Genomic DNA, 144,179 nt, shown 5'->3' with positions numbered 1-144,179 from the left:
ATCTAATTCGGAAGGAACAATAGCTTGTTACAGCATTGACCTGTAAGTGTATGTATGTACTTACACATTAAATAACTTGGATCCAAGCAAAGAAAAATATTACCAAAATGGTACCTATCTATGTAATCTTTTCATCTTGTGACTCATCCGGTAGATAGATCAATAATTTGGACAAAGTATCTCTCGTAAGTAACTAACAAATACTGTAATTTTTGGAACTTATTAATAAACAAAATCCTTGACGAAGTATGGGTGTCAAAGAAACATATTTTAGTTGCGATAACAAATAACACATTCCGCATTCAAAATGCCTCCGAATTTATAGTTATGGCACCAGACTGTTAACTATTTGGCGACTCTATAAGGTTAATATATGCAGGCATGTCATTCACATTAGCATCAGCATACGAAGAAGAAATATATGTATATTATTTGTTTCAACCACTCGATACAACATGGTCGTATTTAACTGAGTTATGTCATAAGACAACCTTTTCTTCATTGGCGGAAAAGCTATATTTAAACACTTGCGTCATTATAATAGCATATGTCTTCGGTAAATAACGTGGGTGTAAACTTGTTAGCGATACGTCGCCATGTTAAAAAACAGTATTGCAAAAAAACGAATTACGTCGCTGTTTAACTATTTTGGAAGCTAAGATGACACTTGATAGAATCTTAATTATGTTTGGTTTAATAATAACTCTATCTACATTATGTTTTCTTTCCACTTAAAGGTTTTTTTCAATAACATTAGTAGGTACATATTTGTATTTAAAATAAACAAGTTTGTCGTATAGAGTTTTGTAAATAAAACGAATATTATAATATTCGTCGAATACCTATTAAAACTTCAAGACTTGTTTTTCCTTCAATAGGTATGAAATTCTTGTAGTTTTTGAGTTTTAAAATCACAGTGATTTTTTGGAAAACAAAACATTGGTTGATAACAATGATAAGTGTTAAAAACGCTTAAATCTAGTGGACGTAAAATTGTAACATTTATGAAAAATATACCAACCTTTCAGAATTAAAAAATAACAGCCTCAAAGGCTCCGGGATACGATAATAAAAAAGAGCAGCAAAATTGTCACAAACACTGAATTTTCACTAAAACACTGAAGCAATCACAGAGACAATACTTCTCAAACAATACCCACTTCACTTCACCACAAGTCGTTAGTTAATAGAACTTTTAAATAAAACTTTTCATTCAGAAAAGTTCGTAAAGTAATTCGGAAATCGTAGGGACGGCACGCGGTCGAGTGAGACAGAGGCTCGTGTGTCACGGCGCCGAGCGGCTGCGCCAGAGAGGGGCTATCGTGGAAATGCGTGGTCGCAGGCGCAGCCTTAACCGTCAACCCGCGCTGCCCTCCCAAGGAAAAATGTAGACCTTGCTATTTTGACGAAAAAATTCGCGTATGCAAATGCAACTGTTAACTGGTTGTTAAGACACCAAAGGTAGTAATGTAATGAACATGTTTATGTGCCTTACTCAACAGGGGCGAGGCGATTTTTCATATTCGTGACATAACATTGCAAATTTTGTTTGTACCCTCGCGGTACACCATACGGTCACACGTACAGTCAGCCAAGAAAGTGGTTTACCACTTTTCGACTCTATCAATCAGATGATAGAGTCGAAAAGTCCACTTTCTTGGCTGACTGTACCATAACAATGTCACAAGATTAAGCTATAGTTTTTAATTTTTCGTAGATTTCTTGATTGTTACTTTTCTTAAACATTAGCATATCGATTCACGCCATCTCATTGAAACATCTTTACAAAAAATTTTAAGATTACGAACATAAAAAAAACTAGTGATATTAAATAGCTAAAAGTACCCACTGCATTGTATTGTATGCAAAATTAATTTAGATTAATTTACTTACATACAGTTTCTCATAGATAGGCAATGACGTACCTTATTTTTCAGTCCAAGGCTAGATTCGCTTCACTAATTTGAATAATTAGGGTGTATTCGGGTAATACCGAATGTCAGATAATTCCGAAATTCAGATGAAAATCACCCTTAATTCCATCATAATAAAAGTCTCTTTTCGGAATTATCCGACAGTTTTCGACATTGGGAATCACCCGAGTAAACCTTACCTTATGAACCAATGTATTTGCATTTTAAATACAATCCAATGTTAAATACCAATGGATGACATTAATTTCCATATATACTTGTATGTACAAGTATAGATTACAGGAAAATCGAATGGAATGCTTTAGGAAATCATTCCACGCAGCTATTTACAATTAATTAGCCTAAGTAGGGTGTTAAGTAAATGCTAAAGTTTTCCTGATACAATACTGTCTGTATGAGACTAGCATACTTACTTATAATTGAGTCGCTTAACTTCAAACTCGGGTAAATCCATCTGTCAGATTATGCGATTTTGGTATTAAGAAAACGTAATAGGGTAGATATTTGCTGAGAGGGTCCAATGGATTTACCCGAGTTTGAAGTTAAGCGACACAATTCTGATTATAATCTCGAAATTTTAGATTAAGATCAGTTATAATTATTAATTTATTACTAGCGACCCGCTCCAGCTTCGCACGGGTTACACAAAACCTTAAAAAATTATACACCTGAACCTTTCTCAAAAATTACTCTATTGGTAGGTTAACACGCATGAAAATCCGTTCCGTAGTTTTCGAGTTTATCGCGAACATACATACACACAAACAGAGAGACGCGACGGGGGACTTTGTTTTAAAATAAGGTGTAGGTATACAGTAATTTACTTTGGTTTCGAACCTGTAAAAATCTGTTCAACAACTTTTGCTTTATTGTGTTAATTTCACGGAACTTTTTAGGCCGTCGAACGAATTGTGGACACAGTATTGTGTCATCGGAGTGGCAGTGACTTTGACCTCAAGTTTTATTTAAGAAATAATTCTTATCTATCAATTTTATAGTCCAAGGATCACGCCAGGACGCGTCGTGTTTTACGATGTCGTTCGTGACTTGAATTTATGTGGTGGTTCGTGTTTTCGGATAGCTGTTTGGATACAATCGTAAATGATAATTTATTCTAGCCGTATTCTATCATAAACTTGTTGGACCACGTATTTATTTTTTATTAATGTAAGCGGTTAATATCTACTTGGCAGTCAAAATGTATAACTACCTAGAAGAAGGTAAATTCGAACTACATATTTTGATAGCTCATGAGTACCTACCTAACGACTTTGTGCTAATGTAGGTACGAGTACAAAGTTACAATGGTAATGCATGTACGTATATAAATATAGCTATACGAAAATATATTAAATGCATCTTGTCACGTCATTGTACGTAACAAAATTTAGTAGCGATCTCTGGGGTATCCAGCCTCAAAATGAAACAGGGGGCGTCTCATGTCGTCAATGTGGGGAATTAAGAAAATTTTAAGTAATATTTATTAAATGTTTTTAATATTAGGCCTATTATTTTTTACTGACATTTGACTTTCGCCATTCGGGAAATGAATTAGAGATTCACTAGATATGAAATAGTAAAGATATGTGACGTTCCACGGCAAAAGGTACCTTATGGCGGCTGGCGCTTAATACGTCGCATAGCGCCGCAATAATATTGTTGCGGTGCTATAAGGTACCTTGCCGTGCAACGTCAGAACGTCACATATCTTTACTATTTCATATCTAGTGAATCTCTAATTCATTTCCCGAATCGCGCCATAGCTCTTAATTTATCAGCCCATAGAGCCACGGTTTTCGCATAGTTAAAATTAATTGCAAGTAAACAAAAAATTTACCTACATATCAGCATGCGGTCACCGTTGCTGTCAATTCATAGGACTCCTACACATAACATAGTATTATGAATTACACGGAAACGTTCCGCTATTAATGGTCAGGGACCTGACTCAGCGACATGTCACGATACATCTCGTGATGACTTTGTTGTAAGCGCGTGTGATGCCTAGATTATGGGCCCGATTCGGATTTTGAAATAGACATCTACTGCCGTATTCGAACTTTAAGATATTCACAAGAGACGACACGTACTAGATCCATTCTAGATACGTTATAGTTTAGATATCAACTAGTTCTCTTTTGCAGCGCAATTCGGGCAACCAATGTCACTTTTACGTTAGATAGAGTAAGATATCTATTAGATGTGAATTGGATCTCTAATTCATATCCTGTGGAAATCGTTCAAGAGTATCTCCAGAATCGCGCAAATGTCAAATTTGATAGATAGAGATCCAATTCACATCTAATAGATATCTTACACTATCTGACGTAAAAGTGACACTGGTTGCCCTAATTGAGCTGCAAAAGAGAACTAGATGAAATCTAAACTATAACGTATCTAGAATGGATCTAGTACATGTCGTCTCTTGTGAATAACTTGAAGATCGAATACGGCAGTATATCGCGATCATTTACAAGACAAACGTCAAAAGCACGTAGTAGTTCTAAGCGCTCTTACGCCATTTTTCTTTTGAGCGCGAGATGTATAGAGGAATAATCACTAAAGCCTTTACAATATATGAAGATTGATCAGAATTGTGCGTTATTCCGTTTTTATTGAAGTCTGCTAGTATACATTTATGTAATATAAGATATTGCGAAAGTTACATCGACACATGTCTACATTCGATTTTATCCGCATTTAACATTAAGTTTGAAATGTTTGATTTGTTTTGCAGAAGACTTTGTTTAAGTTCGTAATGTGTCATTGGAAAGTTTCAAAAGTTTACGAAAAAATATTTTGTCGTTTTTAACAAAGTTTTCCATTTCCAGAATAAAAACTTTATTTAATGCTGGTGATTTTTCTGAAAATTGACCATGTTTTTGCCCGGAAACTTTCCGTTACTTACAGATCTGTAGGTGCGTAGGTTTGTTTTATTTTTTATTTACAGTAGGTGCGATGTTCCTTTTTTGTATGTATGTACTCGTTTGACTACTTTATTTAATAAAATCTAGTTAAAGGTGCTTAATAGGATTATTTAATTAGAGAATTATAAGTTGTGCCAATCTAGAAGCCCTGGTTTTAATTATTCAATGCATTAAGTAAGGCAATATTTAAATTTATTTACCTAAAAAGTTGTATCTAAGATCTATTTAAAATTGGCAATATATAATTGGCATAGTTATCCATTAATTACCGACCAGTATTCGATGTTCTAGATCTGCGAACTACCTTCCTTCCATATCCGATGGCAAGTGACATCCAAAAAGCAACCAACTTAATTATTCTTGTAAGTTTGACATTCAAACTCAAGGTAGCAAGGATAAATGCTATTAAATTAGGGTAAAAGGACTTTTAGAGTCAAATAATATTTGTATTTGTGTGGCTCTCTGTAAACGTTTTATTGAGGCTGTGCAATAAAAAGGATTTTGTATTTATTGACCGGCCGATATATCGCAGAATGGAATCTAAGAAAGTAGACGAACATTTTATTACTTTGTTTTATCTAAAACGTGCGCAAGCTCTATGCTAAGTAGTGGTAAGATAATCTTCTTTCTATGACTCTGCCGCCAATACTAAAAAACCTATATCTGACTTTGTAGCCTCGTATTGATATGGGCGTCGCTAAACAAACTAAAGTATCTTACCTAAACACTTATCGGTGCAATTGTTGCCTTAGGGTTAAGGCACACAAACTGCCCGAAACAAACAGGACGATTTGTTATCAAGAGGATATTCCGTCCAAAGCAATAGAAGCATAGAACAATAAAAGCCTGGCCGCGTAGCCAAGATGCCAATCGGTTACGCTCCGTAGCGATCGAAACGCAACTGTCACTATCGTACTAATATGGAAAAGCGACAGAGAGACGTAAAGCTTTTCGTTGTCGAAGCGATTGTAACCTTGGCTAGGCCGGCTGTACCGCGAGCGACTGCATTGCCCCGCTGAATGGCTAAGCTTAGCCCCTGGGCGAAATGTGCCCTTGTTTCCGAGGTACCTATTATTTTTCTAACTAAAACTAACTACAATTAAAATAGGTAACTAAAAATAAAAATACTTATCAAAATTTGGTGTACTCGGGAGGGTGCCCAACACGCAGGCAGCGTTCCCGCGCTGGATTGCGATTGCATCTCTCTGCGCGAGAAAGCTGCCCTCGCAGGGTTGGCTCGATGCCTCCCTCAGCCGTTTGCCGAGCACCTTGTATGCATGTTTTATTGACTTGTAAACTAGATTTTTGCTTGGCACGTTTATTAGCCTCCGCATGTTTTACAGCAACCGCATGGAACTCTACCTAAAATTGGTCCAGTGGGAGAACCGGCCGCTACAGATGTTATTTATCACGCCGGCCCCAGATGCATGCCGATGAGGCGTGGGTGCATTTTGCATAAACATCAGCGGATGGCATAACACCCAGTGCCAGGCAAAAACTACGCGTCCCACGCTACCGACTTGTTAACTAGCGAACTATGTTATAAATGCTCAAGTCTCATTGTATGACGATTCGGCAATTACCGTTAACCGTAGTAAATAGGGATGGCAGGGTGAATTGGGGCAAAAACCGGGACCCGGGACTGATATTTATTTATATAATATCAGTCCCGGATATTTATTTATATGATTGTATAATGTATAGGACCTATAAAAATATATATGTATTTTGGCTGACAGTTGTCGATGTTTTGAATCATTCAAAAATAATTTGAGAGTTTGGAGTTGGTAGGTTGGTACCATAGTAAAAGTAATTCAGTAGGATAGAAAAAGTCTCGCTGCTACTTTTTTCCAAACCACTCTTTATTTATCTCACAATTTTGGCTAATGGTTGAAAAACTAAAAAAAATATATACAGATGTGCAGATTCGACTGACAACAACCTATATAGTTATCTACCTACTTATTGTAACCATCATAACCAGTGTAATCAATTACGGAGAAAAACCTATTTGACTAAATCTTCTCATAGTCTTATGTCGACGCTAGAGTCTATAGCCGAATAAGTAAGTAAATTAATAAACATTTATACCTGACTAGCCACGTTTTTTTGATAAATAAAAAATAAATGTGACTATTTTGAAAATATTAGTAACGAATCAAGAATGAGGATAAATTGCCAGCAATTTATAACACCATGTCTATCCAATTCTGAGTATAAGGTCAATGTGCAATGTGGTTATTGAGTCAAAACAAGAAAAAGAATTTATATTCAGGCGGTAGATATCTTGTACGTTGAAGTTTATCGACGACATTATAATCTCGCCTTTAGCTTTCAGAAACTATTTTTGCATATGAGAAAAGTAACTGGCAAGAAATGTTAGTGAATGAAATAAAACCTACTGTTTATTTCCTTTTATGAATCCGCAATCGGCAAACTGGTATGCAGATATTGCTGATACAACTTAGCGTAGGAAAACACCTGTTGCTCGTTTAGCTTTTGCTATAGCCCTATACTTACTGCCGTATTTATTGATACATTAGCATTTGGAAAAGTATTTGTGCATTGATAGGTACCCGATACACAATTACACATCTTCTAAGATCCTGTAGGGATAGCGTGATGTCATCGAAAAATGTATTTAGGTATAGTAATACTAATACTATTTCGTCTATAGGTACAGAAGAGTAGGTAAATGACGATAAAACCTGCCCCATAAATCTAGTATAATCTGAAGACGTGGCTAATTATTCAGTGTCATGCATGAGTAAAAAATAAAGAGCTCTTGTCAAACGGATCCCAACTAATCACAGCACAGAAAGGAACTCTCATTGGCGAAATAATCATTTTTATTAACGAAATACAACTCATATGAGTTTTACGTCAGTGAGTTTTTAGTCATAATACATAAGTCGCATGTCGTATTTGAACGTTATTTTTGTTTTTTACTATTATTGACACAATATTACAAGGCGGTATACTAAAGTCGTTAGGTAAGTGGTGATGTCATAGCTAAACCGGACCAGGTAATACTGCAACCCTTTTATACCATTAAGCGTTTATAAACATATGAATTCAGTGCATTTAAGTGCAAATCGATGATTATGATGATATCTGAGAGTGTTTGACCGGCACGGCACCCGGATTAAGTGTTTGTTTTTTTAAAATGGACTTCAAAAAAGGAGAAGGTTCAATGTTTGGATGTTTGTAATTGTACACATCTGACCTTGTAATATAATAATATATAAGCTAAATAACAAAAATAGAAACCGTTAGCTTTTTTTCTCAATTTACTTTGAAAGTAGTGTTTGCTATATTTTATATTAAACGAGCAAGATTGGTACCTATATGACGTGGGTATGTAATTATATTTATAATATAATTCTTTAAATCAAGTAAATGATGTGTTTAAACAACAGGGGTTTGTTCTCCAAGCTTTTAAATTGTAAGCTTTCTTTCGGAAATAAGTACATAAAATCAAATTGTTCTAAACAAATACGTTTGATTGAGGACCAGTCCTCGCTGCTGTATCGTTCTTTTAAAATCAAAGTGTGACTGGTAAGGAAAGTAGGTCACCATCAAATCGATAAATATACCTACCTATCCTCACACATCCTTTTTTCTATAGGTAGCATAAGTGTGTTACGATATATTTGTCCACTTTGGCTGTCACTAGATGCTGAATGTACGTTCATCAAAATCGTTAAGTTCGTTTTTAATCGATTCTTACAGGACCGTTATGTTTAGGCAAGGATTGAGCAACAACGTGGGATATAATTCATCTACCGATTAACTCGACTAGTTCCTACCGCGCTTGTAATCTACTCACAACAGGTATACGATTACCACACGAGGTGTTTGTGGGCTCTTCTAATGTTTACCCAAATTATACCTCATCATCTCAGCCTATATACGTCCCACTGCTGGGCACAGGCCTCCTCTCGAGCGCGAGAGGGCTTGGGCTATAGTCCCCACGCTAGCCCAATGCGGATTGGGGACTTCACATACACCTTTGAATTTCTTCGCAGATGTATGCAGGTTTCCTCACGATGTTTTCCTTCACCGAAAAGCGACTGGTAAATATCAAATGATATTATTTCGTACATAAGTTCCGAAAAACTCATTGGTACGAGCCGGGGTTTGAACCCGCGACCTCCGGATTGCAAGTCGCACGCTCTTACCGCTAGGCCACTAGCGCTGTGCCTAAATTATACCTATATGTTCCTCATTTAGATATTTAGTAATTAATATAACTAACATTGACATTACAAACATCCATATAAAACAAAGTTTTGTCAAATTAGTAAGTAACAGATAATTTTAAAACGAGTACCCATCTAAATGCGTTAAGGTTATACAACTACTTTGAATTGAATATAGGATTAACGATCATGGCACTAATCAAATTGAGATACTGGTGGACCATGTTGTGGAACCAGATTATGATGAAATATTTAAGATTATTGTTATTGTATAACACAACTTTATGTTAACGTTTTAGGATAATAATAATATTGTATGCATTCCACAGTGCCTTAGTATTTCACTGTAATACTGTGTAATATGTTTGAATAAATAAAATAAAATAAAGCAACAACGTGGGATATAATTCATCTACCGATTAACTCGACTAGTTCCTACCGCGCTTGTAATCTACTCACAACAGGTATACGATTACCACACGAGGTGTTCGTGGGCTCTTCTAATGTTTACCCAAATTATACCTCATCATCTCAGCCTATATACGTCCCACTGCTGGGCACAGCTCTCGCCTCTCGAGCGCGAGAGGGCTTGGGCTATAGTCCCCACGCTAGCCCAATGCGGATTGGGGACTTCACATACACCTTTGAATTTCTTCGCAGATGTATGCAGGTTTCCTCACGATGTTTTCCTTCACCGAAAAGCGACTGGTAAATATCAAATGATATTATTTCGTACATAAGTTCCGAAAAACTCATTGGTACGAGCCGGGGTTTGAACCCGCGACCTCCGGATTGCAAGTCGCACGCTCTTACCGCTAGGCCACTAGCGCTCTGCCTAAATTATACCTATATGTTCCTCATTTAGATATTTAGTAAATAATATAACTAACATTGACATTACAAACATCGATATAAAACAAAGTTTTGTCAAATTAGTAAGTAACAGATAATTTTAAAACGAGTACCCATCTAAATGGGTTAAGGTTATACAACTACTTTGAATTGAATATAGGATTAACGATCATGGCACTAATCAAATTGAGATACTGGTGGACCATGGTTGTGGAACCATATTTAATTATGATGAAATAACCGTAATTATTGTGTTTGTTATGAAAATAATGTATCGAATACGAGTAGTAGCAATAAGAACAAAGACGGTACAGTAGCGGAAGCAGTTATAAAGTTGACCCAAACATTTTTTATTAAGCTATGAGCTTCATCACATATGTTCCTTGAGTAATTCTAAGCATTTCAAGCCTGGGAGGCAATAAGAAATGTGTGTCTACTCGGATTTGTAATGGATTCAAACTTTCAACCCCTTTTTAACCCTGTTAGGGGATGAATTTTACAAAACGCTGAAATTACTTTTCCTGTCTTTTAATAATATCCCCAAATACAATGATTCAAGTCCCGCGTTCGAAAATTTTTTTGATATCCATACAAACTTTCAACTCCTTTTTCACCACCTTAGGGGATGAATTTTCAAAAACGCTGAAATTAGTTTTCTTGTATTTTAATAATATATCGTTTTACGAAGTTTCAAATTCCTAGCTTAAAATAAAACTTGAACCCCATACAAACTTTCATCCCCTTTTTAAACCCCTTAGGGGTTGAATTTCTCAAAATCGCTTCTTATCTCTTGTACACTTTATAAATGTAATCTAGTGTGCAAATTTCAACTTTCTATCTTTTGTAGTTTCGGCTCCGCGTAGCAAAAATCTCCAACCAAATTTTTCACCTTTTTACGTTTTTCTTGTAAAATTACTATGAAATAGAAAAAACAAATATCAGCAATGAATTCTACGTCTTTGGTTTATACGAAAATGATACCAAACTTGCCCTAGTACCCACCAGGATCAGAGTAGATTTTTTTTAAAGATGACGGATGGCGGCCGTCTTTGTACCCCACCCTCCCCCCCACTTCAGGCTAGAAATGCTTAGAATTACTCAAATATCAGATGTGATGAAGCTCATAGCTTAATAAAAAATTTTTGGGTCATGTATGGCAGCGTTTCATAACTGACTCCAGTACAGGTTTTTAAAATAATATACTTTGTTTGAGTTTTGGATTATAATAAGGTATGTATAATATTAATAACTTATTTGATCTTCAGAAAATCAAATGCTCGACACAAAAAAACCTGCACAAACAATAAACAGATATTTAGCCTTTAACCCCACGCTTGAAAAGATTATTAAGTCCGATTTGGTGCAGCAAACAATTGTTTTTCGCAGGTAGAATATGGACAGACCCATTCCTAGATGCTCCGATAGAGTAGCCAGCGGCAAGTGCGTTCTTTTGTAACGCAGGTGTCAAGCCGCTTCGTAACCGTAACGCTAATGTAAGCGTTGCTTTGTTCTAATTGATCGCATCGAATGGACTTACGATCACAGGTATGTATCGATTTTATGATATGGTAATGAGTTTTTGAAATCAAACTATCAGTTTACGAAGGCCAACAATTTTACTAGCAAGCTTAATTAAGGTTTGACATGTTAGTGCACAATTGATACCCTGTTGTCCCGATAAGATAAGAGAGAGACGTACGGGGACAATTACAAAACACCTTAGAAATGCAAAAAAAAAACAATGGGTTGCACTCCGGGAGTGCCGATAGAAGTAAAAACTCAATGACTAAGGTTGCCTCCAGAAACTCGCGAACTAAATTGACAGGTCAATGTGCACAAATGATACCACAGTTTGGCCAGTGCTGTTCGTATCGATATTTTCAAAAAAGTTTGAATTAGAGAATATCGCGAGAATTCACCGCTAGCGGCGCTACTGTTGCGCGGTCAGTTAAAATGTATCTTTAAGTAATTTAAATTATTTTACAAATGTTACTTCGTATTTCGAAAATTGTGCAATTTTATAGTAATAAATACAGGAATATTGGATAAACATATTGTAGGTAACTAAATAAATATTTTATTATATTTATTTTATTTTATTTGTTAGGAAAACTTACAGCTAGAGTAACAAGTTGTAGGTGATAACATAGAAACAGTGATTTTGGCTCAAAATACAAATAAGGCCGACCCAAAAGGGAAAATAAGATTAGGTCAGAATTTAAATACAGTTAGACCAAAAAAGTCTGCAGCAATTTTAATAGCCCACGCAGTGTAAGTATTATTTTAAACGTCAAAATTCTATGAAATTATGACGTATTAAATAACAGTTGCACTGCGTGGGCTATCAAAATCGCTGCAGACTTTTCTTGGTCTAACTTTAATTATCGATCAATCTCATCTACCGGTCACATTGTATAAAATTAAATCACCAATTTTAGATTTATGGCGACAACCGCGAGCTCTTGATATAAACAACTTGCCCCCAAACCTGCATATTAAGAGCCAACAGGAGTGGTCATATCTTGATACAAACGTACTCGACTGTTTCCTGGGTTTTGATGCTAGAGCAATGATTTGTCGGACCGTTTTGCTTTTTTTTGATATTTTTGTTTTTTAAGGCGCTAGAGCCTTTCAAAAATGGCCAAAATGGCCTCTTTGACTATGCCGCAATGAGAGACGTAGTATTCAAAACGGATATCAATTAGCTAAAAAAGCAAAACGGTCCGGCACAGATAATTTCATAATCATTTAGATTTCCAAATTTGGTTACGATTGGTTAAGTTTTGGAGGAGGAAACAGTCGAGTACAAAACCTCGATTTTTGAGATTTTTAAGGATTATATTATAAGGATTTTTCGCCTTGTCCTTATCGCACTAGTTATAGGAGCCGCTTCCGTTAGCGAGATGTGTATATTTACCTAAAATCAGCTCCTGTTTCGTCTTAACATTGAAAATTGTCAGTTTCACATCCGCACCTCCTGATTTGATTGGTAACGTCACAATCTTACAATCGAATCAACCACTTTTCTAGGGGGAGGCCTAAGTTCAGCAGTGGACGTCTTATGGCTGAGATGATGATGATGATGATGAACCACTTTTCTCGTCACATTCATACAAGTCGAAATCGTTTGTGACCCCTTTATAATTAATTATCACATGGGTAGTAAGTGCATCTTACTTATCGATATCATTTTATCGACATATACCCCTGTCTATTTTTTCTTTGCTATTCCTGGTATCATTTTATTTGTCAAACTCATGTCAATTTAGTTCGCGAGTTTCTGGAGGCAACTGTAGTCCAAAATGTCTGCAGCATTATGTATAATTGACCCATCCTCCTTTCTATTCAAAAACTTTAGTTTCGAAATTGCTGGTTAGTGAGCTTGTTTAAAATTCGAATAGAAATTGTAAAGTTACTTTGCAGACCTCGCATCTAAATATATTTGGTTATGATATTTTGTGTTTTATTCACCAGTACTAGAGTTCCCTTTTATTAGCGATTTCATCAAGATGTAATAGCTTTATTGAATTATATTTGAGTGATATAAAGTTAGAATGTAACTGTGAGATCCTCGTATTTCAACCCGTACAAGATTAGAACCTTTTCCATGTAATGTCATTGAGTTTTTCTTTATTGATTTAAGTGCCATCTAAATGAGTGGCCATCTAAACGTTACGATCACGTGATCGCGTTACGCTGTCTCGAGTTTATCATTTTTCCCCCACCTCAAAAAGTGCCCAGCGCCGCTAAAGAAGTTCTCACTTCAATATCTCCTTCCGTATCTAAAAAGTGTCAAGAAAGCTGAGAGTTGGTGAAAATTATACATTAAAATTAAAGTGGTACCTAAATTAAACCATAACTTTATTTAGTGATCCGTTTGCAATAATAGTCAAATGCCATACTTACAAGGAAGGGTACCTACCCAACTGTCTGACTCCGATTTGATTTATTTTGATATATGTTATAGAGTAGTCTAAAATAACGGACACGTATTTTTTTATATAAAAAAATATATAAATAATAAATAAATATAATAAATATTTTTTTATATAAAAAATGAGTTTGTGGTGAAATGACAAAACACGTCCCCATTCTTTATTCATGTTCTCCAACATATAACGAAACCAGTAATTAATTATCAATTTTTTTGAAAAAAGTTTTTCATAGAAATTAGAAGGTTTGGTAAATTTTCAGTACTTTGAAGGCCATTTTCTCCTAACAGGTTGAGTTTGGCAGCTAAAAAAAAAATACGTGTCCGTTATTTTAGACTACTATATAACATATATCAAAATAAATCAAATCGGAGTCGGACAGTTGGGTACCCTTCCTTGTTAGACATAAAATCGAAGAATGAAGTTAAAGGATTGCTGGATTAAAGTAAATCTATACTACATCCTGAAGTTTTTTTATTTGTAAAATAAATCAGGTCCGTTTATTATTATGTGACAAATTTGTAGCATTTAAACAAATTAATATCCCGCACTGTCCGTACATAAATCACATTTCGCACCGTATTTTCACATGAATGTTCCATTACATCATTTAAATACATACATTGACGATTCGCGTGTTAGGACACGCGTATTATAAATCTTACCCCTCACGATGCGATGTGGTGTGATGAGTATCCATTTAATATAACGACATTGAACGTATGGACTGGATATTTTTACCTAAGCTCTTAATAATAATAAAAAATATACAGTCAACAAATCCGAACGTGACCTCTGTTAAGGGGCCCACTGATTAACAGTCTGCCGGACGGTATCGGCCTGTCAGTTAGGACAAAATTTTGACAGTTCCGAACAACTGACAGGCCGATACCGTCCGGCGGACTGTTAATCAGTGGGCCCCTTTAATCATAACCACATCGTAATTGCGGCAAATGAGACACCGGTTATTCATAAATGTTTATCAATCCCAACAAACCGTTGATAATAATCGTTTGTCCTTATCCATCATTTTGACGTAACTGTTTGTTAAAATGAGACAAAATTTAACAGACGTTTGTAGGAGGCAGCTAAGTTTTATTAATTATTATACGTATACATAATTTGAATATACATACCACAGTATGTGTACGAGTATAGTTACATATGTACTTATTTCGTGTTTTTACCTACATAGTTACGTATTATGTACTATACATTATACCCAGTTAAGGTCTCATATTTAATGGAACCCATAATTTTGACCCCATGGATTTATGCTTTTAGGAAGCATTTACACTTACTATTACATAAATCAAAATTAAAATGTTATAAAAGACAAAATCTACGTCCAGTTAATTTGTATAGTCTGATGACCCTAATGGTTTATTGCAAAAAAATTAGGTATATTATGATTTTTTTATGTAAACAGCCGGTTTATTATGTAAACTTTTGTTAAATGTAGTTATAACAGCAAACGATTCAGCCATGTAATGAATTTATAACACGCATGTAGCTATTCATGCATGTGACGTCTAACAGAATTATCAAGTCTGTTGATGTATTATACTTCTCACAGCACATGAGGTCTACCAAAAAAACTGACTATTGAGCAAATATTAAGTCACAAACATGCAAAGTTGAGATTTAAAAAAATTTTCAAAGAAACAAAGAGTGCATGGCCTATTTGCTGAATAAATGTTGAAGTTTGAAGAGTTTTAGAAACGTTTGGCTATACAGGGTGATCAGGACGTGAGCAGGACTAACACTGCGCATTTTGTAAATAATAAGCAACTGTTTCGTATCAGTATTAGTGAGATTGACGTGAATTTTCTACTCGTGTTGAAAAAAAATATTTACGACATGCATGGTCACCCTAAAATAAGAATACTAAACTACCGATATTCTGTGTCAAATTGAATTTCATATATCACCGTCATCACGTACTTTTGAAAAAACTCGTATCTCACTCAATTTTGACAGTTTATTTTCTTCGTAATCAAAATGCTGTCATTACGGTTAAAGAGGTTTTATGTTTATTAATTAGGACTTGTAGGGTAACCATAATCGTAGAGAGTTAAATTTACCCTCACCAAAAAGTAAAAACATAGGAAAAAGTGTCGTTGTTTCACCTAAATACGACGTTGATCGATCAATTATCAGTTACTGAGTGTGCAGGATTAGTCCTGCTCGCGTCTCATGAATCACCCTGTATTTATGTACTTAGCCAGTAGGTTTTCATTACTAATTCAATCCATCGAATTAAAATGCAACATTTCTTATACAAGCACTAAATAAGCGCCTACAGGCACTTACAGTTGATAACCAAAACTCGCTAGGTAAATTACCGATCAACCTACTTTGATCGCCCACAGCGCTATGTATCAATTTGCCGGGGTTACCACATTATGTACAAATGTTTTGTTATGTACTATTGCTACCAAAAGACCACCACCCCTTTTTTACTAACTTGACACACAAAGTTCACGTGTATAATGTGTATTTAAAATTTAAATTCGAGTAATTTCAATTCAATAACAGATTTTAAAGTTCTAATGGTGCTCTAAAACTAATGTTATGTCAACATTGCAAACCTAAATCGTAGTAGCCATAAAGCTAGCCACATTATTTACTTGTTTTTTTTATTCCTAGGCGACAAAAACAAAAACGAACAGAACAGTGATCTCATTACATCCCACACTATGAACAATAAACCTCAAATTATAACAGAGATATTGTTACATGACGTTTGCCATTGAAGTATCTGTTCCGAAACTTTAATAATGGAAGACTGGCAGCTCTTAAGTTAGGTTACTCTTCCGGTCAAGTTACAAGTGACTAGAGTTAGACCGTAAAAAGTCTGCAGCGATTTTGATAGCCCACGCAGTGCAAGTGTCATTTTAAACGTCAAACTTCTATGAAATTATGACGTCTAAATAACACTTACATTGCGTGGCCTATCAAATCCGCTGCAGACTTTTATTGGTGCGACTATAGCTTATTATAATGGTGTCTAAATTCTATTTCTTCCATGAAACTGTATTTATAAATAGGTATTTAACTCTATAAGCTGAGAATTCAGACAAATAATAATACGAATCGACTACTAGGAAGTACCAGTGTGTGTTTGTATTTGTCAAGTTAACTCCTTCTCTGTCCTACTATGAACTTTTAAGCTGGTTGTCATGATTAAATTATGCTGTCTACTTTCTTGCCAAAGTGTGTTCTGTGGAGCCCTAGCGTCTTTTCACGGGGTCAAGACGAGAAAAGATTTACACATAGGAAAAATGGAACTAAGATCACATCTGTAATATATAAATTAGGGGCTACATTAAAAAGGGTATCTTTCTTAAAATATTTGAGAATCACTGTTCTATTTTATTATACACGAGGAACATTATTAATAGAGTTAGACCAAGAAAAGTCTGCAGCGATTTTGATAGCCCACGCAGTGCAAGTGTTATTATTTATACGTCATAATTTCATAGAAGTTGGACATTTAAAATAACACTTGCACTGCGTGGGCTATTTTTTAATAGCCTTTGCAGGCTTTTCTTGGTCTATGCAATTTATCAGCGTAATGAAATTGGCCCCAGCTCAGCCAGGCGCAGTCTCCGATTAAAATTATCCGCTACCTCCCATGTTTAGGCCACGTTTACGACGTTAAAGGTCAATGGCGCGTGTCGTGCCACCAAAACGCTACTCCGCGTAGGCGCAGCTTCAAGCGGGGCGTGGGCACTGGGCATGCGCGAATTTGGCAAAATGCGCATTATGCGCAAACGGGGCGAGAAAAAACTACTGGTGCCAGGGTCGTATTTTAATGATTTGAGCACTAATATAAAAAACAGAGTAGGTATATTAACGGTAAATAATGCAACTGTGGCATATTCTGTAAATGTCTACACAGACTGTAATGGTAAACTATAGTCGAACAAGAAATTCCAGAAAATTATTAACGGCGCCACTTGATACGTAGGTAACTGTCACATTTTTGACGTATAATGCTTAAACACGGCAATAATTTAGTATGAAATTTTTTTTGTTACAATTTAATTTAAGTTCTACTATTTTATGTTGCAACTATACCCTTAAGTAGGCTACCTAGTCGAGTTAGGTTATACTATTTAGATTCCTGCCTCAAGGTGAAAGACGAAGAGAATGTGCGTAGAATGTAGAAGTTAAGGGCGTCTGGTATATCAATGGTCATGTCAAAATTTTCTTTCAGATTAAAGCGACATGGAAGGGATGGAAGAAAAACGCTCTTCAACACGCGCGGTTTGATCCGTCCATTTTACGCTATACCTCCCTATTATTTTAATCTAAAGCCCACTCAAGCTGTAGATCGCGTCGCAATGGCAATCAATGATATTATGAGAAAAAGATGAAAACGCACTGGAGTAGCCTTCCATACACACTCAACAGACCACCGATGAATCTTATCTCGTATAAGGTTTATAAATGGCCAATAAACTGTGTCAACTATGGTAACATAATGAAAAACAATGAGCTTTTGGACTTCCTATAAGTAGTTAATTTTTTTTAGCATTAGAAAAAGATTTTAAAAATCAGTAACTATAATTATGAAAGCAAAATAATGTAACCTAAATAATCGTATATGATTCATAATTGTTACATATTTGCCGTGACTCATTTTCAAAAGTATTTTTCAATAAAAAGACACGTCAAGATTGTTTAAATTTTTTCTAATGCTAAAAAAAAACGAACTACTTATAGATCCTCTGAATACGCCCCAGTAATGTATTAAATACCGTGACTCATGCCACCTGATTAAGCTACTATCGGCCGAATTTGGCGGAAATGTTAGCAGCATTTAGCAAACACAAAGAACGAATAATACATTTGCGAAATTAGTGTCTTGGTTTTAATGTTCTATCGTTACTTAATCGTGAATCACTATTTCGAATCTGGTGAACCTAGCCAAGTGTGAAAAGTATAATTTTAATGAACTTAAAAATAAGGTTTTCAATTTGTTTAAAGAAATTTTAACGCTGAAAAAATGTAGATTAATTTATTAATGTTAAGTTGTTCAGAACATTGCATTTTGCCTAACCATTCTGCAATTAAAATAATAATTATACTCGATTAATTAATACATACATGACTGCCATAGAAGTTTCATCGTGGTATCATCCTCCTAATGACATTCTTAATAACCCGTTACAGTATTATAATGCTACTAGAGATGTTAATATAATATCTCTAGTGGTCGTTTAAAGGCATACGACTTCTAATAAACACAAGGAATATATAGTTTTCCGGAAAGGACCTCTATAAATGTATGTACGAATTGTACGAGTATATAATACCATATTAGGTAAGGAACATGTTTCAAGGTACGACCTCCGCAATCTGATATAAAATTATCAAGATGGGTATGACAGGCAACGGGCATATTATGCGAACCAAGCCTCTTCTTATAGTATGCAACGAACAGTGAGCTACTGATATCTTAATGTATACTGTTCTGTTCTGAAATTAGTAAATTAGGTATAATGAGGTCCGCATACTGTGCATGAACTATTAAAAATACTGAACATACGGCCACCCAGGAGAAATTCGTAATTCACAATCATATTTTTCACCTATTTATGGTATCGTCTTGGTTCGTCCCATTCGTTTTTCGTCAAGTTCTTAAATAAGTCCTATTCTACTTTCGTCACTCATTCTACATTGAAAGCCACCGACGATTGTGACGAATGTAGAATTGACGATACCCTATTTATCATGAACTTTGTGTGATGATGAATCTCCGTCAACCATAAGTCTAACTCAAGCAAAATAAGCGTTAAGTATAAACAATATGCGATTGATTTGGAATTGTCCGGTTATCCAAGACACACGACATGCTAATACATGATGTAAGGTCGCATAATTAACGTGAGATCACCACGTCCTCGGTGTCGCAGAGGCATTGTCAGCATTGTCCCACACTGTCAAGTTTACGGTCGAAAGTGTAGTCACACGTGTTTTTAATGAGGGTTGATAGATTGCCCATCAATCTTACTGTAGACCGAGAGAATTGTATAATAAGGACTGATATTATCGATGAACGTGGCGTCAAATTACTGAAGCTTATTAGCGAATACTCAGTTCTATATGGGTAGTTATTTTTCAATGCACTGTGAGTAATAGATTATGTTTATTCTCTAAGTCCCACAAGAGAAGCGACTTTGCCTTGATTAAAACGTGGTAAACTCACACCATAAAATAAATAGAATTTTCTATTTATCCATATAGTTGACTATGAAAAGATACCCTAGGCATTTCCACTTATTTTTATTGTATGTATAATAAAGTTTATAAATAAATAGCCGTTGCAGTCCCTTATGAACTACGGTGTTGTCAAAAGTGTTCATGATGAGGCCTTGCATAGAGATAGGCAGTATGCAGTCCATGTTATTTATACTTATACTTGTCTCTGCTCTGAGTTATAGATTAATTGGATGCTCTTTGTTAAACTAAAGGAGCTACTGTGGCGGTAGCGGTTGTATACAGGGTGTTTGGTACATCGTTTGCCAAAATAAAACGGCAGATAGGTTGAGTCATTTGCTATCTTCTCAGGCCTAGAAATTTTTAATTTGGTGCAAAAAAATTTTTTTTTCTATAACAGTTTTTCGTAAATTTCAAATTTTTACTTGCGTTGTAGTAAAAAAACCATGGCCAATTTTGTTTTTCTAGGCATGAGAAGATAGCAAATGACTCAAGCTATATGCCGTTTTAATTTGGCAAACGATGTACCAAACACCCTGTATATGTATTTTAAAATCATCAACAATGAAGCACAGTCTAAAAGGAGTAGGATATCTAATATTTAAATGTAGTTGTGTTTTAAGTGGGGGCAATCGTCTAAAAAGCGCCAGGGATTCAAAATAAGTCTACGCGGTTAGTTAATTATAGGTAAGTACTGAGCATTTTCCGCAAGTCGACAACCATTGTGCCTATTTTACGAGGTAGTACTACTCTAGGCACCCCAGCACCTCTATGAAACCTATTAGCAGTGTCTTCAGGTTGCTAACTGCCCACGCGGCGGTATAACCCTTGCCAAAACGGAAACAATTACAAGTAAGTATATATGTTAAGATACGTAAAAGCCACTTTCAGAGGTAAAGCGGCCGTATTCGTCATGTCCCAGTATCTGATGTGTTTACGACGAGACAAATAGCTAAGCAGATAAGGGAGGTCATTACACTTGACTCACAAGAATAAGCTTAACGGACAAATTTTTGCTACTGATGCTCAGCTTTTTATACAGCAGCGTACGATAGGTATGCCATCGTGTGTGTTTCGCAAGGCTTTAAGTCATAATTAAATTCAAATTGAAACTAAATAACATTGCGAAATTTGAGTTAGAAGCGCTAGGATGGATAATGAAATGAAATTAAATATTTATTGTGTCTAATCTTGAGAATAATCACCGCTCCATATGGATTAAGAACCCGTTTTTGGAGCAGTCAACGAATTTGTCTTCGGTTGTCCTGTACAAGGTATAGAAGTTTCTTTCTGTCACAATTGATGTGAAAATGTTCAGTAAAATAATAATCGAGTAACTCAACTTTGAAATAAATGTAGGTAATATTGTAACATACAAAATAAAATACGTTTGTACGGGACAGCTCATGGAATGCCGCTTTTGATTTGATCGATATTATCGCCAATGAGACAAACAGATCACAGCTACGACCTACGATAGATAAATATGAAGAAAAATATCGTCATGCAAAGCTTGCCAACACCTACAAAAAGAAAACAAAAACGGGATAATCATAATCATAACCCTAACGAAGTTCTCTTTTGGTACTTAATTGTTTCAATTTTACACTGCGATGAACTGAGAACGTTATAAAAACATAAATATTTCTCTCATCACGCCTCATCCATTCATCAAAACATGGGGAAACACTTGGAATTCGAGATCATCCGTATTCATCACCCCCGAATAGGGTTGCCATATGGAAGAATTAAATGTCCTGATAAAAATCCTGAAATCACCCTAAAAATCCGGACATTTCTTGTAACAGAGTACTGTATCGTTGAAAGAAATATTATTATTTTCGTTGATTATACTTACTTAGCTTTGTTAACTTTGTAATGTAATAAATATATCACGTAAACATTTTTTATAAGGTCATTCCTAAAACTCCGGACACTTGCCAAGTCCTGCCGCAATCCGGACAAAGGGTCAAAAATCCTGACATGTCCGGACAAATCCGGACGTATGGCAACCCTACCCCCGAATCACGTCGGCCGCAGTCTGCCATTCATCTTGCTCATCGCGCTGACGGCAGATACAAAGATTGCGCTTTCAACTTTATATCACGGGTGTACACTCAGCCACAGAATAAATAATAGTACTAGGTACAGAAGACCCACTCTCTAACAAAACGCGTCTGTTACGATCAGCACAGATATGGCCGCTAGGTGGCGACAGCGCCACGCGCGGCTTATGGCAAACCCCAAAATTGGGGTCGAACGGATGTACTTTTAGCTACCTGTAGCAAAGCGACGAAATCGCGGAGTGAGACACGCCTGGTAACACGATGAAACAGCGCGCTATAAGTATCTGCCACCCTGGAATACTCGTCAATTTCCAAATAAATAAATAGGTAAATATCTAGGGACATCTTTCTTACACAGATCAACCTAGCCCCAAACTAAACAAAGCTTGTAATATGGCTGCTAGACTCCGATATACATACTTATATAGATAAATACCTACATATTTATATAGATAGAAAAAATCCATGACGCAGAAACAAATATTAGTGTTTATCACATAAATAAATGCCCTTACCATGATACGAACCCAGCCGGCGTATTATGGATGGTTTTATCCATCTTTATCCAAGTGACAAAATAACTGTCACTTTTTAACACCTTGGGATAGAAAGTGACGGACACTGTTTTATCACGCTGTCACGTAGACAAGAACGACCATCATATCCGTACAGGACTCGGCTACACAGGCAGCGTCACTACTAGGCCTGACCGGTCGTCAAATAGTGACTTACAGTGCATAATTATTTTCCATCGTATTTTCACGGAAACGTATCAACGTGTCTTGCTATTTCAGTCAATCTCGGTAAAAAAAGTACTGAAGTTTACTGAAATAGCATGACAAATAGGTACGAACGTTTCTGAGAAAATACGATGCAAAACAATTATGCATTACATCTGTAGTATCTCGACAGTTCGCGTTCAAAAAAATCTGCTTGTCTCTACTTGTTCTACAGATAGAGACATCTATTTTGTTAAGGCGATCAGAGAATGGAAGATACTCTTAACACATAGTATGTTAAGTACTTTACTTTTGATGCTGACTGTACATACATAGTACTTACTGTCACTTTTTTGCTAATCAAAATTGATCCTTATCACCGAGACAGACAGTTGATCATAGGTGTACATGCTCTATTTTTTGTTATAATAAGATTAAACGATACAATTGTAGATATGTACCTATATACTCAAAAGAACCGGTATAGTCAGACCGAGGTAAGTCTGCAACTATATCTACGTCATAATTTCTTACAAATTTGACATTTAAAATAATACTTGCACTGCGTGTGCTCTCAAAATCGTTGCAGATAAGTCATCTTGGTCTAACCATATCTGCTTATCATAGAGGTTACCTATGTCTCTACCTTCTTGCTTCATCATATTTGTTCTTACTTTGCGCTAGACATGCATTGCCATCAGTCTTGTAGTTGAGTAAATGGTCTATTACTGGCTTCTTTCTAATAACTAAGACACCTTATACTAAAAAAGATATTGATTATTGTTTAATATTCATATTCACATAATCCAAGTAAATTTTCAGAAACAATTTTTATTTTAGTCATTAGGTCTCCAGTATTATTATGTGGCCAGTAATAGACGCTTTACCCTACTTGCCTACAACTTAATTCGTTTTTACACCAATTGTAGGTGAAATTTAAACGAAAATTAAAGAATTATATATATACCTGCACTTGTTCTTTTTAGTGTTCCGTACAAAACTTTGTTCACTCTGGATGTGTAGGCATAGTATGTTTTCAAACTGAAAGAAAAATATTTGGAATTCATACTTAGATACCTATGTATAAAATTATTTACAGGTAAGGTTAGACCGATAAAACAAAATCTAGACATTGAAAAACTAGTGGTGCCAACACCACGACCACACCACCGCCACATCAACTTATCAGCTTATGAGCTTAGTATGGCGCTTAGTAAAGTTTTCAATGCGCATCTACATAATCAAATGACATACTACTCGCCAATAGATGTCACTTTTGCCGCTTCGGGAACTTAATGATGTTTAAGAAAATTTGTAGATGGCGTGGTAATCTAATGTTGTAAAGCGCCATCTATGATCTGGACACTTAACTTTTGAATGCTCCCATAGAGTATTACTATTCGCTAACAGATGGCGCTGAAACCGCAAATTAAAGCAACGTGACTTTTACAAACTTTTAATACTTTGAATATATTATTTCTTTACAGTTCACACGAGTATGTATATGCTATATTTAACGACATTTTTTAAGGACATAATTCAATTTATTATATACTAATGCGGCTAAGCCAATATTTACAAAATAAGTAGAGACACAAATCACGCAGAAATCCTGTAGAATGAATAATAAAACGTAGGCTAAATAAACGGACATAACAACCGACAGCATTGCAGTTAAAAACTGAATTTGCACCAAACACAGGTCGTCGTACGTAGCTGGAACAAGAATTAAGGTTAATATTTATATATTCAAATTATCCAGCAGTAGGTAGGTATATGTGCTATATTAGCTATATGTATAGATGGCATTATCATCATCATCAAAGATGTATTCATGAATAGGGAATATTATTAGACAAAGCTCTGAGTAGCACCACCAGCACATACATTAAACTAATCTCATGCGTCACTAGGTCAATCACATGGCCTACGCGATGCCGTAAAAATGACAATCGAAAGTTTGGTTTCTGCCTCTCTATCAATCTTGCTTATTCGACCGATAGAGAGGCAGATAAAGAAATTTCGCGTTAGCCCGCCTGTAAACAAATCGCCTTGGTGCATCAATGTCATAGTAGTGAAAACTTGACAAAAAAGTGTTTAAGGCCTAGTATGTATAAGTTACTCTATGGTTTATTACTAAACAAATTAGTGCTACACTCTGGCGGCAGAACATTGAAGTAAACTCCCCATTGGTACTAGATGAGTAAAGTCTAAACCAAACTCGGACTAAGAATTTGAATGTAAGTAAATGATTATTATGCAGTAAAGTAAGCTAATGGAATGTTAATTCTTTTTTAAAATAAACAGTTAATATTTTTTTTTTAAGTTGTCAATGACTACCAAACACATGGCGGCGTTCAGCGCCATCTTGTTCAGCTTATCACTCGCATCGTTTACAGTAAGTAAACATCTTATACAATCAACGAAGTGCTGAAGGAGTGGATTTGTCAGAACACCAAGGAAATGAAGTAGTTGCGAGTATTTTCATCGCAGGTCAGTCTAACATTTAAATGTATCTAAGATTAGGGACAGTTGCTCTTATGGACGCACTTGTCCCGATTGACCTTTAACTCGACCCGAAATAAAAAAAACCGGGCAAGTGCGAGTCGGACTCGCGCACGAAGGGTTCCGTACCATAAAGCAAAAAAAAAAAGAAAAATTATGCAAAAAGAAAACGGTCACCCATCCAAGTACTGACCACGCCCGACGTTGCTTAACTTTGATCAAAAATCACGTTTGCTGTATGGGAGCCCCACTTAAATCTTTATTTTATTCTGTTTTTAGTATTTGTTGTTATAGCGGCAACAGAAATACATCATCTGTGAATATTTCAACTGTCTAGCTATCACGGTTCGTTCGTGAGATACAGCCTGGTGACAGACAGACGGACGGACAGCGAAGTCTTAGTAATAGGGTCCCGTTTTACCCTTTGGGTACGGAACCCTAAAAAGGTTGTCTGTAAAGTCGGTTTACGGACGATAATTTTGCATGATAAGAAAACATTGATGAAAAACATTACCAATGGAGATTTGTCCACAACGTTACCATGGAGATCCGTCCACAACGTGACACTTTTTAACCGACTTCCAAATCCCAAAGGAGGAGGTTATCAATTCGGTTGTATGTTTTTAACCGACTTCCAAATCCCAAAGGAGGAGGTTATCAATTCGGTTGTATGTTTTTTTTTATTTTTATTTTTTTTTTTATTTTTTATTTTTTTTTTTTTTTTTTATGTTTGTTACTCCATATCTCCGTCATTACTGGACCGATTTTGAAAATTATTTGCGTATAGAGATTTTTGTATTTTCATCAGAAAATCAAGCATTTTCATTAAAAACTGTCGCATTTGATGAAGTGGAACTGCTGATGATGATCAGAACGGAACTCTTCAACGACGCATAGTTCACGTTTGGCGATTTGTCCTCTTCGTTATGTTTGTTAAGCAAGTTTAGTTTTTAAGCCACATTTCGGTCAAGCTCGAGTTCTGATGATGGGATCCATAAGGAATCGAGGGAACTCCTCAAATTTTAAAGGCATGCGTATAGAGATTTTTGTATTTTCATCAGAAAATCAAGCATTTTCATTAAAAACTGTCGCATTTGATGAAGTGGAACTGCTGATGATGATCAGAACGGAACTCTTCAACGACGCATAGTTCACGTTTGGCGATTCGTCCTCTTCGTTATGTTTGTTAAGCAAGTTTAGTTTTTAAGCCACATTTCGGTCAAGCTCGAGTTCTGATGATGGGATCCATAAGGAATCGGGGGAACTCCTCAAATCTTAAAGGCATACGTATAGAATTTTTTGTATTTTCATCATAAAATCAAGCATTTACATTAAAAACTGTCGCATTTGATGAAGTGGAACTGCTAATGATGATCAGAACAGAACTCTTCAACGACGCATAGTACTATCGGCCAAAGCTAGAGTCGACCACCTTAAAGGCGCATTTTGTTTGAAGCGGGAACATCTGCCCGAGGCTCTTCAGCTTTCGTCCACCAATGAAATTTGGGGGCGGACCACTAGAATTTCTCTTGAAGTTTTTTGTAAAAAAAATGTGTATGGGTATCGGTCATCTGTTTGAAATGCAACGTCTGGTCATGTCCTTTAGGACCCCAGCAGGTAAACGCAGTTATTCGATGCTTGACAGTCCAACGAAAAACCCCCACGCTATAGTGAACGTCTCTAATATTTTGGAGCCCTGGACTAATACCAACTGTTGGAACAGGAAGCTCAAAATATGTTAGTCCCCGTATGGTGTTGATAGCTTTGTAGACTAGGAAATAAGTATAACTTATTATAAATCTTGATCTCATTGTCAAAATATTGTGTTAAAGATTAATTTTAATGTACTTACTAACATCTAGCTGTAATGTATTATGGTGCTAACAATATTGTATGGAATTTTTATATTCTGAAATAAAGATATTTTATTTTATTTTATTTTATTTTTATAACGCCACTCCAAAGATGCGCAAAAGGACACTTGTAAACTACTTTTAATATTACCGACCATATTCCAATACAATCGAGCATCAGTTTAGGCGACAATAGTTGAACGCTCTTACTGATTTAACTATAAAGTCGAGTTCATTTAGGGTCCATATTGGGTAGCATAATAATTGATTGTCCTAATGTAATGTTACGCATAAAACTCATTTCGCATAATTGTTATTGTGCTGGAAATATTAACATTTCTGAAAAATTATAACACAAACCTAACCTAACCTAACCTACCCTATTCTATACAACATATGCAAAATATTTTGGAAAATACTTCCTGTTTCAGCTGGAGAAAAAATATGCGAAAAGAGATTTATGCGTGGCATTGCATTATGACAATCAATTATTATGCGATGAGATAGGATCCCGTTCATTTATATTTAACCAGTTTGTCCGCGTAGATATATTTCGACCGCATTCAATTACTACTCGAACGTAAATTTTAACTGATATTGTTTTACATTCTCAAAGCTAAATAGCCGACAAGTCAATAAAACATTTGTTGTGCATCGGGTGCAGCGACGGTTGAGCATGCTACATCGTTTTCAAATGCAGTCCAAGATATTTGACCAGTAACTCTAAATTTTTAATATAAACGTAACGTGCCTAACAATACGGTACAATTTACAACGGATAGGAAATCGAAAGGAGTAGCTTTTTTATACTATAAGTAAACCACCAAGAAACATCTGGCTACACTCACTTAAAATTGAATGCATTCTAATGACCCAACTCAAATTCCTAACCTCGCCATTTCGGTTCTAAAATTAAATCTTTTGACGACTGGCCTTTTTTCTGATTGTGAACAATGACAGTTACTTAACAAAAAAAGCATCTTTGTTACTCATTGGTCAACAAATTAGGGGCGGGTCAACTCCAAAATCAACGTTTGCAAGCGACACTGTTTTGAAACTGGTCGACTCTGGCTTTGGCTGATAGTACATGTTTGGTGATTTCGAATTTCGATTTTGACTTGGACTGGGACCCGGACTCATACCCGGATCCGGTTCGGACCCGGACTCGGACTCGGACTCGGACCCGGACTCGGACCCGGACTCGGACCCGGACTCGGACCCGGACTCGGACCCGGACTCGGACCCGGACTCGGACCCGGACTCGGACCCGGACTCGGACCCGGATTCGGACCCGGACTCGGACCCGGACCCGGACTTGGACCGGGACTCGGAGCCGGACTCTGACTCAGAGACCCGGACCTTGACCCGGAAAACCACTATGATACCTAAACTAAATAAACCACTATGATTACCTACCATAAAATGTGGGTATGATGATGCCAAACCCCTCCCGCTCAAACTCCCGTACACCGCACCGCATGCGCCGTTAAGTGGGTTAGGTTAGGTTTGAACTGCGATCCTCACAGAACCGAACAAAAGTGGGTTAGGTTTGGTTAGAACTGCGAGTCTTACAGAAACGAAATGCTACTAGAAAAGTGGGTTTGATTAGGTTCGAACTGCGATCCTCACAGAACCGAACTGCTATCAGAGAAGTGGGTTAGGTTAGGCTAGATAACTACGACCCTTACGGAAACGAAATGCTACTAGAAAGTAGGTACTGGTTTTACCTCCTTTTCTACATAGTGCACCATCTACATACCATAATCTTTCACCGGGCCCCATAGAAGTCGGTTTTTTTTTCTTAAAAATTATTTATTTTTATTTTTTTTATTTTTTATTTTTTATTTTATTTTTTATGTTTGTTACTCCATATCTCCGTCATTACTGGACCGATTTTGAAAATTATTTTTTTGATTGTATGTATATGCAAACAGATTGGTCCCGTTTTTGTCAAAATCCAGTTCTGATGATGGGATCCATGAGGAATCGACGGAACTCCTCAAATCTTAAAGGCATACATATGGTGATTTTTGTGTTTTTATCAACAAATCAAGCATATACATTCAAAAACGTGACATTTGATGAAGTGGAACTGCTGATGATGATCAGAACGGAACTCTTCAACGACGCATAGTTCACCTTTGGCGATTTGTCCTCTTCGTTATGTTTGTTAAGCAAGTTAAGTTTTTAAGCCACAATTTTATCAAGATTGAGTTCTGATGATGGGATCCATGAGAAATCGAGGGAACTCCTCAAATTTTAAAGGCATGCGTATAGAGATTTTTGTATTTTCATCAGAAAATCAAGCATTTTCATTAAAAACTGTCGCATTTGATGAAGTGGAACTGCTGATGATGATCAGAACGGAACTCTTCAACGACGCATAGTTCACGTTTGGCGATTTGTCCTCTTCGTTATGTTTGTTAAGCAAGTTTAGTTTTTAAGCCACATTTCTGTCAAGCTCGAGTTCTGATGATGGGATCCATAAGGAATCGAGGGAACTCCTCAAATCTTAAAGGCATACGTATAGAATTTTTTGTATTTTCATCATAAAATCAAGCATTTACATTTAAAACTGTCGCATTTGATGAAGTGGAACTGCTGATGATGATCAGAACAGAACTCTTCAACGACGCATAGTACATGTTTGGTGATTTCGAATTTCGATTTTGACTTGGACTGGGAGCCGGACTCATACCCGGATCCGGTTCGGACCCGGACTCGGACTCGGACTCGGACCCGGACTCGGACCCGGACTCGGACCCGGACCCGGACTCGGACCCGGACTCGGACCCGGACCCGGACTTGGACCGGGACTCGGACCCGGACTCTGACTCAGAGACCCGGACCTTGACCCGGAAAACCACTATGATACCTAAACTAAATAAACCACTATGATTACCTACCATAAAATGTGGGTATGATGATGCCAAACCCCTCCCGCTCAAACTCCCGTACACCGCACCGCATGCGCCGTTAAGTGGGTTAGGTTAGGTTTGAACTGCGATCCTCACAGAACCGAACAAAAGTGGGTTAGGTTTGGTTAGAACTGCGAGTCTTACAGAAACGAAATGCTACTAGAAAAGTGGGTTTGATTAGGTTCGAACTGCGATCCTCACAGAACCGAACTGCTATCAGAGAAGTGGGTTAGGTTAGGCTAGATAACTACGACCCTTACGGAAACGAAATGCTACTAGAAAGTAGGTACTGGTTTTACCTCCTTTTCTACATAGTGCACCATCTACCATAATCTTTCACCGGGCCCCATAGAAGTCGGTTTTTTTTTCTTAAAAATTATTCGTGCATGCGAACGGTGTTCATTGATAAGACGTTATAAAGTCAATATCGAAAATGATATAATATTCTAGGCTCTGAAAACAAGGGAAACTACGGGGGAAAACAAATATCAGCCGGCTATAAACGCTATTGAGCTAATACTTACTATAATAGTGCACCGACCGCAACGTCAATAAATCATTATCAGCAACTCAGTAAATCCTCGATTCACACTTCCCAGGCACTAGGTGCAAGTTTGCAAAGTGGCCCATTACGTTAACAGTTACCCACTCGTGAGCTACCAAATAAGCGTAAAGTACTTACTTTGCGCTTAGCTTCTAAGGCTTTCGCAATAGTTTTCTCAGGAAAGAGTCACGACTGTGGTGATGCGGGCGCATCGCGATTGTCGGTTATCGACTTTGCAAGTTAGATTAGCATTGAGTAAGCACTTGGTTCATGTCGAAGCAAGTTAACAGATTTGTAGCATACGTTAATGTTTGTAGCGGGTTGCCTTAAAAGTTGTCTTTGAAGTTATTATATGTTTATACGTATTTCTCTTATTTTACGCCAGGTTGACCAAAAGAACTAAGGTGTTACGTTAAAAAAAGTAGGTACATAAGTACCTAAATACAAAATTTCATGATTTGCTCTTTAGGATAAGACGGGTATGCATACTAATATACCTATATATACTTACTCATAATAATCATGAGGCAGTAGAAAACAATTCCATAAATGCAATTCGGAACTTCCCACACCGACCCTTTCGCCACTATGCCAAATCCTTTAGAGAAACTGAAAAATAAAAACATAAGATTCTATCAGTTAAGTAGATTTAAAAGTTTCAAAGAAAACTCTACCTACAAAAGTAGGTAAATATCTATAGATGACCATAACTACCATCCCAATAAAAACATGGTACATAGGGGCTGTCCATAAATTCCTTCATCGATTTTTGACGATTTTTGACCCTCCCCCCCCCCTAAAATCATCCAAAAATCATTATTCCAATGACCCCGTTTCCTCCTACGACATGCTACCACCATCCGATGTTCAGACGTAATTTAGGAATAGCCCCCTACCTACATATTATATGCTAGATATAACTTAATGACTATTGAATATTTCACTATCTACAATATGTATCTATACATACTTCGCACAAATTATCTTTCCCACAGACAAAACCTTAATAAGTCTAATAACAATATTTTAACCATCAAACCTCACCGCGTCTGCGATGAAAATAGACAAGATATACCCATTATAATCACGATAAGCGATGATAGACATAAAGGGGAATGTAAATTGGTGACGAAAATTGTGCGCACCCTATCCATTGAGTTATGCTCCATTGAAAGGGCTTTCAAAAATCTCCCCCAAGCTGTTTGATGATCCACAAGTTGGAAAATTATTTATGGAAACAGCTTTTACGCTAGACAGAAATGCTTTCTAAAGTGGAATTTGAACCGCGTTTCGCATGAAGTCCGTTTTAAGAATTTTAGTGATTTATTTAACAACTTGGCGCATGCCACATGCATGCATGTTTAGATGCACAGTGCAACTTTCGAACTGGTGGTCGTTGACTCGAATCCTGTCACCAACCAACGAACTAATTATCGGATTATTTATGGGTAGCTTTTCTATGGATTCCACAATGCCCAGATTCTCTTCTGGGTTCAAAAGGCATTGAAGAGTCAATGGCCTTAATTTTTCTGATCCTTATGCCAAGCTTTGGGTATCTCTCTTGGACTAGCTGGCTGGGCCAGCTAGGGCCCTGGTAAATTCAAAGATTAATCTTCATGGTTAGATACGTCACAATAAATACAGGAAGGTAACAACATACATGTAATTATAATTAGATACCTCACTAGAGACTTTACCCTTGTGCCGAGATTATTCCTGCCCCTCAAGCTTGTCGCACATCGCACCTAATGGTCACGATCACATCCCGAAGAAAGCAGAAAGAAGGCAGAATTCGTTTACAAAACGATGTAATAGCAGGTATTGTTGCAGTAAAATCATTTTTGTCCGCCGGCCTAGCAACCCCCGTAACCAATCAAATCGGACCAGTTGAATGCATTTTTTTTATTAGCCTGTAGAGTGACCCACTTCTGGGCAAAGGCCTCCCCTCTTTCCCGCCATTTGGTCCTATCCGATGCACATTCCCGCCACTCTTTACAAAAGTTGAAGGCATACTATATCTGAATAAGAATTATTTAATTGTTTATGAATATCCTTAGGCTGGCGGACAATGATGATTTCACTGCATTCTTAACGCGAACGAACTATAGTAGAATTACTTAGGTACTTACTCAGACGTGAGAACATTCGAGCAGCTGACTTTTTCAGCGAGGTCGCAGAAAGCCTTGTAATCGGAATCTGCTTCTGCGGTCATCTCCACGAACAAGGCGTAAGTGGATATCAAGATGCCGGCTATCGCTGCCGATATGATAGATCTGTCTAATTTTTTTTTACCCATTTTGAAGGTAACAGGGCTGAAATCAATAAAAAATATGTTTGTATTTTTGTATATAGGTCGGTTGATAAGAAGAGCGTCGGCAGCGGAGCATTCGATGATGTACTCGTAATTTAATTTTATATTTGTATTACATCGCGGAAATATACCTAAATAAATAAATATGCGGGGACATCTTACACAGATCAACCTAGCCCAAACTAAGCAAAGCTTGTAATATGGGTGCTAGGCGACGATACTTATAGATAAATGCATATACTTATATATGTACATAGAAAACACCCATGACTCAGGAACAAATATTTGTGTTCATCACACAAATAAATACCCTTAGCGGGATTCGAACCCAGGACCACCGGCTTCACAGGCAGGGTAACTGACACCCACTAGGCCAGACCGGTCGTATGGTCGTCGTCATCAAAATATAAACAAACACCACCAAAAGCACAAAACTCGACACGTGTTTCGCCTAGCTCTCTACGAGGTATTCTCATCTCCTGAGAAGCTGGATATATATGTTGATTGTTGACGGTCTGGCGTCCGGCAACGGAAACCGGTAGTAGGTACCTATTTAACAAAAACTTTACAAACACTCACACAGGACAAGCACACGGATCATGTGGCATTTTGTGGCCTTTTTTAGAGTGCTTTAAAATTTACATTCAAACTAAAGTATTTCATTTTCAACCAAAACAGCTTCTAGAATTATAGTCGGAATAATTTACGTTATAAACATAATGAAAATGCAGTAAATGCAACTGACTGAAATTTGTCAACCATGACTCAATCAAAGTTTTACTTTAATCTTTGCAAACTTATTTGTCATGTATAGATATTGCGCAGGTTGTATGCATCGTGTAGTGTGACCAACGGTTTAAGCTCGGGACACACTTATCCCACGTACGCAACGTATGCAATGCATTATGACATCCGAACTTGATCCGAACCCTGAAATTTATTTACGTCAATTCTCTAGAAATATCTATTTAATCATAATTTTCAGACATACACAAGCCAAGCCGTTGGGAAATTAGCTACATATATGTATACCCCACTGGTAGCAAGTACTCATAGTGGGAAACATAAGGGGCGCACCATGTAGAAAAAAATTAAACTTTCCTAAGCGCAAAATTTTAAACCCTTTAATGCCAAGTAAATAATATTCCCCATAGCCACCAGGCGGGCACCACCGCTAGTGTGAAACAGGATACAAAGTAATAAAATAATTAAGCAGTGTCATATTTTTTAAATAAATGCAAATTAAATATTTGACAAGACAGAACAATAACGAGCTTACAATAAAACTGTCTTGACCGTAAATTTAACAGCGTTATCCGATCCTAATTTAATTTAGATGCGAGATAAAACAGATATAAATATTGTTTAATTACCTATTGACACGATCTTTTATATAATATGAATTTAAAGGAAGGGGAACCACAAACGGTGTTTAAAATGGAATAAAAAAATCGTTTTGTCGACGGTTCTGCCCTAATGTTACATCAGAAGGAATTTAGCAGCAAAATGTTTGGAAGTCTTATACGTATACGCTAGATATTTTTTATTTTACTGGTAGCGCGTTTATATTATTTAGACATCGTTAGTTAAGGGTGGTTAAGAGAGACCCCAGATCACAAAATAAATAATAGGTATATATATATGTATGTAGTCTGTGGATCCGTGTATGAGGAATCAAACATTAGGCATCAACTAATTAAATAATGATGGCATACTATTGTTATTCGAGTTTTACCAGTTATATCACGGTATCATTCACTATGATAATGATAATACACCTATTAATCATCGAAATCACCTCTATCTCTAATAGTAGGTAAGAATTAAGTAGGTAAGTACATTAGGATACACGATACGTTACAAAAACAAAACAAAATAAAAAGTAGGAAGTTCGCAGCGAGTGGCGGTAAAGTGAAACAGTTTTAAATCGATACGATTATGAAGGTGCATTAAATGGGTAGTTTAACCTATTAATTATTTTTTTTACAATAACAATAAACAAAACAATTCATACCATACATCGAACATATCTTATTTAATACTATACATAAGATACGATACTATTACGCGGATACGAGGTTCCGCAGCAGCAGGGCGGTGGAGAAAGAATACTCACTGTTCGCACAATGCACATGAACTTTATTATCTAGTAAATAATATATGTTAATACAATTTATGGGAGCTAAAGCTTACGCGTCCGACCATCAACGCAGCCGAAACCAAAGAGAGAGAGAGCAAATAGAGTAGCAACATAGACTAAAGAACATAAGGTGTCATTCACACATGCGTACATTCATTGGTTGGTATTATAAGGGTGTACATACAAGATTCAATTTTCTAACACTTCCCCTCACACTTATAAGACCAAATGTCTCATGCTTAAACACAACATAAGTACACAGAACACTATACAAAACTAACATATGTTGTCAATGTGTATTGGCACATCCCTGATAAAAGGCTTGAACTTAATATAATATCAATTATATTAGTTAACATTTACAATAATGCTTGCCCTAAGTAGAGACTAACTCTATCCATATACACATTCGTATAATAACATGCTTTCACGAGACACAAACATGGACTGAGTGAAGAAAGAATGCATGCTATTTTTACGATTGCACATGTACATTTGTAAACAATATAAACGATTATATAATGATTTTACACGCACATAATGCAAACATGCCTACTCATTTAACTCTATATTCATGCTTTGAATAAATTTGGAATGTTTATAAAGACTCAGCGGTTTGGTAAGTACATCGGCTATCATTACTTCTGTTGGTAAGTATTTTACAGTTAACACATTATTATGTACCAAATCTTTTATATGATGATACCGTACATCTATGTGTTTGGTACGCTTATGTGAATATTCTTTACAAAGTAAAAGCTTGTGCGCACTCTGATTGTCATTGAACACAGTGATGTTAGGTTTCACATGTAAAATTTCAAACAAAATATTTTTGATGAAACATAGGTCTTTACATACATCATTAATTGAAATAAATTCACTTTCAGTAGAACTGAGTGCTACACAACGCTGTTTGCGTGATTCCCAATGTATACAATTCGAGCCTAACTTTATTACAAAACCAGTATAAGAGCGTCTATCTACATCATTAGCCCAGTCGGCATCAGCATATGCAATTAAATTCAATTCTCTACTCTTTATGAAATATAAGGAATAGTTAATTGTTCCCGCTAAATACCTTAAAATCCGTTTTGCTGCAAGCCAATGACTTTTATTAAACTTTGAATTATACTGACTTAAATGGCTACAAGCATATGCTATGTCTGGCCTGGTACAAACAGCTAAGTACATCAAGGAACCAATAAGTTCTCTGTAATTATAAGTTTCATCACATAAATTTTCTCCTTCAGATTCAAATTTACATCCTACAGACATAGGTGTAGAGACAGGTTTACAATTTTCCATATTAAACCGCTTGAGTACTTTCATAATATAGTCGCTTTGATCTAACTTTAATACATTTCCCTCCCTTACAACATTGATGCCCAGACAACTTTTTAAATTTCCTAAATTCTTACAATGAAATTCACTCTGTAGTAAATTAAAAAGATTATTTTTACAGGATTCGTTATTCGAGAAAATGTAAAAGTCGTCTACATAAAGCGCTACTACTACTAAACCATTTTTATCTTTACTTATATAGATACAAGGTTCATGTTTACTTTGAACAAACCCATTTTCACACAGTAATTTATTTACTTTGTTATTCCAAATTCTACTAGCTTGTTTAAGACCATAGATCCCTTTTTGTAACAAACAAACTTTATTTTTATGGTTATTATTAAAACCTGGTGGAAGCTCCATATAAATGGTTTCCTCAAGGTCTCCATTGAGAAAAGCTGTGGTCACATCAATGTGATCTATGCTTAAATCATACTCACAAGCTAAAGCAAACAATATTCTCATTGTACTATGTCTTACAACTGGTGAAAATGTGTCTTTATAGTCCACACCAGGGACTTGTGTATAACCCATGGCAACAAGACGCGCTTTAAATTTATCAAAGTTACCCGATGCATCTGTTTTGATTTTATATACCCATTTAGACTTTATTACGTTCGTATTATGTGGCCTATCAACTAATCTCCAAACTTTATTAGCTATAAGAGAGTCAAACTCACATTTCATTGCGGCAGACCATTCTGCACTAAGGGGACCAGTGACAGCATCCTTATACGATAAGGGTATGTCTAGGCTGTGGACAGACGCAGCATCGTGCGCTACCATGGAGTAGTCTGACGTGTAATCAGCATACCTTTTGGGTTTTTGTGACCTTGTAGTACGTACGGGACGCGAGGAATGTACAGCCGGCGCATCAGCTGGGGGCAGGGCTTCCCCTGAATGTGACGGTCGCGGCGACAGCACTACAGACTCGCTCGACGAGTCACCTGAGCCCGAAGTAGAGCAGCCTGGCTCCTCATTCTCGCTTCCGGTACAGAATTCCTCAGAATCTGAAAACACCATGGAAGAATCATTAGGTTTTTGAGTACACATTTGTTTTTCACTTCCTGGGTTGCAGATTGGAATTTGCTCACTTTGAATAGACATTGAATCCACATCAGTTTCACTAGAGACTAGATTTTCATTACATTGACTAGGGATTTCAATTACATTATTCTTATTTAGATTCTCATTATTTTTATTAGGAATTCCAATATTATTATGACTAGATTTATCATTATCATTAGAAATAAATTCAAATTCATAAAATATATTCTCATTGTCAGATTGGTTAAAACTTAATTTATCTAAATTGTTGTAAAATTTATCTTCTAAAAACACAACATTTCGAGACAAGATCACTTTCTTAGGGTTCAACGGATCCAAAAGCCTATAGCCTTTTGTCGTTTCACTGTAACCAACAAAAATATAAGGTTTGCTTCTAGGATCAAGTTTGCGACGATTTTCTTTAGGTATTAAGGAATAGGCAATGCAGCCAAAGACGTGAAGATGCCTGAGGTCTGGTGTAGAACCTGTCCAGAGCTCTTCAGGGGTACGTCCCGACAATGCACTTGTTGGACTCCTATTCTTTAAGTATGCAGCAGTCATAACTGCTTCACCCCAAAAACACTTGCTGAGACCAGCTTCATATAGCATACATCTAGCCTTGTCAAGAAGAGTCCTATTCAGTCTCTCAGCAACACCACACTGCTGATGGCAGTAAGGAACACTCTTCTGATGAACAATACCTTCTCTTCTAAGAAAATCAGCAAAACTTTTGTTACAATATTCAGACCCAAAATCTGTCCGAAGAGTTTTAATTGGCAATCCTAATTGTTTTTCTACTAAATTCTTGTAAGTAATAAAATGTTTAATTACCTCGGATTTATGACGCATGAGGAAGATGTGTGACTTCCTGGTGTAGTCATCAGTCATGGTAACCATGAACCTCGCACCTCCAATGCTGTCTTCTTGAAACGGACCTGCTACATCGCTATGCACTAGTTGCAAAGGTACGTGTGCACGTGTAGCCTCGCCCACGGGATACGGCAAGGCAACTTGCTTCCCAAGCAGACAGGTCTCACACTTCGCACCAGAAGTTTCCTGAAATTGTATACCAGTTGCAGGATCATCCCTTAGAGTACACATGCTTTTAAAGCTGAGGTGACCTAAACGGGAATGCAGAAGTTGAACCGGCAGAGAAGAAACAGCTACATTAGCACTCTGTGTATCTTGCCTATTATGCAAAAACATGGAAGAGTGCACTTCTTGCGAAGTTCCTTTTCCTTGACTACACCCATCCCATTCATATAAACCATTCCTATTAAATGCTGAGGTAATAGGGTTGCCATGAATTTTACAACTATTGTATATATTACATTTCTCTTTGGTAAAAACTACAGTATAGCCTACATCACACAATTTACTAACAGATAATAAATTAGCGGTCAAGTTTGGAACATATAATACCTTATTAAGTTTATCGATGACGCCTCCCACTGGCAGTTCCCCGACGCCTTCAGCCGATATAGAGTCATCGTTGGCCAAAGTCACTTTACTTCCTTCGCCCGGCAGCTCCTTGTAGTCCTTCAGGATTGTCTTGTCGTTGCAAAGATGATTGGAGCATCCAGAGTCCAGGTAAAAGGATGACTTCTTCACAAAAAAGGCTTTCGATGACTCGGTAGCCAGAAGCGACCGATGCTTCACCTTGTCCTTCCTATATTTGAAGCACTTGCTTTTTATATGGCCTGATTTTCCGCAGTAGTGACAAGTAACCTGTTTTTGTTGTCTGGGTACTGTGTTTCTTGCCTTGGAGAACAGGGCGGCTTCATCTACACAGGAAGATCCTTCCATTTTCCTCGATTCTTCTTGAAGAAGGCGAGATCTCACCATATCAGCGGTGAGGTTGGTGTCGGCGATATTTGCAGTCTCGAGGTTGCTTACCAGCGCGTCGTATTCGTCTGGCAGTCCGCTAAGGAGAAGTTCCACCACTTCTTTATCTTCTATGTTTTTGTCAATATCCGCCAATTGATGAACCAGCGACATCACCGCTTCCAGGTAACGGGACATGCAGTTATATTGCTTGTACTCTATACGATGCAGCTGCCGCAATAGCAGCACGCGCCTGTACAAACCTTTGTTTTCAAAAACAGTTTTTAGGTTATCCCACGCTTCTTTAGCGGTCGTCGCCTTTCTGATGTGTTGTAGGCACGCGGTCGAAACGCTGAGGCCGATGCGAGCCAATGCTCGTTTGACGTGCGAAGGGTCAACGTCCGTCCCTTCCACAGTCTCCCACAAACCGTCCAGGGTCAGCAGCATCCTGATCTGGTACTTCCATGTCTGGTAGTTTTCCGAGCCACGTAGCTTTTCGATCGAATGGTTAGAGTAGCTGAGAGGTTGGTTTTGATTCACCTCGGCCATGATGAATGCGCTTACCGGCGATCATAGGATGATGACCCACGTGTGGATGGCGTGATGGCGAACAGTGAATATATATCAATCGTGACTGGGCCCATAACCTATTACGCGGATACGAGGTTCCGCAGCAGCAGGGCGGTGGAGAAAGAATACTCACTGTTCGCACAATGCACATGAACTTTATTATCTAGTAAATAATATATGTTAATACAATTTATGGGAGCTAAAGCTTACGCGTCCGACCATCAACGCAGCCGAAACCAAAGAGAGAGAGAGCAAATAGAGTAGCAACATAGACTAAAGAACATAAGGTGTCATTCACACATGCGTACATTCATTGGTTGGTATTATAAGGGTGTACATACAAGATTCAATTTTCTAACAGATACGACATCAGACAATGTCATTTAAATACACAAATTCGCTAATAAGAACTTATAAACATTTTACTTACCTTGTATGTTATTTTATAAAATAATCACAAATCCTTGCGTTTTCATTAACGTTTTATACCTATATAGTTATTTGTTCGTTTATTTAATATCTCGTGTTTATAAATGAGTGTCGAGTGGCACGAACATGTTAACTCGATGGTGACGCGCGTTATACTGAGAGTGAGCCGCTTATCTGCCGTGTCATGTCATGCGAGTATTATATTAAATGGTAAGTAATTCAATTTATTGATTTTAACAGCTAAATACGTACCTAATAAAAATATATTTTTTAAGATTTCCACATTGTCACATAAGAAACTCTTCGTGCGTCCGGGTTCGGATATCTTAAGGGGCCCACTGATTAACAGTCCGCCGGACGGTATCGGCCTGTCAGTTGTTCGGAACTGTCAAAATTTAGTTCTAACTGACAGGCCGATACCGTCCGGCGGACTGTTAATCAGAGGGTCCCTTTACAAAATTCTAACTACATATCCCTTTACCCCGGCTTTATACTTTATTAACTTTAACAGTATTAACTACTACTGTTAAGTGTGATTTAGACAGTCTAATGTAGGCGAGGACGTTTAATATTGCGAGGTATACGATATTGTCCCGTCTAGGTAGGTACTTATAATAACAGATAGTCAGACATAAAATTAATGTTCATTTAATATGGTCAATGATATCATGAGAAGATACGAATCCACTACTTACCTCAAAATACTATTAACGGTTTCATCGGCATGGTGAATATTCGCTTTATCAAAGACCCTAAATAGCTATTCGCATCTTGAAAACTTGTTTTATTTAATGAACACTCCTAATACTTAACTAAACTACAGTTCCCTGTTGCATTTCTTCCGTAAAGTACCTACTATAATCTCTACAAAGGTAAATACAGTAATATAACAAACTAAAAGAATAGGGTTTGCCGGCCGAGTGATACCTACAGCCGGTCGAATGTAAGCGAGGTGGTTTAGATAATGAGAGGCAGGTAATATAGCTATTATTCATAACTACTTAAGGCCAATACGACTACGTTATGAGTGGCATTATTTTAGTTACCTGTCTGCAGGTCAAATAGGTACCTTCCTTAGGAATTTCCACAACGATCAGTCATGCGAAGTCAGTTTAATACTTAGAAGCTATACATATGTGAGATAAATCAGAATAACAAAATTGTACTAGACAGAAGCGTAAGTAAGTCCCTCCCAGAATATTCTAGGTGGGGAGAGCAATACATAACATAACTGATAAATTTTAATCTCGTTAACTAAAAATAACACGTTAATGTATGCAAAACGTCAATTAAATGACTATACGACTCGTTTAAGTTACGCGCTCCAATAATTCAGAGTCTAGCCAAAGACAAGTAAATAATAATTACGACATGGCAAATCTTTATAACTGGTTCACCCGCTGTTGCTTCCACTGACGCCCTAAAAACGCCATATCCATACAGTAATGTAAGTATGACTATCTTACCTATTGACATGTCGAAGGAATGATTCTAAAATTGCGAGATTCTCTACATGGAAAGTTCTTAGTAGGTAACTTCTTCTTAATTCTTTCTTTTTTGAAAGGGGCATCGAAATTTCCTATTTTCTAAATTTGAATAGGTACTCCTTTTATTTTGGTGAAATTCTCACACTTGCGACGAAATAAACAAAATATTAATTAAATATGTCTTTATATCTGGAATAAGTAAAAATAAATTATTCATTACGTAGTTTAATAAAATTATTCATGAGTTATTCATTTCATAAGTCTGTGGGCTCAGTTTTCATAACAAATAAAAATATGTATTATAATTTATAATACATAAACTTAACTCAAAAATAACGCTATCAGTTTTCGGCAGCGTAGTGGGCCACTGTCTCAATGTATCCAGATTAGTCAATTTTTCGCCAATCTGATTAAATTGCACGATCGAATCAGGACGTGCGGGCGCAAACGCCAATTTGTCTCGCCGATAATGACCGATATTGCCGATAAAACGAGGTGGGCATGCAAGAATACCAATTTGTGACGCCAGTATTTTCGTTCTGGGGCATTTTTTTCAAGTAGAGGGCTGTAATATCGCCATAAATCTAAAATTGGTGATTAAATTATTGATTGACGCCAATTTCATTTGTGATCAAATCGGTCGATTTGATCATCCCGTCTGGATACCGCTTAATGGGTTCAACTCTTACCCATATTAAGCCAAAAATAAATATAATAACAATTATATAGCAAGCCACTTTTTCTATAAACATTGATTTCGTCTTATAGTGCTTTTTACAGTTATAAAATTACTGAAACGTAGTAATTTAAAAATAAACTCATAAAATAAAATGTTTTTTTCAATAACTTGCAATTTTTATTGTTTATTTTAATAGCTCTACCATAGCTCTACTATGGCTCTACTACAAATAAAGTTGCTAGGTAAAAAAATCTGCACACTGTTTACGACATTGTTTTTAAAACATAACTTTATTTTCATCCTTAACCGCATAAAAATAAGAGCTGCATAAATACCATCTACTCGTTACAAATAGCGAAAATATCATCAACTCAAACGCGCCATCAGCAGTTTGTATTTTTCGAGAAGGAAGATAGGTGTAAGCGTACGAGTGAAAAGAGTACAACCGAGGCGAGCGCCACATTGCCACAGCCGCCCTATTGTGCTTAGACATGTTATGTTGGTATCCCTGCTTTAGTTCACCATCGCGACCGCGACGTAGCGTTGGCGTCGTGCAACACCTTTCATTGTATTGACTATTGACTGATTCTCAACATAGAGAATAATGTATAAACTTAATTTAACGTATTATTATCTTAGTTCTTGTTAAATTATAATGTAATATGTCTTAGTTTAAGTGTAATTATGTCTCCATTTACGTGAATGTGAAAGAAGACAGCCCGTCGAGTGCTACGCGGCCATTTTACTTGCAATGCGGCAACGGTGTACAATCCGCCATTGGAAACGGCCAGTGTCTTTCTCCGAGTGCAAGATTTGTATTTTGTTGAATACAGCCTAATATCGACGGATAACCATGAGTGATTCAAGTGAAGTGCGGATTTTAGTGTAGTGAAACACGGTGGTCGGGTGATTCGAATAATGTGCGAACGATGGAAAACGAAGTGAAGCAGCGCAATCAGAGAAATAGGCGAAGGGAACGGGCACAGCGCATGCAAGCACAGCGAGAGAGTAAAGTTAAGGATGGGGACAGCGGCGAGGACGAGTCCCCGGCGAGAGAGAAGCCGCCTCGTCCTCCTACCAGGAGGAAAAAGTCGCGGGAGCCACTCGGAGAGGAGGACATCATCGATGGTTTCGCCATAATGGCATTTCGCACCTACGAAGATCTCGAGGTAAGTACACAAACCCGTCTGTTATCACGATGCAACGCGCGACCAGGTATAAGCCGTATTGTCGACTTATTGTGCCTACTGATTACCTTGTCAATATGGCTTGGCCTTTCTTTCTAAACACAACCACTTATTAGAACACGCTTCAAATACTTTGCACAACCTCTGTTACAATCGCCGATTGGTCAAATTTGATTGTTTGTTTTATATTATTATCGCTACAGTGATGCATTCGGCTAGCTATTGTAGCTTACAACTTAATTATCACATACGTGACAAATCTCGTGAGGAATCTATAAATTTAACAAACGATTATCGTAAACTTATTATTACAACAATTATCGCAAAGTGGACATTTAAATTGGTGTTTATTTCATATTCTCATTACAAAAACAGCGCCTTGTAATCGCTTTGGACGTTGCCTCGGAAGTGCATTGACCTATTGAATGAACCCTAGTGTAAAGAAAGATCAGTCGTAAGTGGATTTTTAGTGCCCTATGCTTTTCGCCATAAAAATTATAGTAAAGATACGTTTGGCGTTACATTTGTAAGACACGATAGTAGTTACATACACATAAGTAATAAAATAACAGTAGATAGCAGCTGACGAGGTCGTACTTCGTAGGCGCGATCTCGGCGCTCGGTGCAGCGGTCTCCCACAAAGTGTAAATTCGGTCTAAGTGGCTTTCGCTCGTTTGTGCTCATTTATCGCCGTCCACAACCGGCAATATGTTGAGTAGGTATGTTAGCATGTGCACAATAAAACTACATTCCGCGCTATCGTTTTAAATTATGGCGACAGGCCTGCCGTTTGTGGCTCGTCGAGCGCCGTACGCGTACTAAAATGCTGGAACAGGTTCCTTTTGCTCCTATTTAATTCGCCACATGCGGTTTGCTTATGCAATTTTTGCTTACAATGAACGTAAGATAATTGTTTACGAGAATGAGGTTTTTTGTAGAAATTACGGATCAATCGGCCAGCATATGGCAGACGACGGAAAATAATACCATTTCCTGACTATTGTTAAGTTGAAACCCTATTAACAACGAGAGAATTATTACCTAATAATAATTATTATTTATAATGTAACTTATCTTATAAGTCATGGACAGATAAACAATAGTAATGAAATAACTTCGGCGTCGTCATACGTTTTACCTATACTTACGTCAACAAGATAAAATAGCATTAGATAAAAAATACTGAAAGTCACGTAGTATTTTCCCACGTTAATCCTTATTTGGGTTGTGTACCTGTTTTCAATTAAAAACCAGTACCCTTAGGTCCAAAAAGGGTTACACCTTGAATTCAATTGTCCTTGAGTCCTTACTAGGATCCTAAATAATTCAGTAGGTAAGTAATAAGGTTACTTTTAGGATGCTTGCTTGTTTAATGTTTCTAAGGTCGTTAGACACGACTTTATTGCCTTTATTTTAAGGTCACGTATACTGAACAGTCAATCAATTTGATCCCTGGGCCACTTTGGTGGTAGTTTAGGTAACATTGTTGACACATTTTGTTGCACAATTGCAAACCTTATTGCAAAGAGTTACGGTCCACCAGCGATCAATTACGCGTGTCACTGTTAGTAGGTAGGTTTCTTGTAGCAATGACAATATACAGTAGGACTTCGATTATACGCACTAATTGGGACCGAGACTAGGATAGCCGAAATGTGGGTTTTTTGGGACTAGGTAGATCCACCCAAAAACAATACCTATTCGAGTAGTTCGTTTTTTTAGCATTAGAAAGAACTTGAGAGAAGGCAAGCGATCTTGACATGTCTTTTAATTGAAAAACGCTTTTTAAAAATCAGGAACTATCACTTTTGAAAGCAGAAGAATAATCGTATTAGATTCATAATTGTTACATATTTGCCGTAACTTATTTTTAAAATGTGTTTTTCAATTAAAAGACACATCAAGATTGTTTACCTTATTTCTAATGCTAAAAAAACGAACTATACATGTTTACATAAAACAGTACAGTATGTTAAAAATAGACGTCAAAATTAACATTAAAATATATAAAACATCTGAGTAAAGTTCGCGTAATTCAGGGTTAAATATCAAATAAGTTATACGTAATGTTTTTAAGTAGGTACTGACTATGTATTACTAATAAATCTAATAATTAATGCCCTTAGGTACTACCTACGGAATACGTAAGCGTAAAATGAATTCATTATTGTACAAGAGAATAATCTTATGGCCAGGTAATTTGTAACCTATCCACTAATTAATAGATTTGACCTTTTAAGTGGAATCAAGTCCTCCATTTGACAGTTCCACCTACCCACAGGCGATATATCAACTGTAACGAATAATTAAATTACATTATATTATAGAAGCATATTTTAATTAAGCTGTAGAAAGAACCTACTAACCACTTGTTACTTACCTCATAGATGGTGGTGTCTGTCTTACCTCATAGATGGTAACACGTATTCAGGCAGGTATGTACTTTTAATAGTAAATATAACCAGGCGTGGCTCACTCCGCGATTTCGTGGCTTTGCTACAGGTAGCTAAAAGTCCATCCGTTCGGCCCCAATTATGGGGTTTGCCATAAGCCGCGCGTGGCGCTGTCGCCACCTAGCGGCCATATCTGTGCTGATCGTGACAGACGCGTTTTGTTAGAGAGTGAGTCTTCTGTACCTAGTACTATTATTTATTATGTGGTATAACATTCCCCTTTTTATAACGATTTGAATTGCGTCCCGAGCGTTCTATACTTACCTCATTGATTATTAGGAATAGGTACATACCTAAATAACAGTCACATAGCACTCGTTTTAGTTTTAATCTGACATCAACGTCACTCGCAATCACTTAAATAAGTTTATGTTTTCCATTAAGTAGGTTTTGTTTTATTTTCTTTCATAACTTAAAACATAAATTAGAAAAAAGTCGAACGACACGACAAAAACGAACGACATTACAAATAAATAAACACATTATAGATAAATATACGTCAGCCTACCTAAACTATGGCCCTCAAAGCTAAATCGCCTACCTTTTAAATACCTAGCGTAATGCTATTCTTAGCAGTTCAATGATAAGTAAGCTAATTCATACGTACCTATTTTTAATTAGTTTCATGTTGCTTCCTGTTATTTAAACAGTGCAGTGTTATTCAACGTGTGCAAAATTATTTGCACACGTTAAATAACACTGCACAGTAATTTCTCTCTAAACTAAAGGACAAGAACCTCATTCAGCAATGGGTCAACGTACAAAGATTATGAATAAATAGGCTTGGAATGACTTAATTTAACATACCAGTTTACGTAAGCTATACTTTTTTATTAGTTCAATGTTCCTTCCTCCTTCCACGTGCTAATTAGGTATGTTATCGTGTATAGGGACGTTTCTTTTAGACAACATTTAAACTTATTGTTTCTGGTCATTAATTAATTAATTATTATTTATATTTTGACATTATATTTCGATTTTATTCTTTATTTTATTTTACTTGTTGGTTCTGGTCGGAAGGTATTGTAAATAATTAATTAATTGATTATGTTGTTTTAGCTATAATTTGTATATAAAATTGTTATTTAATAAAATAATATAGATTTAGGCTAGCTTGTAAGGTTTGCATGCTGTGCATGGACGGCTAAAAGGACGGACTTTCTTATAAATATAATGTACCAACTATTGTAACTCCTTTTTTTGCAAATAAATATTATGAATTATTATAAATATTATTATGAATTATAGGCACGGATCGCAATTGGAATGTAGGTATTTAAGTATAAAAATAGTTATACAGTGGAACCTCGATAGTTCGAAACTCGATTACACGAAATAAAAATTTCCTGTCTTTAAAGACGAGGTTCAAGTAGATCTTTATTGAGACGAGGTTATTAGTTTATAGAAATACTAACTACGCCACTTTGACTCGTCGTATATACTAAATTAGCAGCAGAGATTTTAACCCAACCCTTTCCCTCCCTTTTATTAAAATTAAAATTAGTCGAAATCGCTTCAAGTCCAACAAAAATCTGTTCCATGTCGATATCCTCTGAGTCAAAAGTAAACAGAGTTTCAGGACGTTTACATCAAGATTTGTTTGTCGAGGGTTCACTGTATCACTTAAAATGTTTGAATTACAAATATCATTATACCTATTCATTATCATAACACATTGCAAGAAGGTATTTTTTTTATGTTCCATGTTTTTAATATTACACGTGTTTATTAGTAATTAATTAGGAACGTGTACGGTACAAGCCCAACGGTCAAAGACGCGATAGTCGGTCGGTATTTGAAACCTTTATTATATTAACGATTTATTTTTTATTTTTGCGTATTTTTACGGCCGCACTTAAGGCTACACAGAATATTTCAATAATGTTAATATGATTGATTTCTAATATATGTATATTAAATACCTACATCAAACATAATTTAAAATAGAGGCGTATTGTCGAAGTAAATTTTGTAGCCACAGTAAATTTACTGCCATCTTTTGACACATGATTAAAACTTTTAGAACGCCATTTGACTTTGATCCTTGTTCTTTCACTGATATGTGTTAAATTTGTTAAAATGACAAAAGATGTCGCCATCTACACGAGTATAGGCCAAAGTTATAGCGCCATCGCTCGAAAAGATATATACCTACACTATACTGATTTTCAGATATGCCTATTAAGTAGGCAATTTACTATAGTAGTCAGATAAGCAATCGAAACACTTATCCATTCTCATGTTATCATACTTCTGATAGTTCTGATATGCCGCCAACAATCTGAAGAAGTTTGAACATGTAATGTTATCAATAGGATATTGGTATACGTATATTAAGATTTGATGTGAGCAATTAAACAACTCAATCAGATTTTACCGACCATAAAATTGCTCCGTTAGTTTATTTATGGGTCAATTTCGTAATGATCGTCCGGCCCATCTCGGTCCAGACATTCACGTGGCCTATTTTTTTTTCAGTATTAATATTAGATTTATTGGTTCTCTAGAGAGTCTAGAGCATGATTAATAACACCTCCCGACCTCTAGGCGCGTGAGAACAACATTGCAAAATAAATAAAAATGAGATGTTCCAAAGTAATTTGTAAAGTTTACCAACACCCGTCTAACGTACCTGATAGCGGTCGAGGAAGTTCGAACTTCGAACGTGGCATGAAGTTATGCGGCCGTGAAATATTGTCAGACATTGGATTTCGGTAAAGCGAGCTTACGATCCATTTCCTTCTCCTTACGGTGTTTTTATCTTGTTAAGAACGTGAATTTGGTTCGTTTGTGGGAGATTTACAATTTATTTTGGCGGTTTACGTATTATTTGGAATGGAGATAAGCTGCTTAGAGTAAACGAAAAATATTTAACATCGTCGTTTCATTTTATGTGCTATATGCTGCACAGTATCCGAATAAAATTAAAAGGAAGGAATGACAAATTATGTTAATAGTAACTTCCCTAATCTAAATATGTAATATATAATGTTTCCTAATGACTACTATGTTGCTGCAATTCAACCATCAAAATGTCACCAATAGATGAATAATTGATTATTTGTTGAATTATTACCACCTTATCATCGCGTTCGAAGTATTCCGAATTAAATTATGACGGCGCACGACGCTAGGCCATAAATGTGTACGGTAAGACGTGCAATACCTGTAAAAGCCACAGCAATATACTCTTCGAACACGTGTCTGATGCACTCGCTGCGTGTGCTTATACAAAATCAATATCGCCGCTTTAGAAGACGAGCCGCGACGGCTGGGAGCAGGGACCGAGTGTCTCGGCGGCGCCCCTAGACACCCCTATGACCCATCCCCTCCTGGTTATTCCCTGGAGCTCAATGTTAGCACTTTTTGACATAATACTTACCTGGGTGAAGTTTAAACCGCTTCGTTTCGCTTTTATTACCACTCGTGTTGCTGCTTGAAATTTCTGCGCTCCCGTCGACTTTTGTAGACTGCGAGTTAACTTATGTTATTTAAAGTTTTAACAGTTCTGGTCTCACGAGAAGGGAATGCGCTGACCACGTTTTGAGAGTCGAGTTTATATTTCGTAGTAAGTGTCGTAACATACTAAAGCCCGTTTCTTGATGTTCCATTTTACTTAGCATGAAATGAAATGTACCTAATCTGAAATTTTGTTGATGATTCTGACCTTAGACAGATCGTATAAAAACTTCAAAAGGTCTCAAAACCATTGGCCTACATTCTAACTTGGTTATGAAATTTTTAGATTTTATATTCAAGAGGGTTCAACGATTACCGATCAAACGAAATCCGTTATAACCACCTTTTAAAGGTATTAATACGTACTCGAGGTACTCTTTAAGATGTGCCAAGTGGCAAGAATCGCGATGGTTTTTGAAGTGCGGCGCTTCGTCAGGAGATTGCTGCCTCGGTAATCATAAAAGTCTTATGTACCGTTCGAGTATAAACTTGACAAACTTTTTTGATTAGCGTGGTAGTGTAGTGGGGCAAGGGTAAGGCGCGGTGTATCTCGTCGATCTGCCTGCGGCCGATAAGTCTGTGCACCCTCGGCTATCGCGATCTAATAGTCCGCCAAGAGCTCACTACAGCCAATGTGAACTTGTCCGCACTCCTCCACTTCGAGTGTGCACTCGACACCCTCTTATCGTGCTTGACGTTTAATGCGTAACTAACTCACACTGAAGAATCAATTGTAAATAAAAAACATAAGCTTATCGGTATTTTGTACTCGCACATTAGTTCTAAAAGCACGGCAATCATAATCATACTGTTGACTATTCACTGCCTGGAGGCGTTGACATCTCTCACGGGCGGTGACGGTAATAGCCTCTGTGACGTACGGTACTACAGAATGAGTTATGAAGTGCTCCCCGTTATAAGTTAGTTTTCGTAACGTAATGCCGCCTGGTCGCAACTCTATAACTTGTTTTCATTGTTCTCAAAGAATGCCTCATTACTTCCGTATTGTAATAATAATAATTAAAACCTATTTTGTCTCGTGATTAAAGTAAGAAATAATTTAGACACGTTATTGATATAATATACATATGTACATTATATTATAACAATAACGTGTCAATCAATGCCAAACAATCTGTAGGATTTATCAATTTAAATATACTTAACGTACATTATATTCGTATTATGATAGGCGCTCAATAATATGCCAACAAGACATAGACAGGTACATTGATAGATGCCAGTGTACTATGTTTACTTTGTAATTAAACGATCAACTCGCACTAACAGTGTGATAAATTAGATGAATTGTAGGCGGTGATTCTAACTGAATTATTTATATGAGACGCGACTTTATTAAAATTTGGGTAAACTGTGTCCTCATTGTGTTTTTATGACTTTTGTAGGATTGTGTTGTTTTAATGCTTGTTAGCGTGTTCTATAAGAAATAACTTTAAGTATAGTAACTAGATTTTAAGTAATATGTATCACAGACTACTCTCCTCTGGTGTTAAAAAAGAGAAAATATCATAACACTCCTACTGATCACATATATATACAGGGTCTCCTGTACAGTCAGCAGCAAAAGTTGTTAAGCGGGCCAGGTGTTCAAAATGATTTTGGCGCGACTTTATTGTTAAGTGAATAAGAGCGCGTCAAGGCAATTTTGAACACCTCGCCCGCTTAGCAACTTCTGCTGCTGACTGTACCAGGAGTAACATTTGATCTGCGACTTCTAAAAATATGCAACTTGTATTTTTATACAGCCCATGTTACCTACTCTTGGTAATTGGTGTCATCTAGACACGCGTAGCGTGCCCAGCCAAGTTCAAAGAAAAAGGAACTCGCGACGCAGCAACCGTGTGTAATATTACACGAACCATTTCGAGCTACTATTGACCCTTTGAAATCTCTTCAACACTTTGTTTTGACTTCCTTAGGTAATTATTACAACGTTAAAATTCTAATGGCAATAAATTTACTTGCTATTGCGAAATCAAATAGGTACTTAATTCAAACTTCGGTAAGTATACCGAGTTACGACAGTCTCGGCTAAATTTGATCAACATTGTCAACATTATGTAACCTATATCAAAGTAGGTTACTGAACTCTCCCACAAGCGCTACCAGTGACAGATGGACGCTTAAAATGTGGTTATTGTGTGATTTTCACGTATATTCTGAGCCTTTACCTATGTTATTGTATTCAATTATATAATATTAATTAATTTTTATTAGGGTTCCGTACCCAAAGGGTAAAACGGGACCCTATTACTAAGACTTCGCTGTCCGTCCGTCCGTCCGTCCGTCCGTCTGTCACCAGGCTGTATCTCACGAACCGTGATAGCTAGACAGTTGAAATTTTCACAGATGATGTATTTCTGTTGCCGCTATAATAACAAATAGTAAAAACAGAATAAAATAAAGATTTAAATGGGGCTCCCATACAACAAACGTGATTTTTGACCAAAGTTAAGCAACGTCGGGAGTGGTCAGTACTTAGATGGGTGACCGTTTTTTTTTTTTGCTTTTTTTTTGTTTTTTTTTTTGCATTATGGTACGGAACCCTTCGTGCGCGAGTCCGACTCGCACTTGCCCGGTTTTTTTATCATTGAAACCACTACTCATCACATTTGCAGTGTGGTCTGAAATTAATATTTACATTATGCTTTACTATGTATTATTTCAATTTAAATACGATAGGTATTTTGTGATGACTAGATTGAAATTGGAAAGATTTGATAAATTAACTATTTGAGCTTGTTCGATAACTTACCGCTACATGTTACCTTTTCTCGGCAATTTAAATGTTACTTTGTTATCATCGAATTTTTCTTTTTTAGTAATTCTTGTGTTGTGTTGTACAGTTATATTATAAGGGGTTGTTAGCAGGGAAAGTAATATTAATATCAATTGTAGTAGTAGTAGTAGTAGTAGTAATCACTTTATTGCACGCAACACAATTGAATAGTTCCTATCAAAAATAGTAGATTGTTAACCAAGGGTGGAAAGTGAACCATTTCACCCAAGATATTTTGGCGCTCGAACGAAGAGAGAGCGCCAATAGTTCGACGGTGAGATGGTTACTTTTACCCGAGTTAAACACTCTACTTTTCATTTCGACTATGAGGAAAGTTAAACACGAGAAATGTAGGTTTATAATTGGTAAATATAATTCTTTAGAACAAATTATTAACAGATATATAGGTAAACCACATAACTACAAGTCACTCGAATCACTTGAAAATGTAAACGGCCCCGGTTATCACCTTATGAAAGGTAAACTTTCCGAACAGGAGAGATGAAAAAATACTTTCCACCCTAGGGTGGGAAATGAATTTTTCCACCCGCCTATCAGCCTATGAAAGGTGAACTTTCCGAACAGGAGAGATGAAAAATAATAATACCTATCTAGGCAGGTAGATACAAAATAACTGGAGATAGTTTTGAAAGCCTTTTTTACACAACACGACACTTTTTTTTAATGTGCATCATGTCTGAACAATTTGACACAATCTGAATTATTTATATTATGTACAGCCATAACGTAAGGCTAATATGAGAAATAATAAAATGATAAAGCAAGCCAACACGCTTTTCCCAAATTTCTCTTATCGCAGTATTGTGAGTCAAAATAGCATTAATAATTAATTTTATGACTGTTATCATAATAAAGATAATAGAGCCTAATCCGAATAATCTTCCGATAATTTTGCTACCTAGAAACTAAACTCTGATGCTCTCGTCAGTTGTGTATGTTTGCAGAGGCGTTACTCGCGTCATACATGTATGTTAAGATAACATTCTTGAAAAGTAGATTTGTTTGGGTACGTCGCTACGTCGAACTCGCGTGACGCGTAATGACGTCACACGAGTCTAAGAACAGTTTCCTTCTGTCAATAATAACTGTCAAAGTACAATACCTAACTATCAGTTCTATTTAAGGAGTTCGCAGTTTTCGAAATTCTAAAAGACTTGTGTATAGATAATCCTTCAAATTCTTAAAGGGACATATAAAAAAAAATGCTAAATTAGGTAAGTATTTAGCAGATTAAAAGGAACAAATAATAGTAACTTATAAGTACTGTTATTATCTTTTAATTGTGCCTCTTTGCCTTGTTGTGGTGTGTAATAGTAGGTAGTTTATGCGACTGCTACTTAACGAAAGGCAATAAAATGTGAGACTAAGGATTTATGAAAGGAGCAATGTGAGTTCATAATAGGATCACACGAATGCTTTAATGCCTGATTGCCAAATGCTAATTTTCTATTCTGGGTAAATTGTTCAATACAATTTTACCTTGGCTGGGAGAAAAACAAATCTAACAAAAATTAGATTAATTGGCCACGGTTTGAATAATATAAATAGCTCGGCAAAGTGTAGAAAAACGTAATGAACTACGAAATTTTAAAGACAACTACATAATGTGCATTTAAAAGTAGAATGACCCAATTATGTGTTGTACCTAATTTAATTAATATAAACAGCTGATTAACATCAAAACAACAATCACGCAAACCATAAATCAAACTTGGTATAATAAATAGTCCACAAATAAAAGATTACGATGTTAAAACCTCCATTAATTCATTCGGCATTCCTGTACGGAACTCGCCCCGGGAGCGGGAGCGAGAATTTTAAATAGCGACCTCATTTTACGATCGTTGCAAGTAAAGCAGTTAATTCTTGGTTCCCAGTTATTGCCACTACTTACTCGTTTATTAGTCACGATTATTCAAATGCGTGATTTAAATTTCACCACGAGCCGCACAGAATTAGGGCGCGTCTGTCTGCTAATTTTAATTATAACAAATTAATGTTAATGTTTACCCAGTCAGTTAAATTTGATGTTTTTGTTTAGTTTCGACTCTTGTCAGTGTGCATCAGGCGTCAATAGAACTCTATTTCTACTGGCATGTCTAATTTTTAGGGAGTTGTTAAGCACTTTCCTTCTACAGCTGATGAAGAAAAGGAAAGGTAACTTAGAGAGGGCTCTCTTGCTTGAAAAATGTTATTGTCGCGCAGCCATTGGTGCAAGATTTTCGTTCGAGATTTCTCTAATAACTAATATTACATATTATGTAGAAATATTTTACCAAATAAGTAGTGGACTTTGAATTACCCTGTTGTAGGTATAACATCTTCAATCGAAACTCGATGTGGTGTTTTAACCATTTAATTATCAGTATCACAGGCATTTGAGTTTATTGCAGACGATTTATGCATTGTTTAGGCGGGATGGTGTATCAACCGATGACATGAACTCACTTTTTGCCTAAATTAAGCTAATATATTATAATAAAATAAGTATGTAGTTATTTTAAATTCTTTAGTAGGTAATACTAAGGTCATTTTAAATAATAAAATCATTTTTGCTTAGGTATATGTACCTAATAGAATTTATTGTTCACTCAATAAGTTTATTATACGACTATGTTTTCATTTGTTACTGTTTAAACAGCTTGAAAATATTAAACGTTCTCAATAAATAATCAGTGTTTACAAACCATTCCACTTTGAAATGAAATTAAAATGTAGATGAATAACAATTTATTTAAGTGTTCACGTCCAGGAGCGCTGAAAGTAAAGTTATATCGGTGTCTTCGGCGCGAGGGGTGGCGAGAGGGTTGGGGACGATCGACACGCGACGGGCCCGCTACAGGCGTTTACAAACATTTCGATACGGCCCTCATATTTGTTTCCACGCGCTACTACTTTCCCTCCCTCAATTATGTATTAAAAACGGTTTACAGATTTATCGTGGGAAATTTTACTTAATTGTACTACTTGTTTTGAATAAACACAACACTATTATGTGTTATGTGAATATTGTATTGCTGGCGCTACTGGCTGGCATTAAAGCGTTGCCTTACGGTAAATAAATAGCGAAACACGATATCGGCTATTGTTTCGTTAACTATCAAATTTTTTTGTGACTATACCTGACTAGTTATTGTGCTCAGTCCCTTAAACTTACTTAATGTTTTGCTTTTGTACGCGTTTTTTCTGACATTTTTTGTGGCGTTGCTCGACAGCGCTTGACTTGTGGTTTTTATTACATTTTTTTCTTTACAAAGAAAACAACTGAACAAAAAGAGTGGCAGTTAGACAAAGTAATTTTTTTATGTCATACGATTTGTAATAATTGTATAAATTATCACCAATTGAATGCTGACGTATCATTTTAATCTTGCCATGACATCGCAACTCAATCGGGTGAGAAAATTCACCCGAGAGTAAAATTTACTTTAGCTTCTCATAATGGTTTATTACTTCGTAGCCTGTCGCCCTTTGGGAAATCTTGTCATCATCACGGAGACATTTTCAACTTAATCGGTGTCATTAGCTTAATGTTGTAAAATAATTCAGATATTTTATAGAAGTTAAGGATATTTAGGTATATTAAATATGCCTTAGAAGTTAAAATAATTCCGAAGAATGAACTAGACAACCGTTCAAAAAATAGAACACAAAAACCTCAGATGTTTGTTATCGCTTCACGTCAGGACCACTAAACAGATTTTATTTTAACTTATAAGTGTAACTGGAAACCCAAGGAATGCTTTTACATTAAGGGGAATAAGGTTTTTTCTCCACGTATGTATTTTAAATCTCGGCGGAGAAAGTTAGAATACTCGTAAGTTAAGCTTCATTATTTCATTAATCACAATTAATCAGTTGCATTTAATCTAAAACGTTCAATTGAGATTATTGTGCCAGATTAGTGTGAATTGGCACGGGACTAGTAAAATTGAACATAATCGCTGATTAGTACGATTTACATTATCCAAGCGGCGGTAACCCACGCTTGCTTGTCTGAAGTCTTAATTAATGATCCACCATTCTGCCATTAATCACACAGCTTTGGCAAATTGAACGCCACGCTGCGCCCGCGCTTGGCGCTACATTTAATTAAAATAATATAGGTATTATTCGTATGAATTATGTTTTGTGACGTATCAGTCAATCGATCATTTTAAATATAATGGCAATAATTTAACATTACTTATATGAAACGGTTTATAATAAATACTGAATTGCCGTTGGCTCAAGTTCTGAGCTGGTTCACTTCACACACTTGTATTCGTGAAAGTGAAAGTAAAAGTATGCATCTATATGTATACCTACGCTTAAGTGAATTGGATGTTTTTTTATTGAAATATGTAAACACTATCGAGTAAGGATACTTTTTACCGGAATCTGTCCCTCTGCCTGGTTTAACGAAGGTAATCACTAAAGAAGTAATAAAGAGGTAACTTCGGAAATGGGAGGATTCTTGGGTTCTACGCGAACGAAGTCACGGCCAAAAATTTGTATTCATACATTTGAATAATGTGGTGCCAAAAAAGATTTTTTTAAATAAAAAATTGTTATTCTAAGCTAAACATATTTTAATAAGCGGCTCAAATATTAATTGAGTTAAGTCACCAACCATAAATTATAAAATATGGTAATGTTGACGTTTTATAGCTTCTTTAATAAAACATTCCAATTTATTACTTAATAGGAAAAATGTAATTGTAATTGCATTCTTATTGACACCTGTGAAGCAGCCGGTGACATCTGTTTCTCACGTCATAACGGGACAGGGGGAAAAAATAGGTCGATGTTATAGAACGCCTGACCGCACCGGAGTTGTCACCAAAATTCGTCGCAGCTCACAACCGTAACTGTGACGCTTTTCGTATTAACGTTCTCACCTCGCTTGGATGTTTTTGTTTAATGACCGTGCAATGCCGACATTCGTTTCGATTCAATTTATGCGTGGAAAATAATACTTATGTACTCAACTACATACTTGTTGGTTTATGTTAAACATCTTTACGCTGCCGACTGAATTAGTTGGAATTCACACCACCGTTTGCTGTTTTACATAACACTAAAAATACAAAATAATGTTCACATATTATAGTTCGTTTTTTTAGCATTAGAAATAAGGTAAACAATCTTGATGTGTCTTTTAATTGATAAACACATTTTAAAAATAAGTTACGGCAAATATGTAACAATTATGAATCTAATATGATCATTTATATTCTTCTGCTTTCATAAGTAATAGTTACTGATTTAAAGACATGTCAAGATCGCTTATCTTTTTTCAAGTTATTTCTAAAAAAACGAACATTAATTATTCTTCATTAAAATATAGGTTAATTCATCGTTCGGGGTTATTAGCTGTCACTGTCGCATAAATACAAACATATTACTAATAGAATGAATGTGTGTCAGCTTTACATTATAAACGTCTCCAACGAGCCATTATGATTTATCTTTGAATTGGTGGTATCGCTGTCGTATTAGTGATTAATATGTTGGCGGGAAAGCAATTACTCCAAATGACCGGTCAGTAGGTGTAACGTGATGTACACCCATTGCTTGTAGAACGCAAGCAAATCAAACGCTCTGGCAAACTAGTATAAATATGACATAGAGGTCCATAACAATTACAAGTAAGTAATCAAAGAGCGCTCTTATACTGGTCCGTTTGAGCTTTCGTCGCCCCTGCTTTCGGTAGCGATTGGAATATTCCCTGCGCGTAGGCAGGTGATTACAATGCGGCCCGCCGGCTGGTCACCGCCGTTCATTATGATACCATCTTGTAAACACCTGTGACATTTTAACTACAAAACGTAATAAGTTAATTATACAGCGATTACAACACTTAAATAATACCAAGCTCATTGTCAGAATACCCTTTTTTGTACAAGATAATAACTTACACAAAATACATCCGAAAAACGAGTAATGTTATGGTTCGAGGCATCTGGAATTAAGCTGCTCTTCCCACGGGCAACGTCGCCGCCGGCAGAAAAATAGCTCACCCGATTTCTGCGAATCCGTGATAACTTTTTTATGAGACTGAAATGAATTGTATAAAAATCTTTTGAGGAAGTCACATAAATTCCTCGAGAGAATTTTGCTTTCATCGCAATCCTGAAGAGATTTATTCCCTGTTAAATTAACTCCTGTGTTTTCTTTTCATAATTTTTATTGTGTAGGCAAAATGATTATTGTGTGTAACTTCGGTAAATTTGTTATTCGCTTCCTTCTCGCTGTTTGTTAAACCTGGCAAAAGGCGAGGCTCGTCTTTTATTCGATAAATATCTGAAGCAATTTATTGAATTAATATATAGAAACAATTGCACCGACTACCTCAGTAATGTTATCTCACGATTATATCTGATGTTCAATAAATCACGCGGGCCGTCGGAATTATGAGCGTTAGTACGTGTTGTCTATAAATAAATGATGAAGTGCGTGTGATATCCCCAGTTTTGTGTGAAACGTTGTTGATTGTTATTATTTATTCACATTAGGTCGCGGTCGGCGGCACGCGTCGCGCCGCTCGCGACACGAGCCACTTTTACACGAGACGGTCCAATCCCTACCTAATTCGAATTCGTGACATTACCATCGCATCATTCAAACAGAGGGTTAAGGTTTACGCGTTCACTTTGTTCCCAGTTGTCACATTTTTTGATGTAGGTCCTTCGTCCTTTCGGCTCGCTCGAAACACCCTTTTTGTACTGAAAATCTCAATAAACCTTCTGAAAAGCTTATGGATTTAAATCTCGCTTGGGATAAAGCGATGGACTCTTAATGTTCCAAACAATTTGCAAAAGCTCCAGACGGCGGTGTTAAAAATGATGTGCTGTTTACTGCGAAAATTCCTCCGACATTTAGAATCAGTTACTGCTTTTATTGCTCACGTAACATCGCGAGCGGTAACATCTGCCGTGGAGCTCAGTGCCGTGTCAATGGCAGGGATGTATCTTTTAATTGTTATGGTAATATCCCTACTCGTTGGCCCCCGCCCGGCGCACGGCGCCCGGTGCCCCGTGGATCTGTAAGCCGGACATTTTTTTGTGTTCATTAATGCAAAAGCGTGTCAGTAGGCACCCTCTTGTTTGTTTCACTCCCACAAAGATTGTTTGTTCATGTACTTTTGTCAAGTCGCATTCAAGACATACATTTTTTCTATGCCGCTACTACTTGTTAAGATTTGTTGTTGTACTTACTATTTGCACAACAATAAAAATTGGGTGATTGATTACATTGTTCACTTTCTTTAAAACTAGATAAAATTATCGTCAAGTTTTTATGTCGATTATTTTCTTAAACAATGCGGCTCTGATTTAACTTATTATAATAAAAAGTCTGTTTCCGTTTTAACAAGAAATAACGGAAACAAATTCATAATCCTGAACTAAAGCAAAATATGTACCTTTGCAAAATAATGATGTTTATTGTTTAAGTTTCTTTATGAGTCATAAGTCATAACGTTTGGGAGTCGTGCGAGGAGCCGACGCCAACACGTAGAAGCCCTTTCGACACTTAAATGCAGCCCTTTCGACACGGAGCAGATACTGCCCTTGCCCTTGTCATGGGATGATAGGACGCTCGCAAAGGGTGTAACGACTATTGAAAGTTGATATATTATATGCATTGTAATTATTATTATGAATGTATTGAGCCCAAGTATTATGAACTACTTGAACATTAGCACCTACTCTTCCGTAAATAGATTCTCCAAATGTGGAAATGGGCTACAGTTAAAGTGACTCTCATATCTGTAGATTTGCCATGATTGTGTTGTTAACGTTATCATTATGTTAGGCAGCTGATGTGTGCATATATAATCAATAATCATCTATTGTTCCGACTTTATTTAGTGCTAGTTTAAGGCCTGTGCACACCGGGTGCGTGTGCGTAGACGTGCAATGCACGCGCGCGTTGTTATATACAGTTCCTTATGAAAGACGACACACCGCTTGCGTGGCGTGTGCGTGCTCGGCTCCAACATTTTAGCGCACGCGCACGTGTACGTCTAGTCGTCTACGCACACGCAGCTGGTGTGGTCGGGCCTTTAGGCTTTGGCCGCTGCCATACGATAGTATTTCATATAAATGTGCTAACATTATGTTTTGCTTCCAGGCTGCTGTAAAATGTGCTTCCTCACCCCGTACCAACTCTCTGTCGACCAAACCGCGCTTGCCCCTGGCTGCGCTCCCCGGCGACGCTACTCGGAATCACCCGCCCAACAACGTAAATTCGCACGTAAGTCGCTTCGCATGTATGTCTATAATGGGCCATTTACATGGCACGAGTTTCTCACCACGAAGTTATCATATGAAATGCGCATACAACAACAGGCCCGAATCAGAGTAATCAAAATATTTGCGAGAATCGTTAAACACTCCTCACGAATATCGTACGATAGTAAGCCGGTTTTTATTATCTACTTGCATGAATGTAACCTATTTTGTATGATAATTGCCTGGCGATTGTTTCCTACGATTTAAATCGCGCGAAAACCTCGTAACATGTAATCGGCCTTTAAATATGGCGATGTGTTTGATGTTGTTCATGAATGCGTGTCTATTGAAGCACATTAGGTAGGAATCTCCACGATAGTCACTTCCGTTAAACCCTACAAGGCAAACTCTGGTGTCATCAACCGCGCGCAGCCAGTTTCACCTTTTCACGGTCCGCTCGTCCTCCGCATTTTTTATTTCAGTGCTTATTATGCTCACGAATAATAATACATTTAGTAATAAAAACATTTAAGCAGAACTGAAGGCTCATTTGACATCCCTCATATTGTAACGCCGTAAGCCACGCGATTGACTATGTATGAAGTCGCAAGTCTCCGTGAGAGAAACATGCATATTTATAACGGCGTGTAATGTAGTAATGATAGATGGCGTCATATTAGGGCAACTGACAGGCGAGATCGGCTTACTGGCGTGTGTAAATTTGCTTTTCATTAATTAAGTTAAATGCTAGTTGTCACGTCGTACAAAGTTTTCGTTTGCGCTGCGAGGCTGAACGGTGAATGTAAACAAAACTGTTGCTGCGTGCTTTTCGTCCGTACCTAAATGAGCTTGGTGATCTCACACGTCTAAATGCAGCGAGTCTAAATCGGTACTCATCGCCGCGCCTCTTCCGGGCTATGCTTTCTCGCCAAACGCATAAAATGTATGCAAACTGCCACTCGACTTGTCAACGCGACTCGGCTCATCTCAGAGCACGCTGCTAAACCAACACGCGTGAAATGGCACACTGTTTACATATCCTCAACAGTTTACCAAACCATTACCGCGATATTGAATTAAGACGAGAATAAACCTAACCCTTTATTTGAACGACAAATTAACTTTGCATAGGCGCTCAGTTGACCGTGCCAAATACCTACGTGTAACTGACATAAGAAATCAAGTTTGCTTTTGTTTTTATTTGCGCTTCAATTAGAGCGGACTGTAATAATAATGAAAATGTTCCGCCAATTACTTAATAATCTCATGACTAATGTATCCGAATTGAATGTTATGATTTTGAAATTGTCTTTAATTAAAACGCAATCATTGTTTTTTCTTTACTGGCCATTGTTCTGATATTTTACATGAAAAAGTTAAAAAGTTCCAAGTTCTTGTTGCAACAATCATAAACTTAGTGTCAGAAAGATGCTTCATTATTCTGCAGCGCCTTGTGGCGAAAGTACTTAGCGATGCGGAAGTAAATCACAATGCACTTGATTCTCGCAGAGGATGAAAGCTGGATGGGCGGGACGATAGTCGGAGCGTGCAGTGACTCGATATTAAAATGCAGGAGCGTGGCTCGGCTCGCCGTGGAATGGCAGGGCCATGAAATACTCTGCCTTTATCTATCTAGTCTATTTTGTCAGCTCAGTACGAGGGTCGCACTGAAATATTCGGGAATGGGACACTTAGAAATAACATAATAGAATGAGGCATATAATTTATAAAAATGTAACTCTTTATAAAACTTTTAAGGTATATTCCATTTGGTTGTCATTTATATTTAAAATTTACTGACAATTTGAAAATTGTATGTCGAACATTATTTGAATTTTTGGCCAAGTGATTTTTCGGATCACATTTTTAAACGGTTTTCAATATGCCCTCAGCGAACAAATAAAAGTTACAATGGGCTTCTGTTATTTTTTTATGAACTAGAGTTCATCGTACGCTCGTTTGCAGTTAAAATTATATATGAAAGTCACTTTCATTTTATCCCATGGGTGATCTTAAAGAAGCATGTCATTCCAAAGCGACGTCAAAATTTAAGATCGCATTTGTGCTGTTAATTAAAAAGACTGCCAAAAAAGTTGCATATCGGCAGATTTCGACATTCCTAAATATTCATATGACAACAGTAAAAAAATCTTTTATATATAGATATATGTAAAAAAAACTTCAATTCCGTTGGCTACTCTACGAATTTCATACAAAACCACTAAGGCCCCAAAATCGCCATACAAAAAGGACTTTGGGATTATGAGCCGTGTGCATTACAGAATGATTACTTTCAAAAGAAAATTTATATGCGTGGTCAGTTTGAGTTTAAGTATGCATTAAAATAAAGATTGACTGTCTAGATGCGACAGTTTTCTCTATTCCCGACATTTTCAGTGCAACCCTCGTAGTTCAACTGATCGATTATCTTACAGACAACAGTTTCCGATAAAATAAGGCTCACGAGTAATAATAGTTCAACAGAATGTTCATTTTATATTATCAATTTATCAAGTAGGTATATCAGTGAAAGCGGAAACCCAGTATTCAATTTACTATATCGACGTCTCTAACAACCGATCTAAATTTGAAACAATATGTTCACAACTAACTTGCAACTAACAGATTAACAAGTTTGTGGTCATGCCGCCGGTTGCTCAACGATGCGACTAATTGAGATATATATTAAAACGGTTAACTTACCGTGAACGGATTAAAAACAACGAGTTAAATCAATTTGGCGCATTGAAGGTAATAGTGTGAATGTGAACCGCAGACTATTAGGTCGCGAATTATTAATGGGTCTGTCTGGATTCAGTTAACACGTCATGGTGCGCGAGTGCATGCGTTGACGTTGGTAATTTTTAATTCATGACGAGGTCTGCTCTTTATATATACGTTTAGTTTGGCTTGGAAATAATAATTCACCATTTTTTTGTGCTAAATGTACCAAGCGTATCCATACAATGACAGTGAAACGATTAAAACAATTAGAGTTGCATAAATTAACGTGTTAATGAAACGATGATTAAGACAGCTAATGATCGACAGTTTATAACATGTTTTTGTATTGAGTAAAAACAACAACTACTACTAATCTACATATTTACCTATAAAGCATATTACTTTATATAAATGCTCCTGGCATTACCTGGCATTTTTTATTATCTAAACAGGTTGTATAATCTGTTCTTTGACAGTGCATGGGGAAAATGGGAACAGTTTACCCTCTGCTCCCTCGCGCATTTCGACAGTCCTTCGGCAGATATGTCGCAATCCCATCCAATTTGCCTCCTGCCGCGCTGTTGCTCCAATAAAGTGGAAAATCTTGCTCTGCCGCCGAAAGAATACATTTTCCTCAACTTCAATAAAAAGCCACAATGCTCCACGCGTTTTATAACTCTGAACAAACAACTGTACTACGTACCTCTTTATTTTACTGCATTGTACCTATAAAAGAGTTTACGCATAGGTACCATGCGTAACTCCTATTAGGATTAAAACAACTTGAGCCATGGTTGCATTAAACTTTAACTTTACAGGGCTAAAGAAAAAAAAAATAAGCTGAACTAAAAGCTGACGACATAAACGTGTTGTGGGGCGATGTCGTTTAGTTTTATTTGCCGGCCGCATGCTTGCAGTTTACGAAGCATATCGCGCCTTAACAGCCAGCGGTGGAGTGAGCGAGTCAGGCAGGGAATGGTTTGGCACGCTCGGAGCGCCGCGGCGGTGTCGGCTAATAGCTCTTCGCAGATTCAATTTGCCGTCGAATAGATAGCCTCCCGGTGCGCTCTACGCGATCATTAAGTTACGCCCTCGGCTCCGACGACGAGCAAGTAAAGATTCATTTTAAACACGTACTAACCAATTGCTAACTAAATTAATTTCGTTAGTTAGTGACGGTAAGCGCAGTCTGACGACATGCTGCATGTTCAACGTGCTGTTATGAAGCTCTGAATGCTTACAAAGCTATAACATGACATGACATTTTGAATTGGCTGTAGTAAACAGAAGTTATTGATCTTTCCCAACAGCTGCACGACCTTCTTGTGTTGTCGCGGAGAGGTCTGGCGTCTCGCCACGGCTCGCCTGACCCCTTACAAATGTTTTTCTTGCACTCTATATGACAGGCCGACTTCACTTCTTAACTTGTACTTTCCTTAAGATTTTCCAAAATTTACAAGCCGAATATTTTGCCTTTTGATGTATATAAAAGACCCTCTCTTGCTCATCGCTACTTTCTTTTGCCGACCTTATGCATAACGGAGGGCATATTAAAGCGTGCTACTTTACATAAATTTCAATCACAAAGCAGAAACGAATTTATATATACGGCGCGTCACGAGGCTGAACTTATGAATTATTGGAAATAATAATGATACATGTATTAATCCAACTTTAAGTTATTCGATAATGGTCTGCCAATTGTAAAAAATTGTGTTTAATTGTACACTCTAAAAAAAATTTGGTTGGCCCTATCAATATCTTGATGGCCGTAATCAAGCATCTTGATTCCATACGAGCCTAACAAGAACTTAAACACATCAAACAAGGTAATTCTGATTGCTATTACTATTGTTAGGTAACTGAACCAATTGAGATCTTGTTCAATATTTACACGAAAAATAATTATGCTAACTAATTGATCCTAGTAAGATCAACTAAGGGCTTGATAATGAAAACAAACAAGTTAGTTTAACTAAGATGTAAATCAATGTTAACATGAAGAATTACTGTATTAACTATTTGACCCAAATAAGTTCAACTAAGAACATGATTACACCGACTTATGGCGTATTAGCCTGAACTAAGATATTGGTCAATTTGAATCTTAATTGTTTAATCATTTCAACTAAGATGTAAATCAATGTTAACATGAAGAATTACTGTATTAACTATTTGACCTAAATAAGTTCAACTAAGAAAATGATTACATCGACTTATGCATCTTATTAGCCTGAACTAAGATATTGTTCAATTTGAATCTTAATTGTTTAATCATTTCAACTATGAAGCTTGTTTAGTACAATACCATTCTTGTTCAATTGTACTATGACTTACTTTGTCGCATTTACTAAAACATTTCTTTCAGATCTCTAGTTTTTATACGCGCCGTGCTGAATAATGCTGGTGGTCCTCGTTATTATTCTCAAGGAATTAGTCTTAAATACTAAAATATACATTATACATTTATTTCAGATCTTTTTGGCGATCGGCTTAGACCGGTTTAGCTTTACAAACACGGGAGGAGGCGTGCTTGTGAAATGTGAAGCCATATCGGCCTAGGCCGATCCTCAAGAAGATCTGAAATAAATCTGTAATCTGTATTATCTACTTAGTATTTAAGACTAATGCCTTGAGTATAATGCGAGTACGAGGACCAGCATTTATTCAGCACGGCGCGTATAAAAACTAGCACAAAGAAAATGTATAAAATTTAAACGAATAAGTAGTAAATAAAATATAACAACAAAGAAAGGGATAAAACATAATTAAACTAAATCAAGCCCGTAGAGTTTTATAAAAAGGGGGTAAATGAATAAAACAAAAAAATATTATAATAAGATGTTACTTATTCATTTAATCATTTTGAAAGTAAACGTTTTGCATTTAAATTCACGCGCACGGATCCGTGTCTAAGCTTACGAGGGGTTAACACTCGTTGGTCCAATCACGTTCACACTTGTTGGTCTATCCAAGCACACTACACTCACAGTGTCACTACGCGAGTTTGATTCGGATGTCACTGGTTGTTTTTTAGTCAAACAAATCACAAGATTCCACACATTTGACAGTTTAAAAACCCATCTTCACGATTGTATTTGTGAATTAAGGCTTCTCTTACCAATCTTGGTATATAGTGGCGTGCTGTCGAAATGACCTTGGGACTATGCAGCTCGATCCATTGACTTATACTCGACTCAAGGTGACACTGAGCAATAGCTGACTTGTGAGCGTCGTTGTTCTTGACCGCAGCGATGTGGTCTTTAATTCTGCAGGCAATAGTGCGTTTGGTATGCCCACTGTACGAACTACCAAAACTGCAATCAACTTTGTACACACCAGGTTTTTCCAGAGGAATAAGTAATTGAATGAGCTTAACGCAACTGCGTGCTACAGAGACTGACTGCTCGGTCGCACGCGCCACGAGAGGGGCGCGGGCGGGGCGGAGAGCGGGTGTACAGGCGATCCCCCCCTACTTATCTCTTGATTGATCGGATTAACCGATTATTTAATTTAATTATTAAGAAAATCGATTTAACAAATAATTCTTAGTAGAATGGAATATTAGTTTCGTAATCAATACAATAACTTGATCATAATGGGATTGAGTGTTTTATCTTCGTTGTTCTAAATAAATTATATGTTTAGTTGATTCAACTAGCAAATCTTATGTAAATCAACAAAGACAAAATAATCAAAAAAACTATTAAAATGTTCATACCTATTAACATATTTATCTGTTTTAATTAAATTGTTAAGGATTGAATTAACCTACGTTACATAATTATGCCAACAAGTTAATAATAGATGCAAAGTATACACTTGTTAGGATTAATAACATACCTACTTTATTAGTTCAATCACAGATACACTTATTGTTTTAAGTAATCAGCTTTCTTTGATTTATATAAGATCGTTATTGTTGTAATTAACTTAACGTCAACGAAGAGAAAACTGCTCTTAGTTGGTCTTCATTTTTTAGAGTGTATTGTTCCTCTTTGTGGGATGCAGTAAGCCAAGCAGACTAATTGCCTCCTGTTGGTTACATGTGCTAAGACACATTGTGCTATTACGCTAACTGAATACTGCACTATAAGTGTGTGCAGCGTGAAGGGTAAGAGCAACTTTGCAGATGAAAGCCAATAGAAAAAATTAAATCTTTGCAAAGAAATTTAATAGGTCAACTGTATGCTGACACTGACTGCCCTACCTTTTCTTCTTCCTCGCGTTATCCCGGCATTTTGCCACGGCTCATGGGAGCCTAGGATCCGCTTGACAACTAATCCCATGATTTGACATAGGCACTAGTTTTTACGAAAGCGACTACGAAAGCGGCCTAATTGGGATTAGTCCGGTTTCCTCACGATGTTTTCCTTCACCGAAACTGCCCTACCTTTTAATGAATAAAACTCATATCTAGTATTAGACGGTAATAGATGACTCGCCGTCGTCGAAAACTATTTCAGCCTCATTTTAACGCAACGTAAGAGGTATAAAACAAGTTGCTCTAACCAATATTAAACAAGATACTTCGTAGCTTGTAAATAAATCTGCGAAGCCAGTTAACTCGAGATAGCTAAGTATCACATCGTCACTATATAAACAGCTCGTCGTCGGGATTTCTTTTCCCGTTTTACGATGTAATGTATTTTTGCAACAACAGTGTGATGGGATGGCTTTGTGAGGCGAGGATGTTGAAGACTGTGTTTAAAATTATGATAAGACTATCATACTATACTATAAGCTTATGACGCTTTAAATTTAGCTTATAAAGATTACGTTACGATGCAATTATGATTTAAATTTATAGACTTTCTATATAAAGTTTTAAGGGGTTAATCTTTGAATTTTATCGTGACGTTAATAAACCGACTGGACTTCGTACAAATCGTTTTATTTGAAATTTATTGAGCTATTGACACCGATTTGACATTCCAGGAATTACAATGTAGGTACTGCAAGTTGTGAATAACAATCAATGCATGGTCACATGACTAATACATATGTATACATTTTCGATATCTCTAATCCGTGCAGTAACCGCAGCCCAAATTATTGATTGCTCGCAACGCAGTGAATATGTTAATTCAATCACAATAACTATTCGTTCGGTTTGCCGCAGTATATTAAACTGAGAGCGGTCTGTCGCGAAATTCCATTTGCCAGCTTAATTCACCTATATCGTATCCCACCTAATTTATCAATTGCCTAACCAACCGTGCAGTGACTACAATAAAGTTCATATTGCAATGCAGCCTAATTGAGATATGTGGTTCTGGAAATGAACAGTGTACGTGGAAGCTGCCGCTGCAAGCTAACTCCGCTTGATGTCGACGCCGGATCTGATTGATCCTCTGTGATGGCTCGCCCGGCTTACCCGAGCATACTCACGTATGCTCGCAAATCTAGCTTTGTACCTACTCACATCTGTTCACAGTGAAATATTGCCAACTTTTTTGGGAACGATTTTAAATAAATATTCCTGTATTTTTGTGTTTATATGACTTCAAACTGAGCTTTGATCGTAGTTTGGTAAGTTTGGCTAGAAAAAAAGATATATGGTAATGATTGCCGTCTGACATTAAGTCCACCATTTGTACATTTTTTATTGGGAGTATTTCATTTCTTTTTCTAACTTTATTAACATCTGAAATATAAATAAATCTACATATTTACTCTTGCCTTGAAAATATATGAATTTTCCATGGAAAATAGACGATATGATCTTATTTTATTCCCTAGCCGATTTTTTAATTATAATATTTTTTTTTGTCATATAAAACACAAAAGTTGTATGAACGTTGTCTTTGATGTATGTAGACGTCCGTAGTTCCTTATTACAGCGCGCTTGTTAACTAAACTAATTCTGCGCATAGTAATTAGAATAAGGCTCCAACATAGCCGACAACTCCCAACAAGGGAGTAACGTGCCGAGACATAAATAAATTATGCAACACGCCACCGCACCCCGTCGCACGCATTACCTGGCTCCTCATTCTAATCGCTTACCTAATATGGGAGAATCAAAAGCACAGACGAACCAGTATAAATACGCTCTCAGACACATACAGATTCTTAGTTTGCGGTACACGGGTTTATTCGAGAACACTAATGACCCGCGCTCGGGACATCGCAAATGATTACACCTGATCTGCGACTCTGCATTCTCTTTACTCTATCCCATCTAACTGATAAACAACACCCGCCGCAACACTATCTCTTTACCGATTTATTGTTAAATGTTTTATATTAAACTCGTTAAGGACTATTCTGAAATATATGCAGAAACCTAACGGTTCAATCGAACATTCGGTGTGATTTATTTTATTAATTTGGGAACTTAAATCTGGAGAACATTCATCTTGTATTTAAGGTATGTCTGAAAAAATCCAATCATATTTACAACAACAAATGCAACATAGGTACTTACAGTAAACAAAAATCATATGAATTTCTTAAAACTTAAACATACTAACGGACTAATGTCAATAATTAGAAAGTTATCTGCTCTTCACCGATTTATTGGATAATATAAACTACTATCATGAATATTGGAACCGCAAAGTATTTATACGGATCATTGTAACAATGCGCAATCATGTTAATAATTAATGAATGCGGTACGCAAAACAATATTTGTCAATTCGCGGTCAGCGAACAGGGTTCAAATTCAACCGTGACCGGGCATGTCACACAATTCGGTCCTTTGTTTAATGTTTATGCCGAGGGGAGGTAAGCAAATACGCGATCTCTGTTATAGTTAGGAGCAACTACATAATATTTCGGAGTAACAGGATACCTGGCGAGCAGGGAGGAGTATATATTATTATACCTATAGGCTCTTGATTTCTAGCTCGCACCATAGACAAATCGGAGTAAATCCAACATTAACAATCCGTAATGTTACTAATGTTAGGTGTTCTTTCATAAAAATCAATATTTGTGCTAATTCTATGGATCAAGCTAATGAGCTAGCCCAAGGCTTAGATGGCAACTGAGAAAGCTTTAAGAGGAGCAGGACAGAATACCTGGCTAGTGTATCTATTCATGAAAAAATGTAATTGAATGATTTATCTCGTCGGTCACGTTCTGCCGCCATATGGACTTCTCATGAATAAGTAATGTTCGGCCGCGGTCGTTGTTTCAATTAGCGGTTGTGTCGCCGTTCGAGCACGACTGCCTCCTGCCTGCCACCCACCTTCTCTCAACCGAAATCCGACCCTAATCCATTGTCATAAAGTACCAATTGATTGTGTTGCTCAATTGACCACATTTACTCGGGTGTATTTTGCCTGAGGAAATTCGATATTGCTCACCGATACTGAAAACAGTAACTTCATTCTTATTGTCTCTCAATGGATAGGTTTATTGTTTGTGTTTTATGGTAAAATAGGTTTAGTTACTTGTCGTAATGTTTTGCACAAGTAGTATTCAGTGACAGGGACAGTGCTTTGTAGTCTTGGTTTAATGACCATAAGATAAGAAACATGCATATCAAGTTTTCCTGTTCAAATGCTTCGATAAGTTTTAAGTTTTGCAAATTACATTTTGCAATTTTGTGAAAATCACTTATTTTGTGACGTCATTGAGCGTCAAAACTTGAGTCACAATCATGATTAAATAGCTTAATTCTTAATTTATAAGCAAATATTAATAGTGGGAAATAGAAACTAACAAAAAACATCTCACCACAATCATACCTGTACGTCTCCATTCCATCATGAGTAAAAAATTAGTAAAACAACATAAACAGTTCTGACTTAAATTTGTTAAGGTTGACAGTAGATTGTACTCAAACTTAGATGAATACAAAGAATCATTTGTACTAAGAGAAAGTGTCCCAAAGTCGATTAAAATTAGAGCAAAGTTTAACGAGCGAGAGTAATTATGTGGTAACATCCGGCGTAACATCCCGCCGACCCCGCCGGATTACAGGGATCTCACTCGCTTCCACGCCCAGGATTAAATTGATATGTGCGACTGCTTCACGTTTATCTATGTAAAGGGTCGGAAAGCAATCCCTTTTATTAGAATAGGGACATAATCTCATGCGTAAGGTATGTTTTATTATTCTCTATTATCAGGCGTGGCTCACTCCGTGATTTCGTCGTTTTGCTACAGGTAGATAAAGTACATCCGTTCCACCCCAGTTTTGGGGAAAGCCATAAGCCGCGCGTGGCGCTGTCGCCACCTAGCGGCCATATCTGTGCTGATCGTAACAGACGCGTTTTGTTAGAGAGTGAGTCTTCTGTACCTAGTACTATTATTTATTCTGTGCTATTATGGCCACTTGTAGACGTCTTTGAGAAGTTTATTGCGTTCGTCAAATAGCTTCTGAACATGATGTATATTCCATATATCTTCCACTAATGCGTTTACGTAATTCGGCATGAATACAAACGGCATATTTATTCATTTTGATTGAGCTAATATAATATTTATGAGGTTTATATACGATATATCGACATTAAATTTCTTCAGTTAACGAAAACATCGTGAAAAACCAGGATCAGTCACGATGCCTATAATTTATCTTTTAGTTTTAGTTCTTTTATTTGGAAGTTACGATGGTAAGTACCTACCTGAATGGACTTATATCGCTTAGGTGAGGGTATACCGTTAACTTTGCATTCATATAAAAACATTCGTAAATTCATTTTCAACCTTCAATCTCGGACAAATCCGCGGAGTGCGGAATCCGGAGCTTTTTGAGTTTTTGTTCCGGTCGTCGGTCGCTCCCGGAACTGACGCCATTTATACAGAGCTAAACCGCCCGTGAGTAATGGCATCTACGCCGTATAACTTGCGAGTTTGTGCGGAATTTTAAATCTCATAGAATACGCTGAGACCAAATAGCGAAATGGAATTTCAGTCATGTCTTGACTTTGAATTAAGTCGATTCGTTTTTTTGTTACATTTAGTAGTATTTTACATTACTGTGAATGCTAACAGCCAGATAAAGTCAGTAATGTAATGACCAGATTAAATCTAATAAAAAACTTGAGATAACTGCAAAAATCCATATTACTTTTAGAAATTCATTAACTTAATTGTCACGTACAGGGTGGTTAGCATATGATTTGCTAATGTTGACTAAGTATTAAAAGTTACACGGCATTAATAAAGCAAAACGATTTAACCTGCTTATTGTAGCTTAACACGCAACGCACAAACCGTCAACTTCAATGACAGCAAGAAAACAAACCACTTGTCCAACTTCACACGATTTAATTATAGTTCCGATTGAATACATGTGAATCATTCGAGCTCAAGCTGTTTCAAATTACGTATAATAACGTAAGGGTCGACTGTCGTCGAGGCGATCGTGGATTTATCCATTTAAAGGGAAGTTACTCGGCGTTTTATTTTATTTTCTCAGTCGTCGCGGCCCGCTCGAGCGGTTCGTGCCCTACCGTAAAATACACGCGAAATGTGATAAATGGAAAACTCTTTTTATTGTCAGCCCCCGGCACGTTACGTTATGGGTCGTCTACTCCGTGCCCTCGCTTACTTGCTTCCTCGACCCGTCTTATCAAGTTTTCTTATATCCTAGTTACCGCTCAATTTTGCGATCCGATATAAAAAGCTTTTCCTCTGTCCTCCCCTCTTGGCTACAGAATTGTAAGTTAAAGTATCAGTAACAAGAGTTGCGGGAGCTTTAATATGCTATCTTAGTCTATTGGGAAATTTCGCTTCCCTCCCTTGAACAACAATCAAACATTCACGAAACTATGATTTATGCTTACAGATATATCTTTAATTTACTCAAATATATTCATTTCTTTTGTTCAGAGCTGTTTCATAATATTTTAAACTTTCGCGTTTTGAATACATATTAACTCACATTATAGACGGGTCTAACGCGAATTATATTCAATTACCTTTATTTACCGACGTTTCGACACAGGTTTAACGTCGGTAAATAAAGGTAATTGAATATAATTCGCGTTAGACCCGTCTATAATGTGAGTTAATATGCAGAGCTGTTTCATTTTTACAATTGATCAAAATTGCATGTTTTTATTTACTTAATACCCAAAATAATGATTGATATTACAAATAGATAGCTGAAAAACTTTACAAGCTCAATTAACCTTAAGACTTCGTCGCGTCATTAAGAATAATTATGTCTTCTCTCACACATTTCAGATATGATACGGGTTAACATAAAAATGTTTTTGTTCCTAAGCAATAAGCTGTGGCAGCAAATGAATATCAGACAAATACTACGAAAAAGAAACATGACACAAAGTATTTATTATTGTTGGTACAAGCTACGGTTTTTGCAGGGTATTACGCTGCTTCAAGACGCTGGAACATCGGATGACAGTGGTCGGGCCTCCGAGCGGCTCACGGGCAGTTCGGTGGCTCCCCGCGACCCCGATTCATCCCGCGACAGGCTTAGCGACGTAAGTGACCAATTGCCTGTCGAACCGCACCATACCGCTTTGTACTACGCTCTTCGCTTATTGCTAGAATGTCTGCATCTTGACAGAGCTGATGTATTGATCGCAAGCGAGCGCTCTACTCGGGCACGGGTCTCAATATTGTTATACTGTTTCGCTCTAGTCGGATGCTCGCCTTCGCTCAATTAGCGATGGGAATACAGCATCAGCTGACAAACCCGGTATTCCTTTCGTCTTGCGACTGTCTCAGCGAATTCTAGCATTAAGAGCTTGCTGTACTAGCGGAGACGATCAGGACAAGCGGGAAGGTGCTATTATACAACAAAAAAAGCTAAAATGTTTAGTTATATATCTTATGCTCGCATAGCCTTTTTTCTTTGATAGGCTGAAATAAAGATAAGTAAACAAATACACTCAATATTCCCAAAGAAAAAATTTAAAATCATAAAAATCAAAATTCTATATATAAAATACTTTAGAATCGTTGAATTGATATACTTAATGTAGTAATCCGAATGAATATTGATGATATGTTTATTATAGCATTTATTTTACGAATATTACTTAAAGTATAATGTTGGATAAAGCTCGTAATTAAATAATATTAACACGATGTTGGTAACCGCAGATCACTGTATTTAATTTTATAAACTATAATTATATAATCTTGTAATGGTCGGTCAGCCCTCACGTTTAATTGTTTTAATTACCACATAAAATAAATCTGTTCAATAAATTGCCTTCGCATTTTGCATAAATGGTCAAAAGTCATAATGGGTGTACAAAAGAGTAGGGGTTACCAATTTGGCAGGCAGGACCCGAGGAAAGGTAGAATGCTTGCGGCGCGCTTTCTCCAAGTATCCATCAATTTAGTTTATTGCCCTGCTCTTAATTATCGTCTCCGCTTAGGTTTGCCGACTTTATAACAAATAGGAGTCCACGCCGACACGCATGCACAATAAATTCACTATGTCTGCTGATGTACTTTAACTGTTAGAATGTTGTACCAATATGTCGTCCTCTATTTCGTTTGCTATTTCTCTCGTCTCTCTTCTAATGCTATAAAAATTCCACCAAAACCTACACGATGCCGTGCTTAGGATTCAAATCGCAGGAAAGTCAAATACGAGTCGCGTCACCTCGCACTGATTGAAAACAAATAGCGCTGTGGTGTGTAGTCTAGGGAGAGACGAGACAAACTTTACCTCCCCCAGTCACTCCAGTCCACTCATATGTTCGCTTTCTCTCTCCTGCCTACAGGCCAGTAGCCGCTGTAGTTCCGGAAAAGGCTATATCGTGAGTATAATCATTGTTGTCCATGTTTAGTGTACGCTGCTGTCTGGCATGTCTCACAACCACTTTATCGCATCGCAATCTTTTCCGCCGCGCTACTTTATAAAATCTTTTCCTTTTCGTCGCCATTGCATGGTTATCGTTTCTTTTTATATTATACGGTTAATTTAAAGCTTGAACTAACTCATAGAGAGACGTGTAACAGGGTAATAGGTGTAATTCCCGATCAGAGTGGGCAAATATACCCTGATCACGCAAGGCACACATCCCCTGCTCGATATTCGACGCGTATCGCAGCTAAATCACGAGATTTGTCGAGGCGGCGCTCCACACTATATAACATTACCTGCTCCCGCCCTGAATACTTCATGCTGTGTATTTATTTGAAATTGTAATATCTCAGCCTGATCCCTGCTTGTTTCCCTCGGCGCGAACTTGCCTCGTAAATATCATGTAACGTTCTCGTCGATTTATGATACGATAATATCTTCTTCACCTGTTTATTGATATTCTACCTAATACTCCCCCAATTTAGAACGTGGAGGTTTCTTGACTTTTACTTGGGGTTACTTTGGCCGTATATCATTTTCATTGATGGAATATCTACGTTTGTTTGCTATCGAGGGTTGGACAACATACATTTACCGCTTCAAGATTGTTATCAAAACCGACAAAACGATAAACATTTTATTAACTCAACGCTTCTGAAGTATTTATTAACACTTAGTGACAGTAATGAATAAAGTAGTAGCTAGACTGCATGTAATTTCGCACGTTTATTTAGCTTGGTGTTTCAGACATATACTAATTGACGTTTCTCTCCTTTTGCAGTGTGATAGTGAAGGCGACGATGACAAGGCAAGTGATTTATTTTTTCTTTTAAACTTTGTACAAATGTCGGGGCTATATTTACGAATCCTGCGAATTAATTAAACTGGTGTCAAGTCCGTCGGAAAAGTTGAAACAGAGCGTAGGATATAAATGTCCATGTAATGTAAGTGGCGAAGTTGCTCGTTCTCGGTTTATTACAGAGTTCTCATTCCAATCGCTTGTCGAGTCGAAGGCTCATGCGAACCTTTATATGATGTTCGCTGTATAATTGTTAAGAATCTTGAGGTCGTGTTTCACTGGTTTTCTGATAAACTCGACACGTCCGCGCTCGAGTAAGCAATGAAAATACACGGGCAGGGCGCCGGGCCCGACTTGGTGCTGTGATTAATCTCGCAAAGCGAGACGCCCAATGCCCATCCCCCGCACCTGCTTACAAATTGTTTACCTACTCTATGCTAAGTTATTGTTTCACAACAAAAGACTGCTTAATGTTTTATTCAAATATCAGAGATTAATATACATTTCATTAGGAAAAGGTAGCAATCAAGTCCTAGGGGTATTTTCCTAAATATGTATTTTTATTATAATTTATTTTCAGCATGTTTTCCTATATTTCAAAACGTGTCTACAAGCGGTTCCTTTTATTATTTCCTTAAACAGGGAAATCACTTTCACTCACTTTGGCTAAGGCAAAGCATTCATTAAAGCTTTTGTCCAATTACGACCAACTAAAATTACGACTGTAAGTTTGATTCAATTTATTAAAGTTTCTTATGTCCTCCGAACGGCGATATTGAAACATGTTAATGCTCTTGTTGAAGATTTCCTCCTAATTTGACACACGTAGTTATCTATCGTATGGAATTGATAGAGAATGGATGGAATGCCAGATTTCAGTTTTTATAATAGGTATATGAAAACGTATAAAAACTTTAATCTGGCCTTCCATTCAATTAACTTTATGTACTTAATTGAACATGAGGTGGGTGAATCAACTTTTTCTTGTCACTAGTTGCCATGGTTACGGTCTCCTGGGTCACTCTTAAAATACTAGTTTTTTCGTATTTAAATGAACCAAACTTGAATTTTGTGGTAGTTATAAGGCCTTTCCATAATGGAACATCTACTTCGCACGTTTGTAGAACATGGTCCAGCAGTTCTTCTAACAAACTATGCTACTATTGTCTCCTGGCTGATGGTGATGGGACAGAATAACAACAAGAAATAGTTGATCGATCCAGGTACATAGGTAATTAGTGCCATTTGCTATTCAGTTTATTAAATGGTAGTAAAGCTACGTCAGTGAGACAGGTAGAGCAGTAGACGTGCAACTGTAGGGTAATAGGCGAGTTCGCTTTGTGCCGCACACGCTTTACGGGCTTAACTAACCCGTCAACAGGTTGTGAAATGCGAATCAAAAGCGGCCAGAGTTTGAGCTTAGAGCTTGTATTCCGCTTAGCGAGTCGAACGCTCAGCCGGACCAATGTAAATCTGACCAAAGGATACGTAACTTACTATGCGTTATTATTGTTTATTATGCTCGTTATATATTATTAGTTATGCTCGGAGAGCGCGCTTGTACTTGCGCTATTGTTTAATTATAATATTAATGTAGTAATGTAAATGAGCCTGAGAATACGGTTAAATTTAAAATCTTCTGTTAACATTTGTGTCCGGTACGTTGTACTGTGGGTGCCCTAACATAAAGTATCCACTATAATATACAATTAGTATACTTAACGTACGACGTGGGTACTTAAGTTGTGGCACATACAATTATAAACTTATCTCACGTCATAATATGCCTTTTGATTTTTTTTTATATAAAAGGCAACTCTGTCGTGCCAGATTATTTAAAGTTTTTTTATTGCATGTGAATAAACCTAAGACATGTATATGCGCAGATTAAGTGTTTCAATTCCAAATATAACACTGTAGCCTTTGACTCGCTTATGCACTAAGCCATTAGAATATCACCGTAGAGCTCTCCGTGTCGGGGTCGCAAAGGGCGCTGATTACGCGCCGCGCCGCCGCTCTGTTCGGTAATTACTAGATTGCTGCAGTATCGAAGTGCCTGTAATTAAATACATTACACCCGCCTTTGCCGTTACTCGGCCTGTACGCCACACTATAAACGCCTTCTTATGCTAAATTTACTTGAACGCTGCTAAGCTACGTTTCGCTGTCGCTATGACAATTTGTTTCCTTAATAAATTGAGTTATGCTACGCTGCGAGTTTTAATCGCTGTTGGAGTTTAGTAAAATTACATTTGTGTTTGCTCGTACGTTCATCTCTGTACTATATCGTACTGGGATATGACTAGTTATCCTCTTTTATAAACTTAAGGACATCTTTTCCGAATTTTTTCAATCAGCTATTAGCACAATTTTTATTTAATTACAACACCTAAAATTACGTTTTCTGAATTAAGTGATAATATCAAAGTAGAAAGGGATTCTTAAACAAGTTTATATGTATATTTATAATTGTACGCTTGTATCCACAATTATTCCAATGACTGCTCACCTAATAATGCAGTACACCTTGCTCTTCTAGTATTATCTTTGAACACCATTAATTAAAAGTAATCTACCGGCTACAATCCCAATAAATCAGACAAAATAAAACCGCAAAGTGTGATTGAAATAGTGCGAACGAGAAAAGAATAAAAAGAACTTGCAAGTACAATCAGCAGCGGCAGCCGAGCGGAGCCGAAAGCTTTAAAGACTGATAGGTACCATTGTCCGGGAGCACCGCCACAGATTATTATACCACAGACACGGTTTTCTCAGAAAAAACTCAATCCCAAATTATTCTCACCCCGCTATTATTAACTAATTTTGCTATGGCTCTGTTTTTTATGGCGCTCGTCATGCAGTCACCAAAGCAATTTTGGCACTACAGTTTTATACAGTCACCTGCAATAATATTACTTTTCGAAGGCCGCAAAAATATGTGACACGCTCTTATGGCTCTACAAATACGATCGTGTCAGATATTTTTCCGGCCTTCGTTGTGTAACATAATATTGCAGGTGACTGTACAAATTCATAAATCTTTCATCTCAGACACGTACAAGTCTGACTACCAGGAACAGGAGTCCTAACTATAGTTAGCAGTACTTAACGCCGTTAGTTTACTTGTAAGTAGTAACAATATGTCAGCATTGGCAACAAAAGGGGTAGGCAACTGAGGCAACAAAGTAAAATACAGCAATAAAATTGTGGAGATTTTCATTGCGTGTAAAATCATCTTGACTAGGGCTTGCTGTCTATAGTTCGTTTTTTTTAGCATTAGAAAGAACTTGCAAGAAGGAAAGCGATCTTGACATGTCTTTTAATTGAAAAACGCTTTTTAAAATTCAATAACTATTACTTATGAAAGCAGAAGAATATAAATGATCGCATTAGATTCATAATTGTTACTTATTTGCCGTAACTTATTTTTAAAATGTGTTTTTCAATTAAAAGACACATCAAGCTTGTTTACCTAATTTCTAATGCTAAAAAAAACGAACTATAGGCCTTATATTATAATAACTCACACCAACGGAATTATTAGTATTGGTTTATTACGAGTGGCAAATCTGCTATTAAGGTAACCTATTATTTAATCCGTGACCACGGCCAGAGCCTCCGTTCCCCTTAATCTAATTATCTGGCCGCTTCGCCGCCAGCCGGCCCACTCCCCCACCCTCTATCTCTCTCAATTTTCTTCACAGCGAAAACGTTTAAATATGAAAGTATTTTAGGCAATCCATCCCCCGCAACATTGAATGGAATGTTCAGATTTTAAATGAGTTTTGAGCATTAAACTTTCGCTTCTTGGCTGCTTTCATAAATAATTATGATAATGTGCTTTGTCGCCTATCGACATTAACTTCAAAGCTTATACATATTATTTTGGATTTTGAAGCTGTATTATAAGTGGACTGGCTAAGTAAAAGTGCCGACGGTGCAAACTGTAGGTAATTATTATTTACATGTGTTCAAAAAACTTTAGACGCCTAAGTTTAGTTTCAATTATTTTCAAGACGACCCTATGAAATTTATAAGAAATTGAAATTTAACATTATGCTATAACATTTTATTACCTACGCGTCGGTTAAGACCTAAACACAAAATCAAATTTGATATCAATGTCACTCCCGCCGACCATAAACTCCTTGAATGAAAAATCGTTTACGATTATTTGCCTTAAATCGGCTTAGGTGTCATTCAAATGGCAACTTACATTTTAATCTTTCTTAATCATACTTATACCTAAATAATCCAAAAGAGTAAAATGACAACAGTAGGTGGAGAATATCTAGTAGCAACAAAAAAATGCAGGCATATTTTAAGTAGGTATTTATAACTATTATTGAGAACATAATTATGTAGCTCGTAATATAAAGATGACTTAAATTCATGAAAAAATAAACATTTAATTTTTAACATAACGCGGTAATTACAATAACACGGTCGTAAAACTCGTAAACGTCAGTGACAAGGTGTTCACAAACAAATTTTTACTTTTTAAATTTATTGCAGCTGAAGTTTTCCAGTTTTAAAAAGTAATTTCGTGTCGCGGGTGAAGAATTTACATGTCATATGGGAATCAAGCTTCTGCCATATTTCGTTAAGAAATTAGCAGCTTTAAGCAAATAAGTTTGCTAAAGCAATGAGGCTCTGTAAAAAAAACAGTCTGCGTAGGGGAGCCTTATTAACATGCATGTTAATAAGACTCCCCCCTACGCAGACTGTTTTTTTTACAGAGCCTAAAAAGTACGGAGCCCTCGGTGGGCGAGTCCGACTCGCACTTGTCCGGTTTTTATTTTATTATTAGCATGCTATATTAGGTGTTTATTGTTGCGCCTGTGAACGGGTTCCAGCAGGCGTTCTACATGACATTAAAATTAAAGCTCTCCAAGGGGCCTCTACGTGTTGGATCTATATCCCCACGCAAGCCTATCAAAAGACCGGGATTTGTAGGCCCGTGAATTCCAAAATGGAGAAACAAAAATGAATATTATAAAACGACGAAGAGAAATTAACATATTATCTCTTCTGTAATTCTGTAAAATCACTTGATTGCTAATGAAATATGTATTTTATTATTAGCATGCTAATAATAAAATAAAAACCGGACAAGTGCGAGTCGGACTCGCCCACCGAGGGCTCCGTACTTTTTAGTATTTGTTGTTACAGCGGCAACAGAAATACATTTCAAAATTTCAACTGTCTAGCTATCACGGTTCGTGAGATACAGCCTGGTGACTGACGGACGGACGGACAGCGGAGTCTTAATAATAGGGTCCCGTTTTACCCTTTGGGTACGGAACCCTAAAAATGCACTAAGCACATCGCTTGTAGTTTTCAATTTTCATATTAATATTAACGGATGCAAAGCAATTTACTGGCATGTTGCATTAAAGCACTTACATATATTACCAATGCATAATTCCACTCAAGTACCTGTTACAGCTGTAAAGTAATAACATTCATCAATAAACATTCAGAACATCTGTTCTTAACGTTAAACTTAATAGAATTGGAAGTTTAGTAGCATAATAATGCCGGTAAATGGATATCTTCTTCCTCGCGTTATCCCGGCATTTCACCACGGCTCATGGGAGCCTGGGGTCCGCTTGACACTAATCCCATGATTTGACGTAGGCACTAGTTTTACGAAAGCGACTGCCATCTGACCTCCCAACCCAGAGGGTAAACTAGGCCTTATTGGGATTAGTCCGGTTTCCTTACGATGTTTTCCTTCACCGAAAAGCGACTGGTAAATATCAAATGATATTTCGTACATAAGTTCCGAAAAACTCATTGGTACGAGCCGGGGTTTGAACCCGCGACCTCCGGATTGCAAGTCGCACGATGTCACCGCTAGGCCACCAGCGCCGGTAAATGGATATCTGAGGAGGAAATCAGTCTCGACTCGGCTTGAAGCGTGGTCGATTAATTACATTATACTGAGCGAGGCGCAATTCACCGTAGGTTATGAAATGACAAGCAGATCAGAGGAAACTAGCGTGCTTTTAGTGAATAATTAGTTGTAATAGTATATTAATGACAGTTAAAAACTTTAAAAAGTCGTGATGTGTACAATAATTGGATCTTCCGCATATATCATCCATATTATTTAAATTTGCCTTATAATTTCACATGAATTTTGCATGTTCAATTATTGTAGGCATTCCACAGTGCCTTAGTGTCTCACTGTAATATGTTTGAATAAAAAAAATTGTTCACCATCAGAATTTTGATTCGCCTTCGGAATTTACATTAATGGGTCAATTAATGTTATTCCGAAATGTCTAGAGCTGTTCTTGAGTAAAACTTAATAGATTTGCTAAGCTAGTTAATGCTTAGCACCCCATACAAAGTGTATGCAGGGGTGCCAAGCTCATATCTTTTCTGTCTGTACATATAGGTACATAATAGCTATGATATTCAAAATCCAAATCATTGTACCTCATATATAAATGCAAGTAGGTAACTTGCACGTCTATATAGGTATTATAGGAGCGCACTCTGCAGAAGCGTCTAACATAATTAGTCAAAAGCAACCGGATTTGCATATCAGTGCGGAGTATAATTGGAGCGAGTGCAAATAGCATGAGTGGAATCCGATTGAGTTACTGGCGCTTTCTGAATGTACGCCACTGTCAGTCAGTGCTACTGTGCATGTAATGTACACTTGTCCGTTGTCAACTACAGACGGGCAATTTTCAAAAAATAAGAGGAATTTGAAATAAAAATGAATATTATAAAGCGACGAAGAGAAATTAACATATTATCTCTTCTGTAATTCTGTAAAATCACTTGATTGCTAATGAAATATGTATTATACAGGGTGTTTAGTACATCGTTTGCCAAATTAAAACGGCAGATAGGTTGAGTCATAACTGCTCATGTCTAGAAAAAAAAATTGCCATGTTTTTTTTAGTACTGCTCAAGTAAAAATTTGAAACTTACGAAAAACTGGCATAGAAGTGGAAAAAAAAATTTGCGCAAAATTAAAAATTTGCAATAATTGATTATGCAAATTAAAGTTGTAAATGTACTTATTCCATTGTCACATGCAAACATTTTAACCAACGGTTTAAATTGTAAAGACATGCTTTCAGCTTTTCTTGGTTATCTACAACTTGAGTTATACAAACACACAAATATCACGAAACAGGTACGCCTTCAAAATGAAACTTGCACTGAGCAAGTAGAAGTTATGAATAGCCCGAGCACGAATCTATGCAAACTCTGTTATTAGCTTAGCAGTAACGGGAGTCAGCAACTGGCATTATGCAGGCAGCGTGCCGGACCGCCCGCGCTCTATCTGTATTCCCATCACACACGAAGCTCTCGACTCGGCTATCCTGCTAAATCCTGAGTCCTGGTCTTCCATGTAACTAGATACTCAAGTATCCCACTTATACTGGTTCGCAGCGATGCGCTCGGCGTTTGGAATACCCGTAACCGCAGCCGTAGCCTGTCCTCTGGGACTCCGCTAACTTACTCGCTCGCGGCTAATACGTCTACTAGCACCGCTATTATTTATTAAACTCCCCGCAATCAGGAACACGTACCCCTAATAATCCCCCCTTTTGTGACGGTGCGATGGGGTAAACAAGTTTAATCATAGATGAATATTTGTATAAGTTTCTATGCCTTTTAGGTCGAATGTTAAATAACAGACTAAAAAGAGAATGCTAAACCTTTAGTAAATTATATTCTTAGTCATGTAAAAAACAATATAAAATGAACTTTCCCAGATAGCCTTTATAAAAAGATTACACAACGGTATAAAATTATTTACAAACATCAGTTCTCATAAATAATATGTAATCCACATACGCTCGAGGATAATCAATACAATGTAATTGAATTGAATTTTATTTATTTAAAGACAACAATGGCCCAAAATGGTTAGTAACAATTAAGATTAAAGACTAAGTGTTAGTGGAACATAATCATAAATAAACAAACACACACAGACAGCAATAACAATAATATTCACCTAGTAGCGGTTAAAACACGCTCAAAATGCCGCATTATAGGTGAGTAGTATCGGCCCGCTACAGTGGCCAGGATGGGGTTGGAGCTGGCCCGCACTCTAATAAAGTAATCCTGGATTGTTAGCATAAACATATCATTAATCTCGAACCCTATAAACCAGTGAGGTTTAGTGCGTGAATTAACATTAAATAAACCGTTTTATTTAACTTAATGTGTCGGTTCCAATATCTCACTCGAAGAGTAAATAATTACAGTCTATAAAGCTTTATTATGTTATCATTCCGACAAAATAAATGATTGCGTTACCAATTTAACACAATCATTATTTAACTCGCATAGAAATTAAAAATATATTCCGATATATGCATGCGAATTCACCGGATGTAATTTAACCGAGTTATAGTGATGTGCACACAATATTGTCCTTTGTACGCGGTATTCTCTGACAATATTACGGCAGCGTTAATGGAATTGTCGTTTCAAGTCCATTCCGAAATTAACGTGTAATTTACCGTGAAATCCTTTATTAAATTAATTAAATGTCAGTGGAATTTAAGTTTTCGAGCGGAGATTTCAGCCAAATAACTAAAATTGTTTTTTTTTAATAAGCGGCATTTATGAACTACTCAACAAACATTTATTTTGCAGCTTTTAATTTACTCGCAGGAGGCCGATTCTGTTTTAACCATTTGATATGGTTTTCATCTCTTCTTGATCCGTGTCATCAGGTATCTCACGCGCACCAATAAGTGCGAGGGAGATTCCTTATCAGACGGGCCCAAATTGCAGTTCGTGATGACACTGATGACCAATCATTGTGAGCTTACTCACGATCAACTTCGTATCAAAATAAGATGAAAAGCATATCAAATTGGTGAAACAGAATCGACATCGAGCGTAATTTACTCGTTTTGGAATATGAAAACTTGACATTTCTAGGTGTCCGCAGTCAGATCCGAAATGATAACCTTTACCCAGAGGCATTCCATTTGTAAGATAATAAATAGTGGTAGTGTCCATTAACAGACGAAGGCTACTTGTTAACAAAGCTTTATCCGCATTTTTTCACTCAATAAATCAGTTTCAGGACCGGGTTACAAAGCTCATCATCATTCATCAGGTGGCATATCACTTCTGGTCGATTAGACCGGCTGGCTTGCGCGCAATCTGTGCGAACACGAGCAAGGGTGCCGCCGCATTAATAGGCTCATGAATACTTATCGGATACTGGTATCCGAACGAACGTACATGTACATAACGCCTATTGTGCTCTTCAATCCGTTACGTAATGTGAGAAGAGAAAGCTCAAAATTATGTGCCAATGGTTATTACCAATTTTTTGGCCTCTCACTTCGTATGTGATCCTCTTAATCTTGTAGAACAATTACTTGACATCTGATCAGTAATCTTAATAATCTATTTATGGCGGATGTTTACTATCCTTGGTCCTTATTGAAGCTTTCCTGTTGTTGTTTGTTGATTCTGGAAATTTGTAAACTTAAACAATTATAAAGCTATTACTTGCCTATTTTTACGTACAATCTTATGCAACTTCAACACCAAGACATTCAACACCAAGAACCCGACTGTCGGGTACACTGTTCGTAGCGACTACGCGCTACATACGGCGAAATCGTGGCTACGCGCTACGAGCGTAACCCGTAGCACTTAGTGGCAATGAATGTGTTAAGATAACAGGCAAGAAACTTAAACTGTACCTACAAAATAATTTTAGTACAGCGGTATAGTTTCGTCAAATAGCCAGATGGTCCACACTATTTAAATATATTAGGTAATGGAGTAAGCTGTAATATTTGTTACAGAACAAATAATCACATTATCAACTCAATAAATTACAACGAAAAACTTTTGTATGTTATCCGTCGTGTTCCTTAAAAGGTTTTCTACAACTTGTATGGAGTTTCAATGATAGTCGTCAATAAAAAATATAATTGAGAAATGTCAACATAATATGAATAATATTTTATATATGGTGGTAATAATAAATGACGAGTCAATACAAGTTGCACAAGAACCCGTTGCGCGGAGACAGATGCAATTACTGTCAAGCCTTATTGAGTGTAATTTATATTCTGTAAATGTTGTAAAATATCTTAATCACTTTACTACCTCGTGTTTGAAACTTGATGTATAGCTAGATATCTTATTCAATTTCGTTTCCTTTCCTAACGAGCCATTGATGCGAAGATCAAAGCAAGAAGAAACATTGTGAATATTGAAATGCCTTTACAAGACCAGGAATCGAAACACGTCTAATAGACATTTTGGAACACTAATAGCTTACTTAAAGGAATAATTACTTACAATACGTAAGTCTTTTTACAATACAAATCATCTAGTAAAAATCTCATTACGATCAATAAAAACATCCCACACTGTCATCCCACATTTATTTAACCTTTACTTGACGAAACTTTTTCGAGGGAATTTCAAAATGTGTAATCTAAAAGTGAAATCACGCCGTATAAAATGTTTCCCATTCCGCGCATTGGCGCGCCTCTTGGTAATAGACGCAAACCTGCGCGGTTAATTGAAAGAGCTCTCCTCGGGTGTAATATTTTATGCCACGGAATAACAAGTACTACTGGTCTCTCTTTAACACCACCTTCTCATCATAAAACCGTCTCTCTCGTAATAGAAAGAAAAAACAGAAGAATGATTTAATCTACTTCGCCGAATCCGAATATAAATTCGCTTTAACATTATCTTTTTAATATTTGCTGCTGCTATTTAATAATCTTTCAGCCAAAGCTTATTTTCCTTTGTTCCCAATTTTATTTAAGAAAAATGTAATCGTTATTAAATTAATTCAATTTAGACGTCAGTTTTTACAATCTAGTTAATTATTTTTAAGTTATAAACTGCCGCGATATTCATATTTTGAAATAAATACCTTTGTGTAACTTTTGCTTGAGACAAGTTAATATTAGATAAGAAGTTGTAACAATTAGTGTTAGAGTTGACTTGTTTTGCGGGAAGTTGAGCGGTAATAAATCGCCCTCGCCCGCGAAGTTGCCGCGGCACGCAAGATTAAGGTCCACCACAATACCAAACTACCTCAGAACCCATTGGTCTAATGTTCAGTACTTCTCCTGCTATACGTACTTCCTTTCCCATACATTGGATTAAACACTACAATGTCACTGATCAACTACACACACAACACCCAACTCCCCCATCCACGATTTACGATTTCTCGCCTTTACTAAGCCACTATAAACACAACGTTTAGTACCACCCAACATTTATTTGTCACGCTTATTTATTTGTCATATATGTTATGCTATGAGCATAATGTTGGCACTTCACACCTATAGCCATAATCGTGTAAACTCTATAACTACGTGATTAACATAATGTTTCCAGAATGTTCCACTTTTGTCTTGTAAACGAGCATAAAGTGAAAGAACAAATTGCGAGTTTCCCCAGTATTTTCCTCGCTCGGAAAAATATATGTTTTATTAAAGCTCGGCATTTCCGAGAGCGAAGCTACCCTCGGGCGGGGGAGGCGGCCGGGCTGGGATGGGTCGCCGGCGCGCCAGTGTATAGCAGACAGTAGAGGGATATAAAACATATTTACGCGCCTATAAAGTACTCTCGTACGCTCGCGCTCCACCATTTTCTTTTGTTCCTCACTCGCAGCCAATGATAATGCTTTCTCCCGTTCGGTTAAACTTATTTCTCTTCCGTCTTATCTGGCTTTTCTTCGGCACTTTTATTTATAACTGAAGTGGTGTAACGTAACAACGTGAAATAAACGATTCCGGTCGCTGCTCATATATTAACATCTTGTCGGTTTCAATCGTGCAGCTGTTACTCGTATGATTTATGTAGTTCTAAGAAAACATAAACTAACGATTGAATCCTGAGCTCGAGATTTAAACTGATAAAGTAATCGCAACGGCAACGCGCCTTTTCACGCTATGAACATAGTGATCGGTTTCTATTACTTATCGGATTATTTTATGTAATTCAGTGTATTGTTGGTAGGTATTGCAAATTAAGTATAATATGCTACAATAATTTACCTATCGAAATAAACGTCATTTAAAAGCTTCTTTACACATTACACAAACAATAATTAGATAGAGATAGTTCCTTTAAATGTTCAGAATATTACTGCAGATTTTAAGCCAGCTAAACTTCTTTGAATAAACTTGTCGCAAAATGTATCGCGAAATACCTTTTAAGTTCGTTAAAGAACGTACTACTCCTTAAGAAGAGCGCACTTGGATCTGATCGCGTTTTATTAAAGTCAGCGAGCAGAAAGTGGAGAACATACTTGATGCTATTCAGAACGGAAGCCAGAGCGTTAACAGTAAAGCGAGAAGCGTCTTAATCTTGCGCGACAGAACGGCTCAGAGTAGAAACCCCTTGCGTAGGTGAGAGGGTGAAATAACAAGAGTGGGGACGCTCCAACCCACCGCCCGCTAGTTCGCCGGCTAGCAAACTTCAACCAAGATCCATACTACTTCCTTGACTCTAACTGGTTCGACTTGGATAGAACTTAACTCTCAACGACGCAAACAAAACCTTAAACACAGCCTTACAACTCTCGCATTTCCGACTCGGTTATCTACGGCTTTTGTTTTCGAAACCGACAATCTCGGTTACTGTGAGCTTTTTCACTTAGCCAATTTACTCTTTGTTGTTTTTAAACGGAATTTCAACAATCGCACTGTGTTTACATTTCTACACGAATCGTACGCGAACGGTACTCAAATCTTTTGTTGTTTTATACTCTGTAACAAAGCTTTTCGCTCATATTATTTTATTTACTTTTACTCTGAACTAGCAACAGTTTAAGTTTGTGTTTTAGTGAAGCAAATATGAGTGGGATTGTTAAAATAGTGAAAACATGGTTGCCATTTTCTAGTGTAGGACAAAGACACGTCGTCAAAGGGCTGTAATTATCTGAAGGCGGGCGAGTGTTAGCACTCGACGCCGAGGTCGAGAATATCTCTCGCCGGATCAGCAGCTCACTCGCGATGCACTCGGCGATTCCGTTTGTCACTGCACCCGGTTGCGGTCTGAGCCTCTCGCTCTGATAAACACACTCATGTCAACGTTCTTTGAACATAAGCGGTATTCAGGCGCTACGACTCTGCCAGTTTATTGCTGTGCGCCGGGACTGGTAAACCACGTTGGATTCACTTTTCGAATCGCTTTGTTGCGGTATTATCGTGTTAGACATAAATACTACACCGTGATTCTGCGGACTGGTTTTAACCACGCATTCATGTTTTAAATAAATAAACTCTGGCTGAATTTATCTAATACTAATATAGGAAACTTACCTCATGTGCTAATGATGTCTTAGAATCTTTGATTTTACATGGGCGTGACTTCGGTGTGTCAAATAAGGTCTCCAAATATTAACAAAAACTCGTAGCTTACTGTAGATATATTTTTTCTTCTAATTTTAACATTTTTAACAGTAAAGGTTCGTTAAATGTAGTGTATGCAACCGGTCGTTATTGTTTTAAAAGCATAATTTATAAACGACATGTAGCAACGTTAATACCACGTACGGCCGCTCGGCTATTTGCACATCGTGGCGCGGGCCGGCCGCAATTAGCCGTCCGCAAAGTTCGCCGGAATGCGAGCACACGAACACACCCGAGCCGTTCGGTGCAACCTTGTAGGGTTCCTTAATATTTGGCCAGTTAGTTTCTTTGCTATGACAGTTTTTTAAACCGCAATTAATTTTTGGGCTATTTTTAGTGCATATATAAATTTCGGATGGAATGTATACACTAAAGCACTTATAAACGACTCATAAATAACAAATGTTATTGCCAAATGCCAGTGTAATTCGACGTGAATGCCCACCACGTACGACTGTTCGGCTATTTGCACATCGTGGCGCGGGCGGGCCGCAATTAACTGCCCGCAAAGTTCACCAGAATACGAACAGTGAACACCCTGCCGATGTGAAGGGCTGGCTAATTTCGATAACCTATGATTTCCGCAACACCTTGAAGCTTCGAAAATAAGTAATTGCTCTGATTTTATCTGGGACAAGATATCGAGTGTAATAAACCCGAGCTGTATATTTTTACTTCAAATTATATACTTACCCCAATATAATGCACATGACACGCGCTTACAAGCCACCCTCGCCGTTGTATCTGTGCCGACCTACATTACATGCACACTGCACAGGGTTGGCTAATATTTGGGGATCTTGTTTAATGTGCTCTGATTTCCTCGACACCTATTCCGCTTGTGAAATTGTGACAGTTATTCGACATACTGCAAATAGTACTAGTAATAACTAGTACATTATGTAGATTACTTATTTATTATTAGATTTATAGGATCATAGATTAAACATTTTAAAAGAGGAGCTTAGGTTTAAACTAAGGGGAATATTTTTATTGAATACCTAATAATAAAATTAAACACTATTTAAATTGAATGAATCATACGAACAAAGAACTAACCTAAAGCTTTAAACTTGAAGTATTTAATTGTTTTTCAAACAAGTTTTTATTTTATGCTCCACTAGTATGTACATTGTACAGGGTATATTTTACCACACGGGCTAAAACAATTACATATTCATGAATGGCATCTATCATCAAGCCGCTGTAAATAATAAATACCTACAGTCAAAAGTTATCAATTCTTTATTATCTTCATTTACAAATTACATTTACAGAGTTCATAACAAGTAAATCTAGCTGTCAGACTAAGGGATCAAATAATAACTTTTATATATGTAACATCAAATTTCTCTCTACTCGTAACTTTTTCGGTGCCTAGTATTTCAAAATAAACTAAGTTCACTCGACACCCCTACCGCCAGGCCGCCACCCAGCACCAGTTTAAAACACAACTCCAGAACCGTGTGCTCACTACAGTTTATTCAGCCACTTTATCGTATCGCAGGCCATAATTCAAGCAGGTGTTGAGAGCTAACTTGTCCACGGGCGTGCGGTCGCTCACCAATTGGTTCTCGGTTTCCGATTGCCTCTTTCTTAGTTCAATTGGCTCTGTTCGAGTATCAGCGGACGTTTTCCTGTTACGAGAAATGTTCTGTTCCCCCGTGAATTGGATTTCCTTACTTACGAGTTGTGTTTTGTTCTTATAATAGACAGATTTGTTTCCTAATAAGATTATTCATGGGAATGACATCTCATAATCATACAATTTGTGGCCGGTTGCCTTTATGAGAAACTCGTTTAGAGTTCATTATTAAGCTATTCACTTGCGGGTAAATCTTTACAAGCGTTAAATAATGTTTAAAGTACGTCTGTTGCCAGCGAACGAGCAGCCGTCTCCGCCGGAGAAAGATAAAGACTTGTAACGGTTCAAGTTTCAGCGGTCGTTATTTATGTCGTAAATTGCTGTAGACCGTTAGTGGCACGGGAAAATAAGAAAAACAAGCATGCGACGGCGACATGATAAAGTAGTCGAATACACTCCACCGCTCCCCCGCCCTTCGAGCATTAATAATTAGTTAACTTTACGACATCGTCTTAAGATGTAGACGCATAGTTAACGTCTGGGGTGAGTTTTGGTGGAATTATTATAAAGTAATCTAAGTTAGTCGACCCGTAGAGACGAGGGGGTTGACAGGTGTTTAAATACACTCGCAAGCCCTCCCACTTCGCTTCACTGATTCTCTGTTTTACATGGAGCGACGGTGTGTGTGCGGTGGCAAGAGCTTTCTGAGCTGTACCCATTAATTGCTCGTTCCAACGCGGAGTGAATACTCACATCACATTTTGCGCTCAGACTCGAGCCGAAGTACTTGTCAGCGGGTTTTCTACTGCTAGAGATCATTTTACCGACTTGTTATCTTAGCGTTTAATGCTCGTTAATCCTGAGTTGGGTTATAATTAGATTAAACTCAACATCCATAATAATTTTAGAGTTATAGAGTATTCATGACAGCTCTTACGGAACTTACTTACCGTGTTTAACTAACTCACTGGCACAGCAAAAATTAACTACTTGCAACTCGTTGCTTTTCAATCCGCTATGATAATTGAAACATTTTCGTTTTTTTTTTTGTTTTAATTATAGTAAAATAGTATTTTATGCAACAGTTTTATAAGAGGGGTCAAAAAATGTGAGTGGCGTGGGTAACAATGTGAGCCGAAGGCGAACATTGTTAATAAATACGCCATGAGCATTTTTTGACTACTTATACAACGTTGCATACAATGCTTTTTCTATGAGTAGGCAATATTAAATAAAATACAAAAAAATATAAACAAAATTTTATTTATGAAAATGTCAATGTAAATTTTGGATAGTAGGTATTACTATATGTATGTAGCTCTTTTCTGCGACAAGCACCCATAATACCAAATATTACTGCAACCTGTAACAAGACAAAGGAGAATTAAATAATATTCAGTTTCAATGCAAAAATATAAAATGTACATAAATATAGCTCGTTGTACTGTGTACCCTAAATCAAAAAAAATTATAACATATACCAACCTTGCTTAAAAGATAGATCTGATCCGGAGCTTCCAAAGTCTTTGAAAATACACCAATAAGACGTTTTCAGAGAATGACGAAGTTTTGTGCTCCAATCTCCACGCCATGAACTTCTCATAAGATTTGTCGTATAGGTGCTGCGATTTAGTGCTTAGGCAACAAATTTTCGGTCGCTGCTTGTGCTGCAGCGGATATTTCTTCAGGTGTAGAAACAATGTTGTCCTCTTTAATTGTCCATATTCAACACTTTTTATGAACGCTAAACAAATAGTAACACAAAAAAGAACAAGAAATTACCGGGAAAGGCGGGAAACGTAAAAACAAACGAGTAATGTCTATGGTTATGTTTTTTTTAAAGCCGTTACACACTACCGCACCTCACCAGGGTTGTGGTGCTGTAGGGTATAAGTGTCTTACAGGCCTTAGAAGTCCACCTTCCAATAGTGATGATACCAAAAAAAGTATTTTTTATTATGTTGGTAGCATGAACTCAGTACAAATTTGTTTTTTTTTTTTTATAAAAACCGTATGCATTCCATCGTTTGTCACGTTGGTAGCAATGTACACTAGCTTACCGTATCGTAATGTCTCTAAAACGACACAAGTGCTTTTTTGGGCAATAGACTATAGACTTTTAAGGAGTATTAATAATGTATGCCCTTATATGTTCGTTCGTGACTATGTAAATGACAGATAAAAGTACACGAGTAGAAAAAATATATTATGCGTTGTAATTGTATACAATACAATACAAATCCTCTATATTTTGCGCAACCTCAATAAAACATTTACAGAGAGACATATTTACATAATACAAAGTCAACAAATTGTATTTAACCACATGATCGTTCAAATTGTAAATTCCAAACAAATATCCAAAAAACCAGTCTCGTATCAACGTAAAGATATTCTAGCTAGGGTTCTAAGTGACAAAAAAAGGTCGAACCTTTTTTTTCTTGATTAAAGCATGAAACTTGGCACAGTTGTTCCTTATATCAAACCAAGCCGATTTCAATCGGTAGCCCGAAGGAGCCCCCCTCTGGGGCCGGAGAGGGGGGGGGGTCAAAGTACCGCTCGCCCGGCTTCATTCTTAAAATTCTAACAGGCCCCGTTTAGCTAATAGGTCATATTTGGTATCAATTTCGGATAAATCAATAACGTAGAATTCATTTCTGGTATAAAAAATTAGCAATTTGTAGAAAAAAATAAAAAAAAAACTCAAAATATCTAATTTTTCAAGTTTAATTTTTGTTTCTTATTTATTGTCAGAATTAAACTGCCTGGTTTTTCTACATTGAAAAAATATGATGATAAAGCCTATTTAATGCAGATTTTAAAAACATAACTTTTACATATCTTCATTAAGAGGAAATTGCATAAAAAAAAAACTTATATTATATCGTCTCGCGCCGGTGAATATCTTTTTACCGACATCGGAATCGATATAGACAACATCCGAAGTACACACTCTGGAGACCGATTAAAAGTATTGTTTATTGTTGTAGATAGATAAAGATAGAAAAGCGTACAAATATTTTCTTATGTGTCGTTCAGTGAAAAAAGGGACCTTGGAAAAAATTATCACAGAGCCTCGCGTTTGTATAGAAGCATACTCGTAGGTATTTAGTTAGTGCCAACCACTCCATGGACTCCATGGTCGCTGTTCTCAATAGGGGATATTACTGCAATGTTCTGCCGCCAAAGTGCAGCACTACCGACTCTAGTAAATTCATAAACTAACTTATACATACTGTACCTTAAACTGTTTTTTGACAAGTTTTCACAGACAATAAAATATGACATTGATGCATCAAGGCGGTTTGTTAACCAGGGCCTATCGGTAAAAGCGAAAATCGAAATTAAGTTATCTGCCTCTTTATCGAATATATGTATATAGTGACCCCCAGATTGTTAGTGATTGACAGATAGTGGTAGTGGCGCTACCTACGCAGAGTTTTGCGTAATATTCCCTATTAATAAGAAGTAAACTATAAGTATTATTTAATCTGCTTACTTATTACATTATACCACACTTTAATGTTGCGTCTTGTGTATTAATGCAATTCCTTCCCCCGACACATGAATGGATACATTTCATAATTCACGTATATATGTCAGTTTCAACCATATTCTGGCCACAGCAGGGTTGTCAGAACAGTTTGGAAACAGTCATCTGCTCCTTGCTTCCATTCCCAAGAAGACGGACTGAGCAAGTTTGACGACGAACTAATGTCTGATCCCAAACATCAACCACACGGTACACTGCGCGTAATGAGGCATTTATACGGCTCCCTTTTGAACAGGTATAACATTATACAACTCTTCATTTCAATATCCCGGTGTAACTTGTCTTCTTCAATATTGCACTTATTACCGAACATATAATATCTCATTTTAGTATTTTAGGGGAATGCTTTTAGCCACCGCTATTGCTCCATCTTGTAAGAGCTTGGATCCTTGTAGTAGCATGGCTGAACTCTGAACAGGTTCCATGTTTCGAACTCACTTTTTCTACCCTTTCAGCTGAATGCTCGAAACAGGGGTAAGACTTCAACTCTTTTAGGGTAAATAAAAGAGTTTATTTAAGTAGCTTACAGAATAGATAATTTTATTGGCTTAAAAATAGAATTCCCTGGCCTATTGTGGATGCAATGGAGTGACATGTGATATAATTGAGTTTTCCACTGTGTCAACGTGAGCCCACAAATCCTGTAGTTGGGGAAATATTCGTACGCATGAATCTAGTCTAGCTGCTATAACTACATCGTCTATGTCTACTGTGCTTATCAATACCTTGCAATGACTGTTTTACAGCATCTGCAACTAGGGCCATCATATGAAATGAATCGGACTCTTCATGGTTCTTGGAGTATTCGGAATCTCACGAGGAACATTACTTATAACATGTTTCTCTACACAATTTCGCGATGGCATAAATAAGGACTTATAACTCTTCGAAGTTTTGTCAACACAGTGTCTCAAAATGATTTACCTAGTGCTAAAGAAATGAGTTTCACTAAAATATCAGTGGTTATAAGTGAAGCTTATCATCATGGTAAATTTAACTCTTATATCTATCGGGCTCTGAAACACCAGGAGTCTTACTCGTATTCCAAGCATTCTCTCGATCGACCTTGTAATACTGTAAGCTCAATAAGACTTGTGATAATAAGACTAGATGATATATATATATATGATAATATGTATTTGATAAATACACTCAAAACATCCATAGGTAATTCAGGAACAAGCTTTCACGATAAACACAAATATATGCCTTCTAGGATTTGAACCGGGTTCCCCATTTAATATATGGTGTATAAAAGTGAGATATAAGCATAGACCCTTTTTAGCTTGGCCGATACAAGGATTCAAGCTCCTACAGGATAGAGCAATATCAGTAAATCTAATAAATAACATTCGCCAAAAGTTTATTATAACTTCATATGATGATATGTGAAATAGCCTTGTAAAGTGAATACCTTACTGATAAAGCCGTTGCTAAATAATAAAAAAAATGCCTGAAATAATTCTTTACTTGAATAGACTATTGAAACAAAAGCAGCCTTATCAGGATAGAATTATATGTTTGGGGCTTGGGGGCAGACGTTAGTTCCTCTTTAAACTTGCTCAGTCTGTCTTCTTGGGAATGGAAGCAAGGAGCAGATGACTGTTTCCAAACTGTTCTGACAACCCTGCTGTGGCCAGAATATGGTTGAAACTGACATATATTATATACGTGAATGATGAAATGTACGCATTCATGTGCCGGGGGAAGGAATTGTTTTTTTAATACACAAGTCGCAAAATTAAAGTGTGGTATAATGTAATAAAAATATTTAATAATACTTACAGTTTACTTCTTATTCATTGAGAATAGCGACCATGGAGTCCATGGAGTGGTTTACACTAATTAAATACGAGTATGCTTCTATACAAACGCGAGGCTCTATGATAATTTATTTCTAGGTCCCTTTTTTTACTGAACGACACATAAAAAATAGTATTTGTACACTTTTCTATCTTTATAATAGGATCTATAAAGGATCTACAACAACAAACAATACATTTAATCGGTCTCCAGAGTGTGTACTTCGGATGTTGTCCATAACGATGCCGATGTCGGTAAAAAGATATTCACCGCGCGAGACGATATAAGATTTTTTTTATGCAATTTTCTTTTAATAAAGGTAAGGACAAGTTACGTTTTTAAAATCTGCATTAAATAGGCTTTATTTTCATATTTTTTATATGTAGAAAAACCAGGCAGTTTAATTTTGATACTAAATAAAAAATAAACATTACACTTGAAAAATTTGATTTTTTAATTTTTTTTTAATTTTTTTCTACAAATTGCAATTTTTTTTATATCAGAAATGAATTCTACGTTATTGATTTATCCGAAATTGATACCAAATATGACCTATTAGCTTAACGGGGCCTGTTAGAATTTTAAGAATGAAGCCGGGCGGAGCGGTTCTTTGACCCCCCCTCTCGGGCCCCAGAGGGGGGGCTCCTTCGGGCTACCGATCGAAATCGGCTTTATTTGATATAAGGAACAACTGTGCCAAGTTTCATGCTTTAATCAAGAAAAAAAAGGTGTTTGCACTTAACATCCTCACTATTCCGCTGCCATGACATAGTGTCATATAAAAACAAACTTATCATAAGTTAATGATATCCTTTATAAGCACTAACGTGTAATAAAAAATACGGAGCAGTCAGCACTACGATAAAAATATGTTGAAACACGCGGATTTTTTTATCTTTGCCTTATGTTTATCTTATTACAGTGCCGCTATTGAACCGAGCCCGATCACTTACGTTACGCCTCCGCGCGTTGTGTTGTGACACGCTTTCTTTTATATGCCCTCATCTTAATTTACATAATCGTATGTTCTGTTCAGCCCAGACCCGCGACTGCGCTTCTCAGGCGACAGAATATTTTTTGACAAATTATTATGTGTTCAGAGATTTTATCTGTAAACGTTTATCGAAATTTATGAAAGGATGCTTATGAAATTCTGCTTTGAATGGCAGCGTGAGAGACGTGTTTTAAATTACAAAAAATATTTTTAAAAACATTTCCTTCGGATTACGTTTATCAATTTGTCAAAGCTTATAACATTAACTTAGTTGACAATGATAAATTGTGCTAAATCTATAAACAATTTATTTGGTAGACCCTCACAAATCCTCACATCAACACCGTCCATATTAGGAACCTCCTTTTAGCATCTGCTCTTGACATTTCCATTTTGTAGTTATAAACGCTTTTTCCAATAAGTATTCCATTTTGCTTAAAAATTCGATTTAACATCGAACTCGCAAGCTGTCTCAGAATAATGTGCTAGGACAGATCATTATTTTATATGGACCCTAAAGTACTACCCCGCCCGGACCCTGATCGTTGTCGGATTACTCCCCTCTTTACGCCGGCGATATGCGTCTACCACTTTGTTGTTTTATACGTTTTATACTAAGCATAAACGAAGTCTCGGAGCGACTTTATGCATCGCCTCATTGCTCTTCGCCGTTTCGCTTACTTTCCCCTTTTATCCTTCACTCTCGGCTCATGTTGCTATGTAAAATCCGGGAAGGATTAATGTTATGTTGTGTGCATGCATAATATAAAGCCAAGCTAGCCATTGAATTTGATAGGCGCTCAAGTCATACTGTAGTTTAATACAACTAATTAATACGCTATTATCTACAATACTGATCATATTACACCTACTTAGCTTTACTTATTTTAAAACTATGGTTCTATCTAGCAGAAAGTGTAAAACTTGAAATGCAGGTGTTTTTACGGGTACAATAGAAAATAGAAGCAGGAACAAGTCATCAAGTGATTTTTTCATCTTTTTCCACTTTGTCCCACTAGCAAAGCAAACTTTGAAGGTATGTAATAAAAGAAAGAATTTCATTTTTCGACGAACAAGCCTTACGGGAACCGCTGTAATAACGCGTCGCCACACTCGCCTCCAACCCTCGGCAAACGCTCAGAAACAAACTACATTTTTATACGGAGAGCAAACAAAATGAGTTAGTGGTGCCATTGCGTCGCTTTTTCCTGTATTCCTTGCGAGCGAGCTGAAAATTCGCTTTAATGCCTTTGTTCTACAGCTCTTTCAAGCTTTCATGTTCCGCATATTTTTATCAGTAAGGTTAGTTTATGTTAAAAAGATTTTATATTCTACTTCATGCAATCCGATTTACATTTTTATATTAAGTCGGTAGGTATTATTATTCGTATGTAACTTTAATTTAATTAATCACTGTTGATGTGTTTAATGTACTGGTACTGGTAACTGGTAGGTAGCTTAAATAGTACATTACTACAGAGGCCGGGACGAAAGGGGTTGCCGGCCGAAGACATATAGACGGCCGAGCGAAGCGAGGCCGGATAGGTCTGAGCGCGGGCAACCCCATTTCCCGCCGAGGTATGTATAGTGCTTTTCTCAAACATGCAATGAAATAAATAAAATAAAAAATCCACGAAACCCACGTTCTATTTATAGAAAAAACTAAAAGTAAACTACACCCAAAATATAACCAACACGTACCTATATCATTATCACGCGTATGTTTTACACGAGTCGTGTATTTTTACTACCCGTATATTTTCATGTATCTTTGATTTTTTCGCCTTGTATCCGTCTGACTGTCGTTTTCTTCACATAAGTTTACATAGTCTTTCATATTGATATCATGTTTCACATACATCGTTGCTTTATGCATGGAGTAAATAAGTATAATTTCCACAGTGTTGACGAATTAGTAGTTACATTCATTTAAAATATGCCACAAAACTGTTTCTAATAAACTGTAAGCCATTTTTCTTAGTTTCTCAAATAATAAAATTACCATAAGCAACCATATACATACTTCGTCTTTGACTTGGCGGCAGAGGCAGCAAGTTATTTAAAATCAATTCTGCTTACGCTGCCAATTCCAACACCTACGAACCTACGATTACAATTAATATTAATTTCATTATTTCGTCGGAACTCATATTAAAGTCAAAAAATCAACAACGCACCATAAATCCAATAAAACAGAATGAATATTTTTCAACTTTACCTCCATAACAATTTAAAACATATAACTACGCGTGTTTGAGTAGACCGTTTTACCGCTAACGTTTAGATGAAATATTTTAAATGTTTTTATTTGTGTAGTTAAATTTATAATTTAAAATTATAGAATGTATTATTTATTAAGTTTATGTTGATTTTATACAAATAAAACTGCAAATTATAGCAAACATTGTTTTTTGTTTTTTTTTTATAGGCGTAGTGGCAGAGTGTCATTACGAACCATAAAGTAAATACTGCCTCTAGTTTTTTTTTATGGATGAATGCCACGATGCTGTGTCACAAATATCTGTGAAATGAAAATTAAAAAAGAGGACTTTGCCGGCCTAGGCCTGCAAGATGTGTATGAAATTCCATTAACGACCTTTTGTCCTAGCCGCACCTGAAACGTCATACTTCGCAGCCTATTATAAGGAACATAACATCAATATTTCATTGCATGTTTGAGAAAATAATATTAAAATTTAATACTCATTAATATACAGAGTTATGAACGCTTTTGACGAAGCACAATAGACAAATCAGTTTGCTTGTTAAAGGATGGTAATCACTTTGAATGTAAAATTAAATAAAATAGGTGGAATCTCCCGGGCGAGTTTATTCATTACTTTCCGCCGCGAGCGCCGGGGGATGGGGGCGGCCCACCCTCACTTCGTTCAGTTTATGGATATAACCTCGACAAAATACCCCTAAAATTGCACTGTTTTTATTACGTTCTCTTTATCTCTTTCGGTTTGTTGCTCCTTTTTTTACGACGTTATTATTTTATTAACGAACTCGATATAATAGCCATCCGTTCCTTGACGCTTAAAATTATTACATTTCGCTTTATAGACAGCTACACGTTTTTTATAATAAACTTCAACAATTAAATAACATGTGATGGCGTAGTGAAGGGGCTGACATGCCCGAGGGCCCGATAAATTATGACGGCGGGAAAATAAAATATATGTTCAGCTTTGCGGTAACCGCGGCGGCGCGGCGGTGGCGCTCGCGCACGCATTAACTCGTAATTAATTACTGTGGATTGTTATGACGCGCCGACCCATTGTTTGTTTATGTACTATAAATTGTTTTTATCCGGCGCTGTCACTTATTTAACTGCTTCATTTTTATCCAAAGTGTTGAAGAAAGACGGGAGAATTCAATTTACACATTCGCTTGACACGGCGGAAATGCTTCTGAAATATTGTAAGCGACATTCTAAATGTCACAATATTTAAACATTGTTCTCCATTATGTAACCCTATAAATATATACATGACATTACCTGCATAACAAAATGAGATCGGGTCGTTTGTGTTGACAGATTGAGAAATCTTGTATGAATTTTCTGTATCATTAAATAAAAACATTGTTAAGATGCCAAATAGTTCGCGTTCGCGATAAAACAAAGCGTCTGGCAAGCGACCAAGTTGCGCGGTGCGATCGCGGACGCGACACGAGTGGATGAACGCGCGATTTGCGATCAGCGGTGCACAATGTGCCTAAACCAAAATACACGCTGGAATTAGTAATACATAGTTACGTTACTATATCAAACGCTAATGGACTACTTATTTAAATGTTCGTTATTATACTTAGTTATTATACTTATTTAAATGTTCGTTTAATTGATATACGTTTGTTTGATAGTTACTATTTATTGGTTACTCAAACAATTACTGGTTCTTAAATGCTTCGACGAATGAATCATTAAAAACCTAAATCTTTATAAGACCAAGCTTTCATTCAACCCCGGCCAGGCCAACGAGACGCACCAGCGAGAGAGATTCCGCTTTGCGTGGTGCAGATTTGCACGGATACATTTTAAATGGAGCCGCCAGGTCGCAATTACACTCCCTTTGAGCGGGCGGACTGCGTTATGTATGACATTCGATTCAATCTCACTCGCAAAGCTCGCATTCTCTTCGCTTTGACAAAATCCGTCTGAGCAATACGCTTTGTCATAGCAAATGTTTCCCTTTTTATCTTATTTTCAGTTGCAAACTCTGGTCGTTTATCTCCAAGCAGCATATATTAATAAACATGAAAGATAGCGCCTTGTAAGTTTGTCATTAGGCGCGCGTTATTCAGCCGGCGTGACATGTGACAGATAACTCGCGTGCCACCGAGTGGTTTGATCGGAGCTGTCGAGTGCAGCCGGAATGATGTCCCGTCTGTTGGCACCGGACAAGTGCATTCCGCACGTCGGACGCGTCCACCTGGCCGTGGGCGGGCCACCATCCCAACAACGCTTTGATGTCCCCACACGAAAAAACAACAACAACCCGACACTTTGAAACTCAATTAACCCACATAATTTACTTTTCGGTCTCAAATCAAACTTAATTATTATCATTATTGTGAAACTTTGTTCGTAAAATGTATTTCCTGTTATTTTATTGTCCACTAAATGGCCCGCAGCGATATATCGCGTGTGTTATTGCAGAATAAAATAAAATAACTTTATTGCCGCTTATTAATCGCGTCGTAAACGAATAACATTCGTCAGTTACTAAATTAAACTTTACCGTCATCGCCATTATAGAGTTATATTTCAGGAGATCTTAATCGACTTCAAGCGAAACATTAATAAAAAATGTTAAGTAAACTTGAGGTTTGAGATCCTTTACAATTTGTAGGTGTATGCGGAGGTTAAGTCGAAGTTAATTAATTTACGGCGAGCGAGGTGAGCTCGATTAGCGGAATAAATTGGGCTTGCGGCGGGCGCAATCCCCGGCGCAGTAAACACCGCCGACAACAAAGGCAACTCGGCAATCGCCCCCTCTGCGCGAAAGGCGAGCTTAATGCTAACTCATTATTTATTCACATCTATAACGAGATTGTCGGTGCCCCCGTCCGTCCCCGTGCGCGCTCCACAGCCGCTTATTTGTCTCGCCACTCGCTCCCGTCGCCATATTTACTCTCACTCGCTCTTTTTGCTCGCTTAATTCTCTTTTTGTGACGGAGTTATAAAGCTATTACGTTTTCCTTTTACATTTTCTCCCTCTAAAATTGCCGACGACTCCTTGCAACATATAGCGCTTCTCGATACCGCAGTAATATGGCTATCGAAATGTTTTCCCATGTCGAACGTCTGTTGTGTTTACAATCTCTGCTTAGGGATTTTACCTTATGTTGTCGTGTGATCCTACATTTAGATTAGCTCAATGTATCGTAGAACAATGTGGAAGACATAACGTCCTTATCATTTTATTATATTACATTTCGTATATTATTTATACACAGTACACACAAAATAAATTTCTAAATTATATTATTCAGAACGAGAATACATTACTATTGCGCTGGTATTAATCTTGTCTCAAAACGCAAGTGCATTTATTGTCTTGACTGGGAAAACAACTACAAAGCTTAAATCATTGTCGTTAAAATATCTTGAAGTTACAAGTACATATATCAATAGACTTTATTGTAATTTGATACTAACAATCTGATAGTTCTGCAACGTCGGGCCCGTCGACCGGAAACAATGTTACACTTGAGAATTTTATTTGAAAGATATGAAAAGCGGCAGAGCACTCACAAACGGCTAGATAATGCCGACAGATACTCGGAGCAGTCGTTGAAAATTTTATGTCGCCTCTCACTGAATCGTCAAATGCACCTCCCTGCACCCGCGGCCCCCTTCCGCCGCGACTGACGTTAAAATCATGCCTCCCATTTAATTTCCACCCTAACTACACAATTTGTGAAACTGAGTTTGCTCAGGTATCAATTCAAATATTCAATAAATTAGTAACATAATTGAAAAGCAGATCGATCTTCTTTTTTATGAGGACGTTCTTGTAATTCGAATTTGACCTTTGGGCCCTCGTTTTTTATCATATTTTTAGTATGTAAATAAATACTTTATTAATACTTATATTAAATCTGTTTTTTATATAAACTAAAATCTAATAGAAACAAATGATTACCGGTTTCTATATTTTTCCTGAAAAAACAAAAATTTTGATTCCGTGTGTGAAATAAGGAAATATTCATTTACGTTTTGTTAATTAGTGTATCTGCATTTTGGAAAAAAGTAGACTTTATGCCTTTTCCAATAAGCCGCAGCAGTAATTTAAAAAAATGTTTTCTATTTCTTCTTACTCATGCAAAACAAAACATTTTATTTATCTTACAATACAATAAGAAAGCTAAAAAGGCAAATGTTTAGTATACTTAAAAATATACATAAGTGGAGTTTTCGCCTGGAGGGGAGTGGGTGGGTGATACAGGGGTTTTATTGTAGTCGGTACCTACGATACGTTGTGCGAGATTACTCCAGCTTTAGAGAAATCCGGAACAGCGGGTATTCCCTTTGTACTGTTGACGCTTCACCGTTTTTCCGCTCGCTCGTTTCTTTACCACAAATACCAATTGCAACTCCTTTACGAATGCCACTACACTACACGAGCACTTGGAAACTGCTTCGCAGTCCCGCTCTTAATTCGACATCTGAGCGCTTTAAAACATTTGTAGCTGAGCACTTAATCGTGCTAATCTAATTGACTGCTTGTTTCGTAGTAATGTTTTTATTGCATTGCTAAGATGTCTTTGTACGAAGTAAGAAATCTCCAAAGCACTCATAACTTGGCCTGGGCTTGATTGGTATTTGGCACGACATGCCACCACACATCACATTGTCAGGATTCAGCCGTGTAATCTAAATAAACACAATTTATACCCGTGTCGAATGTATTCACACGCGGGACTTCAGCTTATCCTCATTGCAATTCTAAGTATGAGGCTGCCATTGCCGCTCTCTGAATATGTTTGTATGACATGTGTGGCCCCGATTGACATCGCTCCATTTGTTTTCATGTATCGACCTACCTTTTTAAGTACCTGTATGTTTTTTGTATTTTTCTTCGCTCAGTATTTTATTTAAAAATAACACTAGATAATGAAAACAATGATAATAAACAAAAGCTTTCAACTAAACCCAGAAAAAAATCTGGAGTTAAATGTTAGTAGGATTCACGTTCGTAAATAAAAATACCCTTAAATGTGAGCGATACAAAAACGCAATTCAACAATACGTTCACCGCAAATTGAATGAGGCTCGAAATAAATCCCACAGTCGCTGTCTGACTCCCAATACTGTGTACGCATTTCACCCCTGTTTGCCGTTGTTGGCAATTCATGCGGGAAAACGCACCTGTAAAACGAGAAAAGTTATATTAGTTATCTCAACAACAAAAAGTTTTAGTCAAACTTATAACGAAAAGATTAGTTACGCTTTATTAAATACTACACGGCCTTAGGGATAAAATGAAGCTCGAAACAACAAGAGTCGAATCACTGCTAAATACGTAGCCGCGATCATTATCGGGGGAGCCATTTTCTCTCCCTCATTAGAGATCGAGGCCCCGAGGGTCGAGCGCCGTAAACCAGCACTTAAGTGTATCGTAAGTGTTAATTACTTTTGTCACTCCACAGGCGGCGGTTAACAAATCTCAACGTTACATAACTCCACCGCGGAATACTGTAATTTACATGGCCTGACGCAACATTGTTTGGATAATAAATTATTATGCCTTGAAGCGTTATTAACGGGCGGCTAAATCGATAAGCGTCGTTTTTATTGCATCATTAACAAGCTGCGAGGGGCGAAACGATTTCAATCTGCGTAATCAACGCCGGGAGCTGCCGCTTCGAGGGCCGCAGACCTAATTCTAGCCTAACCTAACTAACTACCTCACTACCCAACCTCGTCGGTAATGGTGACACGAATTAACCCATCAAAGAGTTTACCTGGTATTTAATGTAATTTAAACTAAAATTATACGAGGGCTCTATTGAAATTTAGAATAATGTTTAACAAGCGTAACAACCAAATTATCGGTAACTAATTATTATAATTATAACTATGCGTGTTTATGCATGTTTACTGACCAACAAAGAGCCGACAAATGTATGATTAATTCGTTATTGCACGCTCACTGCACAAAACAATTCTACGTTTTCATTCACACGTGGAAAATGTATAAAATCTGATATGGAAATACAGCTAAAGGTTTTTAAAAAATACGAACCTGTTTTTATTGCGTTCAAAAGCGGGAAAAAATAAACAGCCTGCTGTCGCTCTCTAGCGAATTTCCGGCACTCGCCGTCCGGGAATTTCAATTTTACGAAATATAAACTATCCTCGTTTGTTTTTTATTTTCTATTTATTAAAGTTTTCAAGCCATTTGAAACATTGAGATAAAACATCAAACAAGTAATTGTTATGTTTCGAGCAGTTGGTATAATTTAAAAAGTTTTGTTGTTATGGCGTCAAAGAAGTTTTGTAGTAATAAAGTTTAACGTTTTATAACTTAAGACTCATCTATCTGGTTGCGCTTTTAATTTGTTGTTATATTTCTAAATTACTTGCCTGAATACATTTTATTGCGTCTTCTTTAATACAGTCGTAATTCGTAGTAATAAAAAAAGATGTCGATCTTGAAATTACATTGTTTTGAACATTTGCTCATCAATCTCATCATCATTGTTTGTGGTTTATTTATATACACGGTGTAACATGAGGAAACCGAATAATTTTAACTACGCATTTCTGATGTCAAAAGAAGTAAAAAATGTAATTTAAGTTTAGGTCAATTACGCCAAAAAATAATTTCTTTTTTGTTTTGTTTTTTCAATTTTTTGAATGTATTTGTACATAAAAAATAAATGTTATTGGTAAACTTGTCACTTAAAATTGATTTTTACATTTTTTTTTCGTGAAACCTACTTCTTGCAAAGTGTTACTTGTCACTTTTTGACATCTATCAATAAGGATATTTAGACTACGTACCATAGCAGCAACATCACCATCAAAAAGGCCTTTTACACTATGTAACAATAAAAACTATTTTTTTTTTAATTAATAATATCGCTGAAACTAGGCGAATTTCAAAAAAGTTTATAGGACATTTTTGTCTCTAAATATGATCAGGAATACACTGTTAAAATTATTCGGTTTACTCATGTTACACCGTGTATATGACTATAACAAATTATTGGTCACGAAACTAAAGCCTTTGATTATGAAGTAACGCTGAAACCAACAATAAGTTTATTACTTATTTCCCCTTCGTCAGTTTTAATTACCCTTTTGGCATGATTTAATTTCATCAGTTAAGCAAATAGGCAATCAGCAATTATATTTGCATGTTCCACTGAACCTGTGCTGAACTAATTACTTATTTTTAGAATTTAACTGATGCTAAATTTTTAATACCTAAAGTAAAGGTTGTTTATTGTTTCGTAGTCTAAAGTTTTGTTGCCAATTGCAACAATAAAGTAAAAAAAAAATGGAAAGGGGTAAGTAGCAGGTAAGCCGGTAAGCAATTATATTTACTGTAAAGTCTTCAATGGAAGTTAAGGGGAGAGGCCTTTGCCCAGCAGTGGGACACTCAAATAGGCTAGAAAAAAAAAGTCTTAAAACATCACAAGACTTACACTCACTAGACTACCATATACTCAATTAGCCTCAATTAGCGAGTATACACAGTAATAATACATATACACAGTAATAATACATACGTTTCATTAAATTCTAAGTCGAAAGGGTCTCTATGTATGAGTTGGTTTAATTCGTATGGGATTTTTTTAAGTTCATTAACAAGTTTAATAGTTGCCACAATGATATTTTGAATGTAATTTACATTAAATTGATAAAGTCATTAAAAACTAATTAAGGCATATGCTAAATTAATTATTCCATTCAAACCCTTTAACGATAAAGTCGTTATGATAATAGATAACTATGTATTACGAAGCTGTAAATATAACTGTTGCTTAAAGCAAATTAAAATTGTAATATACAGGCGCTGTCTCTATAATGTACTTCAAGGCGTGACCCATTTGCAAGGAATAAAGTTTTTTTATTACTTAAGCTTTGATTACCCAGCTGTTGGCTGTGGCCGCATTAATTATGTTTAATTTATTTTATTAAGAGAGCAAACACTCGCACAATCAAAAATAATGAGCACCATTTATACAATAAGAACGGACAATAAAGAGCTGTTTACGCCCAGTTTACAACTTCTGTGAACGTTTTAATGTCGTAGCTACATCTGTGCAAATTTCAAATAAATAACCAGACGACTTGCAAATAAATTACGTTTATATAATAATTCTTCGTAAAAACATAAACGTTCGAGTTGACACTACATTCATAGAATAATTTAACTTAGTTATTTGCGTGGAAAACGCTCGTACTTAACGTTTTTAATGTCACATTGAAGGACAATGAGAGGGTTTCAGTATTAGGTATTTCAACGAAAACTTCGATTTTAACGCTACTCTCTAAACTGTTTCATTCTTAGATATTAAACTACTTAAATGAAAATACTTTATCTACAATTGAAATTAATAGTTTAGTAGATACTATTATAATTATTAATTATAAATACAACTAATTATAATTAAAATGTACAAACAAATATCAACGTAACAACCAAACCGCCATAATATCACAAAAACATTACCAGTCAAGTTGACACTAGCATTTACAAAGCCAAATTACAGCCTTAATAGCTGAACAAGGAATTTGCCGTGTAGGTAAAACATTTGCTCGATGTAATTACCGTTAATTAATAATGACTTAATAGCCAGCCGGAGTGGCAGCCGTGCCAGGGTTGAATTACCAGCCGACTGCGGGAAATCCGCTATCAATCTTCTACTTACTTATGCGGTTAATTGTTTTTAACTGGTACTAATTGTATAAATTTACTTTCAATAATTGATGCTGAAGTGAAAATAATCGGCAATCAATATGATTGGTCAATTTAGGATAGTGTGGTTATATGAAGGTATGTAGTGTAGGTATCTATTTTTTTACGTTTACTAGCCTTTACCACGTCATACGTGTCTTAGAACTAGATGTTTTTCCACTCGATGATGATGAGACAAAATTATATTAATAATTTTAATATTAGTGTATATTATCAAGTTAACTAGTATAACTATCAATTCGTTAAGTATATAGAAGCATTAGCATACAAATATTAACGTTAAGATTACGATATTTCAATAAAAAAAGATATAAAGACAATACCATTGCTTTCATAGCCAACAACAGAATAAATATGGAACGTAAATTTTATTCAAGTGGTTTCTTTTATCGGCATGTAGGTGGGTATTAGCTTCCGAAAGCCGTTTACATGTGTAGTGTGAAATGCTCAGGCAGTTTGTAGGGCGGGCGGGCGCGTGCGCGAGCGTGGGGAGGGGAGCGGCCGCCGACCGGCCTCGCGGCCCGCCGCACTCCCGTCCCGGCCGCCGGCCCGACTATATGTCCGACCTACACACAAACATCTTCTTTGTCTCCGATAGTATCGCGACTCGTCTTTATTTTTGTTTCCACATCGGATCACCTCGCATCGAACACTCGCCATTGGATTGCAGTGCGCACGGATTGCAGTGATATTTTTGAGTTCATCATTCACGACTTTGTTTTGATAAGTGATGTGAAATAAAGTTTTGTGTAGTTGCAAACTTATAAAAGTGTTCTTAAGGTGAAATATCAGCTTTAGCTATCTATTTGTTTAGCACAAAATAATGAAATAAAGTGTTACAGTTTTATTGATGTTGTTCGGTAGTTACAAAAGTGCAGTGAACATTATTGCGCATTAGCTGTCGCAACAGTAGCCATAGTGAGGATCAAAGATACACCTAAAAGCAATGTTGAAAGTGGTGGCAAGAAAGAAAGCAAGAAAAAGACTGGTAGAAAGAAAGCAGACCGCAACAGCGGAGCGGTGACAGGAGTGAAAAAAGAGAAGGCGACAACAGTCTTCTCCATAACGGAAAAGGAAGGAAAAGAGATCTCGGCGCTTAAGGATGATACTGAACATCAGGTATCAACTTTAATCTCTAATTAAAAAATATTTGTTTTATGCAAATTTGTGCATACATAGCTGAATAAATTAATGTTATAATTATATATTATAACGGCTAACATCACGAGGTAATTAACTGCAATTGATTATCCAGCGAAAAACTTGGCTTTCCCTTACAAAAATATGAGATATTTTGACCTGACTATTATAGTTATTGAGCTCTGCGTCTGCTCTATAACTATCAATGTAGCCTACTTTTATAAGTAAATATACTACGAAATGATTTTTTGTAGTAGTAGTGTACGAATGTAGGTCATGTAACAATCATTAAACAGTATTACCGTCATAACAATGAGCCTTGTATTTATTAACTGTAGTTACCTGCTGTTTTAAGTATTTTAATGAGGTTCATTAGCTATTAGCTCTGCCATGGTAAACACTCATTTGCATAACAGAGAATGCCTCATTTTACATAAAAAGGTGAAAATCCGCCAACAGATCGCAGGCAGGTATTACACTTATTCACATTGAAAAAACTAATAGAATCGTTATTGCCGTTAGTCACGACACATTTGAAACGCAAACGCGCGTAGTTCTGAGCTATTATACTACGATACCGGCAGAATGTTTATAGCGGAGTAATTATACCTGTACTCGAATCAACGAGGGGCCGAGCCGGGCTACATTAGTTCTGTCATCCGTGAAAATGCAGTATAACCTACATCTTTTGTAGGTTATAATGTTTAATGTAATCAAATCATTGTGTTTCATTCATGAACTATGTAAAACTATTTACAGATACATTTGTAATTACGGCACAAATCGAACTTTAAGATACGTCAATTAAAAGATCTAGAAACGATATGGATTAGATATGTCAGTGTCAAATGTGACGTTTCTTTCAAACAAAAACTTTTGACACTGACACATGACACGTCTAATCCATATCGTTTCTAGATATATTAATTAAGTTATCTTAAAGTTCGAATCGTTCGAATATAACATTCATATTTCAATAATATGAATTTCATATTTTGAGAGGGATACTCCTTAAGATTTAGTAAAGAATTTGGTATTTGCATGGCCTGCTAAGCTACGGTCGTAGCGCTACGCCGTAGCCGATAGCATAGATTTCCCGGCATATAGCGAAAATGCTTCGGCTTCGTAGAGGCGTAACGACAATGTGTCGTTATTAGCGCTGAGTGGTTTCATTAATTTATAGGAGCTCTTTTTCGTGCCTTCTCTTTTCTTTTTTGCGAACAAATCCATGCTTTGAAGATTATAAAAACACATCCACAATATCTACATTACGTTTTACTAGGTATTAGTTCAAGTGTCGTTAGTAAAATTCATTTTATTTACCTGTTAGATTAACATTCTCAAATTAATGATAGTCGTTACTTAAGTGCAACCGTCCATATTATTCTGATTTATAATTTACCATGCTACCTACATGAGTATGAGCATTTAGGTGCTATTAAGTCATGTAGGTTAATAAATTAATAAATGACTATGTCCGGCTCCACCGGCTCGGTGCAAGGCGCATAATGCAGCGTTTTATCACCACGTTTTTATAGATAACGTAAATTATATCATGTTGTAATTGTTTCCTTTATGCACTCGTAAACTGCGCGATTGTTTTTGTTCCTCGATAAAGTTTATGGAAACCTGTTTCTGACAACCGCGTTTTCACAATCAACGACATATCAATTTACAACACACGACATACATTCCCTCTCGTCTAGATTTTGGGTATTAAAAAAATAGGTGTTAGTGTCGTTGCTTTAAGTGGCATTACATATTTTTATACGCTAATAAGTACTCAGGCGCAAAATTACTTTTTTTTTTTCAAAACTGTGGTAGATTATAATGTGCACTGCAACATTTTTCAAATGTATAGGTATAGTTTTGGATACATGAATAACGTGGAGTTGGAGAGGTTAAGGAATATATGTAAGTCAGACAGAAATAATGTAGTTTACCCTAAATATGTTTTCACCACCTTTACTGCTGAATACCTACACCTATCCTAATAAAATCGCATAGGTACTCGTTTCATTCTAACTAAATAAACTAGCATAAACAAGCACCATTTATGTGTAGTTAATATAATTTATCAGTTAACCATCGGTAATAAAGCCCACTTAAATCTTGTTCTATATTTCCGTAATGCTAGGGAATGGGAACCACCCAGTACGAGCGAGCGCTGGCAATTATCAGCGATTACACGATCCACAATTATAACAATTGTAGCTCATAACCTATTTATTTACGATCGTTTTTATAAAAGTACGCATTTATTGGAATTTAAGCGTTCGATAAACACGAGAAGCTATTGGAAGAATTACACAGATTTGGTTTCTACATTGAAACCAGTTTTATGCTGCAATACAAGTCACACCCTCCTTACCTTTCGTGGAATGAAGAGACAAGCTTGTTTTTTGTTGATGGTAATAGCTAATACAAAGTGTATGAAGTTTAAGAAATCTCAAAAAATCCTAACTATTAGCCTAAATATTCCCGTAGCTCGTCAGGTCCTCAATCAGTGGAAAGGTTTATACAGGTATAAGGAAATTGGAACAAAATGATTTTCAGTACTTAATTCAGTCTCTGCCATGTGCTGCCGTGCGTCTCAGACGATGCAAACACGACCTAGTTTTATTTTTCCCATGGGCTTGTCGCATCAGACCTTATTTAGGTGGTTGTCTGACTGTCTAAGTAGTCATCACAACTGTAGCGCCATTTCCTCGGTATCTCCTTGGCATGTATTCCATCTCTTATTTTGCAATCGTCACGTACGGATAGTTAAGTCTAGTAAGCTGCCTGCCTACTTGGTACGCAACGCTTCTTACTATGCATGGATAGTCGACCAAATTCTGTATGCGGCTTGTATTCGGGTCATGAACATTAAACATTCACTCCTGTATTACATTATTCATGTGTGATTGCATCTTTTATTAAGGCTTTCAAAATTTAGTTCTCATGCGAAATATACATCTCCTAATTTCTTAATGTACCTATCTAGGTGTATAAGTATAAGCCTTAACAGGTGTAATGTATTTACGTTTACAAATATCCAATTAAGTACAGGAAAACGAGTTAGAAGCCAGATAGGTAATATAGACGCATAATATATGTACAATGTATTCATGAGACATTCCTTGTTTACATGAATAAATCTAGCTAGACGTCGTAATATTTGTCAAAGCATTGTTTAATACAGCACTTGAACAAACATTTGCCATCAACATTTCATTGATTTATTTGTTTTCCTTATTTCGTTAAGTTACTCGACAAACGAAATGTGAGGAAAGCAAACAGACCGAAAGCTAAAATGCAGTAGTGGGAGTCGACAATAAGTTGCTGTAGCATTGTGAATTATTCATAGGGCAAGGCGAGCTCATTGTACACGTTACGAATGGAGTCTTTCTCTTTTTGTGCTATTCCTTTGAAATCCTCGCGGGCCGGACGCACGGTTATGTCGGCCGCTATTGCCATTTATCTAGTCATCATGTATTCTGTATTGGTGTAGAACACCTTTTTATTTTGAAGTACTACATTATTTTCGCGATGTCATGGAGGGGTAATACATTTGAAGAAAGTCGTGTGCAGGGAATAGTTTTCCCCCTACTTAGCAACACCTCTACACAGAGTAGGTAACTTTTCTCATCAAGCATCTATACAATGATTTCACGTATCATAATTGTCATAAAGAAAATATGTAGGTAATAGTATTGGTAGATCATTGACAAATGAATACTACTTTTTAAGCAAATTTAGATTAAGCCCCATTTAAACGGCTCAAGAACTCAGATGCAATATCGATACATTGCTAAATTACAGTGTACAATGAATTCAGTGGATATATCGCAATATAACGTAAATCGCATGCAAGTGGCTCCTGTGGTGTTGCTTATGTCCATGGGCGACGATGACCGCTTCCCATCAAGCGGCTCGTCTGCTCGTTTGCTGACTATTACATTAAAAAAAAAGAGTTCTTGAACCGTCAAAATGGGGCTTTAGTTTTTTTTATTAATAAGGTATGGAACCTAATGTAAAACTCGAAGTTTTTAAATATCAAAACAGTTATACGAGCGGTTACTCACAATCGTAGGGTACTTCATAAAGCTTACCTGACTAAGTAGCCGGTTACTTCTCTCGAGTTTACAACTAGTTATTAATACTTTCCTCGAGAAAGTTTTTATTCAAATTGATTAAACGTTGAACGGGAAAGCTCGTAACGTAAAAAAGAAAAGTCACAGCCGACGATCGCGTTACGAACCGCTGTTTGAAATTTGCTGCGAGACGGAATTCTCCTTGAATTTCAAGTTCTATCCTATTAAAAGTTTGTCAAAGTATTAGAAATTCGAACGAGGGGCGAGCGAGAAGCTATCACGCCATTTTTCCGGCTCTCCCTTCGCAGAACGACGGGAGGCAAGCAAAACGGCCCCCCGGGCTGGGATCGCAAGATTATGTTTCGCTATCTGTTTTGAATTCGTAATTTGAATATAATTAATTCAGAAATTCCAACGTTTAATTTATTTTAAAAGTTATTCTTTAAACTGCTTTACGTAGCTATCTACCAACACTACAATAAAAGCCAACAAATAATTCATTCTCGCTCAGTCTACCCATTAAACTCGTGTTTTTACAAATGAGCTTTAAAATTTCTTTTCAGAAAATAAACTGTCTCGACAGCGAGACAATTTTCAATGTTCGGGTCGTGTTAATATTCTAATTTTTATTTTGACATCGTTGACTAATGCTGTCGTTTATTTTTATTGCCGGTTTATTTGTGGCGTTTGTTTCTGGTCGGCGGTTCGCTATTATTGCTCGTCGACGCATCAGTCATCGCGCTAATACCTCGGTGGATGTCTATTTTAACCTGAGACGGTTTGACAGGCCGCCAACGCGGCATGCCACCGCCACAACACCAGTGCGGCACCTTTGAATATCTTATTGCGCCGGACGCAGCGCTCGCGCGCCGCCGGCACGCGCGGCCCATACTTGATTTATCACTCCATTGTTGCGGAGCGTCGACCCACCCTCTCCGGATAAGGCTAAACATTCAATTGCCGGAACGCTCCTGAGAAGATTTTGTTCCCTTCAAACGATCGATTGACTACTTTACCTACATTACATTTAGCTCGTTCCGCCCGTCATCCGGCGGCGCCTATTTGGAAAAGATTTACGAGTACATATTTGTTTAATGCGTGAAAATATTTAGCCTACATTTATGTATAAATACTGCTGTGTGAAGAACCTTTTGGTAGTTTTAAAAGGACGCCTGGATTTTATGCATTTCGATCTTTGACCCCACGCTATAAATAACAAAAGCAATGTCTGATCACTTTGTATACAATTTCCTCAAAACGTGACACGCTTTCATTGTTCTTGAGTTTAGTTTGGTATGCGTTTTGCCCTAAAATACATATTTCCACATGTTTACAACGTGACATATAACTTGATCGCTAAATATCTAAAAATATATTTTTACGCCAGCGCCTAACATTGTTTTTATTTGACCGCGGAAGGGAGAGCATCTGTTCGATAATAGCTAAAGTTGCGTTTAATGGTCCGCGAGCGAATTCCTCCTCGTAAAAAGGTCGCTTCCAATTTCAAAAGAAATTCTTCATTGAAACAATTCTTGCTCAAATACCTACAGAGTTCAGTGTACCGCGAACATATTTTATAGTTCGTTTTTTTTAGCATTAGAAATTAGGTAAACAATCTTGATGTGTCTTTTAATTGAAAAACACATTTTAAAAATAAGTTACGGCAAATATGTAACAATTATGAATCTAATACGATCATTTATATTCTTCTGCTTTCATCAGTAATAGTTTTTTAATTTTAAAAAGCGTTTTTCAATTAAAAGACATGTCAAAATCGCTTACCTTCTTGCAAGTTCTTTCTAATGCTAAAAAAAACGAACTATATTATAGTAAACAGCTTAGCACAATTTTATGATGTCCCATTAGACGTGCTAACTTGATGTTTCAACACTTTCGACACACAGAATCCGCTAACTAGCGTTACGTTGTAATATTCAGTTTCTTCACAGCGTTGCTCAACGTTTAGAGCCTGTTCGCAAATAAAACGGCCATTGTTAAATCAGGTGTACGTACCTACTACCTAGGTAACAAAACAAAGCGTAGAAACACGGCTACTTAAATTACCCTGGTCGTAAATGGCCGCCCGGCGGTTACCCGACTAGTTTTATTGAGCCCTGCTCTGACTCGATCGTAAATATCCCCAAGTAATTACTTTCCATTCCCCCTTGAGTTTGCAGTCTATCTTTTAAAACAAAACGCATACTCTTCGCCTCTTTGAATGTACATTTTATTCCCGTACTTCGCTGTTGTTTCCCTTTTTTTGGCGTTAATTAAAACACTCGTAAAAGTCATCGATGTTAATATTAATTGACAGTACGATGGAAATGGAGATGTTGATGGTAATGATGATTGATCTCTGAATATACCTACCATACTGAAGTTAAATTTGTTTTAACAATAAATAAAACCGTGATGGTAATGTTGCTGATGCAAGATCTGTTAGTGATATTAACAAGTTGTTACTATTCAATCTTTGCTTGTAATTCCTATTAACATTGTTTTATGTGTCAGACGTGATTGTATTTGTCCATCGGGCACAAAAAACCCTGTGGGCGGCGATTGTTTTAGAGCAACAGACATAGGCGGAATACTAATATCCACTCACGCGCTGCTCGGTGTCTGCATACAAACCAGGCCATGTATTACTAAGAATGTTCGAGCATTAAGTCAAAGAGGACCAACATAATTGAAACCTCGAGATCAATCTAGAAACTAAGCGTTATCGCAGACCAAGAGGCTATAATTGTATTGGTTCGCCTAATACTTGCAATGCATTCTATAGGCTGTGGGAATAACAGGCCAGCATCGCTGCCCCGACATATGAATGATGCGACCAGTGCTGAATTTTAGCTTTCACTCGAACGTAGGCTGTGTTGAAATACTGTTTAAGAAACACTTTCTACCGTCTGAGCCTTGACTCATCTGTATTTCTTTTGTTACAGGCGAGCCCAGACAATAGTAGAAATGTCTCACCACGATATCATGATGCGTCAATGGAAGATGTGAGTATATATATTATACGCACACTATTTACATTTTCGATATCTGCCCTCTATTTAGAAATAGTTGAAAAAACAAACACATAATACCAAAATAAAATAAAAAATTACTAGTATGGTGATAGCCTAGCACTGATCTCGTTATGAGTGCTTGGCAAGCTTGAAGATAATTATGATTACCCTAATACTTTTCAGGTATCGGACGCTAGCTCTCTGTTCCGGGTAACGGGCGCGGGCGGTGTCGCGGGCGCGGCAGGGGCGGGCGGCGGCGCCAAAAACGAGCTGGTCGCGCGCGGCGGCAGCGGCGGCGCACTCGCGCTGTCGCGGGCGCCCGTCGGCGGCAGCGCCAGCCCCGCGCCCGCGCCGCTGCCGCAACCCGCGCCCTCGCCCGCGCCCGCCGCCCTGCCGCCGCCCGCGCTGCCGCCGCCGCCCTTCCGCGCCGACACGCCGCACCGGCCCAACGGCGCGCACATCCCCGCCCTCGACGGCCACGCCGCCACGCAGATCCCCGCGCGGCCCGTGGGCGCCGCCGGGCCCGACACCCCCGAGCGGCCCGCGAGCAACAACAAGCTGCAGCCGGGCGCGCGCGCCGCCGCCGACAGCCCCACGCCGGCGCCCCCGGCCCCGCCGGCGCCCTCGCCGCTCTTCCCCTCGCACACTGCCTACCAGGCGCACGCGGCGCCCGCGCTGCCCGACTTCCGGCACACCAACCACGAGACGCGGACCGAGCCCGGCGAGCCGCCCGCCGCGCCGCTGGACCTGCACGCGCACCACGCGCCGCACGCGCCGCGCCCGCCGCACCTGGCCCCGGCCGCCGCGCCGCCGCCGCACCCTAGTCTCCCGAGCCGCGTGTCGCACTCGCAGCCTCACCCGGTGATGCCGGGGCACGACGTCCGGAACGCCCCGGCCGCCGCTCCGACTCATCCCTCCGTTCCTATCTCGTTCCCGAGCCGAGTGAACGGCGTGGCGCCGCCGCCGCCGCACTCGGTCGCGTCGTCCACGCCGAGCTGTCTTCCGAATAGTCAACCCCTGGCCGCGCGGCCGCTCTCTCCGGCCGCGCCCGCCTCTCGCCCTTACCCCGCCCCGTCAATCGGGTCTAGTCATATAAACTCGAGTTTAAGTTCCAGTATTCACGGCCATTCGATACCGTTTCAGAGTCAATCAAGTTTACAAAAACATTCCGTACAATCGGTATATACGAGTCGGCCTCCCCATCTCGCTCCCTTCACCGTGCCTAATCACGTGTCATCGAATCATGTCCAATCCTCAGTAGCCAGCCAACCGACTGCCACACCTTTAAGTCATCCCATAAACAGCCATTCCATTGTCAGTCACGTGAATCACCTCCCCTCGAGTAATTCTAACTCTTTAGCGACGTCTACTCCGAATCACATTGGGCCTCCATTATCTATTCCTTCAACAACTGCCAGTTCTATATCAAGTTTTACACCAAATTTGAAGCATCCGAGTCTCAGTCTACCTCCTCACCCGGCTCCAATTATTCCTCCGGTGACTCTTCACCAGCCCCAGCACAATCACGTGGACGCGTTGCCCGTGTCGAGCGGGGCGCCGACAGTCGTCACGACAAGCAGTCATTCCCTACCGCCAGTGATAGACTCGCGGCAACCTACGAGCGAAGCGGCCAGAAGCGAGGCGGTCGTGAGCTCGGCGCTCTCATCCAACGGGTTCCCACCGCCGGCCGTGTACTCCGGGGCGACGTTCCCGCCGCTGTACGCGCCGTACGCCACGACGCTACAACACAGCCCGTATCTACCGCCCGCTGCTGCGTCTCCTAGAAACTCAGCGGACACGGTTAGTTCTTTGATCAAGAAAAAACTTAGTTTCAAGGCTTGCTCGCGAAAAAATAGCCCCGATCGATAATTCAGTTCTCAAAACTTCAGACCGAAAGAAGTTAACGGATTTTTTTTAAGAATATGTTCCTTATTCGCATGTATTGCAGTTATGCTTCAAGCAGCAATTTACATTATGTTATACAATGTTTTTAAATCATGCATTTGTTATTATTTCCAGCGCACAAGTCTATCAGCGTCACCACTGGTCGCGCCAAAGACGCCGAAAGGCGTTCGACCGCACACGCCTGGCTCGACGGGCGCCGCCGGCTCGATACCTCCACACGCGCCACACTCCTACTCGCCCAGAGGACACAGTCCCAACCGGGAACGGGAAAGCTTTAGGTATATTCCTTTATTTTTGGTTAATGATATCTGCATCGACATTTCCGTCAAAACGCCGTAGTATATAGTCACACACTCTAGGCCCGAAGAGCGCTTCGCGCCATACTTACTCGTCTAGAAAACACCCGATTCAGAAACGGAAAAGTTTTAGGCACTAACCATTTGTGACAAGGGTGCCAAAGGCTTTTCCTGCAAGTACTAGGTTCAAATTGCGATTCCCAAAATAAATACATATTTTCTTTGTCCGCAGACTTACTATCAATTTACTTTCGTTAGGGTGGTATTCCATATATCCAATTTCTTTGTCCAATGTGTATTTTTTCTCACATTTTGCTAAATGACAGTGAGACGCAATGACATTGGACCAATACATTGGACAGATGGGATAACTTCCACCCTTAGGCACAACTAAGACATAATTCTAAGACCTGTCTGGTTTGATTTCAGCAGCAACATCAGCAGTTTGTCGCGCAGTACGCCCGCGTCGGCGAGCAGCGCGCCGCTCGCGCCGACGATCGGCGCACCCCTCCCCGCGCCTCTGGCTACACCGCTCGCGACCCCGCTCGCTACACCTCTCGCGGTCAGTGTTAATATTCTTGCGAGCCTATTGTGTCCCGCTGCTGGGCAAAGGCCTCCCCCTCTTCTTCCACTCATGTTAATTATTAAATATATAATCTAACAAAGGAGTTGAGATCACGACAAATACGCCTAGAGATCAAGACCGCACTTTGATAAAAATGCCAGAGTGTGTGTGCCAGTGTGTTTGAGTAAGTTTGCAGAGCTCAAGGTGTGGAGTGTTAGGGTCGGCAAAGCGCATGTAACACCTTTGGAGTTGCAGGCGTCCATAGGCTTATGTTAACTTGTGAGTACTTTTGAAGTAACTTTGGAGCTCATAAAAGTGCAAATACCACATGTTACGTTACTTAGTTGAAGTCCGAAATCAAATTAACGCAAAACTACTATATCGGGGCTTCGTAGGCCCTATAGTCTTCTATGGGTGTTATTTCTTTTGATACCGATACGACAGTTCAGCGTCCCATAGAGAAGAAAGCGAGTTTAGTTGAAGTAAGCGTATAATCTGTGGTCGCAGGCGCCGCTGGCCCCGCTGGGCAGCCTGGCCGGGCTGGGCGCGCCGCTGGCCGCGCCGACGCCCACGCCGGCGCCGGGCGCGCCCGCGCACCTGCAGCAGTCGCTGGCGCCCGTGCCCACCGTGCCCAGCATCAGCTCCAGCGCCAAGCCGCCCGCGCACTGGGGGGTCACGTGAGTACCATATATCACTACCGACGACTAACATGTTACCGTCGAGAACCGTACTACGACCCTGCCGATTCTATATTCTTTCCCAAATACCAAACGATAAATAAAATGCATGTTGCCGATCACTGTTTCTTCTGCTTGCGAGGGTTTTTTTGAAAGACGCTCGTGAAAAAAGGCTCCCATCGCTACTCGCTAAAGATCAGTTTTCCTAGGATAGCAGTGCCGTCATATAGCGGCCGTCACCATACTAAATATTACGGCTAAATATGGATGTCGTAGTATTTGTATGGAGACGGCCGCTATATGACGGCACGCTGTCCTAGGAAACTAAAGATGCAGATGCTAATGGGACGCTAGCACATACACTAAGATGTGATGTTGACAACATTGTTAAGGTACGAGTTGGAACCCGTCATGTCGCCGTGTTAAAATTTCGACCCCGTCTGCAAACGGTAGCGCCATTTATGCAGTTGGTTCCGAGTGAGAGTGAGAGAGGCAATGCTGATCTGCAGTCGCGACTCGTCGCCAGGTTCCAACTTGTACCTTTATTGTCGTATAACCCCCTTATTCATAAACGTTTACTAAAGTTAGCTAGCCGATAATAATCGTTTGTCCCTTTCCATCATACCAATACGTTGGAAAGGGACAAATGATTATTATCGGTTTGTCAACTTTAGTAAACGTTTATGAATAACCGCCAGTTGCACCATCCGCACTTGATAGACTGTTCAACGTCATCCGGCGCACAGCAGCGGTTTACTATGAAACTTTCCATACTATAAAATTTAGCGGACTCTTTGACGATGACAAACAGTTTGGTGCAACCGTCCCTAAGGGGGTTATCATCATCATCTCCTCCTAGCCGTTTTCGGCTACAGCGACTATGCTGCTGTACGTCGCTGGTGCGCTCTCAGGTGACTGACGTAGCCAATCTTTGCAGCAAATGTGCGGCCACATTCGCTGCAGGTCAGCACCCCTCCGTCCTCCGTCCTCCGGGGGTTATAATGTACAGTGTAATGATGGTTTACGTTTCCAGCAGGGCGGAGCGCGGGTTCGCGCCGGCGCCGCCGCTGTTCGGCGCGCCGCTCGCGCCGCCCAACCCCAACCCCTTCTCGGCAGAGTCGCTCTTCCAGACCAGTCAGTACACATTCTATTCTATACCATATCTATATTACTCTCTTTTATTGCGTTGGACTAACTGGATAGATAGTTAGTCCTGGGCCAAACTATAGGTAACTGTGTTTTAAGTTGATGAAATGACACAAATAGATGACTATAAATTAAATAGATGTCGTATACGAAATAAAAAGGGACCAAAACTTGGTCACTAAGGCCTCCGGGGCTGGGAACTAACCAATGTCATACAGCCGGCCACTCGCCGGCCGGTCCCACCGGTAGGCACCCAGTCACCTGTGATCCGGGTAGTCTGTTTGGTTATGGCTTCTGCCGCAAATGCAAAAGATTCAAATACCCAGCTCTGGGCACTGGAGGCGTCGGTCACTTCTTCATTCTTATTTGTATGTAAAGTGCAAGACGATAAAGTGTTATTTATTGATGTATTTCAGGTCCTTCGGCAGATCTCCTACGGCGCGAGCTGGATAACCGGTTCCTGGCGGCGGCGGGCGCGGTGGGCGCGGCGGGCGCGCGCACGGAGATGCACCACCACCAGCACCAGCACACGCACGTGCACCAGCACCCGCACCACCACCCGCACCAGCTGCTGCATCCCCACTCGCTGGTCAGTGCACCTACTTACACTATAGCCGAGTTTGTTGCCGGTCCCATATTGGGATACCCTCCTCCAATTGAGGGGAGGACTTCAATCTTCTCGAGGCAGACGTGTAGGGTTGGAGCCGGTGTAGTTTTATTCCCCGTTCATAAGCGCATTGTAGTATGCCTACTTGAATAATAAACATTTTTATCTTTATCTCTATAGTGGGACATAAAATAGTAGAAATTATATAAAATGGATCTAATAACATTCCATACTAAATTGTTGCCATGTTTAAGAATTTTACGTCAAAAATGTGACAGTTACGTAGAAAGTGGCGCCCTCGTTTAATTCGTTCGGCCCAGTCCAGCCCGGTCGGCCAGCTAGGCCGACTGGGCTCGGCGACGTCGTGTAGCTGGCTTCCTGTCGCCGAGTTCGAATGGTACTTCATAGAAATACATAGAAATGTCATGACGCGGCGACGTCTGCAGTCGCCGGGTTCCACCTTGTACCTTTATTCGGAATCACGGAAGATTAATGTCACCACTCTTTTCAAATTATCCCCAAAGCACCTTAATTAAACCGTGTCCGTTCCCGTTTCAGTTCAAGGACGTGAGCAAGATGAGCTCGCTGTACCGCGGCGGGCTGGGGCTGGGCTACCCGTACTCGTCGTCGCTGCTGCCGCCCGCGCCCTACCCGCCCGCGCCGCAGCCCGCGCCGCTCGCCGCCTACGCGCCCAAGGTAACACACACCCGACACTGTCACCACACTACAATCGACGACCTCCACCCACACCACAGACAAGACATCCTCCAGACTGAGCATAGTAGCGCTACCCCCTCTGCCACAGATACACGGAAGTTTTACTCCATTTTCGAGTCTAAAGTGAAAATTACGGCACGGGACTCGCTCACCTCGTCCACCGCACACCAGTATTTTTGGCAGCATCGGTTTCTGGAAATAATTGCTCTAAACTCCGCTCCGTCTAGAGGATTCCTAGTCTATGGCCGACACCGACCCGACCATCAAATGTCGAGCCATTTTCGCGGTCGGAATCGATACTGTGCGTCGAGCAAGATCGAGGGACGAGTAAGGCCGATACCTTCTAACCCCCTTATTCATAAAACTTTACGGGCCCGATTTAGTTAAATTATGTTTTATCCCTTTCTTATAAAAACATGTCAAAATGACAGGAAAAAACAAACGATCCATAACTTAATCAGACCAGTAACGCGCTTATGAATAACGCCATAAAAGTCTTCGACTTAATTATCTCTGGCGGTTGGTAAAGAAATTACACTGATTTAAAATACCTAGAAATTCATGGTGTTACCCCTCGTCGTAAGAATCACCCGCTTGATCAAATATAATAATACCTGCATCACGTTCCAATATGCAATTGAAACTGATATTATTTCAATCTCGTGGTTTTTGTTAAACGTTTGGATACTTAGGGTCGGTTGCACCAAACTGTTCGACTGTTCGTATCGTTAAAGAGTTCGCTAAATTTTGATGTATGGAAAGTTTCATAGTAAAGCGCCGGGGCGCGCCGGCTGACGTTGATCAGTCTGTCAAATGTGGTTGGTGCAACTGGCCCTTAGGGTCGGTTGCACCAAACTATTCGTATCGTTAAAGAGTTCGCTAAATTTTGATGTATGGAAAGTTTCATAGTAAAGCGCCGGGGCGCGCCGGCTGACGTTGATCAGTCTGTCAAATGTGGTTGGTGCAACTGGCCCTTAGGGTCGGTTGCACCAAACTATTCGTATCGTTAAAGAGTTCGCTAAATTTTGATGTATGGAAAGTTTCATAGTAAAGCGCCGGGGCGCGCCGGCTGACGTTGATCAGTCTGTCAAATGTGGTTGATGCAACTGGCCCTTAGGGTCGGTTGCACCAAACTGTTCGTATTGTTAAAGAGTTCGCTAAATTTTTAATGGTAAGTTTCATAGTAAAGTGCCGGGGCGCGCCGGCTGACGTTGATCAGTCTGTCAAATGTGGTTGGTGCAACTGGCCCTTAGTAGATGGGCCAGCAATGCCAACATATTCTTAAACAAATCCTATTGATTTTACGTTTGTTACTAAGCTGTAATTGAGCTTGATGATTTAGTCCTTTAATGACACTTTATTTAATGCTTCTAAGCGTGGATTCGCCGAACAATTGTCTCTTGGTACATCGGTCATTTTGTCTCTAGTTCTCTTTCAAGACCTATGAAAATGGGTCACTTTATACACAGGTGATTTGTTTTAATTGTGGGTGTACATATTAAAGCATTTTGTGATACGGATCACAAAATAAAATTGTTAGTCAAATCCACGTCAACGAAACATTACTTCAAATCTTGCATACCTAATGCCTATATTATCATTATTACACGAAAATTTCTTTATCTACCTTTCTGCTTATGTTGTTTATGTTGCTTTACGATCATTAACCCTGCCTCGCCTCATTTTAACAGCCCGTAGTGTCGGCCGCGAGCGACCCCGCCACTAAACCACCACCTCGCCCCGCCGTCGCGGTAGGTTTCCACTTGCCACTTCATTACTTCGCATGCCTAATTTCATTACTATCATTCTTTATGTTTCACTATTTTTATATCTCGAGTGCAACCCCCTCGACGCATAGTTTTAATAGGCGCCATTTTGCGTTTGCAGAAAACCGGCAAATGGAACGCCATGCACGTGCGGATCGCGTGGGAGATATACAACCACCAGCAGAAGGAGAAGACGGGCGGCGCCGCGCCGACCGCCCCGGGCGTCGCCGCCGCCGCCGCCGCCGACAAGGACAAGCTGCGCGCCTTCCCCGCGCCCGCGCCGCCGCCGCCCGCCTACCGGTCGCCCTACGAACTGACCGCGCCCTACCTGCCGCACCACCCGCACCTAGGTAGCGTCCGATACCCGCCCGTCTCGCTGGCCGCCGCTCTCGCGCCGCCCACTGACCGAGGTTTGCGCGTTTCAGGGATATCGCCGTTCGGACGCTACGGCGCCGGCGCGTTTCCCGGCGCCCCCGCCGCCTTCGGGCTGTACGGGCGCGACCTCGCGCTGTCGTCCTCGCTGCACGGCGTGCACCACGGGCCGCTCGGCGCGCCGCTGCACGACGCGTGGCGCGCGCGGCCGCCCGCGCCCGGCGGGCCCGCGGCCGCCGCCGTCGCCGCCGCCGAGGAGCGCGAGCGCGCGCGCCGCGAGCGCGAGCGCGACGACCGCGAGCGCCGCGACCGCGAGGAGCGCGAGCGCCGCAAGCAGCGCGAGCAGCAGCACCGCGAGCGCGAGCTGGAGCGCGCGCGCGCCCGCTCGCCCCTCCGCGCCGGCCCGGAGCCCGAGCCGCCGCGCGTCAAGGACGAGCGCAAGGAGCCGCCCCGCCCGCCGCCGCCCCAGCTGCCCGCCTACCCGCCGCCGCCGCCCTGGGGCGACCCCTACCGCGCCTTCGACCCGCTGCAGCACATGCGCTTCGCGCCCATCGTCGAGGCGGCCATCCGCGCCGAGGAGGACCGCCACAAGATGCTGAGCGCGTACGCGCACCACCAGCAGCTGAAGGCGGCGCCGCTGCTGCACCGCGGCCTCGGCCACGGGCTGCCGCTGCACCCGGGTGCGGCCGTGCACGCGCACCAGCACCAGCACCCGCACGCGTCGCTGGCGCCGCTGCCGCCGCTGGCGCCGCCGCTCGCGCCCCTCGCCCCGCTCGACCTGCTCAAGAAGGAGGAGCCGCGATGATAGCGCCGACTCTCGTCGCCTGTACATACGGTAGAGTAAACGACGTCGCGAGTGAGAATACGACAGTTTAATGTGTATCGTTTCGTATTATCGGTTTAGAAAAATATTTATTGTAACGTCGCTTGCCGAGACGACGGTCGCTCCACTCGCGAGCCGCCCCCGACGCGTTCTTAGTGTAATGTTGACCGGTATCGTAGTCGAACGACGTCGCGAGGAGCGGAGAGTGAGGGGCCGGAGCGAGAGGGCGAGACTCGGGGGAGGGTGGTGCGAGCGAGACGGCTCGCTCGACAAGTGCAATATGGGACGAGGACTCAGGGCGCTCGTCGCCGCCGGCCTGTACACTACTGCTTGTTTATTTACATGGAAATATCTATAGAGTTGTTATTGTGACCATTATTAGTTAATTATACATCAAATTGCTGATTATGTGAGGGATAGGATTATTGAAATCGCTATCAATATAATTATACATATTTATATATACATATAAATAAAATGTAAATATTAGTGTGTAAATTAGTGTTAAAATATAGAATTGGTTTATTTAACTTCAAACAAAGGAAAAATCCCATAAATTATTATTGTATCGGGAGTTTAATTTATGCTTCCGTTAAAAATCTCATAATGGTTTTTCAATTGTACCAGTGGAGTAAATTTATTTATTTACTGACTCCTTAATTAGTGATCATGAAAAAAATTACACTCGACAGTAATAGCGGATGATTTTTGTTAAAATGCATTTAAAAGTATGTGATATTATTATATGTATGTATTGTGGAAGAAAAAACATTTTGTCTGACTTCAAGTAGTGTCTCTCAGGTTTATAGATCTAATGAGTATAATGCAGTAATGTTCAAATTTGTATAAAAGTATTTCATATATGTATCTTTTTTTTTTGTGATCAAATTTTGGATTTGAAATAATTGTGAGCAGTATCCGGATATATACTTGTTTAGTTATGTTAAGTCAGCAACTACAAACGCCTTAGTGTGCCATTCATCCAGTATAAATGATCATTGAGTCAGACAAAATTGCAGTTGTCACCTGTCTTATGGCACATTAAAAATTTGTGTTCTTATTGCGAGAACGAAGTGTATTATAGTTTATACAAAATCATTCTGTATACTAAAAAGTAAATGAAAGCTTGGTGCGATTCAGAAAATACCATTAAAACTTTTGATTTTTATACCAATAAGATTTTTATATACCTTCCTATCCATTTTGTGGCAGATGCCACTAATATCCTATCGTCGATACTAGCAAAGAGTTTTTTATAGTTAGAGGTTTAAAATTTAACCTCTTGGGGTTCAATGTCCTAATGCTAGTACAAATTACCTCCAATGAAATTTTAATCTTAATGAAATGGAATAGAGGTTCTTTTATTTCGTTTCGTTCGATTTTAAAACAAAACAATTTCAACTCTATTTTCTAATACCGTTGATTCAAATTCGATTGCCAATTTTCGTTGTATGGTGGGCCGCTAGAGGTGAAAAAATCGAGTCTCAAATTTGACAGCTGAAGTAGATGTAACTATAACTATTCGGTCCCGTGCATTATGTTATGCTATGTAGCATTGTGCCCTGGTTGTCAAAACTTAATTCTTATACTACACGTCTACAAACTCTTTGATATAATTAGTCTTCCAGGAAATAGAACGAAATAGTTTAACTGTATATTCCACATTGACAGACAGAATAACAACAAGAAATAGTTGATTCACCCAAATAATGACGATGCTGACCTACTATGGTTTTCTAAGACCAAGGGCATCTTTTGTTTTCGAATTTGGAGGTATATTCTCATTTGTCCCCGCCGTGCACAGATGGGAATAGGTGCAGTCATATGAATTCCAAACAAGAATGAGGACAAATTGGAATACACCGATTTGGAACTTTCTTTTTTTTTTTTTTATTATTATGAATGGGCTTACTCATGGCCACAGACTAGCCGAGGCGTAGACGTGGCCTACGATGGAGCGAGCTCGCCCAGAAGGTGCCTGTGTTATATTTCTACAAACCTCGAATTTAATTTGTACATATGTGACGTCCCACGGTCAAAGGTACCTTATGGCGGGTATGGAGTTATGCATACCCCAGTAATCTACAATAAATAAGCTATCGATAACACAAAAGATCAACCTCCTAAGTTGCGTAGTTACAGAGATATGATTTTTTGAAAATAATGTTGTGAAATGAGCAACTTTACGATAGAGAAGTTTTAAGTTTAGCCGCCTAAAAAACTATGTTCCTGAAGTAAGTTACATAGTTGACTACAAATAATAATACCTTATATATCTGAGATTAAAAAAATGTTGCGACCTGTTCTGTAATGCAAATAGAAACCTTTGATACGACTGATTTATGTGTATACTAACCAGTCTCTTGAAAATAAAGTTTTATTTCATTTTCACGATTGATTGCAATGAGCTCTCAAGATTTAAATTTTATCTATTAGAAAACGACACTGAGAGACAGTTTAAGCAAAAAACAATACCGATTTAGAGGTGAAAATGTATTTTCTGATTTTTTCATATAAAATCAGAAAATTGAATATTTTTAATTTTAATGTAACACACAATCAATTTTTCTGAGCACATATGAAAGAAATTCTGTCATTCAAATGAAATAAATCCTAAAACCCCAACTAAATACTATATTTAACCCCTTATGCCACTTTAAACTTACATAATAATAACAGTATTTGCTCCATACATTTACGAAAAGGTACCTTATGGAAATAAATCTAATAATACATCACTACAAAACATCAATCACATTGAAGCATTTATCTTTTATGAATAGAAAATATTAATTTACATTAAACTGCCACAAATTTAATTGGTTCTTCGTCATAATAATTTAAAAAAAGACCAATAATTTGTATGTAATGAAAAGGTACCTTGTGGTTAAGTTACATGATGAGGCATGATGATGATGGAACAGTTAGGATAAACTAATAATATTTTGGGGGAAAGATGGTATAAATCGTCTATTTCTTATCAATAATATATTTTGGTTGCCATTGAAGACAAGCAGCATTGAGGTTCAATGACCTTAGATATTCCATAAGGTAATGCGTCGGGTATTGGCATTTTCCAGCAAACCAATGGCTGATTTATTGCATGCGACCAAACCAAATGAAGATTATTCTAGTTAAGAAAGACTTGACGAGAGTAACTTTAGTATAATAGCAGGCTACTTGGATTTATAATGTCGGTCGATGTACGGTTATAAACACTTATAATATTTGCTAAGCGCTCCAACCAGAACTGAAATTATCAAATTAGTTTTGCAGAATGCTAATACAGTTCTCTACCAAACTTCTTTTCCCGTATTGACTAGTTTTTTTGGAAATTTTCAACCTTTTTTCCATAAGGTACCTTTTTACTAAACTCTGAGACGACATTACTAGGCTTATAACTAACTTATAACAAAAATAAAAATAGGTAAACAAACGTTACGCATTAAGGTTTGAGATCACACAATAAAAAAAAATTGAGCATTTTTTCACCTCTTTACAAAACATTTCATAACTCCGAAACTAGAAACCCTCATAAGGTACCTTTTCCTGTGGAACGTCACATATACAAACAAATTACATTCGAGGTTTGTACGTACGTACGAGGTACGTATACACGTATGTACGCGAGACATTACTAGGATAGTAGTCGAGATAAGAAATTGTGCAAGTACGTGAAATCCACACGAGAATACAATAATTTGCTATCATTGAACTGATCTTGGAGCCAGGAGTTGGGTAGTGGAACTCTTTCGTAGCTACCAGTAAAGTCCAAAAGTTGGGCTCAATCGATTCGTTTTGAAGAGTTATATTAGTTTAGGCTGAAATTTATTTCTAACAACAACATCAATGACTACAGAGGTACAGTCAACGCAAAAAAATATGGGTGTACAAATCATTTCAAAAATATGTCCCATAACTCTTATGTCAGTGAATTAAGAACTATGGGACATATTTTTGAGTAAGTTGTCTACACCTATATTTTTACCGTTGACTGTACTCAATTTATTTACAGCAGGTAGGTAATCGCTCCCAAATAGTAAGTATCACATACGGCACTTCAAACATGTGTTCTATTTTTAACCGAATTCCAAATCTCAAAGAAGGAAGTTATCAATTCGGTTGTATGTTTTTTTTATTATTTTTTTTTAACCGACTTCCAAATTCCAAAGAAGGAGGTTATCAATTCGGTTGTATGTTTTTTTTTATTTTTTTTTTGTTTTTTTTTTATGTTTGTTACTCCATAACTCCGTCATTACTGGACCGATTTTGAAAATTCTTTTTTTGATTGAATGTATATGCATACAGATTGGTCCCGTTTTTGTCAAAATCCAGTTCTGATGATGGGATCCATGAGGAATCGAGGGAACTCCTCAAATCTTTAAGGGATACACATAGTGATTTTTTGGTTTTTTATCAACGAATCAAGCATATACATCCAAAAAAGTGACATTTGATGAAGTGGAACTGCTGATGATGATCAGAACGGAACTCTTCAACGACGCATAGTTCACGGTTGGCGATTTGTCCTCTTCGTTATGTTTGTTTTAGCAAGTTAAATTTTTAAGCCACATTTTTGTCAAGCTCGAGTTCTGATATGGGATCCATGAGGAATCAAGGGAACTCCTCAAATCTTAAAGGCATGCGTATAGAGATTTTTGTATTTACATCAGAAAATCAAGCATTTTCATTAAAAACTGTTTCATTTGATGAAGTGGAACTGCTGATGATGATCAGAACAGAACTCTTAAACGACGCATAGTTCACGTTTGGTGATTTTTCCTTTTCGTTATGTTCGTTAAGCAAGTTAAGTTTTTAAGCCACATTTTTGTCAAGCTCGAGTTCTGATGATGGGATCCATAAGCAATCGAGTCCTCAAATATTAAAGGCATACGTATAGATTTTTTTGTATTTTCATCATAAAATCAAGCATTTACATTAAAAACTGTCGCATTTGATGAAGTGGAACTGCTGATGATGACCAGAACAGAACTCTTCAATGACGCATGGTACAGGTTTGGTGATTACGAATTTCGATTTTGACTTGGACTGGGACCCGGACTCGGACTCATACCCGGATCCGGTTCGGACCCGGTTCGAACCCGGACCTGGACTCGGATCCGGATTCGGACCCGGACACGGACCCGGACTCTGACCCGGACCCGGACTCGGACCTTGACCCAGAAAACCACTATGATACCTTAACTAAATAAACAACTATGATTACCTACCATAAAATTAATGTAGGTATAAAGTACGATGATGCCAATCTTACTAGCCCCTCCCGCTTAAACCCCCGTACACCGCACGGCATGCGCCATTAAGTGGGTTAGGTTAGGTTTGAACTGCGATCCTCACAGAACCGAACAAGGATTAGGTTAGGTTAGAATTGCGAGCCTTACAGAAACGAAATGCTACTTGAAAAGTGGGTTTGATTAGGTTCGAACTGCGATCCGCACAGAACCGAACTGCTATCTGAGGAGTGGGTTAGGTTAGGCTAGAACTACGACCCTCATGGCTCCTCTTCACGATGTAGTCCTGTAGCGCTGGCTATATTTTGAGCCCTAACTTAAAGTATTATTAAAGTCAAATTTTTTTTCGCTTACGAATGCTGTTTTAAGATGTTAATCTTACATTTTGTTTTGTGTCACAGATATTATTTGCTTTTTAAGTTATTTAATAATTTGTGGTAATTATTTTTATTTTGCATTATTTTGGAGAAAAGAATATTCGAGAGAAAACATGTAACTGTGTCGCATTTAGGATAGTTTTTTTAATGTGAAAACATAGTTTGTGTCAATTACGTCCATTGCAATCGGATACTATGTCATACTATTCAAAATTACTCAAAAAATAATTAAAGTTAAAAAAAATTGCTGACGTTGCATTTAATCGTGTCAATATGGACATTACATGTTTTTGTGTCTTATTGAGGCACAGCTTCATAAGATTTTTGATAATTTTGTTCTAACAAGCTATTACCATAACAAAAGAATATTAAGGTTACTAGAGTTCACACCTTATTAATATAAAAGGCGGGATAAATAAGAAATATGAATTTGTGTCAGTTTCATCCATTGCATAAACAAATAATACAAAAATAATGTTCGCGTTCATACGACGCTAGCGGGTGGCTCTTAACGGGCAACGCGGGCCATGCACGGGGAGCGGGCGCGGCGGGCGCGGCGCGACCTTGGCGTGGCGGCGGGTAAGGGCCTCTCTCTAAAAACCACACGTTGCGTACGCAACGCATGTTTACTTCGCCTGCGCGCCAAATTAACGCAACTTATGCAAAGTTATACTACTACAAAGAGAACTTATAAATATTGTACAATGTCACCATTTATCAAAAGAACTGTAAGTAAGTACATCTTATTGCGAGAATTAAGGTCTGTTTATAAATCTATACACATTATGGTTACGCATCATATACTTGTGACAATGACAGGGAAAAGGTACCACTTGAGTAAAATTTGCTTATTAATACCGTGACTTGAGGTAACTTTCATTCTTTGATAAAAATATTACTTCTTGAACTTAATTTATATTAATGTTCTTAAAATTTTGATTTCTATATCTAATCAAGTCTAACTTCAATATATCTTAATTATATGGACTAATAAATTTTAATATAATCATTTTTTTTTTCATTATAAATAGCACAAACCAGTTTTTCCATACTTAACGTAAATTATGCACATTATTTTTTTAATGTATTTTTTGTTCTTAGCATTTTTTTATTATAGATATTATTAATTATGTACACGTATTGAGGTTATTTAATGCCTGTTTATTCTGATGTTTTGAATACATTTACCTTAAATAATAATTATCAACACTTTTGATAGTTCAAGGTTCTTGGATAATAATTACCTTTGGGTTCAATTGGCGTAAAGGACATTTTGGCGAAAATGAGTTATATCCACTACCGTAGCCTCAAAGGGCTTAAATGACAAAACGCCAGGATATCTTTCCAGGAGAGCCAAAAATCAGTTTTGTTTTGAGAAAAAAAATCAGACCTTTTTTGTTTGTTTGAATTAACTGATGCCTGTATGTGGCTTATTCCTAACTTTTTGAGGTCTTTTAAACTGATTTCTTGAATACAATGCTTATTTACAAAAATAGCATGTCCGTTACGCCAAAAAACACGACTATTTTTAAAAAGGCGTCCCTTACGCCTCTTCTTTAATGTTTATCTTATCAGAAACAGGGCGTAATGTACTAAAAATTAAACTGTTTTAGTACCATTTGGCGTAAATTCAACAATTTCATGGCAATATTCGCATCTTGCATGTAGGGAACACTGTACTTCTAAGTACTATAATTTCCAAATTTTATCTGAAAAATTATAGAGATGTATGTATTCACTGTCAAGTTTTCCCAATTTTTGTTAGTTTGGATACTTAAACGTGGAAAATATCGTTTTTAAGAAAACAATGTTTTTTACACACTACAAAAACAATGTTTTTTTTATTTGTTTATATTACTTCAAGTATATTAATTAAATTAAATTTGGTAGGTGAGAAGAGATCTCTGCTAAAAACAATTGAAAACCGAAGGGGAAACATGTTGGGGCACCTGATACGTCACGATACTTACATAAAATCTATAATTGAAGGCAGAATAGAAGAACAGAGAGGCAGAGGAAGACCGAGACGTGCATATATTGACCAGGCCAAAGAGAAAATTAATGTAGTGACGTACCATGAGCTCAAAACAGTGGCAGAGAAAAGAACGGAATGGCGAATACTCCACCGACAAGAGCTAGGCTCTTAAGAACAATGATGATGATGATTACTTCAACATAATCACTGCTGTCCTACCATTTATACAGGGTGTCCAGTAATTAATGGACAACCTTCTAACCATCGACAGGGCACCTTAGGCTGGTCCAGAAAATGCACTTATAGGTTTAGTAAAAGTTTCGTGGTTTTCGAGATAATCGCTCTTTTCTAATTTTGGTTCCTTGTTTCACTGTAATGATCGCTTAGGACATAAATGAAAAGATTTATACCTTCTGTTTTTTGAAAAATATTCTCAAATAGGCCTGCTAACCGAACCGATAGGCAATACAGTTTTTCCATAGCCAAGGTATATTTTTAGAAGACCTTAATCCAAAAAAATACATTGGACTCTAACATTTTTAAGAAGTCTGATCGCTTGTGGTGTCCCTTGAATGAGAATGTTACATCAGCAACTTTTAAAAATAACTTTTATTCGATATTTAGTACACTTTTTAAGATTATTTTAAGACGCAATGTATTGCTAATTTTGTGATGTATAAAGCGTGGCAAGCAACGCCAATTACAATGATGATGGTGTACATTGAATACAAAACTTCATAAATTTTAAAAGTTATTGAAAAAAATATGTTCCTTTGAGGAGCAGAATATTTTCTGTTAGAACGATTATGAAACAATTGAATGAATGAATGATTTTATAGGACATTCTTACACAGATTGGCTTAGTCGATAAACAACGATATTATAGAATATAAGAAATTATGTATATATATATATATAATATACTATAAGAAATTCCACTGCGAGTAAAACGATGATAGTTGCTGAAAAACACCGAGCTGAGGTTTTTAATTTGAAGAGAAATGTAAGTCCGTGTCGCTAAGTCCATGTTACTTGTTTTAAATTTAGAGTTTAGAAACTAATTCGTGGTAGTAAACGATACAAATATTAGAAAAGTCCTTTACAACCTTGTTCGCTTCATATACTTATGGTAAAATCATTTTAGGGCGGGTCATAAAGGGCAAGTAAAATAATACATAATTGTCAATAGTAAAATATGTCCTTTAAGACCATATTGACCATACGAGATACGATATGAAAAATCATCAAGACAAATGAAGGGCTTAAAGGACGACAAAATACATGTAAGTCATTTACAATCATATTTATATTTAGCGGTAACCTTAACGATAATATCTATGAATTTATAACTGGTCATTTACGCCCCTTTAGATAAGCTGTTTTTACAAGCTCATAGTGCAAAAATTTGGTCGTAAAGGCAACTTTTTAAGAGATATAAAAAAATTCACTATACAGAACGAAAGCGCTTGGAATTCTGAACAAAACCGACTACCGTATAACGACTACCGTAGACTCAAAGGGCGTAAGGGACAAAATTGCAAAAATGCTGTTATACTCAGTATTTTTTTCTCTATCCAATAGTATATTTAACGTATTGATAACTTGAAAAAAATGTCCGTTAAGCCCTATGAAAAATCAATGGCCAATTGCGTTGGAAAACTATGTTCAAGCATTGATTTTTCATAGGGCTTAACGGACATTTTTTTCAAGTTATCAATACGTTAAATATACTATTGGATAGAGAAAAAAATACTGAGTATAACAGCATTTTTGCAATTTTGTCCCTTACGCCCTTTGAGCCTACGGTAGTCGGTTTTGTTCAGAATTCCAAGCGCTTTCGTTCTGTATAGTGAAATTTTTTATATCTCTTAAAAAGTTGCCTTTACGACCAAATTTTTGAACTATGAGCTTGTCAAAACAGCTTATCTAAAGGGGCGTAATTGACCAGTTATAAATTCATAGATATTATCGTTAAGGTTACCGCTAAATATAAATATGATTGTAAATGACTTACATGTATTTTGTCGTCCTTTAAGCCCTTCATTTGTCTTGATGATTTTTCATATCGTATCTCGTATGGTCAATATGGTCTTAAAGGACATATTTTACTATTGACAATTATGTATTATTTTACTTGCCCTTTATGACCCGCCCTAAAATGATTTTACCATAAGTATATGAAGCGAACAAGGTTGTAAAGGTCTTTTCTAATACATATTTGTATCGTTTACTATCACGAATTAGTTTCTAAACTCTAAATTTAAAACAAGTAACATGGACTTAGCGACACGGACTTACATTTCTCTTCAAATTAAAAACCTCAGCTCGGTGTTTTTCAGCAACTATCATCGTTTTACTCGCAGTGGAATTTCTTATAGTATATTATATATATATATATATATATTCTTTAATATCGTTGTTTATCGACTAAGCCAATCTGTGTAAGAATGTCCTATAAAATCATTCATTCATTCAATTGTTTCATAATCGTTCTAACAGAAAATATTCTGCTCCTCAAAGGAACATATTTTTTTCAATAACTTTTAAAATTTATGAAGTTTTGTATTCAATGTACACCATCATCATTGTAATTGGCGTAGCTTGCCACGCTTTATACATCACAAAATTAGCAATACATTGCGTCTTAAAATAATCTTTAAAAGTGTACTAAATATCGAATAAAAGTTATTTTTAAAAGTTGCTGATGTAACATTCTCATTCAAAAGGTAGGGACCACTTTGTCCTTTACCATAAAGACGAAATTTTATTGTATCTTTATACAAATAACCTGTCAGAGAGTCCTTATGGCAAGGATAAAGTGGTACCTTTTGATTGCGAACGTTGTTGAACGAATGTTGGTCAGTATGAGGAGCCTACATTTTATTTTTAAATATACTTACAACATACCTACTCCCACACTATGAAAAGACTTAATATAATAATTATGCCTCCAATGAAATAAATACACTGTAATGGCTCCTCTACACGATGGGCCAACGCCGGCCACTCCAAGGGAGCAAGTAGGTACTCGCTACCCGCGTAGGTAGCCTTCCCCGCGTACGCCGTTCATGCAAAATTTTATTTTGCCAAATAGTAAAAAACCGTTGTTGAAAATGACCCAAATTATGAATGTTGTCTCGATGTGGCATTATAATAATGTAGACGTAAACTTAATAACATGAATTTTTTTTTGTGGCAGATACATGAAGTTTATAAGAAAAAAAAAGAATAAAAATAAAAGCGGTGGTTGAATTTGACACACATTTGTTTGAATAACATATTATAATATCCTGTGAAGTACAACACTTCACTTTCCGACTATAATTTTATTTTAGGCATTTTAGGTTCACTATTAGGTATTTATTAAATGTCATTATACCCGTGGATGAAAATGACACAAAATGCGTGTGTACGTCAGAAGCCACTTTGCTTTTACAGGGAAACAAAGAATTTCATCTCGAATATTCTTTTTACCGAATGCTGTTTAAAAAAAGAAATACCTAAATTTCTACCTAAGCAAATACCTAGGATGACACAAATTATTATTATTAGGTTTAGTATATGGTCTGAAAACTATATGTAAAAAATAGGCAACATTAATAATCTTATAACTTCAAAAGTTATTGCTATCGGACTAATGGGCCAACGCCGGTCAGTCCAAGGGACGCATTTATGCGTTAGATAGCAAGTGATAGTGCATGGCTGCGTCCCTTGGAGTGGCCGGCGTTGGCCCATCCTGTAGAGGAGCCATTATACAGAAGCGAAATGCTAGTAAAAAAGTGGGTGGTTTTACCTCCTTTTCTACATAGTGTACCATCTACAATAATCTTTCATCGGCCCCCATGGAAGTCGGTTTTTTTTTTCTTAAAAATTATGGACGAGTAGGTAACACCGACATTCGATTGTCATTTTTGAAATGTCAGCCTGGTAAAGGGTTAAATATTGAAAGTGTGGTGTGACTGGTGTGTGCAACCACAGAATAAATAATATAGTAGAAGAGCCGGCCGCAAATTTTCTAACCGACTTGATACCACGATGAAATGCACAATGGTTTCTCATAAAAGTGATGCTAAGTCCGAATTCGATAGTCTGCCACGGCGGAACTTGCCGAAAGTACGAAAAAGAAGGCCACTTCCGGTGCGAAAAAAGGGGGCTGATTTAACCCATCTGATACCGAAATAATAGTTATGGCAGCAGTTAGAAATTTACATGTAGACACATAAAAGCGAAGTCTGCCAGTAGTTTTTTTGCCGGAAGTGCTTGGCAGACGCTCTCAAAGGTGGCCAACGGGACCCCTAATTTAACCCATCTGATACCACCATGAAACCAATTCCAGTCGGTAGGTATGAACCCTCATGTCAGGAATATATAAGTCTGCCAAGGCTTTTCCTGCCGAAACACCTTGGCAGACGAGATTATGTAAGCAAGGTCGGCATCGGTTACCCTACACTAACCCATCTGATACCACCATGAAACCAATTCCAGTCGGTAGGTACGAACCCCCATTTTAGGAATATATAAGCCTGCCAAGGTTTTTCCTGCCGAAACACCTTGGCAGACGAGATTATAAACAAGATGACCATCGGTTACCGTACACTAACCCATCTGATACCGCCATGAAACCAATTCCAGTCAGTAGGTATGAACCCTCATTTCAGGAATATATAAGTCTGCCAAGGCTTTTCCTGCCGTAACACCACGGCAGACGAGATTATGTAAGCAAGGTCGGCATCGGTTACCCTACACTAACCCATCTGATACCACCATGAAACCAATTCCAGTCGGTAGGTATGAACCCCCATTTTAGAAATATATAAGTCTGCCAAGGTTTTTCCTGCCGAAACACCTTGGCAGACGAGATTATAAGCAAGATGACCATCGGTTACCGTACACTAACCCATCTGATACCACCATGAAACCAATTCTAGTCGGTAGGTATGAACCCTCATTTCAGGAATTTATAAGTCTGCCAAGGCCTTTCCTGCCGAAACACCTTGACAGACGAGATGATGTAAGCAGCATCCACATACGAGGGATCCGTATTTTGGGATTATACAGATTACGGACATTATTAATAGCTGTAGGCTTATTTATTACTTTATGCTTATACATATTTGTATATTATTATGTTATTAATAAAATATATTTATAATTTATTAAACCTAAACTCAATACATTGGGAATTCATTACCTGCTTACGGCAGTAGTAGGGATAAGTGGGTGAGTTCTGGCTCACTGAGCCAGGCCAACAGTCCCTCCCCCTTTTTTCCCTTGTTGAGGCCCTGCAACCTTGCCTTGAACCCAAACTAATGTCATTGTAGCTCGAATCTAACCTAATTTATTTTTATTGCTTTTAGAATATTTTGCAAAGTTAAATGTTGAAATCTCTATTTCGAAAAATGGAATTTTAATGTGACTTTAACACGTTCACTGCGTTACGGGGGCTTTAAGCCCCGTACGATGTCATCATTCAGTGCGAAGTTAAATTTATTTTAGAAGTTAAAGGGGGAGGGGAGGGTGCACACATTTTACCACTTTGGAAGTGTCTCTCGCGCAAACTATTCAGTTTAGAAATAAATGATATTAGAAACCTCAATATCATAAGCGATAAGACCGCTTGTTGTTACCTCTATTGTCTTTGTTTATGTTATTGTCCATTTATTGTAAACTAAGTGTATGTGAGGCGTGCAATAAAGAGTATTGTATTGTATTGTATCATTTTTGAAGACCTATCCATAGATACCCCACACGTATGGGTTTAATGAAAAAGACATTTTAAGTTTCAGTTCTAAGTATGGGGGACCCCCAAAATTTATTGTTTTTTTTATTTTTTTATTTTTGTGTTGAAATCTTAATGCGGTTCACAGAATACATCTACTTACCAAGTTTCAACAGTTCTTATAGTTTCGGAAAAAAGTGGCTGTGACATACGGACGGACAGACAGACAGACATGACGAATCTATAAGGGTTCCGTTTTTTGCCATTTGGCTACGGAACCCTAAAAAGGAGGTATTAATTCGGTTTTTTAATGTTTGATATCTCCGTCATTTCGGGATCGATTTTGAAAATTATTTTTTTAGTTGAGTTGTAACTTGTAAGTATATACATACAGATTGGTTCCGTCTTTGTCAAAACCCAGTTCTGATGGTGAGATTTATGAGGAATCGAGGGCACTCTTCAAATCTTGTAAGGGTGGTTCACGTTTGTATGGGAAAATTCAAACTCTAGCTAGAAGAAGCGGCACCCCCTCATTTTGTTACACTTATTATGTTGACAAAATACGCCAAGTTTGTAATCTTACAATCTTAACTACAAGGGGGTGCTCAAAACACTTTGAAATTTTTCAAATTGTATGAAAAAAAAAATAAGTTACTATTTTTTTGATTTTTATGTAAGTAGTAGTTTTCACATTATTTGAAAGTGTGATTTAAAAGATATTATTTTGAAAGAAAATGTTTTTCTACTTCAAAACTTATACATCACATGTGCAAATAGTGTGAAACCAGATATTTAAATAAAATTCTGAATCATAAATACTCTTTTTGTTGGGTTTCAAACAACATACAAATATTCAACGTGGTTAAGCACCCCCTTGTATAGTTCGTTTTTTTTAGCATTAGAAAGAACTTGCAAGAAGGTAAGCGATCTTAGCATATCTTTTAATTGAAAAACGCTTTTCAAAATTCAAAAACTATTACTTATGAAAGCAGACGAATATAAATGATCGTACTAGATTAATAATTATTACATACACTCGCGTGCAAAAGTATTGCATCACTTTGCATTTTTTCAACTGCACCCAATAATTTTGTAAACCGGTTATTTTCCATTAATTATTTTAATGGGATCATGTCCCTTGAAGTTTTAGCTTTACGAAAAGTTAAAAAACATGGAAAACGGCTCAGTATTTTTCAAATTATCGGAAGCGGCCGCAAAAAGTGTACATCAGAGAGGGACGACCGCTTCATTGTCACAACATCTCTCCGAGAACGACACCTGACAAGCGTTGCCATCCAGCAGCGTCTGCGTGAGATACGAGGAGTGGCTGCCAGTGAGTGGACAATAAGAAGACTCAAGAAAGCGAACTTGACACCCAGGAGGCCTGCAACAGGGCCCAGATTGCTGGCGCGACACCGTACAGCCCGAAGATAGTTTGCAGAAAATCATATGGACTGGACCATTGAGCAATGGACCCCAGTTCTCTTCTCGGACGAGTGCAGAATATGTTTGAATGGATGTGACCGAAGAGGAAGAGTCTACAGAAGGCCAGAAGAACGGTTCGCCCAATGTTGCTTCTCCGAAAGGGTCGCCTATGGCGGTGGATCCGTGATGTTCTGGGGCGGCGTTTCCTATGACGCGCGAACAGAGCTGGTTTTCGTGCCTGGCGGGGGCCGTGGCGGTGGATTGACCGCTGCAAATGCAGGATAATGCCCGTGTCATACCGCTAGGGCCACCGCAGCCTACCTTCTCGAAGTGGGCATCGACACCATGGACTGGCCAGCGATGAGCCCGGACCTTAACCCCATTGAACACGTGTGGGACTACCTGAAAAGGAGGATTCGGAAGCGGAATCCTGCCCCGGCCAATGTTGAGGAGCTGAAGGGAGCCTTGCTGGAGGAGTGAGACGCTATTCCACAAGATTTCATTAGAAAATGAATTAGGTCTATGAAAAACCGCTTGATTTGTGTGAGGAGGGCTGGGGGTGGCAACACCAGGTATTAATTTAATAATAATAATTTATTTTGTATTAAATAAATGACTTTTATTCTTAACTTTCCTAAATTTATTTCTCGACCATTATGTCGCTACTTTCAGTTTCTGATTTCTTTTAGTCTTCAGATTTGAAATTTCATTAAATTTCCGAATTTTCTAATGCGTTAGATTATAAGCTTTCAGTTGATACCAAAATTTTCAGAATCGGCTCTAGAATTACAAAGATATTGGATGCGGACGAAAAAATGCAAAGTGATGCAATACTTTTGCACGCGAGTGTATTTGCCGTAACTTATTTTTAAAATGTGTTTTTCAATTAAAAGACATCAAGATTGTTTACCTAATTTCTAATGCTAAAAAAAACGAAGTATAGTTGAGATAAATTAAGAAACTTGGTGTATTTTATCAACATAATAAGTGTAACAAAATAAGGGGGTGCCCCTTAGGAAAAAAAATGTTTTTTGAACCACCCTAACATATAGTGATACTGGTGTATTTTAAACAAACCAAGCATTTACATTCAGAATTGTGACATTTGATGAAGTGAAACTGCTGATGATCAGAATGGAACTCTTCAACGACGCATAGCTCATGTTTGGGGATTTGTCCTCTTCGTTATGTTTGTTAAGCACGTTAGATTTATAAGTCATATTATCGTGAAGCTCAAGTTCTGATGATGGGATCCATAAGGAATCGAGGGAACTCTACAAATCTTAATGGCATTGTATAGTGACTCTTGTATTTTCATCAGGCAAACAAGGATTTACATTAAGAACAGTGGCATTTGATGAAGTGGTATTGCTGATGGTGATCAGAACGGAACTCCTCGACGACTTGTCTTTTTCTAATTGATTGTTAAGCAAGTTACCCCACTGGCAAAACAAGCAAGATTTTGAATTCGACTTCTAGCTGAACCTGGACCCGGACGCGGACCCGAACTCGAGATCGCGAATTCGGACACGGACCCGTTTTCTATTTGGTTGGTGTAAATGGAGTTGGTGAATTTTTTGATTAATTCGGGCGAAAACTGGAAGCTTAGGTATCATAAAATGTTCATGAAGAGAAATTGTAAGAGATGGTATCATTACCAACAACTGTGGAAAATACTGTTTAGTTACTCTTTATTTAAAAATAACAAAATCAAATTGCATGATTTCATTCGTTTTCTCCACTGTACACAGAATAAGTAATGATATTTAGACTAGACAAAAAAAATCAAAATCGCTCTCCTTCTTGATGCGACTGGCAAATCATATTACTTTTTGGCAACCGAGTTTTTTAACCTAATTAGACCCCGCTGAATCCGAATTTGCCGGTTGCTCGATCGAAATCTTGACCGGAAGTGAGATATTTGACATTAACGGTCCGTTTATTTCGTTTTTCGTAAATAACTTTTAAACGGTGGTGCATAGCAAAAAATGTTCTATTACATAAGTAATATGCATAAAATTGCCTACAAGAAAGATTCAGTACAATTTTTCGCTAGGATCAATATTAAAAGAGATTTTAACGCGGGAAATTTAATTATAATCACTTCTAAGGTCCCGTTTTTTAGGTTTTCGTAAATAACTCATAAACGGTGGCCAATATCAAAAAATGTTATTAGACGTTAATAATCTACACAAAATTTTGAACAAAAAAGATTCAGTACACTTTTTGCAGGGATCAATATTTAAAAAGATAATAAAGAGGGAAATTTAATTATACTAAATTCTAAGGTTCCTTGTTTTTATTTTTTCGTTAATAATTTGAAAAGTATGACTCATAGCAAAAAAAATCTTATACATAAATAAATAATAAACGTAAAATTTCCTACAAGAAACATGCAGAACACTTTTCGCTAGGATCAATATTTAAAAAGACAAAGCAGCGGGTAATAAAGTTAATTATAATCAATTTTAAAGTCCCGTTTTAGTTTTTTGTAAATAACTCGTAAACGGTGTCCCATAGCGAAATAGGTTTTTAAGAATAAATTATCTACATAAAATTTCCTCCAAAAAACATCTAGAACACTTTTCTCTAGGATCAATATTTCAAGCGATATTAAAGGAAGAAAGTTAATTACAATCAGTTCACAGGTCACTTTTTCGTAAATAACTCGTTAACGGTGGCCCGTTGCAAAACAATATTCTACATGACGGATGGCACCAGCAGCATGGGGTATTTACAGGATGTCGGGTGGGCGTAGTATCTCAATGTATTACTTCACAGCTAACTCAGTATGCTACCAGTGCATGAAATAAACTTTCGGACTTGTTAACCATACTAGTGCCTACTAAAATATCTAGTCGCTATTGGGATGTATTTGGATAGCACTCAAACAAAAGGATCGCATAAAATCGTTCAAGTCTTTATTCACATCTTTTGAAAACAACACTAACTTCTTCTCTTTACAGAGGTAAGCTTCTAATCACACGTAAGAAATCAAAATAACACTTGGAATAAAACACTTAGCTAAATGGTTAAAGAACGTTGGATTCTATAAGCTTTCAGAATAATCCTTCAGGTATAAGCCTTCAGGAACGTGGCGAATTAGGCACGAGGTTGGCTAACGTCCGATCTCTAGCGCGGTCCGATCAAGTCTGATTACGGAGCCTCACCGCTCCCGCCTTTTAAGTCGAGCAGGCACACCTGCTCGACCGGTCCACCAACATAACGACAAAACTACCAACTCGTGCCTACCTTCACCCAAGAGAACCCTCTTGACGTTCCAAAGCCTTCTACCTGTCATCTTAGTTCAACAACACGCCAATAGATGGCGTTACTCTCTACGCAACATTATGAATTTCGTTACAACCCAGTAATACGTAGCCAAACATTGAATCATAAATCATAAATCATAAATCATTTATTTTTCGTGATAAACTTAGTGTACATACAAAAGTAACATGCAAGGCTTTTAATACAAACATAATTACAAATTGTTTACCACGAAATGGGCTCGCCTCAGCATAATGCTGACCCGAGAGTCGGCGCTGGTCTTCCGGCGAGTCCATTTTGGTGGGCCACGATCGCAGCTGTACGGCACGGCCTCGTAGAACTGAACGCAACCATGCGGCGGCTGCCAGCGCCATCTGGCCTACGGGTGTGACAAATGACAGATAACCTAAAAGGCAATGCCGCACAGACAGGGTGCTAACAATAACAATTGAGAATAATAGAACATTTCAAACATAAAACACATGGAATAACTGTGAAAACATTACAAATATTCGGATACAAACAAACAACATAAATAAATAAGACTACATACGTGATTAACGTTAAAAAAGGTTACCAAACACACTGTTTATTCTGTTTACCAAAGTGAGAAGTGAAGGAGAGATCAAGAAAATATCTCTTACATAAAAGGCAGATAAAACACACGCGCAAACAGACAGCGATAAAGAAGGGATATGACAGCAAAACTATACATACAGACGCATTGGGTTACTTACATTGCTAATCGACTTTATACAGGCGTCTTTAACTATGAACTGTAACGCTGCAATACGTCCTTCTGGAGTCACGCTCCGACACGGCCGTCCTGCGGTACACACGTCCTCGTGTGTGGGTGTATGCATTTGCTTCTG

The 144,179-nt window shown here is 37.8% G+C and overlaps 2 protein-coding genes across 11 annotated transcripts; one reads left to right on the top strand and one right to left on the bottom strand.

Annotated features, from left to right (window-relative positions):
* Window positions 1-24,302: 24,302 nt before the first annotated feature.
* LOC134669800 (vitamin K epoxide reductase complex subunit 1-like protein 1) lies at window positions 24,303-40,693 on the bottom strand. Of its 2 annotated transcripts, none has more exons than XM_063527425.1 (4): window positions 40,595-40,693; window positions 32,810-32,992; window positions 31,192-31,289; window positions 24,303-24,576 (listed from the first exon to the last, which is right to left on the bottom strand). In XM_063527425.1, the coding sequence occupies exons 2-4, from the start codon at window positions 32,974-32,976 to the stop codon at window positions 24,374-24,376; spliced, it is 468 nt and encodes a 155-aa protein (XP_063383495.1). In that variant the 5' UTR covers window positions 32,977-32,992; window positions 40,595-40,693; the 3' UTR covers window positions 24,303-24,373. The 2 variants fall into 2 exon arrangements, with proteins under 2 accessions (XP_063383495.1, XP_063383494.1); XM_063527424.1 differs by lacking the exon at window positions 40,595-40,693 and adding an exon at window positions 40,344-40,486.
* Window positions 40,694-43,042: 2,349 nt separating this feature from the next.
* LOC134670251 (fibrosin-1-like protein) lies at window positions 43,043-126,466 on the top strand. Of its 9 annotated transcripts, XM_063527987.1 has the most exons (16): window positions 43,044-43,677; window positions 60,544-60,666; window positions 73,658-73,777; window positions 75,035-75,070; window positions 75,899-75,925; window positions 116,347-116,406; window positions 116,599-118,215; window positions 118,435-118,598; window positions 119,046-119,178; window positions 119,689-119,858; window positions 120,892-120,992; window positions 121,421-121,593; window positions 122,170-122,307; window positions 124,020-124,079; window positions 124,216-124,444; window positions 124,520-126,466. In XM_063527987.1, exons 1-16 carry the CDS (start codon window positions 43,438-43,440, stop codon window positions 125,269-125,271), a joined length of 4,143 nt encoding a protein of 1,380 aa, XP_063384057.1. In that variant the 5' UTR covers window positions 43,044-43,437; the 3' UTR covers window positions 125,272-126,466. The 9 variants fall into 9 exon arrangements, with proteins under 9 accessions (XP_063384053.1, XP_063384051.1, XP_063384057.1 ...); XM_063527983.1 differs by having other exon boundaries at window positions 43,043-43,677; window positions 120,895-120,992; window positions 124,216-126,466; XM_063527981.1 differs by having other exon boundaries at window positions 43,043-43,677; window positions 124,216-126,466.
* Window positions 126,467-144,179: the final 17,713 nt, after the last annotated feature.

The sequence above is a fragment of the Cydia fagiglandana genome, chromosome 13, assembly GCF_963556715.1.
Source record: "Cydia fagiglandana chromosome 13, ilCydFagi1.1, whole genome shotgun sequence".
Taxonomy (NCBI): Eukaryota; Metazoa; Arthropoda; class Insecta; order Lepidoptera; family Tortricidae; genus Cydia; species Cydia fagiglandana.
The sequence above is the reverse complement of the archived record's forward strand: the minus strand, read 5'-3'. Positions and strand labels throughout refer to the sequence as shown.

Coding starts and splice junctions, on each gene's coding strand:
- LOC134669800 (XM_063527425.1), bottom strand. CDS start 32,976: ATGGGTAAAAAAAAATTAGACAGATCTATCATATCGGCAGCGATAGCC. Junction 31,290..32,809: donor TCGAATGTTCTCACGTCTGA/GTAAGTACCTAA, acceptor TTTATTTTTCAG/TTTCTCTAAAGGATTTGGCA. Junction 24,577..31,191: donor CTGCCTCATGATTATTATGA/GTAAGTATATAT, acceptor TTCTTGTTCCAG/CTACGTACGACGACCTGTGT.
- LOC134670251 (XM_063527981.1), top strand. CDS start 43,438: ATGGAAAACGAAGTGAAGCAGCGCAATCAGAGAAATAGGCGAAGGGAA. Junction 73,778..75,034: donor CCCGCGACAGGCTTAGCGAC/GTAAGTGACCAA, acceptor TCCTGCCTACAG/GCCAGTAGCCGCTGTAGTTC. Junction 121,594..122,169: donor TGCTGCATCCCCACTCGCTG/GTCAGTGCACCT, acceptor TTCCCGTTTCAG/TTCAAGGACGTGAGCAAGAT.